At 40.6% G+C, this 144179-nt stretch overlaps 7 protein-coding genes and 1 pseudogene across 7 annotated transcripts in view; 5 read left to right on the top strand and 3 right to left on the bottom strand.

Annotated features, from left to right (window-relative positions):
- Positions 1-2040: 2040 nt before the first annotated feature.
- Positions 2041-5120, bottom strand: LOC146579440 (polymeric immunoglobulin receptor-like). Its single transcript, XM_085267955.1, has 5 exons — positions 5081-5120; positions 4621-4803; positions 3231-3551; positions 2142-2362; positions 2041-2097 (listed from the first exon to the last, which is right to left on the bottom strand). The coding sequence occupies exons 1-5, from the start codon at positions 5118-5120 to the stop codon at positions 2041-2043; spliced, it is 822 nt and encodes a 273-aa protein (XP_085124081.1).
- A 5121-nt stretch (positions 5121-10241) lies between these two features.
- LOC146579439 (tripartite motif-containing protein 16-like) lies at positions 10242-12914 on the top strand. The gene has a single exon (XM_085269220.1). The coding sequence runs from the start codon at positions 10257-10259 to the stop codon at positions 11967-11969; it is 1713 nt and encodes a 570-aa protein (XP_085125346.1). The 5' UTR covers positions 10242-10256; the 3' UTR covers positions 11970-12914.
- A 29547-nt stretch (positions 12915-42461) lies between these two features.
- Positions 42462-57842, top strand: LOC146579438 (NLR family CARD domain-containing protein 3-like). The gene is made up of 11 exons (XM_085269190.1): positions 42462-42724; positions 44295-44321; positions 44527-44646; positions 45007-45129; positions 51340-51403; positions 52058-52277; positions 52363-54157; positions 54248-54421; positions 54769-54942; positions 56128-56174; positions 56251-57842. Exons 2-11 carry the CDS (start codon positions 44314-44316, stop codon positions 56790-56792), a joined length of 3267 nt encoding a protein of 1088 aa, XP_085125316.1. The 5' UTR covers positions 42462-42724; positions 44295-44313; the 3' UTR covers positions 56793-57842.
- Positions 57843-61151: 3309 nt separating this feature from the next.
- On the bottom strand, positions 61152-66158 carry LOC146579437 (polymeric immunoglobulin receptor-like). Its single transcript, XM_085269320.1, has 5 exons — positions 66029-66158; positions 65541-65876; positions 64122-64442; positions 62047-62267; positions 61152-61343 (listed from the first exon to the last, which is right to left on the bottom strand). The coding sequence occupies exons 1-5, from the start codon at positions 66066-66068 to the stop codon at positions 61257-61259; spliced, it is 1005 nt and encodes a 334-aa protein (XP_085125446.1). The 5' UTR covers positions 66069-66158; the 3' UTR covers positions 61152-61256.
- A 4119-nt stretch (positions 66159-70277) lies between these two features.
- LOC146579436 (tripartite motif-containing protein 16-like) lies at positions 70278-72655 on the top strand (annotated as a pseudogene).
- Positions 72656-73896: 1241 nt separating this feature from the next.
- LOC146579435 (protein NLRC3-like) lies at positions 73897-91565 on the top strand. Its single transcript, XM_085269188.1, has 12 exons — positions 73897-73923; positions 74077-74169; positions 75692-75718; positions 75913-76035; positions 76391-76513; positions 81527-81590; positions 82955-83174; positions 83272-85066; positions 85326-85499; positions 86159-86332; positions 90245-90291; positions 90586-91565. The coding sequence occupies exons 3-12, from the start codon at positions 75711-75713 to the stop codon at positions 91128-91130; spliced, it is 3273 nt and encodes a 1090-aa protein (XP_085125314.1). The 5' UTR covers positions 73897-73923; positions 74077-74169; positions 75692-75710; the 3' UTR covers positions 91131-91565.
- A 9922-nt stretch (positions 91566-101487) lies between these two features.
- LOC146579434 (protein NLRC3-like) lies at positions 101488-122459 on the top strand. Its single transcript, XM_085269199.1, has 12 exons — positions 101488-101507; positions 101689-101788; positions 102699-102728; positions 102938-103027; positions 103298-103420; positions 104801-104852; positions 105296-105515; positions 105613-107407; positions 107498-107671; positions 108031-108204; positions 121172-121218; positions 121512-122459. Exons 3-12 carry the CDS (start codon positions 102721-102723, stop codon positions 122051-122053), a joined length of 3225 nt encoding a protein of 1074 aa, XP_085125325.1. The 5' UTR covers positions 101488-101507; positions 101689-101788; positions 102699-102720; the 3' UTR covers positions 122054-122459.
- Positions 122460-140747: 18288 nt separating this feature from the next.
- LOC146579433 (uncharacterized) overlaps positions 140748-144179 on the bottom strand; it is a 3578-nt gene continuing 146 nt past the window's right edge. Inside the window, exons 1-4 of the mRNA XM_085267954.1 lie at positions 143327-144179; positions 142553-142705; positions 142113-142202; positions 140748-141637 (exon numbers count right to left, since the gene is read on the bottom strand). The exon at positions 143327-144179 is cut by the window's right edge and continues 146 nt beyond it. Of these exons, the coding sequence (XP_085124080.1) occupies positions 141329-141637; positions 142113-142202; positions 142553-142705; positions 143327-144179 (1405 nt within the window). The 3' untranslated portion in view covers positions 140748-141328. The remainder of the gene's footprint in view (positions 141638-142112; positions 142203-142552; positions 142706-143326) is intronic.

Genomic DNA, 144179 nt, shown 5'->3' with positions numbered 1-144179 from the left:
GAGGAACCTATGTCAGAGTACACCAGTCTAGGCTCAGAAAAGTGGATGAACCACAAGTGAACATGGAAGAAACCGAAGAGGAAAATCAGAGTAAAACAGATTAAAATCTTTTAAAGACTTTCATCTGTACTTGGTGAGGAACACGATTTTGAAAACGAAAATGGGGAGATGGCACCAACTAACGGTGAACCACTTGGCAGTGCAGAAAATGAACCGCTCGGTACTGCAGAAAAGAGCGAGTCCTCTGATCCAATACAACCTGGAGAAAGAGATCCCATGCTCTCTCACTCAACTACAGATATAGAAAGATCAAAACTTAAAGTTGGACAAATAATTAAATACACAGACAAAGAAACAGGTCAAACATATGCTGGAAAAATAATCAGTCGAGCAGGAAAAGCCACAGGGAAAAACAGAAAGTGGTACAACGTGGAATACAGTGAGCTGGAGGAAATTGCTGCATCCATGGGTTCCATTAATGTGGAGCAAGTAAACAACCTTCAAGTGACACGGTCTGAAGATGCCAAGTCATGCACAGATAAAAACAGAGATGAAATATTAGTGGTGAAGGAAGACATCTTCTCACAAGCCAAACAAACTGAATTTGACAACTGGAAAAGAAACAATGTGTTTGAAGTGGAGAAAGATAAAGGTCAGAAATGTATATCAACAAGGTGGATATGCGCACTCAAGGAAACACCAGGGGGCATTGTTCCCAAAGCTAGACTGGTTGCAAGAGGCTCTGAAGAAATAAACACTCAAGGACTTTCCAAAGACTCACCAACATGTTCAACCGAGTCCCTGAAGATGGTCATAGCAGTAATATGTCAAAATCAATGGAAACTGAACTCTATGGACATTAAAGCAGCTTTTCTGCAAGGTAAAGATTTAACCCGAGACGTGTACATCCGACCACCTAAAGAAGCACAGAGCAAAGGAACTATATGGAAGTTGAACAAATGTGTTTATGGCCTGGCAGATGCTTCATTATTCTGGTACAACAAGGTGAAAGAAACCATGCAGAAGCTGGGGGGGGGCACAGTGTCAAAAGTTGATCCGACTGTCTTCTACTGGCTAGATGATCTCTGTAAGGTGACAGGAGTACTTGCATGTCATGTAGATGACTTTATGTGGGGTGGTTCAGACATGTTCTCCACAGTAGTCATCCCCAAACTGAAAGCTACTTTTCAAGTTGGATGAGAAGAACATAACAGCTTCAACTACATCGGGATGGAGGTTCACTCTCTTCAGAATGAAATACAACTACAACAAGATACGTACATAAAAAACCTACAGCCTATTCCTATTGATCACACGAGGGCACCACACCGGGAGGCTTCTTTAACAGATACAGAGATGGACATGTTAAAATCCAAGATTGGACAGATACTGTGGGTAGCAAGACAGAGCAGACCCGACATCATGTGTTACATTTCCATCCTGGCATCAAGCACAAAACATGCTACTATTCAGACAATGCACTACACAAACAAACTGATCAGAAAACTTAAATCGGAGGAGGTTACGCTGAGGTTTCAGTTCTTGGGTGAAAGCAAATCCCTCAAATTAGTGGTGTTTAGTGATTCCTCCATGGGAAACCTCTCAGACGGAGGACACAAGGTGGACATTTTATCATGTTGATGGGAGAAGGTTTTTGCCCATATGTGGGCAGTTGAAACGGATCAGGAGGGTGGTACGGGGTACACTAGCAGGAGAGATTTTGGCCCTTGCAGATGGGATCGACAGTGCTGTTTTTCTGGCTGCACTCTATTCTGAGCTCAGCACTGGTGGTGGTACACACAACATCTTGCCAATCTGCAATCTGTCCCACTGCGCAAGTGTCCAGTGAAGGGGGGCATGGCTACGTGCAGGTGGGAAGGGGGAGTAGAAGTTTTGGAGGGTCAGTTTTTTTTGTGTGGTTGAACGAAAGAAGGCGACCATTAAAGTTGGCGTTAACATACCAGTTGTGTGATTATTGGACTAACACTACAAGGATATTATTGAAGAAACCGTAATAACAGGTAACATCACCTCTTTTCACTACAGTTCACTGAGAAAGTCACACTGACAGCATGAATCAACAACACTCACTGAAACCTGCAACAACAGACAAGTGATGAAAACAAGTGACACAAACTCACCTCCATGTTTGTGTCATTTTCTCTGGTGTTCAGTCCAAAGTTCCTCCTTGTCTTACTAATGTAGCAGAGCATGAGGAAAACAGCCATCAGCAAAACACCATTCAAGGACGCACGCACAACCAGAAGCCAGGAGGAGTCAGGACAATGTGTAGAGACTCCTGCAGTGACACTTTCACTCTGTGTTGTTGCTGTGTGCAGTGTGGAAGCAGGTGGGTTTGAATCTGTGAACAACAAACAGAAAAAATATCAATACTAAATCAATAGCGATACAGACAAATGCAGTAAAACTAATCATATCATCATACAGGTAAATACAAACATGTATGAAGCACTAAATGCAGCATTAAGATGAAGCTTATGTGTAAGTTCAATAGGGAAGATCTGTAATCACTCAGCTGCCTGCTTTCCTGTTCTTTACATCATTATTACTTTTTCAGATAAACCACAAATTCACGTTCAGTGTCAGTCTCATCAGATCAGCTGATGGATAAGCTGATACTCTTTTACACATTAGACTGGGAAATCTCATATAAAGCATATAAAGCACACTACATCTGTTTTCACCTGCAAGAGTAGAAACACTCAGCTTTAGTGAAAGATGATGATGATGATGATGATGATGATGATGTTTTGACCTCAATTTTAGCTCCATCATCACAACTTTAAAAACATGATTCAAAGTGGAGCTCACACTTCTTAAACACACATAACCTTAGATTTCAAATAGTTAAAAAACTTTTAATAATATAAAAAATGATGTTTCGTATATGATATGTGCTCTGATTAAAAATTATTAGTGCACATTATGACTGTGAAACTTACTGTATTTAAATATCTGTATGTTTTTTAAAGCTTCATAAGAAATATGGTTTATATTTGTGAATGAACAGAGGAATAAATTTATCAGCACAACAGGAAATTAATACTCTGAGATCGGACATCCAGACTTCAACAATTTGTCCTGTATTTGATGTTAGAAAGGTATAATGATGTCTCAACCAATCAGCTGATCTCTGGCAGAGACAGCAATCTCACCTCAAAACCACCAAAAGTTAAAAGTTATTTTTACTATTTTGAAAAGAAACTTACCATCAATGACAAGAACATATTCATTCGCATATGAATCAGGAGTCAGAGGGTTTCCATAACCACAGATGTACTTTCCTGTGTCTGACTTGGACGACTGTGTGATGGTTGCATACAGTCCGTACACAGATCCTGGTCTGTATTCAATGCTGTATCTGCCACTCTCAGATTTGTTATTAGTTGTGTCAATGAGGATCTCCCCTTCATTCTTACACTCATTCTTACAAAAGAACTTCCTGTGTCCATACGTGTTGTTGGAACATACCAATGTGATCTTTTCTCCCTCAGTTTGTGTGCGATAAAAACCAACATTTTTATCCAGATCTGTGAAATAGAAGAACATTAATTAGTCTGAACTGAACCAGTTTGTGGGGGAGGTGTGATCCCTGGCTCAGCTGCAGGGGAGGAGTGGGGCAGTGAGCTCAAGGGGGCAGTGCCAAGGAGGCTGGAGGGACAGGTGGTGGTCATTTAACCATTGAGGTTTCTCCCTATATATATATTGAAGGCGGAGACCTGAGAGAGAGAGTTTGTGTGCTTATGAGTTATGTGCTGAAACGTACAGCCACGTGTGTGGCACTTCAATAAACACCCCACAAGCATACAACATACAACATACTAGTGTGTTGGGTCATTTTTTACACTGTTGTATTATGATTATATTTCATGGATCAAATGAGCACAGTTATCATTTCATAATCAATCAGAAAAATCTGAAAAACACATTCTTACCTGATCCTCTGAGAATCAAAACTTGTTGTTGCATATTTAATGAAGCCATGCAAAACGTAACATTCATACTATGAACTTAGAGGGCAGCGTTATAGTTATAGACCCTGGGAGTTCACTTGTCTTATTTTTTGAGGCATTTCTCAGGACTCACAGCTTGAAGATGAGCCTGTATATAAAAAAGGTGACTAACTTCTTTTTAGCATGATGACACTCTTGGAAGATCATCAACTTTTTAGGTCAAACATTTGTTCTGTTACTCTCCATCATAGGAATTAAATTAGTAGATTTCATCTATTTAAATCATGATGTAAACCATGATACTGATGCTCAAAATCAGTTATAGACAAAAGAAAATCTGAACAAAAGCAAGATTTTGCTTTAGACTTTGATAGTTGGAGGTGGTGTAAAACTCAGTTTTAGCAGAGCCTAAATTTGAATCAATAAATCATTGAATATTATTGTAGGCTTTACACTGAGGTGCTAAAACGTTATCTTAGTACAGTTTTCACATGCCATATAACATGGACACTTAAGTGCAATAACAGGTAAAATGTGCTTGTATTTATTGATTGAACAGGTTGATCTAAAAGTGGTCCACATTACTAAATTAGACCTGGGGGGGTCTCCACATTTTCAATTCCACCCACCTTTAGTAAAAACTCACCATTTGAAACTCTGACCTCAAAGTCAAAGTATGAATCTGGAGCAGAAGATCTTCCCAAACCACACCTGTACATTCCTGCGTCAGACTTGATCATTTGTGAGAAGCTTAAAAACACAATTCCTCTTCTTGGAGATCCATCTTTATACTTCATGCTGCATCTGCCACTCTGAGCTGTGCTTCCATCTCACATTTTTCCTTACAGAAGAACTTTGTGCTTCCAGACAAAGATAAGTTGCAGTTAAGCGTGCCATTAAATCCTTCAGCTGCAGACCAAATATTATGTTTTGCCTTGACGAGCCCAGCTGGACCTGTCAGATGAAAAATAATAATAATACATTTAAAACAAGATGGATAATCACAACATTATTTAGTGTATGTAGATAAATGTATTTCAAAAAGTGTTTTATAAAGTTGAGTATATTTTGAATTAAAGAGCAACATTAAGATCATCAGTCCTCACCTGACAAGAAGCAGAAGAAGAGAAAATGGAGGATTTTCATTCTGATGCAGAAAAGTCGTTAAACTTCAGAAGAACAGCGTCTGACTCTTCACTCTGTCAGATCATCAGAAAACTGAAGTTACTGAATGAGTTGTTTCCTTTTTATCACTTCCTTCAACTTTTTTAGATGCATCCATCACACGATGATGTAGATCAGTACTGTGAAGTTTCCCTGATGCCGTAAGTGTGAATGAAAAGAGTTTCAGACCAAATTTGACTTTGAAAACCTGACGACAGCTGGTTCAACCTCTGAGAGCAACACATGAAGCACATTGATTTTTTTCCAGGTTATAAAATGTTCCTGGCATTTTATTCTCATCTGAATATTGTGTTTGGCTTAAGGAATAAAAAGTATATATATTTATTTATTTATTTATGAATCACCATCATTTCTTGATGTTGCACTCTGAGATTATTTAACATTAAATACTCAAAATAAATCATAGAGTTGATATAAAGCTAAAATAATAATAATAATAATAATAATAATAATACATTTTATTTAAATAGCGCCTTTCAAAGCACCCAAGGACACTGTACAACAGATAAAAACTGGAAATATACACAATAATAAAAATAGAAGATAAAAGTTAAAGCATACAGAAATTTAAGGATAGGCAATTTTAAACAGATGAGTTTTGAGGGTGGACTTAAAAAGAGAGAATGAACTAATATTTCTGAGGTCCGGGGATAGGGAATTCCAAAGTCGAGGGGCAGAGCAGCTAAAAGCCCTCCCTCCCATTGTAATCAGACGAGCAGAGGGAACAGAGAGAGAAAGAGAAGATGAAGATCTGAGGCAGCGGGATGGGAGCTTCATCTGTAATAAGTCAGAGATCAAATCATCCCATGCAGAAATCTTACAAACTGAATTTATAAGCAACAACAAAAACCTCTCACCAGCTTAACAGATGGATAAAACTAGAGTCCTCACTGCAGGGCCCAGGTCTAATTCTGCCTCCGACCATTTCCTGTGTCATTTCCCCTCACCCTCTCGTCACCCTCCTGTTTCCTTTCTGTGCTATCTAAAAAGCAAAAATAAACAACATCTCAAAGCTGACTGTTTTCTTAGGAATAAAGAGGCATATTAATTAATTTATTTAGAAATCTTTTTTTTTTTTTTGCTGTCTCATTTTGACATTATTTTATATAAAATATTGAAAGTAAATGGCACAATTAGCCAAATGGCACAACATTGAAAATGGATTTAAAGACTTTCTTTGAACATGAACCCTTTTGTAATCTCTGAAGAGGAAAACACATATCCCTGTTATGTAGCAAGAACAGCAGGCTAAACAGAGATACCCTGAGATATTGTATTCCTCTTCCTGATAGACAACAGTAAACCATTTAAAATATAAAATTAAAAATATTTGATCAAATCATTTCATGCAGGAATCTTACAAATTGAAAGCAACAACAACTACAACAACCTCTCACCAGCTTAGGTAAAGGAAGAAATTACAATGAAGGTAAAAATAAATACTTCTGTTGTCTCCTTCCTGGTGGTTTGAGAGTTCTTTTGAACTTCAGTGAAATTTACCAGTTATTAAAGTAAGAACGAGTCGCTAGAACTCAGTTATGCTCACCTTCACCTTCACTGTCTGCCAGCTTCAAAGAAGCTTGCATAAAGTCTCTGTCTAAGCCATCATAGTTGGAGGAGGGAGTGGGTTTGACTCACTGTCATTAACTCACTAACTCACTGTCAGACTGAATTTACAGTGTTGTTATAGTTAACCTGGCTGAGCAGATGACCAATGTAGTGAAGGTTATAGTCCTCACTGCAGGGCCTGGGTATGAATCTACCTCAAACCATGTCCTGTGTGTCATTTCCTCTCACACTCCCCACCCTCCTGTCTACTAAACACCACAACATTACTGCCAGCTTGATTATTAAGTACCCATACAGCCAGATCCATTTATTTGTTGTGTTTATTTGTTGTGTGTTACGTTGAGCTGCAGATGATTCTGCTTGCACCATGTGACAAAACAGCCCAGTATTCAGCCTCATCTCCGTCACTGTGTCACAGTCAGAGACCAAACCAGACAAACGGACTCAATTGCAGATACAAACAGAGTCACTGGGAAACATGATAACAAGACGTTATTTACAAACACAGAATCACAGCTATGATGTGACTATGAACTGTGAACCATGATGTACGTGAGATTCTAAGAAGTAGTTTAGCAAATGTGAACTGTACAACAAACATGAAGTACTAGGAAACTATACACATATGAATTCTGTGACGTGGGGAAAAGGGAAGTCAGGCTGAGGGAACGAAACCAGGAGACTTTTGAGTCACTGTAACGAGAGGAGGTAAAGTTCAGAAGGTGTTTTTCTGCAGGTCAGGAAAGACCAAATATGGACAAGAACTGTGTTACTTATTAGGTGGAGGATCTGCATGAGAGGGGTAAGTGTTCCGAGTGAGGCGGTGATGGATACCGGTGGTGGTATACACATGTGGTATCCGGTAACTGTGGCAGGGAGGAGAAGTGAGCAGGAGCTGTGGAGGAAGAGCTGAAGAGAAAACTGGCGTCCAAATGAAGGTGAGTATTGTCAGAGTTTGAGCATCGGGATCAGGTGGATGACTACAGGCAGAGAATATCACTGTGAACAATATCACAAGAGCTGTGTCGGCCTACACTAACAGAGGTTAGTTGAAGACCTGGTGACGCTGGTCTTAAGTATTGGCAGCTTAATTGCCAACAGGTGTGGACTGCAGGCTGTAATGCAATGACTCCACCCAGAGGTGGAGCAACCGGCTCTATGGAAAAACCTGCACTCAGCCGGACCATGACACACTGATACATCCAACCACTGCAGAGTCATCATAAAACTTCTGAAGATGGCAAACTCAACATGAACAATTTATAAAAGACCCCACAAAGCTGGGTGGGACAGGCCTTGAGGACATAGGACTCATCTGGTCTGGTCCAGCAGACGTTGTAACAGTCACAATGGTGTGGTGTCTCTTTAAGACAACCCAAGTCGAGGGTTAATGTTGTCATCCATATGCGCCACTGGCTCTCTCTGTGATTGTATGGACATGTGCTTACACGCTAGTGCATGAGGATGGACAGATTTTATGTTTTACCTCTCCAGACACCTTTGTTTGCAACGTAATGGGTTGTACGAACACTATGCGCTATGTTTGTTAAGCTGCAGCCGTTCAACCGGGCTTATATGGTTGATGAAGAGAAGGTATATTAAAGAACATACTGTGGAATTCCCAATGCCAGTGCGAGTGTGTATTCTTTCGACTATCCTGCTAAGTGTTTAGCCGCCTCCTCTCAACCACTAAACACAACCGGACGTTACAACGTGCTTGATTGGAGTCTTCTCCTTTGTCTTTGAATCTGGTCACGAGTGGAAGTGAATGGTGCAGGAGAGGCGGCAATGGTGCAATGTGTCCATGCTGGGACAATGGAGCTGGTGCAGAAGGTTATGTAGTGAGTGACACACTCAGTAAGCCCACTGGTGTCCTCACCGTGAGGCTCACAGAGTGTCTCCCAGTCTGTCACCTCAAAACAACCCTGTAGTCCCACTAAAGCCTCCTCCGACCACCTACTACTATACTTCTAGTGGTCACAGCTTCCCTCTTCACAATAGGCACATAGCAGGGGGTGAAACAGGGGTTTATATAAAAGCTAAAATACTAAAGATACACCCTCTAATATAAAGCTGCTGCTGAGCAAACATGGCTTATACTCCTACTCTTTCTGCTAACTAGACATAAAAACACTTGAGGTGTTTACCACCCCGTCGTAGATCAATCACAGTGTCCTGAACTCTCATTGGTAGACGCTTGAATTGTTGTCGTGAAGTTCAGCCTGGATATCTTAAAAAGAAGGAAACTGAACTTCTTTTCAGGCACTTAGACTAACATGACCTGGACCCTTTTAGCGCCCTCTGTAGTTGAACTGTGGAAGTGAAACAGAGCCACAGCCTGCACACACACAGTTTAACACATCAGTAACTGCACAACATGCAGAGCAGGAGTGAACATGCTGCAACACTTCAAACTGATCATAACTGTGTCAATAAAACCATGAATGCTGCCAAACTGCTCAGTGTATGACTCAGACTGATAGCTGCTCCCTTCTCTCTGACACACTGTTGAGTATTTCATATATTTAACCACTTTAACAACTCTGACCTTTGACCTATTCTGGTATTAGTTACAGTTGTTATGGCGCTCCTTGGTGACCTCTGATGTTAAAAACAGTATGAGGCTGTGAGCAGGTTAAGAGGCTCATATCTGTGCTGTTTCCTTCATTGATGTAGAGGTGTGTGTGTGTGTGTGTGTGTGTGTGTGTGTGTGTGCAGCAGACAGTGAGCAAGAAGACGATGCAGAGGATGATGAAGGTAAAGAGAGCAAAGAAAATGAAGGTTACGCTGAGGGTGGTGAAGGATGAGGAGAGGACAGATTTCTTACGTTTCAATTCTTTACATTTTTTGTCCTTCGTGCTTTTGAACCATCAAACTGTAGGGCAGGAAAGCTGATTCTTTTTGTCTGTTTCTGATAATAAAACATGTTTCTGGGGACGTCGTGTTCAGCTGTCTTCATCATGCAGTATAGTAAACATGTTTCAGTGTGAATCTTACAAAGATGAGATTTTACTGTGAAGCTTTTTTATACCAGGGGAATCATAAATACTTTAGTGATGTAAATAATGCTCTCAGAAGCTGGAAACTCCAAGAAAAACTCACTGAACCATAAATAACTGTAGATTACAATATGATGAGAAATGAGGGCTGAAATGTGAGGAGGTTTCAGACGGTGCAGACTTATGGACGTATCATAGATTTATATTAAATGTGGTTTATGAAAAGTTCATTACTGCTTTGTAGATTTGCCCTCATTAACATACTGTCTGACCTGCTGACTTACACAGGTCAGCTTCACTGTTTGATTCTGATAGCTGAGCTGACACAGGCTCTGTGATCTGCTGTAAATGAAAAAGGGTTAAACACACAGTATCGCTCTCGAACAGCTGCTCTTCCTGGAATGAGACACAGCCTGATAAACAAGACAGACTCCATTCACTGCAGAAACATGTTGTTGAGATCAGATCTCAGACTAGTTTCAGTTATAAGGAAGAGAAACTCACACAGTCACTGACACTGAGAGGAGAAATGGCGCAGAAAGGAGTTCAGCTGGATCGAGAAACCTTCTCTTGTTCCATCTGTTTGGATCTACTGAAGGATCCGGTGACTATTCCCTGTGGACACAGCTACTGCAGGAACTGTATTAAAAGCTTCTGGGATGAAGAGGACAGGAAGGGAATCCACAGCTGCCCTCAGTGCAGGAAGACTTTCACACCGAGGCCTGTCCTGGAGAAAAACACCATGTTAGCAGCTTTAGTGGAGCAGCTGAAGAAGACTGGACTCCAAGCTGCTCCAGCTGATCACTGCTATGCTGGACCTGAAGATGTGGCCTGTGATGTCTGCACTGGGAGGAAGCTGAAAGCCATCAAGTCCTGTTTATCTTGTCCAGCCTCTTACTGTGAGAAACACCTCCAACCTCACTATGATGCAGCTCAATTAAAGAAACACAGGCTGGGCAATCCTAGAAGAAGATCCAAGGATCTTCCTGTGCAATTCTGCTCTCGTCATGATGAGGTGATGAAGATTTTCTGTTGTACTGATCAGCAGAGTATCTGTTATCTCTGCTTGATGGATGAACATAAAGGCCATGAAACAGTCCCAGCTGCAGCAGAAAGGACTGAGAAGCAGAAGGAGCTCGAGGTGAGACGACTAAACATCCAGCAGAGAATCCAGGAGCGAGAGAAAGATGTGAAGCTGCTTCAACAGGAGGTGGAGGCCATCAATGGCTCTGCTGATAAAGCAGTGGAGGACAGTGAGAAGATGTTCACTGAGCTGATCCGTCTCCTCCAGAAAAGAAGCTCTGATGTGAAGCAGCAGGTCAGATCCCAGCAGGAAACTGAAGTGAGTCGAGTCAAAGAGCTTCAGGAGAAGCTGGAGCAGGAGATCGCTGAGCTGAAGAGGAAAGACGGCGAGCTGGAGCAGCTCTCACACACAGAGGATCACAACCAGTTTCTACACAACTACCCCTCACTGTCAGCACTCAGTGAGTCTACACACTCATCCAGCATCAATATTCGTCCTCTGAGCTACTTTGAGGATGTGACAGCAGCTGTGTCAGAGACCAGAGATAAACTACAGGACATTCTGAGAGAGGAATGGACAAACATCTCACTGACAGTCACTGAAGAGGATGTTTTACTGTCACCAGCAGAGCCAAAGACCAGAGCTGGATTCTTAAAATATTCACATGAAATCACACTGGATCCAAACACAGCACACAGACGTCTGTTATTATCTGAGAGGAACAGAAAAGTAACATTTATGAAACAACAAAAGTCTTATTCTGATCATCCAGACAGATTCACTGTGTGGCCTCATGTCCTGAGTAGAGAGAGTCTGACTGGACGTTGTTACTGGGAGGTGGAGTGGAGAGGAGGAGCAGTTCGTGTAGCAGTCGCATACAAGAATATCAGCAGAGCAGGGACGGGCGATGAATGTGGATTTGGAAACAATAACAAATCTTGGGCATTATATTGTGACACAAACAGTTATATATTTCTTCACAACAAAGTCCAAACTGTCCTCTCAGGTCCTCGGTCCTCCAGAGTAGGAGTGTACCTGGATCACAGAGCAGGTATTCTGTCTTTCTACAGCGTCTCTGAAACCATGACTCTCCTCCACAGAGTCCAGACCACATTCACTCAGCCGCTCTATGCTGGACTTTGGCTTGGGTTGTTTAATGGAGCCACTGCAGAGTTGATTAAAGTCAAACAGAGAAGACAGGTTCATGTTGATCCCTGACCATTATATGTACTTGTGTAGTTTCTAAATGAGGCTTTACATTTTAGAAGCTGAGAAGTTCAGTGGTCCATTGATGTGTGAAAATAATATTGCACTGATTCAAACTGTACTTACATTTATATACCTTACATCAATATAAATCTGAATTTGTTCTTATGGCTGATAATCATGTGAGTTTAAATGATACTACTCTTCATATTCAGCATGTTTGAAATCTGTCATCAGTCTGGTTAGTGCTTTTATTCTGTAGTTGCTGTAGTGGGTTGTCAAATGCAACAATATATTGGAGCTGCAGTGATTCATCAGTTAGTCAATGATTAGAGAATTGATTGTTTTATCATTATTTTAGTCACATTTAAAGCTGGTTCCAGTTTCTGAAATGTGAAGATTGTTGATTTTCTTGATCATATATGACTGTAAATTTAATGTGTTTGAGGTTTGAACCCTTAAAATGTAATAAAAAATTTAATCTTTGAGGTTTTTTATATTGTTATTATTGTATCTAGAGTGATGACATTTAATGTCATTTTTCAGATACAGAGACACGTGACGAAACCAAATCACACAATAATGAAGTGAACACATTTATAGTCAGTGTTCAAGATGATGGATAGAAATGAAAATCATGGAGCATTTATGCATTTTTACGTCTGTGTCACAGAAACTGTTCAGCTATTCTCTGTTTATTAGTCTATTTATCAGGAACCTCTGTTGATTTTATATGTAAAGGATTTTTCTTCTATCACTGAACCTTTTAAGGGTTTTCTCTTAGTAGTTTTGGGGAGTTTCTAATTAGATTTACAGCTTCAGAATAACTTTGTGATGTCAGATTAGAAAGTCTGTGTCCAACCCTGGTGTTTGATCAGATGTTTGATCCCTGCAGGGTTGGATTTTTTTCTATGAATGTTGAATTTGTTGTATTTGATTTGAGTTAGATTTTTACTGATGAATGATTCATTGTATAAAGTGGGTCTACCAACAGTTTATTTCTTTGTTATTGTGATTAAAATGTCAAACAAATATATTTTCCACTTTTTGTGTGACAGAGGCAGGAATTTCTCTGTCCTGCATGTGGAGAAATCTGCTGTTAAATCAGAACATTAACAGGTTTCAGGTTGTGTTCAAACACATATTACTGTGTATCATGTGTCAGCAGGCATGTGTTAACAGGGACTATAAGACACTTTAGTGGCTTTAATGCATATTTATATGTTTAACACAGTCAGGTGCACAGGTTCTTTAGACTAAAAAGAGGGAGGAGATGTGCTTCCAAGATTTATTATCCAGACAGGGAAAGCAACTTCACATTCAACCATACAGGGAGGAGGAGTTCAGGACTGAGGCTTACCAGCAGGTGAGAATGGTCGACACAGAGGGAAGGCGGATCCATCAAATAAATAAATAAATAAGTAAAAATAGATCAACAGTAACACTGTTTCGTCTTCCGTGGACTCTGTGGACTCCGCTACTGTGTGTTTGAACTCTAAAGACATTATTCAGAGTGACACCTCGCTGTCAAGTTGAAACTGTCTTTGGCACCATTAACCTAGTTTGCCCAGTGACTGTTACTGCTCCTGAGCTCCGCTCTGCACTTCCAGTTCCTGTTCCCAGGGCAGCTCGGGCCAAGCTTCCCCTTGCACCCTTACAGTGCTAACAGAGACACTGACTCCTGCACCCGTTTCAGTTCCCTGGGTGGGAGCAGCAGAGGTCCAGCTAGCTCCTGCGCCTGCACGGGCTCCCAGGGTATAGGCAGGAACAACCCAGCTCGTCCCTGCGCCCGTATCTGTTCCTCAGGTGGGGATGGCTGGTGTTCGGCCAGACCCAGTACCCATCCCTGTTCCCCAGAGGAGAGCAGCTAAGAGTCAGTTACCTGATTAGTTGCAAGTTCAACAACCATCATCACAACCACCACTACAACTTTTGTTTCAGCCATTAGCTCATATATCAGCTCAGTTTCCTGTTTTATCACCAGCTCAGCCTCTAATTCAGTTTCTAGTTCAGTTTCTAGCTCTATTACTTGTTCAGGCTTTAGCTCTGTTTCCAGGTCCCTCTCTAGCCCAGCCCTGTTCACTTGCTGCCATCCTCTGCTGAAAGCTCTGGTGAGCCTGTTCATCCACCACCTGCTCCACCATCAGCTCCATCGCCTGCGGCTGCCACGTTGCCATCTGGTCCAGTCTCGTCGGCTGTGGTTACCACACCATCGTCTGGTTCTGCACCCACCAAGCCTCCACCAGTACGCCCGGTGCCCGAGAATCATCGCCCACTTCCAGAAAACAACATGGATGTGCAGTTTTTCACTAAAACATGTTTTTATCTCAGATGTAAATTTATCCAGTGAATCGTTAAACTGTCAAAAATGAACTTGTTTGTCTTTTGTGACATAAACACTCAGTGTTCACAACACTCATGTGTGGAAATGTGCTGATAATGTGTGTTGGGAGCAGATAACAAGTTAAGACAGCCAGCAAATGTGTGCCCTCGATAGTTGTTCTTTTAACAATGCTGGTTAATTCTGTCGTGTTCATGTTGATTCTTAGTAGCAGTGTGTGGTCAGTGTGGTTTGTGCTCGGCTGCAGGGGAGGAGTGGAGCAGTGGGTTCAGGGTGTGGTGTCAGGGGATACTGGTTGTTACACCCAGCAAGCATCATCTAAACACACCTTCCCTCCTTTAAACAGCGAAACAAATGAGATTCATGGTACGATCCAGAGGATTTCTGAAACAGGTTTCCAGCCTTACATTTCCAGTTTGAATTAACGACACATTAGTGAATGCTCTTTATCAGCTTCCAGGCTCAAGCTGAATAAAGTGCACTTTGTTCTGCGTAACGCAACTGATGATGTGGTGCACAATTCCCTGGATCACAGCAAGTCTGTTGCACAAGAGGAGAAACTGCTGATGTGGGAAGCGTAAAACAGGCACGCACTGCTGAGTGTTTTTGTGTGATGGGGATGAAATAAGATGTGTTAACACTCACAGTCTGACCACTTGTGTCTCATAGCGATCGTGGAAAACACATGACATAAATGATATCATGACCCTGCTCAGTTGGTGGGTTTGGGCAGTGTGAATAACCCTCTCAAAGCTGCAGGGGAATAAGCAGGTGTAATGTTGTCACTACTGGAGGTGAAACATTGTCATTGTTTAAAGAGGGAGGATACTTACACACTTCATAAACCAGCAAGAAGACTTTTTCCCAGAAACAGAGTTTTGATTGGTGGAATCGACAAACAGTTTGAGGCTGATTTGGCTGATATGGGTGAATATTGTGCAGATAATGATAATGTGAGACACTTACTGACATGTACAGATGGATTTTCTAAGTATGCATGCAGGTGTCTTCAAACCAAGGCAGGAACATCTGTTGCATCTGCTTTTGAGGATGAGTGAGGGACGTGTACCTGTTAAACTTCCAACAGATGAAGGCGAGGAGTTTAATAATAAACATTTGCATCAGCTGATGGTTCAGTTTAACATCACACATTTCTCTGCATAAAGCCAGATTGAACCAAGTGTTGTGGAGCATTTTAACAAAAGCTTTAAGGGCCGTATGTGAAAATACTTCACATCTGTTAACTTATGAAGACATGTAAACGTGGACCAGGACCTTGTGCTGTCAAGGCCAAGTGCTGCAGAGAGGGGGTTTGTCCAGGTGTGTGGTGGAGTGAGGAGAAGAACAACATGTCTAACCTTTCCTTTCCTTTTTCAGAGCAGAGGTGCAGACAGGAGGGCAGGCGGGTGAGTTTTCAGACTTACTCCGGGAAGCTGAGAGGAAGAGCAGCAGCAGCGAGAAGGTAAGTTTCCAGCAGGCAGTGAACAGACAAAGAGGACCAGCATCAAAATTTCCCCTCAGAGGTGAAACAAGATCATGATGAAGAAGACTTTAACACATTGTAAAGGCGGCACCACAGAAGAGGGAGACTTTAATGTGGCTGATACGCAGAGGTGGCAAAAGTACACACATGTTGTACTTAAGTAGAAGTACAGATACCTGTGTTAATTTAATTTAATTTAATTTCTATTGAGAGCTTCAGTAGATTTTCTGAATGTACAGGCTGTGATCAGCTGACCTGCTGCTCTTTGTGGATTTACACAAGTGAATTCAACCAGATGTCAGCAGATGTTTCATGAGTTGAACAGGCTGATTTCCATCCTCTACACTGACAGTAAATTGTTTATGCTGTCTTTATATTAGACACTATTCAGCTGGTATGAAGGTGGAATTCAGTGAATCTAAGCATCATGAGCTTAACTGCAAATTCATCTCTGCTACACTTGATGTAACCAAACTGAGCATGAAGCCACAGCCACTGTGCAGCAGTCACACACTGTTCTGTACTTAAATCCATCACAGTGCAGCAAACTAACCTGTTTATGCTGCAGTAACCTGCAACCTTTAAATAAACCAGTTATTCTGCCTCAGTTTGTTTAGCAGCACGTTTCAGAATATGAAAAAACATGATGTCACATGTACAGACCCAATATCTGATTTAAAAACTGAGCTTTAAATGTTACAGGTAAGCTTTACTCCCTCCCTGTGAAACACAGCAGCTGGACCTTTAGCTACAACTCACTGTGAGACAAACTGCACATGAACAGTTTGTATGTTTTTTGATGTTTGAGCTGATAGAAACGTTGCATTAGAAACAAACTCACACTTAAAGTTTGATGCTTGAAGGCTGTCTTCATCCTGCTCTCTCAGTCTTTGTGTCATCACCCAAAAGTTCAATGTTGCAGTGAAACAGAATTTACAAAGTAAAAGACAAAAACAAAAAACGACATGAACTGATCCATATCAGTTTCTAACAATATTGAACACAGGCTGCAACTGGACGCTGACAGGTAACATATTTTTCACCTGCTGTCTCCTGTATGTGGAGCAGTACTGTAATCAAACACTGAAGCCCAATTCGATCAGAGTAGGAACAGAAATGTGCTATGGGGTGCTCTTGATAACTGTTTTTGTCATGTAACTGGATTGCACTTTGTCAGGCCTCTACCCTAAGACTAGACCATCCTGGGTGTCACACCTGCAGGCTAAACTCCTGCTGGTCTAGCTCTTAGGGTCACTGAGGCACGCAACACCCCCCCCCCCCCCCCCCCCCCCCCCGGACCACATTAAGGTGGTAATCCGTCAGGGGGAAAACGGAAAAACAAAACAACAAACAATAAAATAAAATATTCCTCATCAGATCCTAAACTAAAAACACTAATTAGATGCCCTATATTAAATACATCCAAGCCCAGCAGTAATACTTCTTACTATTGCCAATATTAACTAAACTAAAAAGGGTAGGCAATGTTATTAAGAAATGCAGTTCACCAAGTCTTAAAAAAGTAAAACTCTAAAATAGAATTAAAAAATAAAATAAAAGAAAGAATAAATTAAACTATCCATCCAGATCTTTACAACCAGCAACATAAAATCCATCTTTATTGAATGGCCTAATTCTCAAATACATTTGTAAAATAAAGTAAGAATAAAATAAGATTTCTCAATATAGCCAATATTTACAAAACTAAAAAGGGTTGGCATAGTAATTAAAAACACAACAATTCACCATGTGTTTCAGGTTTTGCTTTAAGCTCATTTGTTTTGCAAGGAACTGAAGTCTGTTTGCAACTAAACAGCTCCACTCTCCTGTCTCCTCAGTCCACTCTACAACAGTCTCCTGTTTACCTTTCCAAAAAACTCTTACAGATTCATCCATATCCAACATATTTGTTATGGACTTCTCATGGACCAAGGTCACCAAATTCCTCTTTCTCTTATGTCACAAAACTAAATAATCTTTGCTAAAATTGCTAATTGCTAAAATTATACAATATCCTGCAGGTACCCGTCTCAAAGGTATGGACACCCACAGTGTGTCTCTTTCCCTCTCTCTGTCTACAAAGCACCTAAAAAAAACCTGAAACCTTTTTGTTAAATATTTGGTAGTCGAGTTGTTTATGATGTTTATTTATGTCTGGGATCATTTATAAGAACAGTCGTCTCAAAGATGTCAACATCTGAACAGGCACTCAAACCAGAAACCTGCAGATTATCAGTCTGCTGCTCTGACTTTATCTCAACAGTTAAACATAGCAGAGCAGATCTGCCACTGAACTCAAACCAAGTAAAACGAGGTTCTTTTCATTCATATTCAGGTTTCCTCAGTTTCTTACTCAGATTCACCTCTTGCTCGTTATGACTCCATCTTTTATATACAGTCTATGAAGTAGTCCTGGTGTAGCTTACCTGCTCAGAGGTGGGTTTTTTCTATACATGAAATTATGACCTGAGTAACTCTGTGTAACTAACATTTTAGTTTATTTCTGATCAGTTATGAATATTTTCATGTCATTTACAGCAACTGCTGATCAGCTTCAATCTCACAGACCGACAGCAGCAGAAAATGGAGAAAGGACCGGTTTCTGCATTTTAACCACCAGATGGTGGTATTGGATTGCATTTGTCCATGTAGTCAACAGCAGTAGATAAGAGAACTATTTTCATTAGATTGTTGTATAAACCTACACAATCTGTAATATTATGTAAATGTTTTTTATTTGTTTTGCACACAGCATCCAAAGTGTGCGAAACCTGGAGCTGCAGTTCATTCCTGTGATGCATAAATACCTGCAGCTCACTAGATCTGTGTATTTCTAAACGATTTACTGATTTATTTGATATATGACTGTTTCTTTAATGCTTCATTGTGTTTTACACAATGCTATTGAGAAAGTTACTTGTGTTGGGATGAACTGAGAAGGAGTAAAAACATTTTGACTCATGACAAACAAAGAGGAAATGTCACAAAAAAAGCTCCAAAGTCTCATGTGTAAAACATGTTCTTGTTTTTGAATCTGATATTTACAATAATTTGTGCTGGGAACATAAACTGTCTCAAAATAGTTATAATAATAATAATATAATGAGGAAAAAGAGCAATGAACTAATGATGTCACATGTACATGCTAGAATGGCTTAATGGTGATTGGGAGCTCAAAACCTTTTAGAATCGAAGGGAAAACCCAACAACGGCACCCTGGGAATTTCACCCAGACAATATTTTGTTTCAAAACATGTTAATTATCAAGAAGTAACTCAGGTACATTATACTTGAGACAGAGACGTGTTTCAGTGTAAACAATTTGCTGAGAGCCATTTAAAATACATCACATAAAAATTCAATTGCACATGTGCTGTAAATTAAGAGCTATGGCTTACTAGTGGGTGAATGGGATGCCATTTAGACAAACTGGTGAGATTGTGATTACAAATGTGCAAAATTTTATAAACCTGTTGTGAGAAATCACTTGTTTTTGTTTTTTTGTTTTTTTGGGGTTTTTTTTTTTGGGGGGGGGGGGGGGGGGGGTTCTACTAGCAGCTGTACAAAAGCACTTGAAGCTTTTGAAATGTTAGTGTAAATGTTTTAATCATAGTCTAAATTTCTCCGGAAGCTGCTGAGATTATATAAAGTCCAGCAGGTAAGCAGAGAGCAACTGTTCTTTGTGTGCTTCACACTGAAAACAAACTGTGACATGAAACAAAAATGTTTCATGTCACAGGAATACGTTGCAATATTTTTCTAAACAGAAGCAGTGTTTACAACTGCACTGGTTATTCAAGCTGCATTAATTCATAATTTAAACTCATTTCCATTGAATATCAAAATAATTTAAAACCGGACTGTTGTAATAATTTATTTTAAGGCATTTCTAGTTGTGGTGATCTTAGTTTGTATTTGATTCTGTGCTTGTTTTGGTGTTATTTCTTTTTTTTTTGTTAAGGTCTGGTGACAGATACAAATGAAAAAACTATGTTTAAAACTCTGTGCTCAAGTTCTCTGGCTCTATGTGACTTTCAACTTACAAGTATGAATTTTAACCCAATGTTACTTCCTTTCAGCTGATTGGTTGTCATGTCAATCACCAATTTAACAATCCAACAAAGAAACAGATTGTTGGGCTGTTGGAGCAGTGCTTCATTGAGATTCAGGTCCAGTAAGGGTAATACAGTTTGAAGATGGAGGATCTCTATACGAATATCCCATAAGGCTCACACAAGCTAGGTCCCTTAACTTTCGGTAGCTGGTGAAAGGATAAAGTTGTGGTATATGTGACTGCTGAGCTCTGTCATTTTTTTTTGTTTTGTTTTTTTTGCGGCAGGTCTATGTCCATAGAGCCATTGAAAAGGCTCTGGAAGTCTCTGTATAAGCACGTAAAACTGTGACACAAAAAATTCACAGAACTCGGACATGCACAAAATGTTTCACCTTCATGTGCTGTCTGATTGGATTTTTGAATTTGTGATTGACATGACATTGACCAATCAGCTGAAAAGGACAAAAAATTGTGTTAAAATTCGTACTCCTAAGTTGAAAGTCACACGCAGCCAGGGAACCTGAGGACAGAGTTTTACATGTAGTTTTTTGCTTTGTATCTGTAACCAGACCTTACCAAAAACAATTTGTAACTCGTGTAAATATTTTTTACAAACACACATATTCTCATTTATAGATGCACAAACATAAAAATGTCAGATATTTTTGTTTACACAGTTACAAAACTCAATTCATATTTGCATGCATTTGATTTACAAGTACAAAATATTTATGACCACAACTTGAGCCCATATCTGTGTTTGTCTGCATCTTCAAGGCGTGTTGAGGAGGTAATTTTGCCATTTAAATCAGCTGTGTTGGATCAAGAACACATCTAAAACCTGCAGGTCACCGGCACTCGAGGCCTGGAGTTGCCTACCCGCCAGGGTCCTCCATTCCTGCCTGCTGCACACAACAAACATGACAACTAACTAACTAACTAACTTTTGCGAGCTCTCGCAAAACTTTTAGCCGCATTCTTCGGACGCCGGCTCGAAGCCAACCGGGAGGTCGAGGCACGACGTGCCGGGAAAGCGGTGTTCCACCCAGCTGTAGTAGGTCTCGACCTAAGAATGCGGCTAAAACTTTTGAGAGATCCCGAGTTTGTTTTGCGAGATCTCGCAAAAGTCCATCTTAATTTTTTTTTTCTCCCATGTCCCCTGCGGGGCTCCGTAGAGAGGAGCTCAATGTGTGAAAAACAAACAGCATCACTGCTCGGTGAATGAAACAGTTTGCATTATCTGATCTTCCAACAGAAAAACTTGACTAAAAACACAAACATTATTTAATATTCATTTATTTTTATCCCTAATGTTTGCCTGACAGGAGCACAGCTCCAGTCCATTTACACAGATTTTTAATCTCACTGAGTTTCTCCTTGTAAAAATAACACTTTAAAGAATTTCAAATCAAATATTTTTAAATTTATAATCATACATTCATTTTAATCACAGGAAAAATAAACAACAGTAACATAGTGATAAACAGGTGATCATCCTGTAAACTCACCGTGTGCTGAGCAAACTGCAGAAAACACAATATTTAAACCGTTTGAGTCAATGTTGGATTTTATTTCCACCAAACTCTGCAGGATCTGCAGGTTTTCATGTCTCTGCATAAAGACTCATCAACATGTGACAACAAAATATACAAATCCATCATATACACAGTATATATTATACAAATACACAGTTAATAGTTCACATTAAGGTCTGTGAGGTCGACATGATTCTCATCAGTAAAGTGAACATGGAGCAAATTTCATCTTCTGACTGAAAACCGACAGATTGACAAAGTTTCCTTTTGAATGAACAGACTTCCATGAAATTCATGATTTTGTGGATCATGTCTCATTATTCTGTCCATCACGCTATTAAAGTGAACTCCAACAGTCTCGTTTACATTGTTGATCAAACTGTTTCCACTGATTGATCTGATGAAGTTTTCTGACATCTATTATTAGATGAGTAGAAATCCTGTTTTCTATTCAGACAGTAAATGGATGAAAGCAGCAGAGAAGCAGCAGAGAAGCAGCAGAGCTGCTGTCAGTCCACAGTAGAGGCCGATCCTTCCTCGTCTCTCTGTGTTTGATGTCTCAGGTTTTCTCTCAGGTTCAGGACAATCCCTTACTGCTGCAGAGACACAAACATCTGAGTCTCTCACATTTATTAAATAAATATCACTATTTGTCACGGTCTGGGGAAGTGAGGAAGGTGGACCCAAACGCACTATTGTGATAATAATAACAACAACAACGGATTGAATTTCTATAGCGCTTTTCGAGACCCTCAAAGCACTTTACAATTTCACTATTCATTCACTCTCACATTCACACATTGGTGGAGGCAGCTACAGTTGCAGCCACAGCTGCCCTGGAGCTGACTGAGACATGGCACTATATTTACAGTGGAGCAAATAAGACAGCACAATAATCGCTGTGCGCTCCCTCGACTCCTGTGTCATATCTTCACCCAAAACGCTTTGCTCTGTGCTCTCTGCTCCCGTGTCCTCACACTCCCCATGCCTGCTGTCCACCTGTGTGCCACTCTTGTCCTCTTGGAGTCGACTTCAATGATCCTCTTAAATAGCTCCCCCAACGAGCCTCATCAGTAGCAGGTGCATGGCATGGTCTTCTGGTGTGGTCAGCCTCCAAGCTGGGCACCACCCACTAGGCCTGGAGGTGCCTGTCACCCAGCCTACAGGGCACCACCACATCGGCAAACACATGCACTCACTCACACCTGCCTAAGCATACATGCGTACAAGCATACAAGCAAACACACACACGGACAGCAGCACAGTGCACACACATTTCTAAGAAATATAAAAAAGTCCATAACTGCTCAGGGACCCTTGGATGCTCAAGGCCCAGTCCCCAGTTTATCCAAAATAGGTTTCTGTACTGAACATGCCATAAAATTTTTATTAAATCAACTTACCAGTGACGTTTAGCCAAGATCTGCCAGATCTTAACCCATAAGCACTCTTCACTTTACAAACGTACAGACCCGAGTCATCAGTCCTGAGTCTGGACAGTTGAAGTCTGATTCGTCCTTCTCTGAGGGCGTCTTTGTCACTCTGGACTCGTCCTGAAAACTTTTCATCCTGAGACTCTGACACCTCAACACCTTCATGAACCTGATACAGGATTAAACGTTTAACCACAGTTATCAGTTCACAGAGGATGTTGAGAGTTTTGGTGGATCTGTCAGGTCTGGTGGTGAACGTCCACTCCAGTGTGATGTTGTGGTTCTCCTCTGCCTGATAGCAGGTCTGTGTCACATTGACTACAAATGATCCTGCTGAGGAGACAGAGAGGGAAAGAGAGGAGCAGACACACTGAGAACTGGAACAAATCTGTTGTTGAGCTTTATTTGGAGTTCATAAAGTGAAGCTGTAAACTAACCAGAGACACATGAGGTGAGGATGATGAGCAGCAGGATCCTGCAGATCATCTTCTCCCTGTGAGAGGAGACAGAGGTGAAGAGTCATCAACACATGAGGTCAAAGGTCAGTCAGTACAGCTAGAAGAAGGAAGAAGAAGGAAAATCTGACTTTATTCACTCATTTCAAGATCTGCAAACAAACACAAGGAGAAACTGCAGAAATATCAAAGCAGGCTTAAAATCATTTAGAAACAGTTTTGTAGTTACAGAGTTTGTCCACAAGGAGAAAAATTTTTTTTTTGTGTTCTTCTTATAAAAAAATTAACCTCAAACTGATGCCTCATGCAAATATAGCACAGTGTTATATAAACCTCATTACTTTTATAGGAATGATCACAATACAAAGAAACTGTTTCTCCAAGCTGACAGTAAAATATAAAGCGTAACTCATAAAATCTGCCTCTGTGAGTTCTCACATTACAGTGAAATCAGAAATGACATCATCACTTGTTCAGCTTCATGAAAATGATGATGATGATGGATGAAATAGAGAGAGAGAGAAAAGAAGGAGAACAAACTGTCTGAAAGTAAACGTTGCAAACAGTCTGTATTAGACTGTAACATCAGCTGGTAAAATAATAACATTATATCTAATGATAATGAGAGCAGAGATTTCACTTTAAACACTCTCAGAGACGTTTGACATGAAAAAACAGAGTTACAGATACAAATACATACACACTGCTGCTGTCTGCTCTTCTTTATACCCACATTCTGCACACACCAACAAACACGGACAGATTTCACTGACTGAGCTGGAAGGAGCAGAGTTACTTATATATAGCTTACCTTCATTATTTAGTGGGCGGGGTTTATGCTAGGCCCGAAGGGGCGTTGAGGCGGAGCAGAGGTTAGTAACTATAAGTAACTGTTCCTTCCAGCTCAGTCAGTGAAATCTGCACTGAAAAAAATAATCAGTGGGATAAACATAAAAAAATTATTGTAATCGGTTGCACGAAATTAAGTTATGTTTGGTTAACCTTAGTTTTTTATGTTATACCTGCACACATTTTTCTGGTAACACGAACATGACTTTTTTATGTTGTTGTTATGTTTTTCATTCCGGTCAAATATTTATAGAAACCACTTGTTTATCAGACATGAACTTTTTGTGTTAATTTTATTGGACTACTATATGTTATATTGACAAGATTATTTTATGGTAAGCTTGTTTTATTTTATAACAAATTTCTAATATATAATATATAATCTAATATATAATTGAGTGTTCAATGGCGTGGCCATTTGCGTCATTGGGGGCGTGGTCATCATGCTCTATACGAAACCCCGACCAATGATGAGGGGCAGGGAATAATCAAGCACAACCACGCCCATTGGACGAGGCGGGAGTGGTCTGTTCCCTCCAGCAGTCTGTGAAATCTTTCCGTGGGTACTGTTGTGTACAGAATTTGTGTGGAAAGAAGAACAGACAGCAGCAGTATTTGATGTGTTCGTGTCTTACAGCAGGAAGTGTTTACCTAACAACCATTTTCATATTTTCGCTTCAGCTTAGTTTTTGCTTCAAACTCGTTTCACGTATTAACATTTTTTTATTTTTCCGGACTTAAAGAAAATGTTTGATTCCAGATGAATCGACTCTCGTGTTTCCTCCTCTTTACTCGGTGTGAATCAAAGCCGTTCATGTTTTACATGAACTTGTTTTTCTTGTGTTTCTGATCAGTCTTTAATTTCTAGCCAGCAACTTCTTCCTCCTCTGAGTCTTTCTCACTGCTGCTGACAGTCACTTCGTTCTTCAGCTGATCATTAAATTATTAATGTGAACAACAGGGACAGCTCGCTGCTCGCTCTCTTTAAACTGGTGAGTAAAAACTGCGGGAGATTTGACTGTTTCTATTTTTCATGTTCAGTCCTTTAAAACGTCTTTAATGTTAAAATATAAAACTCAGCAGGATTTCATGTTAGAATTTTTTTCAACCCATCTACTTCCGCTTATCACTTTATTCCGGGTCTGGAGCCTGTCCCAGCTGTCTTTGGGCGGAAGGCAGGATACGTCCTGAGCTGGTCGGGACTTCTTAGTGATCCAGAGGAAGCCCATTAATTAAACTATTATTAAACCAGCTTTTATATTTTGACTCTGGTCCTTCGTCAGCTTTTGTTTGGATCAATCACAGCTGTGAAGTTTTGAAAATTTAAAGTGCGCATTGAGGAAACAGAAGAGCAGTTCAGTCCTTGAACCTTTCAAATAAATAAAATCTTTATTCAGAGTTTAAACTCAGTGTTGCTGCTTCCTGTGGATATTTATTTAGGTCTTAGAGGGAAATCTGTTCCAACAGTCCTGAAATGTGTTTTTATCTCAACATTTAAGCATCCTTCTTTGTTTTTGTCACGAGTTCTGATGCAGTATTGAAACACATCATGTTATACGCTCTTACTTCGTGGATGGAAAAATGTTTGTTCAGTGAATGATTCTCAGCTGATTCTGAGAAACACAAACACTACTCCCCTACAAGAAAAAAAAGAAGAAGAAACGTTTTATTAATTTAAATTTGTTTAAAAGAAGTCCGACTGATCAATAATCAATAATAATAAAACGAGTCAGCCAGGAGTGAAATGTTGGTGATAATCCCTGAAAGTGCAGCAGGTCAAAGTAAAGCTGCAGGATCGTCTGTAAACTGTGGTGATGTTTGCAAGAAACTGAAAATAAGAAGGTGTCTGTAACAGAGCAGGAAACAGTGAGCTTACAGCGCCACCATCTGGACAGACAGCCTCATTTCAGCTCAGACTGTAGCTGAGTGTTGATGTTCAAACTGCAGCATTTCTGTGAGATTCTTTGAATGTTACTTTGTACATTAGGTGAAGCTGTTGCTGCTGTGATGCTCCTCCTCTATAACACTCATAAGTCAGCATATTACTGTGATATATACACTGTTTGCACCTGTTCTATTTATTTCCTGTATTTACCTCTGAATCTGTTCACACAGATGATTCCTGTGATGAGAAGCTGTTATCAAATGATTTATATTCTCTATGAACTTTTCTGTGATAGAAAATGATTCACACTAAACTCAATAAAACACTTTGTAACTCTGTAAACACAAATGTGACTCTATTATTTCCTACAGTGTTAAAGTTGAATCAATGCAGAAAATCAGAGTTTGTCCTGACTGTTGGAGCATGGAGGGATTGTGTTTTCCAGATGTGTTCCAGATGCTGCTGTTTGGTTCATATAGTTATTTCCTTCCATGAATCCAACATGTGAATGTTTGAACGATGGAATCAGTCACTCAGTGAATGTTTTCAGTCCACTGGGACCTTGTTTGGTCTCCATGTAGAAGAGCTGAGGTTCCTGTGATGATCCTGTTCTGGAAGCAGAATAAAGTCCAGCAGGTAACCAGACAGCAGCTCATCTTTGTGTCCTTCACACTCAAAGTTCATGTCAAGTGAAAGCAAAGCATCACTTCCTGTAATTATAACTGAATGCATGTCATAGTTGTGAGACTAGTTGTTGTTTGTTGCTACAGTTAAATAGTCTAAAGTGGTTTTCTAACATTAAATCAGATGCATCACATGCTGTATTATACTGTAGTTTACTGATTCTTTGCATCAGCATTTTACTGCAATAACAATAAAACAAATCTAATCTAATCTGAACATCAGAAAAATTGCATGCACATTATACATGTTCAGTGTAATATAACGAACATCGTGCTGCTGTATTTATCAGTGACTTATCCTGACTCAGGTGTGGTGATCAGGTGCAAGCACACTCTGGGTTTGTGGCATTTTTGTTGGTATTTGTAAGATTGTATATTTATTATGTATTTTTAAGAAATAAAACAATAAACAGTCATAAGAGAGACAACAGGCTCAGAGTCCTCTTGTCTCATTGGAGAGTTCTGTGATGTCACTTCCTCTCACTCTCCAGTTTAGGTAGCAGCTAACTGCTAACAAACCTACTGATTCAGTGCTTTGACAAATTTAGATTTCATCCACTTAAGTTGAGCAGAGAGGAGCTCACTGTGTGAAAAACAAACAGCATCGCTGCTCGGTGAATGAAACTCAGTGTGGAAAACAGTTTGCATTATCTGATCTTCCCACAGCAAAACGTCACTAATACCACAAAGATTATATTATGTTCAACACGCTCAGTCATTTGTATTTTTATCCTTAATGTTTGCCAGAAAGGAGGACAGCTCCAGTCATTTTCAGGATATATTTAGGTACAAGACGACCATTACAGCAGGAAGAATACAAACAATAAACAACATAAAACAGTAATTTTCACAGTGGAAGAATCTTTTAAAAAGATGTCTCATGCTGTTTACAGTGTAAGCTTCAGTTTTCATGACCAACCAATGAAAAACAAACAAACAAACAAAGAGAGCCTTGTACAAATTTAACAAAGGTTTTTATTAAAAGAGTTCAGGACATGGCACCTGTGAGCTGTACAGGTATTTCTCTTTTTCATTGTCCCTCACTTATGGGTACAAACATGGTATAAACACACTATTTCTTAAGGCTTGTGCTGTGCAATAATGGTTTCCTGCCACATAAAGCAAAGTGTAGCATGGTGTGACATTGATAGAAATGCAGAATGACAAACTACAGCACAGGACATGCAGAGTGCAGCGATCAGCTCAGCACAAATTCTGTCTCATTTACTCAACCTGGCAGTCAGCTCAGGATGTGCTCTTCCTATGTGAAAAGGGCTTTAAGAATAAGTCTGTGACATACATGATGTATACATATATAATCACTGAAACCAGCTAACTAATACACAAACAGAGCTTCTTTTATGCCTTATTTGTAGGTGATCAGCACAGACAGGGACCTTTCCCATGTTAGGTGAATGTGCTGATCACCACACTCACAGGTCTTTTTCTAGCTCCATATTTTCATTCTTGGACTTCACTGCAGGAGCTTGAGATGAGACTTTTTAACCCCACCTGCTTTTAACCCAGGTTCTTCTGATTGGCTTTGCTTAAGAAAAAGGATTTCACAGCAGCTGGATGGACTTTTGTGCAGTCACAGCCGTGTGTTTGAGATGGCCAAGACTGAAAGTAGATTATGTTGATTATTATTATATGTTATAGGTGATACTGTGCTGCTGTTCTGTGTCCACATTTCTGTATAGGCAGGTGTAACCCAGTGTTAAAAATGGGATTAAAAGTATAAATATTCATACTCTCACAATGGGAATAAATATTGATAAAAACAAAGTTAAAATATAATAAATACTGATAAAAAGCATGTAAACATAAGTTAATTAATGTGTACATATGTATATGTAATATATAAATGGTGTGGGGGCAGGACTTAGTCTTTTAGAGTGTGTTTGTCAAATCCACTGAGCAACCAATCATTGGCCGGTCTGACCCTCCCCCAGTCTGCGCGCTGCTCAGACACCTGTGTGTGCCTTCGTGTGCCAGTGAGATACGCCAGAGACACAGACAGTGAAAGATCAGTTTACCCGTGCAGCGAAGAAGCTAGCTGGATAGTGAAAGTCCTTTTTTCGGCGAGAATAATAAGAGTGATACTGTATTCCAGAGGCCGTGAGCCAGCGTGAGCACTGTGAAGCCCCGTGTAGCATTTGTTGCTTCACATGATCAGGTTTTTTCCCTTTGCTTATTTGGATTGGATTGGTTTTGAGGACCTGAGAAGAATCGAGGATCCCGTTTCCAGTACTGGATGGCGAGCCCAGCCCAAAGAGCCGGATGAACTGGTAGATTGTAACCCGACTGGTTACAAACACACTGAGTGACTATTGAACATTGAAAGACTGAAATTGACTTTAAAAAAGACACAAAAGACAATATATCCTTGAGTCGACCATTTGTGGGGTTTATTTTATTTTGTTTTCAAGAAGCGCGCTCTACTTTTGTTAAATGTGCACAACTTGCTAAACTTTAATAATTGCTAATAAATGCGATTGTGTTTTCTACACCTACTGTGTACAAGTACTCTGTTGTCATACATCCTTGGCTCCTACGAATCTAGAACCTGTCTGATCTGGTCCATATTTCCCTTCTGTCCTCGTACTGTGGTTAAAGGTAACTATACTGCCGCAATACAGGCAAAGAAGGCAAGAAGTAGCACTAACAGGTCTTACATGCCCATTACTAGTATTGCACCACCACTAGTGGTAATTCAGGTGATAATTCATAGATTCATTACATAAGTCATCTTTTCAGGATTAATAAATGTGAAAATATATGTGTTTACATAAAGTAATTTTAAGTCACCTCTCACTTTAAGTATGCAAGTGCAATAGTAGCATGAAACCCTGTGTGAGAGGGGAGGAGCATGGACAGAGAGGTTATGAGTCTCACGGTTTTCTGACTGTGTGCACAGGTAGTTCTGGATAACTGCTATTTTCTGGAACTTTCATGCTTATTTAAGAAGGAGTTCATTGTTACATCTTCAGTTTGTAATAAATAAACAGTCTTCAAATCATAATGCAACTGGAAGCATTTCTTTTGGAAACCAGGAACACGCGTCAGCCATAGACTCCCCTTTTTGAACTTGGTTTATTGGAAATTACCCCACATTACTGTTGTTCAATCTCACTGTACAAACACAGCAGCTTCATACTTTGCAGCCAGTAACAGACGAACACTCAGTTATTTTATTTATACAGCTGCTGCCTTTGAATCCACAAAGAAAACAGATTCAAATAAAATAGAAACAAACACACTATAACATAAACACACTGATAGAGTAAAATATTATAAACACTCAAATACTTACTCCTAATGTCTCCTCGTTTCAAATGGAAGCTTTCTCTTTGCTTCAAAGACTTGATTTATCGTTGTTGTGCATGATGACTCGCTCTTCTTACTGACTGAAACAAACTCTCTGCTTTAAGGTTCACATGTTCCTGTCAGTGATCAGGTGATCAGACAAATTCCAACATCCCTGTTTGATTTTCACTTCTCCTTCAACTTACATCTGGATCAACTCAGACTAATAAAGTGTTTGTGGATCCAGAAACTGTTTAAACTGTTTAAAGAGCAGAATTGATCTTTAACTGTAAACTTAAAATCCTCAGAAATGAAACTTGAGGTGAAACTGTTTTATTTGAATCTTCATTAATCACACTCAGTGAGAACAGGAACATCATCTGGTGTCCTGATTGTTGAACTTGATCAGAGATGTTAAAGCAAACAGGTGTGAATCAGGTGTCAGGATGTCTGCAGTCTGAATCACTGTCAGTTATCTCTCACATTTCCTCGCTTTTAAATCCAGAGCCTTTCAGGCCCCCCCCCCCCCCCCCCCTTTATGGAGGTTTTTACCCTAAACCTACCAACGGGGTCATGGTGGGAGATTGTTTTTTCCTACTAATTGGGAGTCGCAAGTTTTTGATTATTTTTTGTTTTATGTTTAGTAATATTGTTTTTGTTTTTTGTTTTTTCAAATCTGAGGGGATGGTTACTGCACATTGTACAAGTCATGAGTGGTGTAGGTAAAATAAACATTATCTCAATCAATATCAACGGTCTGGGGAATTCGGTTAAAAGGAGTAGGTTGTTATCTAAATTGAAACGACACAAGGCGCAGATTATATTCATTCAAGAAACTCATATGTCAAAAGAAGAACATGAAAAATTTAAAAAGTTTGGCTATATAAATTCCTTTTACAGCTCATGTAAGAATAGCAGACGAAGAGGAGTTATAACTTTAATTTCTAATACGGTAAATTGTGAAATGTTAGAGGAAGTCTGTGACAAGGATGGTAGATATGTTGCTGTTAAAGGGAAGATTAATAATAATGTGGTATCTCTGATCACAACGCCATACACTTGACTATTCACTTATATAATCAGAATAAGAAATCATTGTGGAAATTAAATACTGGTATTCTTAACAATGAATCTGTGGTACAAGAGATTAAAAAAGAATTACAAGTCTGTATTGCTGACAACAAGGATGAACAGATGGATCCAACAATAATTTGGGATACTGTTAAATCAGTAATCCGAGGGTATCTGATATCAAGGACTACCCATTTCAAAAAAATGAAAAAGCTCACACAATTCAAATTGGAACAACAATTAAGGGATTTAGAAAAAAAACAGCACACAGAGTTGAGTGCTGACTTGGCTGAAAGCATTAAAGATGTAAGAAAACAACTAAGCGATCTGTCTATGGAGGAAATAGAAAAGAAACTGAGATTCACAAAACAAAAATTTTATGAGTCTGGTTCCAAAGCAACCAAAGTACTGGCTAAACGGTTAAAATCAATACAAATAAGTAATGCAGTTAATAAGATTAGAGATCCAAACACCAAGGAACTATTATATGAACCAATACAGATAAAAAATGCCTTTCAAAAATATTATAAAACATTGTATAATCAACCCGACCAGAAAAACAGATAAGAAATTGAAGAGTACTTGGATCAGTTAGACCTTCCTTCTATTGAGACAACTTAAAATGAATTTTTAACTAAACCAATCACTAAGGAAGAACTGGATAAGGCAATAAGGAGAATGAAATCTAATAAAAGTCCAGGGAGTGATGGGTATCCCAATGAGTGGTATAAGACTTTTAAAGAGGTTTTGGCTCCTATTTTGATAGATTCTTTTAACTGGACATTAAAACACGCTAAAACTCCACCCTCTTGGAAAGAGGCGATTATATCAGTCTTACCAAAAGAAGGTAAAAACAAGGAAAACTGTGACTCTTATCGCCCAATCTCTATCTTAAATGTGGATTATAAATTATTTACATCCATAATCACAAGACGCTTAGAGCTGTTTCTCCCAGATCTGGTGGATGAAGACCAGACAGGGTTCATTAAGGGGCGACAGACACAAGATAATATACGACGCACATTGCATATAATTAATGAAGTTAATAAAGAGAAAATCCCAACAGCCTTAGTGAGCTTAGATGCTGAAAAGGCCTTTGATAGAGTCTCTTGGATATTTCTTTTTGCTGTTTTGAAGAGAATGGGCTTTAACAGTATCTTCATCGAGTGTATACAATCCTTGTACCACAGGCCATTGGCTAGAGTTAAAATAAATGGAGACCTGAGAGACAGTTTTGAGCTCTTCAGAGGAACCAGGCAGGGTTGCTGCCTGAGTCCAGCCCTTTTTGCTCTGTATATCGAGCCTTTGGCTCAGTATATACGGCAAAGTGCAGACTTAAAAGGGGTTTTAGTTTCTAAAATTGAACAACGAATAGGTCTCTTTGCAGATGATATAATTATATACCTACAGGATCCTGACACGACCTTTCCTCAGTTGATTAAAGCATTAAAATATTTTTGCAAAAATTCAGGATATAAACTAAATATCGTAAAGACTCAAGTACTCTGTCTGAATTATTTCCCCAAAGAATCAATTCAAAACGAATATAAACTAAAATGGGACTCAAATAAGATCAAATATTTAGGTGTCTATCTAACTAGCGAAATAAGTACACTATACGAGGCAAATTATGGAAAGATTAGTAATACAATCCAAAAAGATTTGATTAAATGGGCTCCGCTTGTCATGGATCTTAGCTCAAGAATAGAGGTAATAAAAATGAATGTGCTTCCCCGACTACTGTATCTATTCACTTCATTGCCAGTCCATATACCAGATGCACAATTTGGTAGATGGGATAAATTAGTTAGTAGATTTATTTGGAAAGGGACAAAGCCAAGAATAAGATTTAAAATACTCCAATTAAGAAAAGAAAAAGGAGGACTTGCCCTCCCGAATTCCAAGGAATATTTCTATGCAGCCCAGCTGAGATATAATGTTTACTGGTGTTCACCGGATTACACCTCAAAATGGAAGCATATGGAGATAAATTATTGCTTATCATATCATCCACAAGCAAGATTGGGAGAAGAAACTATCCAGTCTACGAACACAAATCTCATTACTGAATTCACTATTAAACTCTGGTGGATTATAGTGAAGAAATATAGAATTATAGAAGACTGTAAATTGCTGATTTGGCCTGCATATTCTCGAAAATTCCAAAGTGGACAATAGGATAGTACATTTTTAAGATGGGTCAATAAGGGAATTACAGCAATGTGCACATTAATAGACGGGACAACATTCAAATCCTTCGAGAATCTACAGAGACAATTTGGACTGGATAAATCAGATTTATTTAGGTATTTTCAATTAAGACATTTTTACAATACAGTAATTTCTCCAATTAGGAAGAAGTTCTTGAGAGAAGGAAGCCATATATTAGAAATAATAACAGGTGCATATAAAAATCCTCCATCAAGAATTTTATCGAAATTATATAATGGCCTGCAAAATTTGAATAGGAATGAAACATTATATATCAAACAAAAGTGGGAATCTGAATTACATCTTGAGTTGTCAGAGGATGACTGGCGATCCGTATGTCTCACACAGCATAATTCCACCAGCTCTAGACGATGGAGAGAATATGGCTGGAAAAATGAGAGGGTTAGGGGTACTGAGAGGACAGACGCACGCTCCACTTGACTGTCGCGTCTCTCACCCTCTCTGTTTTTCACACAATGATATTATCCTATATCCTCGCATGTGATTGGCCACAATATGGAGAGATTGGAGCATAGCTGAGCCACTGTGTGAGAGCTGAGCAGTGAAAGGAAACTAAGTGAGGAGCCGGCTCTCGCTCAGTGGGAGTCGACTCTTCTGATTCACTACAAAGCGCTCTCTAAGCACGGCTCTTAGAGCTGATGCTTTTGCAGATGACACATTATCGAACGTTATGTTGTGTGTCATGGATACTGTTGACTCCAAATCTCCCGACCACTATGTCGAGCTGAGACAGCGAGACTGAGACAGCGAGACCAAGACAAGACCAAGACCACGTAAAAGTGGATTCGAGACTGTAGAGTACACCCAGCACAGACACACGCACACACAGGCAGGTATAGCCAACTTCCACGTTTATTGATATATTTGTATTTTGACAGCTGACTCAGTCGCACCGTCTGACAGCTCGAGCCCAGCTGATCTCTCTTGGCCGCTCCTCCTCGTCTCACTATAAACACAGCGGAGGAGACCATCATTAGTCCATAAACAATATCAGCTGTTCTTACCAGCCTCACGGCGCCGCCCCGTTGAGCCTTCCGCTCCACTCCTCCCCTGCAGCTGCGCCCGGGGCCACGCCTCCGCCACACACCCCCACCGCCCGTTCGAGGCCGGGGAGCCGTCCGGCCGAGCCAACTCCCCCCCCCGCGAGCGAGAGAGGAAATCGGCCACTGCCATCTGCGCCCCCGGCCTATGGATCACCTTGAACTTAAAGGGCTGCAACGCCAGATACCACCGGGTGATCCGGGCGTTGGCATCCTTCATGCGGTGGAGCCACTGCAGCGGGGCGTGGTCCGAACAGAGGGTGAATGAGCGTCCCAGGAGGTAATAGCGCAGGGAGCCGACCGCCCACCGGATGGCCAGGCACTCCTTCTCCACGGTGCTGTACCGGCGCTCGCGCTCTGCCAGCTTCCGGCTGATGTATAGGACAGGGCGGTCGGCCCCCCTTACCTGCTGGGACAAAACGGCTCCCAGCCCTCTGTCCGAGGCGTCAGTCTGCAGAACAAAAGGGAGGGAAAAGTTAGGAGTGTGAAGCAGCGGCTCCCCACAGAGAGCCTTTTTCGCCTGCACAAACGCCGCCTGGCACGGCCCCGTCCACTGGACCAGATCCGGGGCACCCTTTCGAGTGAGATCGGTCAGGGGGCTGGTTAGCTGCGCAAACCCCGGCACAAAGCGACGATAGTAACCCGCCAACCCCAAGAACCGTCTCACCTCCTTTTTCGTCCTGGGGCGCGGGCAGGATGCGATAGCCGCCGTCTTCTCCACCTGTGGACGCACCTGCCCGCCCCCCAGGTGGTACCCCAGATACTGCACCTCCCTCCGTCCAACCGCGCACTTCTTCGGATTGGCCGTGAGCCCCGCCCCCCTCAGGGACTCCAGGACCGCGGCCACCCGCAGCACATGCTCCGCCCAGGTGTCGCTGTGGATGATCACGTCATCCAGGTAGGCGGCAGCATACGCTGCGTGCGGACGCAGTACCCGGTCCATGAGACGCTGGAAAGTGGCCGGGGCCCCGAACAGGCCGAACGGAAGTGTCACGAACTGGTACAAACCGTACGGAGTGGAGAAGGCCGTTTTCTCCCTGGCCTCGGCAGACAAGGGAATCTGCCAATAGCCCTTGGTTAAGTCCAGTGTCGTGAAAAAGCGGGCCGTGCCTAACCGGTCCAGGAGCTCGTCGACCCGAGGCATGGGGTAGGCATCAAAGCGTGACACTTCGTTCACCCTGCGATAGTCGACACAGAACCGTATAGACCCATCCTTCTTCGCCACCAGAACGATGGGGCTACACCAGGCGCTGTGCGACTCTTCTATTACTCCCATCCTCAGCATTTCCGCCAATTCCCTCTGCACGATTTTTCGCTTGTGCTCCGGGAGCCTGTAGGGCCGTGAACGCACCGTCACGCCAGGCTGCGTCACGAAATGGTGCTCGATGAGGGACGTCCGGCCGGGCAGGGGGGAGAACACGTCCGCAAAACGCTGTTGCAACGCGACAACGTCCGCTCTCTGGGCCTGTGTGAGATGGTCATCACAAGGGAGGGAGGCGGGAACGATAGAATTTGGCACCTCCGGCCCCAACTCATCTCTCTCCTTCACCAAGCTCACCAGAGAAGCGGTTTCAACCTCTCGCCACAGTTTGAGGAGATTGAGGTGATAAATCTGCGTGGCTCCTCCCCTGTCCGACCGAGCGACCTCATAGTCCACGTCCCCGACTCGCCGTGTGACCACAAAGGGTCCTTGCCACTTGGCGAGCAACTTCGAGCTGGAGGTAGGGAGTAACACAAGCACTTTATCTCCCGGTGAAAATTGCCTGAGCCTAGCCCCTCTGTCATACAGGCGTTGCTGACGCTGCTGAGCCTGGAGCAAATTCTCCCGTGACAACCTCCCCAAAGTGTGGAGTTTTGCTCTCAGGTCCAACACGTACTGAATCTCATTTTTGGCGGGGCTCGGACCGTCCTCCCAGCTTTCTTTAATCAGGTCGAGCACCCCACGTGGCCTCCTGCCGAACAGCAGTTCAAAGGGAGAAAATCCCGTGGAGGCCTGGGGCACCTCCCGCACTGCGAATAACAGAGGGTCTAGCCAGTGATCCCAATTGCGTTCATCCTCGTTAATGAACTTCCGAATCATGGACTTTAAAGTCTTATTCAGCCGCTCCACCAGCCCATCAGTCTGAGGGTGGTAGACGCTGGTCCGAATAGATTTAATGCCCAGTAATTCGTACAGTTCCCGCAGTGTACGAGACATAAACGACGTGCCCTGGTCAGTCAGTATCGCTTTCAGGATTCCGACTCGGGAGATGACCTGAAACAGTGCCTGCGCCACACTCTTTGCAGAGATGGTGCGCAGCGGAACTGCTTCCGGGTACCGCGTTGCGTAATCCACCAGGACTAACACAAAGCGGTAGCCGCGTGCACTCTGGTGAAACGGCCCGATGAGGTCCATGCCGATGCGCTCAAACGGGACCTCAATGAGGGGGAGAGGGCGCAGCGGCGCCTTCGGTATGGCCGGCTGGTTAACAAGTTGGCAGTCCGGGCAGGACGCGCACCAGCGGCGCACATCCGCTCGGATGCCCGGCCAATAAAATCGGGCCGTTATTCGCTCCAGAGTTTTCTCATAGCCCATATGCCCTGCCATGGGGTTATAGTGGGCCGCCTGGAAAAGCGTTTCCCGGCGGCCCTGCGGCACCAACAACTGGGTGTGTGTTTCCTCTGTCTGAGTGTCACGACTCACTCGATATAATCGGTCGTTTAATACGACGAAACGCGGGTAGGTCTGCGCGGCCTCAGGGCGCACCACGTGACCATCAATAGCCATCACTTGGTCAAAGGCTGAGCGTAGGGTGCCGTCACGAGACTGCTCCAGTGGGAAATCGCCCATGGGGGACACTTCCGGGGCCGGCGGGACGTCCCGTGAGGGACCCGCCAGCTCCTCCCCCCCGGAGTCGGTGTCGGACGACCCCGCGTCACCGCTGAATGCCGCGCACACGCTACACCCCGCTTCCGGTCGTGATCGCACCCCCGCGTACTGCCCCAGTAGCTGATGAAACCCCGGCCAATTGGTACCCAGAATCAGGGGGTGCGACAGGCGCGGGCTAACCGCCGCCGTTACTCTATGCGTTTTGCCCTTATACTTTAATAACAGCGGCACAACGGGATACCTGTGAACGTCACCATGCACACACCTCACCTCCACCCATTCTGCCTCCAGCAATGCCCCGGGGCGAACCAAGCTTTGGTGTACGAGGGTCTGCGTGCAGCCCGTGTCCACCAACGCCTGGCGTATACCCCCTCGAGTCCTTACCGGAATACTGTATGTCCCTCCTGGACCGGGGGAGGGTGCTGGGGCGCCAGCAACACGAAACACCTGCCCCACTTCCATAAGCGGACAATCCCTCCTCAGGTGCCCCGGCTGCCCGCACTTCCAGCACTCCGGCCCCGGCGTCTGTGCTGCTCTCCGTGGCTCGGGGGCGGCTCCACTTGGCTCGGCTGCCCTGGACGGCACCAACGCCGCGAAAGGGTTAGTGGGGCTCAGCGCCGGCAGCCGCTCTGCCTGCCCTGGTGCCGGCACACGGCGTCTCGGGGCCGGCACTGGGGCCTGTTTGTTCGGCCTCCGTCCGGCGTCCCCGGGTTCCCCTGCTCCAGCGGCAAGGTGGTCTTCCGCTAGCGTCACCGCTACCTCCAGGCTTGCGGGCCGGTGGCACCGGACCCATCTCGCCGTCTCCGCTGGCAATCCCTCCGTGAACTGTTCCAGCACCACCTTGTCCACCAGCTTCGTCTCGCCCTCCGATGTTCCCGGTTGCAGCCAGCGAACCGCCGCGTCGCGCAGCTGCCGGGCCCAGGCGAATGGTCGGTCTGTTGGGGCCAGCCGACAGGCCCGGAACCGCCGGCGATGGTCTTCGGCGGTGAGCCCCAGCCTGTCCACCACCGCCCGGCTCACGTCCGGGAAGCTGCTCCTCGACGCCGGAGGCAGACTCAGGGCCGCTGTTTGTGCCTCCCCAGACAGCAGGGGGAGCAGCCGCGGAGCCCACTCCTCCCGCGGCCATTGGCAAGCCTCCGCCGTGGCCCGGAAGGTCTCCAAAAAAACTTGTGGGTCGTCCCCGTCCCCCATCCGGGGCACCGACACCGACAGCGGCAAGGGCTTCGGCGTGGCAGCGGCCCCGACCAGCCGTTCCAGAACTTGCGTCTGTCGGTCCGTCAGCTCCCGCAGCGCGGCCAGGTGGGCACGCTGGTCGGCCGCCTGATCCCGGCTCATCGTCGCCATCTCCGCCAGCATCTGCGCCAAGAATTGCAGAGGCTGGGCGGGTGGCGTGGCCTGTGGGTCGGACATTTCCACCGGCACTCTTCCTGGGTTTCGGCACCACTTGTAGAGTACACCCAGCACAGACACACGCACACACAGGCAGGTATAGCCAACTTCCACGTTTATTGATATATTTGTATTTTGACAGCTGACTCAGTCGCACCGTCTGACAGCTCGAGCCCAGCTGATCTCTCTTGGCCGCTCCTCCTCGTCTCACTATAAACACAGCGGAGGAGACCATCATTAGTCCATAAACAATATCAGCTGTTCTTACCAGCCTCACGGCGCCGCCCCGTTGAGCCTTCCGCTCCACTCCTCCCCTGCAGCTGCGCCCGGGGCCACGCCTCCGCCACAGAGACCAAGACCTGTCTAAAAATATCCAGCTCTCGTAAATATATGTATTTCATAAGGTGTTTTATAAAGTTGAGTATGTTTTTAGTTAAAATTAAAGTTAAAGAGCAACATTAAGATCATCAGTCCTCACCTGACAAGAAGCAGAAGAAGAGAAAATAGAGGATTTTCATTCTGACTTTAATCCTGATGCAGAAAAGTTGTTAAACTTCAGTTGTCGGACCATGACACACTGATACATCCAACCACTGCAGAGTCTCATAAAACTTCTGAAGATGGCAAACTCAACATGAACAATTTATAAAAGACTCCACAAAGCTGGGTGGGACAGGCCTTGAGGACACAGCACTCATCTGGTCTGGTCCAGCAGACGTGCTTGACTGGAGTCTTCTCCTTTGTCTTTGAATCTGGTCACGAGTGGAAGTGAATGATGGAGGAGAGGCAGCAATGGTGCAATGTGGAGAGGGAGGGAGAGAGAGTGGCATGGTTGTGGATTGCAGGCTGGCTACAGGTTAGTCAGCAGGGGGGTGAGCATTCACTGCAGTGTCGAATCTGTTGAAAACATATTCAAGTATCTGGCTCTGTCCTCACTGCCTCCAGCTCCTCTGTGTTTGGATGGCTTGAATCCAGTGGTTGTCTTCATGCCACAACTGTCTCATGCTGATCTTGGCCTTCAGTAACACCTGAACCGTTGTAGCCTCCTCTCTATCGCCCGCTCTGAACGCCCTCTTCTTGTTATTGAGGAGAGCTTTGATGTCCTTAGTCACCCACGGCTTGTTATTTGGGTAACAAATAATGTCCGTGCTGGGACAATGGAGCTGGTGCAGAAGGTTATGTAGTGAGTGACACACTCAGTAAGCCCACTGGTGTCCTCACCGTGAGGCCCACAGAGTGTCTCCCAGTCTGTCACCTCAAAACAACCCTGTAGTCCCACTAAAGCCTCCTCCGACCACCTACTACTATACTTCTAGTGGTCACAGCTTCCCTCTTCACAATAGGCACATAGCAGGGGGTGAAACAGGTGTTTATATGAAAGCTAAAATACTAAAGCTACAACCTTTAATATAAAGCTGCTGCTGAGCAAACATGGCTTATACTCCTACTCTTTCTGTTAACTAGACATAAAAACACTTGAGGTCACCCTCTGATGTATTTACCACCCCGTCGTAGATCAATCACAGTATCCTGAACTCTCATTGGTAGACGCTTGAATTGTTGTCGTGAAGTTCAGCCTGGATATCTTAAAAAGAAGGAAACTGAACTTCTTTTCAGGCACTTAGACTAACATGACCTGGACCCTTTTAGCGCCCTCTGTAGTTGAACTGTGGAAGTGAAACAGAGCCACAGCCTGCACACAAACAGTTTAACTGTGGATTACAATATGATGAGAAATGAGGGCTGAAATGTGTGAGCAGGTTAAGAGGCTCATATCTGTGCAGTTTCCTTCATTGATGTAGAGGTGTGTGTGTGTGTGTGTGTGTGTGTGTGTGTGTGTGTGTGTGTGTGTGTGTGTGTGTGTGTGTGTGCAGACAGTGAGCAAGAAGACGATGAAGAGGATGATGAAGGTAAAGAGAGCAAAGAAAATGAAGGTCACCCTGAGGGTGGTGAAGGATGAGGAGAGGACAGTTTTCTTACATTTTTTGTCCTTCGTGCTTTTGAACCATCAAACTGTAGGTCAGGAAAGCTGATTCTTTTTGTCTGTTTCTGATAATAAAACATGTTTCTGGGGACGTCGTGTTCAGCTGTCTTTATCATGCAGTATAGTAAACATGTTTCAGTGTGAATGTTACAAAGATGAGATTTTACTGTGAAGCTTTTTTATACCAGGGGAATCATAAATACTTCAGTGATGTAAATAATGCTCTCAGAAGCTGGAAACTCCAAGCAAAACTCACTGAACCATAAATAACTGTAGATCACAATATGATGAGAAATGAGGGCTGAAATGTTGTCTGGCAGGCAGAGCGTCTCCACAAATCTGAAGCTTCTGATTTGGAGAAAATGACCTGAGGGAGACACCTGGTGGACAAACACAGACATGACAGGAAGAAAGACTAAAGTGCAGAGTGGAGACAAACAGCTGGAAATACTTGTTGGAAAGGATTGTCATGCTTCAGAAAAACACACAGCACACACTCTAACAGTCCTTTATTTGCACTGAAGGAGACACGTGAAGAAACCAAATCACACAATAATGAAGTGAACACATTTATAGTCAGTGTTCAAGATGATGGATAGAAATGAAAATCATGGAGCATTTATGCATTTTTACATCTGTGTCACAGAAACTGTTCAGCTATTCTCTGTTTATTAGTCTATTTATCAGGAACCTCTGTTGATTTTATATGTAAAGGATTTTCCTTCTATCACTGAACCTTTTAAGGGTTTTCTCTTAGTAGTTTTGGGGAGTTTTTAATTAGATTTACAGCTTCAGAATAACTTTGTGATGTCAGATTAGAAAGTCTGTGTCCAACCCTGGTGTTTGATCAGATGTTTGATCCCTGCAGGGTTGGAATTTTTTCTATGCATGTTGAATTTGTTGTATTTGATTTGAGTTAGATTTTTACTGATGAATGATTCGTTGCAAAGTGGATCTACCAACAGTTTATTTCTTTGAACAAAGGTTCTTGTACGAGAATGTGAGTGCCTGGGTGTGTGCGTACCTGTGTGTGCACGTGAGTAAGTGTGTGTGTGTGTCGTAACAGTTAAAGCACTGGGTGTGTGTCTCTGTATATGTGACTTCCTGCCGGTCATAAAAGTCCATCTCCTCTCCAGACCATAATTAGACCATGTGACACTTATGAGCTTTTATTACATTCGGGGACAACAAGGGTAACAGACTTCTCCTCTCTTTCCTATCTGTTCCATACAGTCCCAGCATCCCCCAACTGTAGCTTCCTGTCTCCTTTTATGACAGGCAGACCCCCAGTGTCAATAAATTCCTCTCCCTCTACACAATTACACACACTCTCAGGCCTATAGCTAAACCAAACTAAAACACACACACATTCACAAATCCTTCCCTATTCCTCTGATCTACAGCTCGACCCTCTCATCTAAGCAAATTTAAGCTCATTATATTCTAATAACTGTTTTCTTGTACTCACAAATGGAGTTGAAGTTTGTTTGGGATCTGAATTGCTCTGTAGTTTATATCACAGGAGCACATCTCAGATTTGTTTTAATGTCATCAGGAGGCTGGCTTAATCTTCCCAGCAGAAAGGGTAAATTTGTGTGTTACAAGAACAACACACAAATAGATTACACACATTTTTTTCCTCCTGTACATCATTCCTGTTTTACTGTTGTCTTCAAACATTACTCATGAAACCACCCCAAAATAACAACAGCGCCTTTCTTGGAAGTTACTGAAAACTGAACTGAAGCTGCAGTGAACACAAACAGAGGAACAAACTGGCTGATGTAACCTGACCTCAGGCAGCCGGGCGTGACGGCTGTGTTTGCATATGGAAATATACTTGGTTCAGTGTCCTGTAAGGACTGATGAAACAGGTACAGAGTGAAAGAAGGACACACAGCAAACGTCTGTATTTTACATTTTATTTATTTTCTGTCCTGTTACTAATGAATTATTAGCCAGCCAGCTTTCTTGTGAACGATGTTAAATATTTCTGTTAGTACACATCATCATGTGAAGCTGAGGTTGATTATATGGGATAATGTTGTCCTCTGAAAGAGACTCGTGACCACAAAACGTTTGAGAACCTCTTTTCTGGACCGAGGAGACTGAAGGTTTCCCACTGCAGGCAGAACAGACTCTGTTGGAAGGACTAAAGGTGAGACATGAACCATGAATTTGTTTTGTTTTTTGTTCTGTTTTGTTTTCAGACATTTGTTATTTAAGCTCATCATGGCTGACATGACTGTTAATGCCTCTGGATGATGAGCTCTCTGTGTAGTTTGTCATATTTGATTCGGGTTGGTTGGGTCATTTCTGGTAGCAGGGCTCTAGACTGCAACCAATTGGGTTGCAAATGCAACTAAATTTTTCAATGGTGCCACAAAAAAAAAATCCTATGTCGCAGGTCTCCACAACTCTGAAAGCCTCCGTGTGATCAACAACAAACACACATTATGCCCATATTGTCGTCTAAACCAATCTGAGATTGTCAGGAGCAGGACCTCTCTGATTGGCCGTGGTCCAGATATTCCTGTAGTCCTTCACGTGTACGTTTGAAAGTGCAGGTGGATAGAGGGAGGTGAGTAGCCTGAATAAAGCGATAGCAGGTGAGAGCAGGTAAACGGATTCCACACAAAGACGTAAACACAGAGCGCGGACCCGACGCATCAGAATCAGCTTTCTCTTTCTCGGCTTTCTCACTCGACGACCGTAAGTGGACACGCCGTCAGGGCTGAAAGCAACAGCTCACTGGTTCTGATGCATCACTGATTCTGGGTAGTGAAATGTGTTATTCAAAACTTTATCGGGACGCAGAGTCCTACAGTTCTTAAGAAAATTAATATTCAATTAAAATGTTAAACACTCTTCAGTAAGTGGATAATTTATGTTTTGCTGTTTAAAACTTTCACTTGATAGATGAAATTCAGTAGCCAGGGGCAGGAAATTTAGCCAAACATCAGAACAAAGCAGTGACATTATAAACTTGTTTTACTAGTTGGACAGTGTGGGCGTGTCATCCGGGTACAGTGAGCAGCTGTATTCAAATCATTAACATCTAAGAAATAAACAAGGAAGTGAGCTGCAGAATAAAACACACTGCTGGTGGACACTTAGTGAGCTTTGAATTATTTTCATTTTGTTTCTTTTCTTTGTTTCTTTCATTTTTTGTTGTTTATAAAATTATTTTTAATATATTATTTTAAGATGTGTCTTTAAATCCTTCAGTGGTTACACACAGTCTGGAGGGGAAGTAAGTGAAAAATAGCTGAAGTAGAGGATGCTTTCTAGAATGTGTGTTATGTGCCAGGAAAATACCTTTACATAAATATTGACTCAAACTCCTGAAGCATAAAGTGATGAAGGGAAGTAAGACAAGATCTTAATAGAAAAAGAACAGAATCAAAACTTATCCCAGTGCAGACAGACGGTGTTCAGGAAGATGATGAATAAATTAATCTTTGATCTGATTTATATTATATGTTTTTTTGTATTTTTGTTCTATTTAATCTTCTGTTTGAAAAGTGTGATCATCACAATGATTGTTTGTTGACTCTTTGATGGTCAGATTGATCTTTTTGACAAACAATGAAAACTTAGTTATAAAGTAATATAATATAAAAGTATAATTATGATTAAACAAACCTTGTAGCTATCAAATATCTCAATAAACAGAAATAAAGCCAAATTATAATCTGTGTTTTATTCTCACTTTTCTCTTCCATCAGGTGACTGCAGGTTACAAACATGGAAAGGTATCACACTCTAAACCTTGTATTATCTTCACTGCTAAATGAACAAATACAGAAATGTTCTCAAACTACATGCAGTAACTTCATCATCTGCTTTCTCTCTGTTAATTAATTTTAACCCTGAAAAGTTTTTCTAATATATCTTTCACCTGGAGAGTAAAAAATGGTACATATATAACTTTTCCTGATTCCTTTCCTCACTCCTCAGACCAGACTCTCCTGAACATGAACCTGAGCCGAGTCTCAGCTCTGTAACAATGAGGAAGAGAAGCACTCAACAGGAAGACCGTCCTGACTTTAAAAGCAGGAAATTGTCTCCTGATGCAAAGTAAGAGTTAACTGAATGGATCCAGGAGTAATCAGTGAGAAGTTTTAGTTTGCCACATGTGTAATCATTTATTATTATTATTATTATTATTATTATTATTATTATTATTATTATTATTAATGATGTTGTTGTTGTTGTTGTTTTATTGCTGTGTTCATAAAAAGAAGAAAACACAGCAACAAATAGACTAAAAAGAACAGAAGTCATTTGTTGTGAAGTGCATCAAACTTTTTAGCCTTATTTTTTAGTCTTACTGTAATATTATTACTGTGACTAGCTCCAAGTTTATTCAGTACTTTTCGTGTCAGAAGGCTAAAAATGTAATTTCTCTGCCTGATGGTCTTTTTCTCTGTTCACCAGGATCACTGAGACACCAGATGCCCCTGAACCTGAACCTGGACCCAGCTGTGTGTCTTTAAAGAGCGATCGGTCAATGGATTTCCCCATCCACTTTAAAGGACCAAAACCGGCTGCTGCTGAGGAGTAAGAAAGTTCACACCTACCTTAAAGCTATGTAGTGCATCTGGCCTCAGTCCTGAAATTTAGGTCCTCCATGAGTAAGACTGACTTTTTTTTTTTTTATCTATCATGACAGCCCTGCATTCCCTGCACTGGCCATCATGCTGATTATAATTTATGTGGTAATCAGCAGGAATGTGTCAGCAGTTAGTCAGTTTGACTCTGATACTGTGGGTGCTCGTTTTGCTTAGGAAGGTGAAATGATCTACAGCTGTCTGTGTGGTGCTGGAAGCCACGATACAAGCTGCTGGAATTCTTTAAATATTAAATAAAAGTGCTTCAATGCTTCCTTTATATTCCAGCTTAAGCATGGACCACCCTTGATCCATGTTATCATAATCTCATAATTCATAGTGACCATCCCAGCATTCATGAAAATCATTAACAAAACTGGTTGTTACAGCCCAGTCTAGGGGTACCGAAACAAAACATAAAGGTTAGGAAAGATGTGACCCCGCCCTGGTCCCCAAAACCATACCCAGAAGCCAAATCTTTGAAGTGAACGGTGGTTTATTTGTGGCTACACTGAAAACTTAACTCTGGGGTGAACAAAGGCCAAAATAACAAACAGAACAAGCTAAGTCGGGAAAGGAGGTGCTATCTAAAACCCTAGATGAATCAAAAACCAAACAAAGGACAAGTGCTACAAACGAAAACTAAGCCATCACTTTCTGGATTATACTGAGACAAAGACACTGGCACCACTACGGGCAGGGACGACGGCACAGCAGGGGATGAAGAGGAGTTTACACCGACATTGTAAACAAAATAAGGCTTCATCAGGTTGACGTGACACAAACAACGTTTTCTCCTATGGTCAGGGGTACCTATAACATAATCTCTGTCACTCAGTTTCTCTTGGACAGTGTAGGGCCCACAGAACTTTGCAAGGAGAGAAGATCCAGGACTGGGTAGGAGAGTCAACACTTGGTCACCTACTTCAAAACTTCTCTGAACGGATCTCTTATCAAATTTTCTTTTCATTTTTTATTTTTTATTTTCTTCTGAGATACGGAAAGAGAACACGTGGAATTTTGTTTGCTTTATTCCCTTTAAAGCCGGTCGGGCTCTGTTTTGCGTAACTATTTTAAAATCCCGGTAGAACTTCAACCACGTAAGCTAGCGCAATAATTTTTTTTGCTTATGAAATAAGAGAAGTTATACTTACATCTTATGCCATCAGCTTGTCCGAAGTCACAGTTTCCTTCCACATATAGCTTTGCAAAAATTGCATAAAAGCCACTTGCAGCAACAAAAACATAAACATGCTTTGCCAAGCTGTTCGTTACACTTCCTACGTTGGAATAGACGTCAGCGCGAACTATCGCATGTCCACCATTACCTGCCCAAAACCGGAAGTGACGTAATTTTCGCAGAAATGTGGTTTTTTACCTTCAAGGCCTATACTGGTGTTTTTAAAAGTTATGTTTGACTTTATGACTTTCTGTGTCGTTTCTGGGATGCTTAGGACTCATATTGCACTGCTGGAAATAGTTTATTTTGATGCATATGCTGCTTTTTTGCAAATTTGCATTATAATAGTGCTGAGCAGGATCAATGTCCACAAGGCTGCAGGCCCTGATGGCATCCCCGGGCGTGTTCTGGGGAGCTTGCAGGAGTGCTCACAGACATATTCAATCTGTCCTTGGCCCACGCTGTGGTACCGGCCTGCTTCAAATCCACCTCCATCGTCCCGATACCCAAAAACTCCAACCCATCTTGCCTCAATGATTACCGCCCAGTAGCACTCACCCCCATCATCACTAAGTGCTTAGAGCAGCTGGTCCTAGCACACTTCAAATCCTGTCTCCCCCCCACCCTGGACCCCCACCAATTCGCATACCACCAGAACAGGAGCACAGAGGATGCAGTCTCCATCGCAATGCACTCTGTCCTCTCACACCTGGACAACAACAACACCTACACCAGAATGCTGTTTATAGACTTCAGTTCAGCATTCAATACAATCCACCCCTCACAACTCATCAGGAAACTGACAGACCTGGGCATCAGTTCCCTCATCTGCAAATGGTTACTGGACTTCCTGACCAACCGCCCCCAACATGTCCGGCTGGATAACCACTGCTCATCTACCATCACAATGAACACCGGTGTACCACAAGGCTGTGTGATGAGCCCTTTCCTCTACTCCCTCTTCACCCACGACTGCAGACCTGCTGATGGTTCCAACGCCATCATTAAGTTTGCAGATGACACCACGGTGATTGGCCTCATCAGTGACAACGATGAGGCCGCCTACAGGGAGGAGGTGGATCGTCTGGCTGAGTGGTGCGACAGAAACAACCTGCTGCTTAACACCGAGAAGACCAAGGAGCTCATCGTGGACTACAGGAGGAATGCTGACCCACATCCACCCATCCACATTAACCCTTTAAGACCTACCATAGAACCAAGTCCGCCAGAGCTTATATTATATTTTTACATGCTGTGGAGCCATTTTTGGGAGCATTTCAAGTTGCTATACATCAATACAACCATTATAGCCCAGATTTTAATAATATGTATGCATTAAGTGCATAGTAATTACATAAATTGCATATGCATCAAAATAAACTATTTCCAGCAGTGCAATATGAGTCCTAATCATCCCAGAAACGACACAGAAAGTCATAAAGTCAAAGATAACTTTTAAAAAGACCAGTATATGCACTGAGGCCCTGATCATAAAAAAGACTACATTTCCGCGAAAATGACGTCACTTCCGGTTTCGGGCAGGTAATGGCGGAAATGCAAAAGTTCGCGCTGACGTCTATTCCAACATAGGAAGTGTTATGAACAGCTGATTGGATCGGCACAGCGTGTTTCTGGAATATTATGTTTTTGTTCCTGCAAGCGCTTTTTATGCAGTTTTTGCAAAGCTTTATGTGGAAGGAAACCGTGACCGAGGACAAGCTGATGGCATCAGATGTAAGTACAACTCCTCCGGTTTCATATGCAAAAAAAAATATTGCGCTAGCTTACGTGGTTGCAGAGCTACCGGGATTTAAAAATAGTTACGCAAAACAGAGCGTGCCCGCTCCGACCGGCTGTAAAGGGTTAAGGGGACGGCTGTGGAGCGTGTGAGCAGCTTCCAGTTCCTGGGAGTCCACATCTCCGAGGATCTCACCTGGACGACCAACTGCTCCAAGCTGGTCAAGAAGGCTCACCAGCGCCTCTTCTTCTTGAGGACTCTGAGGAAGAACCACCTGTCCTCAGACATCCTGGTGAACTTCTATCGCTGCACCATCGAGAGCATCCTGACCAACTGTATAACAGTCTGGTACGGGAACTGCTCTGCCTCGGACCGGAAGGCGTTGCAGAGGGTCGTGAAAACTGCCCAGCGCATCGCCGGAGCACCACTTCCTGCCATAAAAGACATCTACAGGAAGCGGTGTCTGAAAAGGGCTGGGAAAATCATCAAAGACCCCAGTCACCCATCGCATGGACTCGTCACCCTCCTGCCCTCTGGGAGGCGCTACAGGAGCCTCCGGACTAAGACCACCAGGTACCGGAACAGCTTCTTCCCCACAGCTGTCAGACTCCTGAACTCTGCCTCCTGACATCTGACCCACGTTAAACTCATGGACTGAACATACACACACCCACAATGGACAACTGTACCCTCAAACACACAATAATAACATGGACTGAACCACCACTCACAACCACTAGCACTTTATATAGCCTCTGTAGAAACTATCTACACCCTCACTTATCTTAACTGCACTACTGTATAGCTCTGTGTAAATAATCATTCTGTACATTCGATAATCTTTAATCCTACAACTGTTTACAACTTGCATAGTTCCCATTTCTGTATAACTGTATATCTCAGATTCTGTAAAGTTATTTATTTCATATTCTGTATAGTTTTTCATATTTATATCCTGTTCATAGCCTGTACATAGCTTGTACTCACTACAGCCTGTACATACTTATAGTTATAGAATATTCACAACATACTTCATACCGTGTACATTATAACATACCATAATAGACCCATTTCTGTAATATACTCACATATCTATATTATTGCTAATATATATTGTAATATATCTATATCACTAAAGCACTTCTGGATGGATGCAAACTGCATTTCGTTGCCCTGTACCTGTGCATTCTAATATTTATTTTTGTTTTTCCTGCAATATATAAAAATTGGTGTATTTCAAAAATAAAACTATGAAGACACTTAAAATAAATTTCCTGTGGTGGGAAACTATTTTGTGCAACTTTTTTGCATTTACAGTTTTGAGGGATAAGCCTCTTAAATTTCTCTAACTAGAAATAAATGTTAAAAAAACAAAAACGATTTTCAATTTTTTGTATGTAATTACTATGCACTTAATGCATACATATTATTAAAAATTCTATAATGGTATGGTTGCACTGATGTATAGCAACTTGAAATGCTCCCAAAAATGGCACTGTAGCATGTAAAAATATAATATAAGCTCTGGCGGACTTGGTTCTATGGTAGGTCTTAAAGGGTTAAAGAACATATGTAATCTAACACGTTTTGATTTGGGATAACTGTCTGAGGGATATCTCTTTGAGCAGTCACAAATGACCATGCACTGTGTCCAAACACCAGCTCTGCGGGACTGAAAATCGTCGACCCCTGCACACTCTCTGTCACTGCTAGAAGGAGAAGTGGCAGACCCTCATCCCACTCTCTTCTTGACTTGAGGAAGAACTTCCCCATCATGGCTTTTAATGTTTGGTGGAAACCCTCAAGCGCACCCTGTGATTTGGGATGATACACACTGAATTTTTGATGCATTACGCCAAGAAATTTCAAGACCTGAGCAAATATTTTAGACATAAAATTTGACCCTTGGTCCGTTTGAACAGATTTTGGAAAACCGAAAGTGGAGAAGCTAGCACTCTCACAACAGCTTTGACTTTGAGAGTGCGTAACAGAATAGCCTTGGGGAAGCGTGTGGTGGTGCACATCAAAGTCAAAACATACTGATGTCCTGACTTTGTTTTGGGAAGTGGACCTACACAATCAAAGAGTAATGAAGCAGGTGGAATAACTTGGTTTGGTTTACCACTAACCTGACAAATGTGGCAGGAGTGGCAGTAAGTTTTTCTAATTCCTAAATGTCCGGAGAAACTGTCATGTGCAAGACTGAGTACCTGGGGTTGGAACTTTTGCGATACAACTATCTGTTGAAAAACATTCCAGTCAAGATCATTAAATGAGGGAGGGTGCCATTTACGCATTAACATGTCATTTTCAATGCTGTAAACTCAGGGATTTTGATCGCTGGAATTCGCAGCAAGTAGACATTTGGCCAGAGTTGGATAATTTTGTCTCAGGATCATCTTCACAGCATAGAAAAGAGTCAGACAAGTCAACATCACCGTATTTGCGCTTATGCGCACGTGTGACAACACAGGCAAGCAAGACCTGAATGGCAGCAGGAGTGGTGATGAGCAATCAGCCACCGTTAGCTCTCCAATCAGGAAGGACCTGTAGATTCTTAAAGACATAGCACAGAAGAAAACTCTAGCCGGCCAGGGCTGTAACACTGATAAAGGACCTACACCTTAACATTTTTAACCTTAACATTGACATTTTTCTGCATGAAATAACACTGCAAAGTGCATTGGGATGTAATAAGATGATACTATTAATAATAATAATAATAATAATAATAATAATAATAATAATAATAATAATCATAGATCACATTTATATAGCGCTTTTCGAGACCCTCAAAGCTCTTGATCTTTTTGTAGTTCACCGTCTGGACACTGAACACCACAGATGTAGATGTATTGTAGGCAGATTCAAGGTGTCATCGTGTGTTTTTTTTGTTTTTTTGTAGGTGTATTCTTAGATTTTTCCTCCTTCTCCTTAAATAAAACTCTTCAACATAAAAATATGAATCTGCCTTTTTTCTTCTTTTTGCAATGTACAGAGCATATCTATAATATGGTCAGTACAAGAACACACTTTAGTACAGAACCATCACTGACCTGTTAGTTAGACTAGTGGAGTCCAATAAATGAATAAACAAATAAGTGTATAAACTGACACAATAGATTTGTTACAGCACAGTTGTGCTTGTTTTAATCAGGATGATCATCAAACAGCAGAAGAAGAAATCTTTGGCTTGTATTTATGTGCAAAATGGTTCTAATTTCTTCATGATGTCTCCACAGAGCTGATCAGGAGAGTCTTCATCATGCCCAGCAGCATCAAACCAATCTGGACTCGGTGTTTAAGGTTTGTACATGTACACCTACCTCTTTTTTTTAAATTGTTTTCATGTTTCTCAGTCCAATATTCATCATAACTTAATGGCAAAATAACAAACATACTCCAACAGTGAATTAGTTTCACTTTATTATTACTTATAAAGCACTTTTCAAAACAAAGTTTTGGGAACATAACATGATCTGCAAATAAGGTGCAAGTACACTGCACAGCCACGTGATTATCAGCGGTTACCATGCCTACCTAGCTGCATCAGAGCTGCTTTCCGTCAACAACCTCCATTTTAGACCCACCTACAGACACGTGACTGACGGGACGTCACATGCAGTAAATTTGGGTAAACGTGGGTTTTGGCATTGCAACGTCTGATTGGTTGAAGTGACGTGAACATGGCATCGTTGCTGTGATCCTATTGGCTCAAACGATTAAAAAGAGGTGTAAATCATGCAAATTGACCAAAACAGACCAAAGTTACAGCCCCATTTTGGAATTATATTTTTTTTCTCTGACAGAAGTTTTAATTTAATTAGTTACCTGCATATCGTTTAACACTGTAACTCTGTTAAATTGAAAACACACAAAAAACAAATCTGTAAAAAAGTATTTTTTACTATGAAGATCTGATTTTTTTTATGAATTAAGATTGTGTCATTTATTTTCCAGATACTGGAGGGAAACATTATCACTTTTGTGAAGAACGAACTAAAGAAGATGCAGAATGATTTGAATCCAGATTATTCAGAGTGTCAGAGGGATGAAGAGGAGGTGTTGGACAGTGAGGAAGAGAAGCAGAGAAGGAGCAGCAGAGAGGCATTTCTGAAACTTGCAGTTAACTTCCTGAGAATAATGAAACAGGAGGAGCTGGCTGACTGTCTGCAGAGCAGTGAGAGGATTTCTCTTCTTTACAGCAATGAAATTGTCACATTTTCTATAATCATAACACTCATGTTTCTGTTGCTTTCTTGTAGGAAATCCTGATCCACGTTGTGAGAATACATTTAAATGTAACCTGAAGAAGAAGTTCCAGTGTGTCTTTGAGGGGATTGCTAAACCAGGAAACCAAACCACTCTAAATGAGATCTACACAGAGCTCTGCATCACAGAGGGAGGGACCGGAGAGGTCAACACTGAACATGAGGTCAGACAGATTGAAATGTTTTCCTGGAAACCAAACAGACCAGAAACAACAATCAGGTGTGAAGAAATCTTTAAAGTCTCAACTGGAAGAGATAAACCAATCAGAACAGTTCTGACCAAAGGAGTGGCTGGCATCGGGAAAACATTCCTGACACAAAAGTTCACTTTGGACTGGACTGAAGACAAGACCAACCAGGACATCCAGTTCATGTTTCCATTCCCATTCAGAGAGCTGAATTTACTGAGGGATAAAAAGTTCAGCTTAGTGGGACTTATTCATCACTTCTTTACTGAAATCAAAGAAGCAGGAATCTGTAACTTTAAAAAGTTCAAAGTTGTGTTCATCTTTGATGGTCTGGATGAGTGTCGACTTCCTCTGAACTTCCACATCACTGAGATCCTCACTGATGTTACAGAGTCCACATCAGTGGATGTGCTGCTGACAAACCTCATCAGGGGAAAGTTGCTTCCTTCTGCTCACATCTGGATAACCACACGACCTGCAGCAGCCAATCAGATCCCTGCTGAATATATAGACATGGTTACAGAGGTCAGAGGGTTCACTGACCCACAGAAGAAAGAGTACTTCAGGAAGAGACTCAGAGACAAGGAAGAGGCCAACACCATAATCTCTCACATCAAGACATCACGAAGCCTCCACATCATGTGTCACATCCCAATCTTCTGCTGGATCACTGCTACAGTTCTAGAGAGCGTGTTAAAAACCAAACAGGATGGAGGAAAGCTGCCCAAGACACTGACTGAGATGTACATGCACTTCCTGGTGGTTCAGACCAAACTGAAGAACATCAAGTATGATGGAGGAGCTGAGACAGATCCTCCCTGGAGTCCAGAGTGCAGGAAGATGATTGAAGCACTGGGGAAACTGGCGTTTCAGGAGCTGCAGAAAGGAAACCTGATCTTCTATGAATCAGACCTGACAGAGTGTGACATTAATGTCAGAGAAGCCTCAGTGTACTCAGGAGTGTTCACACAGATCTTTAAAGAGGAGAGAGGGCTGTACCGTGAGAAGGTTTACTGTTTTGTCCATCTGAGTGTTCAGGAGTTTTTAGCTGCTCTTCATATCAATCTGACATTCACCAACTCTGGTATCAACCTGCTGAAAGAAGAAGAAACAGCCTCAGTGCAGACTGGAGAATCTTCAGTAAGACATTTCTACCAGAGTGCTGTGGACAAGGCCTTAAAAAGTCCAGATGGACATCTGGACATGTTTCTTCGCTTCCTCCTTGGTCTTTCCATACCATCCAATCAGGATCTCCTACAAGGCCTGCTCACACAAACAGGAATCAGCTCACAGATAAATCAGGAAGCAGTCAAGTACATTAAAGAAAGGATGAACGGCGCTCTCTCTCCTGATAAAAGCATGAATCTACTCCACTGTCTGAATGAATTGAATGATGACTCTATAGTGAAGGAGGTCCAGCATCAACTGAGTTCAGGACACCTGTCCAAAGTTAATCTCTCTCCTGCTCAGTGGTCAGCTCTGGTCTTCATCTTACTGTCATCAGAAGCAGGTGTGGATGAGTTTGACTTGAGGAAATATTCAGCTTCTGAAGAGGCTCTTCTGCAGCTGCTGCCAGTGGTCAAAGCCTGCAACAAAGCCCTGTAAGTATCCATTTTAATCCTGGCAAGACATTGCTTTAAAGTATTTATTTCAAAAGTTTGGAAAGTTCACTGCTATTCATGTCTTTCCAGGTTGGGTGTCTGTAACCTCACAGAGAGAAGCTGTGAAGCTCTTTCCTCAATTCTAAGTTCTCAGTCCTCCAGACTGAGAGAGCTGGACATGAGTAACAACAACCTACAGTATTCAGGAGTGAAGCTGCTTTGTGTTGGACTTGGGAGTCCACAGTGTGTGCTGGAAACTCTCAGGTTAGCTGATTCTTTGTTTCAGGAGATTTGGGTATTTCACAACTGTCATTATTTTATAGATTTAATTTATGTTGTGGTGTAAGTTCTGAGAGAGAACAATAGAGTAGACTTGAAACACACACTTCTTAAATCAGAAAAATATGACTTTATCTATGATTGTCCATCATAGCAAAAAAGACAGAAAGTCAATGTGTTTTGTTCTTTTTTAAAACTGAGTGAAGAAAAGCCAGTTTGTTTGTTTTTTAACTACTTTAACTGAAATCAGAATCTGTTAATTTGACTACATGTACATCATCAAATTCAGAGCAGTTCATTACAATGATGTGACATGTTGTATGTGTTTGAAGGCTGTCAGGCTGTCAGATCACAGGAACAGGCTTCACCTCTCTGGCCACAGCTGTGCGCTCCAATCCCTCCTATTTGAAAGAGCTGGACTTGAGCTATAATCATCCAGGAAACTCAGGAATGAAGCTTTTGTCTGCTCTAAAGGAGGATCCACATGTGAAACTGGTCATACTCCGGTAGGAAAAGAGGAAATAAAGCTAAAATATATTTTTTTCTCCAGCATATTGTAAGGTAACCACTGATCTGATTGCCAGTAATACAGTCTGTATGTCCAGTTAAGTGGGCAGCTGTGTGGGTGAATGACTCAATGACCAATCACAGTTAAAACACGAGGAAGGATACACAGCTTGAAGGAGAATGTAACAAATACATAAGGATTGGACCCTCGATACTGACGTTTCAAGACTGTGTCAATCAAAACACCAACATCACATGACCATGGCTAAGTGAGGTTTTGATGTGTTTAACCCCAGATCTGACAGGTGCCTTTGTGATGGTTCTGGGTCTGTGATCCAGTTTATAGTTTCATTTTGCTGCTTCCTGCTGCGTTCCCTATGTCCTCACTTCATGCTCCACACAGTCACAGCCTTACCTCCCTGTTTTTAGTCAGCTGAGGCACCAGGATTCCTATTTTCATGAACAAGTCATCTGTGCAGGAACACGTTATTTTTAATTGTGATTGGGAAGAATTATATATGCTCTCAGTTCAATTAAGTACTCAGATTCAAAGTGTAATTAAATAAATATTGACTTAATCTGAATGTTTGCTGTCATAGCCTCCTGAGAATCGAGAAAAAAATCATCTTCTCATTGAACTTTTTATTGTTTTCTGCATGCAGGACTCAGTAGGTCTATTGAGGCTGGAAATAACCGAAGCTACAAAACAAAAACAATAACAGGAACAACTTGACTTGAAAAACGGATTCAGACTCAAAAAGTCTAAAGCCTTTGTCATTATCAGAATGAACACAGCAGTCTTTTCTCAAAATATTTTGTTCTATATATTTATTTGTTTTGTTTTGCACTGAATAACTAAGCAACGGAAACATCCTCACACGTGTTAACAGAAAGAGAAAATAGTATTTGAAGCACAGTGTTCATTGTAGTGACAGAAACACAGGGAGGCAGAAAATAAAGCAGACTGAAGGTTGTATTTAGGTATTTAGATAATTTAAGAACCTGGTACAGACCCGATGATTTATTTTTTTAATTGTGCTTTGATACATAAAACCTTAGAACTGTATTATCTGTTTGACTTTATTAAGAGATAAAATAAAACACAAGGTTATTTCTCTAGAAAAGATGAATCAGAGAATATAAAGGCCACGTCTGCATACTAAAAGATAATGTGCTCATTTCAGTGTGGAGCCTCAAGGAGTCCAGTGGATGAGACCAGGTCTAAGGAAATGTAAGTATTTTTGATTTATGAGCTGCATTCAACAATCTTGTACTGTTCTACTTTTTTTGTCACGGTTCCCTTTTAGATTTCTGTGATCTGACGCTGGATCCAAACACAGCACACAGAAACCTCAAACTGTCTGATGACAACAAGGAGGTGACACATGTGGAAGAAGACCAGCTGTATCCTGATCATGATCATAGGTTTGATCACTGGCCTCAGCTGCTGTGTACCAACAGTCTGACTGGTCGCTGTTACTGGGAGGTCGAGTGGAGAGGAGAGGTTCATGTTGCTGTAGTTTATGGAGGAATCAGACGGAAAGGAGAAGAGGATGAATGCAGGTTTGGAAGGACTCATCAGTCCTGGAGTCTCAACTGCAGTGATGATAAGGGTTACTATGCAAGTCACAAATTTGATTTAAGAGCCATCCCTCTTCTCCCCTCACCTCTCTCTCACAAAGTAGCAGTGTATGTGGACTGTTCTGCAGGAACTGTGTCCTTTTACAGTGTCTCCTCTGATAAACTGATCCACCTGCACACCTTCAACACCACCTTCACTGAACCTGTATATGCTGGGTTTAGAGTGAAGCCTGACTCTAGTATCCACCTCTGTGCTGACTCAGAATAATGAACTTACTGTGCAGAGAAATATTCTCACATTGGTGTTTCATACTTTTTCTTACTTAGTATATCAGGTAACTGTCTCGTACATATATTAGTTTGTTTTTCAGTCCAGAGATGTTGGATAAGACTGATTCTCCTGAAAAATTTTTTTATCATCTTTGGTGCCTTTTTTTAAAGAGCAGATATCAGTTGTTACTTATATACTACAGTGTAAATACCCACAGGACTTTTAGTGCTGAGGAAAGAGGAACTGTATTTTTAAATCTGTTGCATTACTATCATCTATTACTAAATTTGTTGCATTATACACATTTTAATCATGCTTAGACTGATGGATGAAATCTTTGGAACATATAATTTAGACATTTTAGACGTTGTTGGTTAGACTTTGTGATGATGAGCGCTGCAGGCTCTAAATATTTTTTGTTTAGGCGTCTTTAATTTTTTACATTGCATAACTATACGTTTGTGTCTCTCTCTTATTATGCAAATTAAGTAACATTACAGTACAATTAGTTCATGGAGAAAAGCAATATCACCACTATGTGACCAGTTTTCACAACAACTGATCTGGATGGTTCTGGATCCATTTATTAGTCTGTGTTGATCCAAATGTAGCTTCTAGTACTGCTGATACAAGAAGAGCAGCTTATGGCTAACTGGACGCTGTGGAGACGTCTCTCTTCAGTTCATAATCAATAAAAACAGTCTGACCTCCAGTCTGTGTTTCTTGACTGAACAGAAACAGTTTTACAATCTGAGATCTGGTTTTTATTCCGCGTTAAAACAGACTCATGAAATGTAACAGAAACGGAAAAGTGAAGACAAAAGAATCAAGATGAAAACAGTTGGATTTTTTCTTCTTGACTTCTTGCAGATTCTGTCAGTGTGTGTTTACTTCTCCCGTGTATATATGTGTGTAGTATACACACCAAGTGTTATTAAAGTTAGGTTAATTAACAAACTTGATTTGTTTAATTTACAAACTTGTATAGAGTAAGTTGCAATTCTGTTAAAGTGATTTAATCCTATAGTTTCAGTAGAGCTTGTTTTGGTTGAGTAGATTTATCAGATGTACTTAAAATTTCTTGTTCAAGTTAAATGTATCATACATTTTATATTTCACTAACCCAGTTGTGTGGAACCAGTTGACATAACTGGGTGGAGTAAATACAACATTTTATTTCTTAGAGTGTATTTAAAAGTGACTGTTTGGATTCATTTAACCAAAATAATTAAAATCTGTAAATAAATGAAAAAATGCATCTTTGAAAATGAGAGTAGGATAAAAAAAATAATCTGAAAAGGTGAGGATTGAAGAAAGAGAAAAGTACACAGGAGTATTTTAATCTGTTTGATTGGGTCCAGTGAGCTCACAGCGCCTCCAGCAGGTGGATTCCAGTACTGTTTGTTTTTTAAGCTGTAAACAGTTTCCTTCTCTGCTGTCAGTGTCTGTTTGGAGCCGAGTTACTAAAGAGGTCTTTTATTTGAGCCAGTTTAAATGGTTTAAATTTGAAATATCTGTTTGTCTCCTCCAGCAATTTCCTAATGTTGTAAACCTGCTCAACATTTGGCAATAAAACCCTTCTGATTCTGACTAACGGGACCTAAAACACAACTCAGCTGAAAAGAAAACACAAAAGAGCACCACCTGGTGGCCAGAGGTGGAAACACAAATGAAAGCAAAACACACACACAGCTCCTTCAAGTTTGGTGAAGTGTGCAGCTCTCTGAACACATGAGGCAGAGTTCATGTCAATGCCACTGCTGCAGCAGCAACAAAGTGAGCCACAAAAGAGAAGAGCTGTTTCTCAACATCAAATACTCCAAGTTTGTTCTTCCTTAGTTGCTAATTCAAACTTGGCAAATTAACTTAAGCGCCCAGACTTCTGAGCATGGGAGGACACAGACACACACACATTTCGACTGTGATTAATATATAAAACGGAAATTATTAGAGGCCACATAAATAAAAATATATATTACTGATTTATTTTATTATTTTTTTGAAGTGGAAATGTGGAGTTAACAGTTGTTTGTAGACAAAACTCTTATGGCTTATATACAGTCTACTAAATGACTTGTGTAGATGAGTTAGCGAAATTCTACTTCAGAATTGGTATTTATTAACTTTATTTCTCTTTTAGCACATAAACAGTGGTGAGAGTTATAAGGCCATGTGGTGGTGCAGAAAGCTGCATCTGGTCAGAAGGGAACAAACACACAAACTTGTTGGCTGGATTTGTATAAAATGAAATGTCTGGCAATGGACAGAAGCAAGGATATCGATGTTTACACCCTTGTGCAATGAAGAGGATGCATGTTGTATCACAAGACATGATAAGACAGCTGATTGTTTTGTTTCACTGAGGCATTTTGTGAGGGTATAGCTGCTGTGGCATTTGTCTGGCTTGAAACAACAGCTGTAATCTCCACATTTCGACTTTTCTCAAAACACTATTTTGAGGTAAAACTCCTTCCTTTCATTAATGTGACCTTAGTACTCTACTGTACCACTAATTACCCAAATTGTTTTGAAGGATTTCTCCAAAACATGTAGTGATCGAAGATATTGATAGTCTGATATAATAAGTGGTTTTGTTTGAAGTTATGCAGAACTTGTCTGTGTCACCATTTCACAGAATATGATCAGGACGTGACAATAGCCAAATTGTCCAGCAGGGGCCACTGTGGAGATGGTTTCAGATTGTTTGGAATCATCAATACAAGCACAAAGACTTCAAATGTTTCACGAAGTCTCGCTTTGCTCATCACTAGTGACAACTTCACAGGAGGTCCGTATCTCAGCACTGTCATAGTTAAAGGTGACCTTCATAAACCGAGAAACTGACATTCATGTTTGCCACAGGAAATCCACATTTACTCCTAACTAAGGGTTTAAATGCACAAAGGGCAAAAATAAGACAAAAATAAGATACGAAACAGACACTGAGGCAGAGACTAAGATGCATAAACTTGACAGGGACAAAAGGAAAACAAACATGAAAATGAAACTGACTAAACATTTGAGACACAGGGTTCATAAGAACAACAGGCACATTTTTACTCAAAGTCCCCAGATACATTCATTAGACACTATTATTTCTAACATTTTGTCAGATTGAAGAAACCTTGTTGTATTTTCCATCAATTTCAGTGCAAAGTGTTTCACATGTAAAACCCAACATGGGAAATAGACTATGTGCACGTTAGCATATGCTACTTCCGGTGTGGAAACTCCTGTGGGGAGCTTTGTTTCCGGTGTCCTATTCGCACCTTGTTTATGGCCCAAATCAAGTTAAGCAAATGAATGAATCAAGTGGCGATTTACATTTCTATAGATGTCTTGGGCATTTACCCAATATGTCTGTAAATGATGTTCATCGACTTGTCGATATTTTTTCCCCCGCGCCTCAGAGCAAAAGAGAAAATGGATTCAAATGTTATATTTCTCAGCTGTCCCTCGTTTATCGCGGGTGTTATGTTCTAAAAATAACCAGCGATAGGTGAAATCAAGTAGCCAATTTTAATTTTTGACGGTGCGAAACGTTTCGTCGACATACAATACTGCACCTCAGAGTCACACTGCTAGTGATCGATGCAGCGATTCTGTACTGTACAGGAGAGACGTCACGGAGGAGATCGTCTGCAGCGATCAGGATGCAGGAAACAATGTGATTTTAAAAAAAAGAAATTTTTGTGTGGCTTTTTTTCACGGTTTGTTAACATGCTGTGTAGGTGTGTACTTGACTAGCTGATATCAACAAAACAGGGGAAACATCTGGTTTGACTATTCTTCACCTGTAGTTTGAATGCTGAATATTTGCCTGTTTAAATCATAATAATTGTCACTATACAGAGATGTGCTTCTGAATGTGGACGATGTGTCTTCTGCTGCAGTGATGCAGTTCTGCTTGTGTTGAGTGATGTAAACAACTGATCGATCTAAACTCTTTTTAAACGTCAAAGTTGATCTTTAGATTTTTTATGACACAACAGTGGCGAGTGTTCCCACCTTCTGCTCTTTGTAACTTAACGCGATCTTTCCGTTTTTGAGTTTTGGACATGATTTTGGAGTATATCTACACAGTAGCGATTGACCGCAAAGTAAAGCTACCGGAAATGTACAACCCCACATCCGGTCTCAAACCAGGAAGTTAGCATTTTCTCGTGTACAGGGTCTATTCTGCAATTCTCCAGTTGAGGTGCTTGATCAGATTACTGGAATGCAAAACAAACAGCAAACAACACAAACAAACAACAAATCTCCAGAAGCAAAGTTAGATAATTATCTGCTATCAGATATTTATCATAAGTAAGCGCATAGATGTATAAATCATACAGTAGACAACAATGAATGAAATAAAACCAAATGTTTACAACATTTTTCAGTTACAGTTGGGAAATAGCAATCGATTTGTGAAATCACAAATCTCAAAATTCATTTTTACTTTTTAGATTTTGGTCTTTAATAATGAAGAGTGGGTTTTGTCCTGTTGCTTTTGGACTCTTTGTGTTTGATGGTTGGATCCCAGTTCTCATGTGTTACAGATAACTGAAAAAAAAAAAGACAATAACCTCATGCAGCATCACAGTTTAATGCAAATTGAACTTTAAAAAAACAGAAGCACAAAGTTTATTCAAGAGAAACAAACAAACCCAAAAAAATGTAACATTATAAATATCATAGGAAGTTAAACAGGTTTGCTTCAGAGCAGCATACATGTACTACAGTGTCTGGAAACAGAACTAAAGGGGCTTTCACACTTTTAGATATGACATCCTGAAATTATGATGCTGTGGAATAACCTCAAAGGACCAAAAAATATGTTGTATGCTGTTATATCTACATAATTATAAAAATATTTCTGTCTGGTATTAAAATTGTTCACTTTGTCTTCACCTCCCACTGCTGGTAAAGACTACTGTTAAGATGTATCTGTCCCACTGCGCAAGTGTCCAGTGAAGGGGGGCATGGCTACGTGCAGGTGGGAAGGGGGAGTAGAAGTTTTGGAGGGTCAGGGTTTTTTGTGTGGTTGAATGAAAGAAGGCGACCATTAAAGTTGGAGTTAACATACCAGTTGTGTGATTATTGGACTAACACTACAAGGATATTATTGAAGAAACCGTAATAACAGGTAACATCACCTCTTTTCACTACATTTCACTGAGAAAGTCACACTGACAGCATGAATCAACAACACTCACTGAAACCTGCAACAACAGACAAGTGATGAAAACAAGTGACACAAACTCACCTCTATGTTTGTGTCATTTTCTCTGGTGTTCAGTCCAAAGTTCCTCCTTGTCTTACTAATGTAGCAGAGCATGAGGAAAACAGCCATCAGCAAAACACCATCCACGGACGCACGCACAACCAGAAGCCAGGAGCAGTCAGGACAATGTGTAGAGACTCCTGCAGTGACACTTTCACTCTGTGTTGTTGCTGTCTGCAGTGTGGAAGCAGGTGGGTTTGAATCTGTGAACAACAAACAGAAAAAATATCAATACTAAATCAATAGCGATACAGACAAATGCAGTAAAACGAATCATATTATCATACAGGTAAATACAAACGTGTGAAGCACTAAATGCAGCATTAACATGAAGCTTATGTGTAAGTTCAATAGGGAAGATCTGTAATCACTCAGCTGCCTGCTTTCCTGTTCTTTACATCATTATTACTTTTTCAGATAAACCACAAAGTCACGTTCAGTGTCAGTGTCATCAGATCAGCTGATGGATAAGCTGATACTCTTTTACACATTAGACTGGGAAATCTCATATAAAGCATATAAAGCACACTACATCTGTTTTCACCTGCAAGAGTAGAAACACTCAGCTTTAGTGAAAGATGATGATGATGATGATGTTTTGCCCTCAATTTTAGCTCCACCATCACAACTTTAAAAAAATGATTCAAAGTGGAGCTCACACTTCTTAAACACACATAACCTTAGATTTCAAATAGTTAAAAAACTTTTAGTAATACAAAAAATGATGTTTTGTATATGATATGTGCTCTGATTAAAAATTATTAGTGCACATTATGATTGTGAAACTTACTATATTTAAATATCTGTATGTTTTTTTAAAGCTTCATAAGAAATATGGTTTATATTTGTGAATGAACAGAGGAATAAATTTATCAGCACAACAAGAAATTAATACTCTGAGATCGGACATCCAGACTTCAACAATTTGTCCTTTATTTGATGTTAGAAAATGTTGATCGTAGAAAAAAACTGAAGTTATGGTGTTCGACAGCCATATTCCTCGAGACCAGCTTGTTGCCCTGCTGAGGCCCCTAGCTAACTCTCTCTCTGATTCTATGCGTAACCTGGGTGTCTATTTGGATAGCTCCTTTAAGCTCGATAAGCAAGTATCATCTGTAGTTAGATTTCTAAAGCTAAGCATTATATACCACACAGGGACCTGTAAAAGCTTATCCATGCTTTTGTGACCTCCAGGTTAAATTATTGTAATTCTCTCTACTGTGGTCTCCAAGCCTTCTCTCTTCGAAGGCGGCAACTCGTTCAGAATGCTGCGGCTCGCCTTCTTACTGGCATTAGAAAATTTGACCCTATTACTCCGGCTCTTGTTGATCTACACTGGTTACCAATCAAATATCGCATTGAGTTTAAAATCTTGCTACTCACTTTTAAAATCCTGAATAACATTGCGCCCAGCTACCTCACTGACCTCCTTAATTTGTACACTCCTTGTCGTGCATTAAGATCATCAGGTCAATTACTCCTGGCCCAACCTAAGTTTAGACTGAAGACCAGAGGCGATCGTGCCTTTGCTTCAGCTGCACCCAACCTTTGGAATAGCCTCCCTGCTTCTATTCGAGCCTTGGACTCTATCCAGTCCTTTAAATCAAGATTAAAAGCATATCTATTTGACTTGGCTTTCCCGACCAGTTAATACCCTTTTAAATCTTTTAATTATTAAACTTTTAAATCTTTTATTAGATTTTATTAAATGTATTATTTTTATTAATTTCACTGCTGTTTTTGTCTTCGTAGCATATTTTGTATTTATCTAACTCTCCTGGTCTGTTAGTGCCTCTATCCTATCTGTGCTTGTGCCTGATTTGTACCCTGTTTTTGACTTATGTTGACTCTCCATATTACTGTGAAACACTTTGGTGTGCCTTCAGGTCTTTAAATGTGCTATATAAATAAAATTGTATTGTATTGTATTGTATTGTATTGTTAGAAAGGTATAATGATGTCTCAACCAATCAGCTGATCTCTGGCAGTAACAACAATCTCACCTCAAAGTCACCAAAAGTTAAAAGTTATTTTTACTGTTTTGAAAAGAAACTTACCATCAATGACAAGAACATATTCATTCACACATGAATCTGGAGACAGAGGGTTCCCATAACCACAGATGTACTTTCCTGTGTCTGACTTGGACGACTGTGTGATGGTTGCATACAGTCCGTACACAGATCCTGGTCTGTATTCAATGCTGTATCTGCCACTCTCAGATTTGTTATTAGTTGTGTCAATGAGGATCTCCCCTTCATTCTTACACTCATTCTTACAAAAGAACTTCCTGTGTCCATATGTGTTGTTGGAACATACCAATGTGATCTTTTCTCCCTCAGTTTGTGTGCGATAAAAACCAACGTTTTTATCCAGATCTGTGGAATAGAAGAACATTAATTAGTCTGAACTGAACCAGTTTGTGGGGGAGGTGTGGTCCCTGGCTCAGCTGCAGGGGAGGAGTGGGGCAGTGAGCTCAAGGGGGCAGTGCCAAGGAGGCTGGAGGGACAGGTGGTGGTCATTTAACCATTGAGGTTTCTCCCTATATATATAGTGAAGGCGGAGACCTGAGAGAGAGAGTTTGTGTGCTTATGACTTATGTGCCGAAACGTACAGCTACGTGTGTGGCACTTCAATAAACACCCCACAAGCATAAAACATACAACATACTAGTGTGTTGGGTCATTTTTTACACTGTTGTATTATGATTATATTTCATGGATCAAATGAGCACAGTTATCATTTCATAATCAATCAGAAAAATCTGAAAAACACATTCTTACCTGATCCTCTGAGAATCAAAACTTGTTGTTGCATATTTAATGAACCCATGCAAAACGTAACATTCATACTATGAACTTAAAGGGCAGCGTTATAGACCCTTGAAGTTCACCGGTGTGAGTGCAAATGTTTTAGTTTTTTTTTTCAATTGTCTTATTTTTTGAGGCATTTCTCAGGACTCACAGCTAGAAGATGAGCCTGTATATAAAAAAGGTGACTAACTTCTTTTTAGCATGATGACACTCTTGGAAGATCATCAACTTTTTAGGTCAAACAATTCTTCTGTTACTCTCCATCATAGGAATTAAATTAGTAGATTTTATGTATTTAAATCATGATGTAAACCATGATACTGATGATCAAAATCAGTTATAGAGAAAAGAAAATCTGAACAAAAGCAAGATTTTGCTTTAGACTTTGATAGTTGGAGGTGGTGTAAAACTCAGTTTTAGCAGAGCCTGAATTTGAATCAATAAATCATTGAATATTATTGTAGGCTTTACACTGAGGTGCTAAAACGTTATCTTAGTACAGTTGTCACATGCCATATAACATGGACACTTAAGTGCAATAACAGGTAAAATGTGCTTGTATTTATTGATTGAACAGGTTGATCTAAAAGTGATCCACATTACTAAATTAGACCTGGGGGGTCTCCACATTTTCAATTTCACTCACCTTTAGTAAAAACTCACCATTTGAAACTCTGACCTCAAAGTCAAAGTATGAATCTGGAGCAGAAGATCTTCCCAAACCACACCTGTACATTCCTGTGTCAGACTTGATCATTTGTGAGAAGCTTAAAAACACAATTCCTCTTCTTGGAGATCCATCTTTATACTTCATGCTGTATCTGCCACTCTGAGCTGTGCTTCCATCTGTTTTAATGAGGATATCTTCTGCTCGCTCACATTTTTCCTTACAGAAGAACTTTGTGCTTCCAGACAAAGATAAGTTGCAGTTAAGCGTGCCATTAAATCCTTCAGCTGCAGACCAAATATTATGTTTTGCCTTGACGAGCCCAGCTGGACCTGTCAGATGAAAAATAATAATAATACATCTAAAACAAGATGGATAATCACAACATTATTTAGTGTATGTAGATACATGTATTTCATAAAGTGTTTTATAAAGTTGAGTATATTTTGAATTAAAGAGCAACATTAAGATCATCAGTCCTCACCTGACAAGAAGCAGAAGAAGAGAAAATGGAGGATTTTCATTCTGATGCAGAAAAGTCGTTAAATTTCAGAAGAACAGCGTCTGACTCTTCACTCTGTCAGATCATCAGAAAACTGAAGTTACTGAATGAGTTGTTTCCTTTTTATCACTTCCTTTAACTTTTTTTAGATCCATCCATCACACGATGATGTAGATCAGTACTGTGAAGTTTCCCTGATGCCGTAAGTGTGAATGAAAAGAGTTTCAGACCAAATTTGACTTTGAAAACCTGACGACAGCTGGTTCAACCTCTGAGAGCAACACATGAAGCACATTGATTTTTTTTCTCCAGGTTATAAAATGTTCCTGGCATTTTATTCTCATCTGAATATTGTGTTTGGCTTAAGGAATAAAAAGTATATATATTTATTTATTTATTTATGAATCACCATCATTTCTTGATGTTGCACTCTGAGATTATTTAACATTAAATACTCAAAATAAATCATAGAGTTGATATAAAGCTAAAAATATCTGATCAAATCATCCCATGCAGAAATCTTACAAACTGAATTTATAAGCAACAACAAAAACCTCTCACCAGCTTAACAGATGGATAAAACTAGAGTCCTCACTGCAGGGCCCGGGTCTAATTCTGCCTCCGACCATTTCCTGTGTCATTTCCCCTCACACTCTCATCACCCTCCTGTTTCCTTTCTGTGCTATTTAAAAAACAAAAATAAACAACATCTCAAAGCTGACTGTTTTCTTAGGAATAAAGAGGCATATTAATTAATTTGTTTAGAAATCAATTTTTTTTTTTTTTTGCTGTCTCATTTTGACATTATTTTATATAAAATATTGAAAGTAAATGGCACAATTAGCCAAATGGCACAAAATTGAAAATGGATTTAAAGTCTTTCTTTGAACATGAACCCTTTTGTAATCTCTGAAGAGGAAAACACATATCCCTGTTATGTAGCAAGAACAGCAGGCTAAACAGAGATACCCTGAGATATTGTATTCCTCTTCCTGATAGACAACAGTAAACCATTTAAAATATAAAATTAAAAATATTCGATCAAATCATTTCATGCAGGAATCTTACAAACTGAAAGCAACAACAACAACAACAACCTCTCACCAGCTTAGGTAAAGGAAGAAATTACAATGAAGGTAAAAATAAATACTTCTGTTGTCTCCTTCCTGGTGGTTTGAGAGTTCTTTTGGACTTCAATGAAATTTGCCAGTTATTAAAGTAAGAACGAGTCATTAGAACTCAGTTATGCTCACCTTCACCTTCACTGTCTGCCAGCTTCAAAGAAGCTTGCATAAAGTCTCTGTCTAAGCCGTCATAGTTGGAGGAGGGAGTGGGTTTGACTCACTGTCATTAACTCACTAACTCACTGTCAGACTGAATTGACAGTGTTGTTATAGTTAACCTGGCTGAGCAGATGACCAATGTAGTGAAGGTTATAGTCCTCACTGCAGGGCCTGGGTATGAATCTACCTCAAACCATGTCCTGTGTGTCATTTCCTCTCACACTCCCCACCCTCCTGTCTACTAAACACCACAACATTACTGCCAGCTTGATCATTAAGTACCCATACAGCCAGATCCATTTATTTGTTGTGTTTATTTGTTACGTTGAGCTGCAGATGATTCTGCTTGCACCATGTGACAAAACAGCCCAGTATTCAGCCTCATCTCTGTCACTGTGTCACAGTCAGAGACCAAACCAGACAAACGGACTCAATTGCAGATACAAACAGAGTCACTGGGAAACATGATAACAAGACGTTATTTACAAACACAGAATCACAGCTATGATGTGACTATGAACTGTGAACCATGATGTACGTGAGATTCTAAGAAGTAGTTTAGCAAACGTGAACTGTACAACAAACATGAAGTACTAGGAAACTATACACATATGAATTCTGTGACGTGGGGAAAAGGGAAGTCAGGCTGAGGGAACGAAACCAGGAGACTTTTGAGTCACTGTAACGAGAGGAGGTAAAGTTCAGAAGGTGTTTTTCTGCAGGTCAGGAAAGACCAAATATGGACAAGAACTGTGTTACTTATTGTAGGTGGAGGACTGGCATGAGAGGGGTAAGTTGTCCGAGTGAGGCGGTGATGGTTCCAGCCGGTGATGATCTGCAGATCATCACCGGCTGGATACCATGGTATACCACCGGTATGTGTACCACCGGTTGTATACACATGTGTATACACATGTGGTATACCCATGTGGTATACCACATGTGTATACACATGTGGTATACACATGTGGTATACCACATGTGTATTTTAGCGCCCTCTGTAGTTGAACTGTGGAAGTGAAACTACAGAGGAGTGAAATGAAACAGAGCCACAGCCTGCACACACACAGTTTAACACATCAGTAACTGCACAACATGCAGAGCAGGAGTGAACATGCTGCAACACTTCAAACTGATCATAACTGTGTCAATAAAACCATGAATGCTGCCAAACTGCTCAGTGTATGACTCAGACTGATAGCTGCTCCCTTCTCTCTGACACACTGTTGAGTATTTCATATATTTAACCACTTTAACAACGCTGACCTTTGACCTATTCTGGTATTAGTTACAGTTGTTATGGCGATCCTTGCTGACCTCTGATGTTAAAAACAGTATGAGGCTGTGAGCAGGTTAAGAGGCTCATATCTGTGCAGTTTCCTTCATTGATGTAGAGGTGTGTGTGTGTGTGTGTGTGTGTGTGTGTGTGTGTGTGTGTGTGTGTGTGTGTGTGTGTGTGTGTGCAGACAGTGAGCAAGAAGACGATGCAGAGGATGATGAAGGTGAAGACAGCAAAGAAAATGAAGGTCACCCTGAGGGTGGTGAAGGATGAGGAGAGGACAGATTTCTTACATTTCAATTCTTTAGCTTTTTTATACCAGGGGAATCATAAATACTTCAGTGATGTAAATAATGCTCTCAGAAGCTGGAAACTCCAAGCAAAACTCACTGAACCATAAATAACTGTAGATTACAATATGATGAGAAATGAGGGCTGAAATGTGAGGAGGTTTCAGACGGTGCAGACTTATGGACGTATCATAGATTTGTATTAAATGTGGTTTATGAAAAGTTCATTACTGCTTTGTAGATTTGCCCTCATTAACATACTGTCTGACCTGCTGACTTACACAGGTCAGCTTCACTGTTTGATTCTGATAGCTGAGCTGACACAGGCTCTGTGATCTGCTGTAGTTTGTTAGAAATACTTTGACTCACAGAAAAAGCTGCTCAGCTCTTGTTCTGGACACATTTGGGAGAGAACCTGCCTCTGTGTGTAACAGCGCCCCCTGCTGCTCTTGATGATAAATGTGCAGATGCTGATTCTTGCTGTGACTGTTGATCCAACTGGAAGTTCTGTGGTTACAGGTCCAGCTTCCTCCTGTGAAACCTGTACTGGTGAGCTGCTCTTACAGACCACCAAGTTCTAATATCCAGTATCTCCAGGTCACATGTACAAAGCTCCAGTCAGTCACTGGAGACCTTAATATTGACTGGTTCTCACATACCTGTATTTAGCCATGTCCCTGCTCAAGATGATTTTGTGTGATCAACTCGACCATAATAACAGAAAAATACTTTTAAAGAAGGATCAGAGTTTCTTTTTATTCCTGTCAAACATTTATCACATTTTTGTGGAGATGAATGTGTTTGAAAAATCTTTAATTTATTTACTGCCTCATATACCAACTACTACACCTGCTGCACCCTCTCACCTCTGATGGTGTTTGAGGGAGAGAAACAACTGAAATGAACATAAACTTAAATGCAACATAAGCATCATGTCAGTGGCTGCCTTATCTGTATGTTTAGGATCATTATCCTCCTGCATTGACTGAAACTGAAGGACTGTTTGTTAACTTCAGTGAGAACTCGGACATTTCTAAACTGAAGTTTATTTATATAGAAGAAAGTGTTAACAAGCTTAAAAGTTGATGTGAGCAGTAAATAAAAGGGTTAAACACACAGTTTCACTCTCTAACTGCTCCTCTTCCTGGGGTGAAGCACAGCCTGATAACCCTCCCTCTTCTTCCTGCTCTTAAACACAGCACCTCCTCTCTGTCCACGTGTTTCCTCGTTCCCTCCCCTTCAGATCTGCACTTTGAAGATGGGTGTAACCAACATGTGGTGACGTGTAAGAGCTGACAGGTTCCATTCACTGCAGAAACATGTTGTTGAGATCAGAGCTCAGACTAGTTTCAGTTATAAGGAAGAGAAACTCACACAGTCACTGACACTGAGAGGAGAAATGGCACAGAAAGGAGTTCAGCTGGACCGAGAAACCTTCTCTTGTTCCATCTGTTTGGATCTACTGAAGGATCCGGTGACTACAACCTGTGGACACAGCTACTGCATGAACTGTATTAAAAGTTTCTGGGATGAAGAGGACAGGAAGGGAATCCACAGCTGCCCTCAGTGCAGGAAGACTTTCATACCGAGGCCTGTCCTGGAGAAAAACGTCATGTTTGCAGCTTTAGTGGAGCAGCTGAAGAAGACCGGACTCCAAGCTGCTCCAGCTGATCACTGCTATGCTGGACCTGAAGATGTGGCCTGTGATGTCTGCACTGGGAGGAAACTGAAAGCCATCAAATCATGTTTATCTTGTCCAGCCTCTTACTGTGAGAAACACCTCCAACCTCACTATGATGCAGCTCCATTAAAGAAACATAAGCTGGTGGCCCCCTCCAAGAAGCTCCAGGAGAACATCTGCTCTCGTCATGATGAGGTGATGAAGATTTTCTGTCGTACTGATCAGCAGAGTATCTGTTATCTCTGCACAGTGGATGAACATAAAGGCCATGAAACAGTCCCAGCTGCAGCAGAAAGGACTGAGAAGCAGAAGGAGCTCGAGGTGAGACGACTAAACATCCAGCAGAGAATCCAGGAGCGAGAGAAAGATGTGAAGCTGCTTCAACAGGAGGTGGAGGCCATCAATGGCTCTGCTGATAAAGCAGTGGAGGACAGTGAGAAGATGTTCACTGAGCTGATCCGTCTCATCCAGAAAAGAAGCTCTGATGTGAAGCAGCAGGTCAGATCCCAGCAGGAAACTGAAGTGAGTCGAGTCAAAGAGCTTCAGGAGAAGCTGGAGCAGGAGATCGCTGAGCTGAAGAGGAAAGACGGCGAGCTGGAGCAGCTCTCACACACAGAGGATCACAACCAGTTTCTACACAACTACCCCTCACTGTCAGCACTCAGTGAGTCTACACACTCATCCAGCATCAATATTCGTCCTCTGAGCTACTTTGAGGATGTGACAGCAGCTGTGTCAGAGACCAGAGATAAACTACAGGACATTCTGAGAAAGGAATGGACAAACATCTCACTGACAGTCACTGAAGAGGATGTTTTACTGTCACCAGCAGAGCCAAAGACCAGAGCTGGATTCTTAAAATACTCACATGAAATCACACTGGATCCAAACACAGCACACAGATGTCTGTTATTATCTGAGGGGAACAGAAAAGTAACATTTATGTACCAACAACAGTCTTATTCTGATCATCCAGACAGATTCACTGGATGTTTACAGGTCCTGAGTAGAGAGAGTCTGACTGGACGTTGTTACTGGGAGTTGGAGTGGAGAGGGGGATGAGTTGGTGTAGCAGTCGCATACAAGAATATCAGCAGAGCAGGGACGGGCTGTGAATGTGTATTTGGAAACAATAACAAATCTTGGGCATTATATTGGTACTCAGGAAGTTTTAAATTTTGGCACAACAATGTCCGAACTGTCCTCTCAGGTCCTCGGTCCTCCAGAGTAGGAGTGTACCTGGATCACAGAGCAGGTATTCTGTCTTTCTACAGCGTCTCTGAAACCATGACTCTCCTCCACAGAGTCCAGACTACATTCACTCAGCCGCTCTATGCTGGACTTTATCTTGGACTTGAAGCCACTGCAGAGTTGATTAAAGTCAAACAGAGAAGACAGGTTCATGTTGATCCCTGACCATTATATGTACTTGTGTAGTTTCTAAATGAGGCTTTACATTTTAGAAGCTGAGAAGTTCAGTGGTCCATTGATGTGTGAAAATAATATTGCACTGATTCAAACTGTACTTACATTTATATACCTTACATCAATATAAATCTGAATGTGTTCTTATGGCTGATAATCATGTGAGTTTAAATGATACTACTCTTCATATTCAGCATGTTTGAAATCTGTCATCAGTCTGGTTAGTGCTTTTATTCTGTAGTTGCTGTAGTGGGTTGTCAAATGCAACAATATATTGGAGCTGCAGTGATTCATCAGTTAGTCAATGATTAGAGAATTGATTGTTTTATCATTATTTTAGTCACATTTAAAGCTGGTTCCAGTTTCTGAAATGTGAAGATTGTTGATTTTCTTGATCATATATGACTGTAAATTTAATGTGTTTGAGGTTTGAACCCTTAAAATGTAATAAAAAATTTAATCTTTGAGGTTTTTTATATTGTTATTATTGTATCTAGAGTGATGACATTTAATGTCATTTTTCAGATACAGAGACACGTGAAGAAACCAAATCACACAATAATGAAGTGAACACATTTATAGTCAGTGTTCAAGATGATGGATAGAAATGAAAATCATGGAGCATTTATGCATTTTTACGTCTGTGTCACAGAAACTGTTCAGCTATTCTTTGTTTATTAGTCTGTTTATCAGGAACTTCTGTTGATTTTATATGTAAAGGATTTTTCTTCTATCACTGAACCTTTTAAGGGTTTTCTCTTAGTAGTTTTGGGGAGTTTTTAATTAGATTTACAGCTTCAGAATAACTTTGTGATGTCAGATTAGAAAGTCTGTGTCCAACCCTGGTGTTTGATCAGATGTTTGATCCCTGCAGGGTTGGATTTTTTTCTATGAATGTTGAATTTGTTGTATTTGATTTGAGTTGGATTTTTACTGATGGATGATTCGTTGTAAAAAGTGGATCTACCAACAGTTTATTTTTTTGAACAAAGGTTCTTCTACGAGAATGTGAGTGTGTGCGTACCTGTGTGTGCATGTGAGTAAGTGTGTGTGTGTGTCGTAACAGTTAAAGCACTGGGTGTGTGTCTCTGTATATGTGACTTCCTGCCGGTCATAAAAGTCCATCTCCTCTCCAGACCATAATTAGACCATGTGACACTTATGAGCTTTTATTACATTCGGGGACAACAAGGGTAACAGACTTCTCCTCTCTTTCCTATCTGTTCCATACAGTCCCAGCATCCCCCAACTGTAGCTTCCTGTCTCCTTTTATGACAGGCAGACCCCCAGTGTCAATAAATTCCTCTCCCTCTACACAATTACACACACTCTCAGGCCTATAGCTAAACCAAACTAAAACACACACACATTCACAAACCCTTCCCTATTCCTCTGATCTACAGCTCGACCATCTCATCTAAGCAAATTTAAGCTCATTATATTCTAATAATTGTTTTCTTGTACTCACAAATGGAGTTTAAGTTTGTTTGGGATCTGAATTGCTCTGTAGTTTATATCACAGGAGCACATCTCAGATTTGTTTTAATGTCATCAGGAGGCTGGCTTTATCTTCCCAGCAGCCTCTTGTACACAGAAAGGGTAAATTTGTGTGTTACAAGAACAACACACAAATAGATTACACACATTTTTTTCCTCCTGTACATCTTTCCTGTTTTACTGTTCTCTTCAAACATTACTCATGAAACCACCCCAAAATAACAACAGCGCCTTTCTTGGACGTTACTGAAAACTGAACTGAAGCTGCAGTGAACACAAACAGAGGAACAAACTGGCTGATGTAACCTGACCCCAGGCAGCCGGGCGTGACGGCTGTGTTTGCATATGAAACTACACTTGGTTCCGTGTCCTGTAAGGACTGATGAAACAGGTACAGAGTGAAAGAAGGACACACAGCAAACGTATGTATTTTACCTTTTATTCATTTTCTGTCCTGCTACTAATGAATTATTAGCCAGACAGCTTTCTTGTGAACGATGTTAAATATTTCTGTTAGTACACATCATCATGTGAAGCTAAGGTTGATTATATGGGATAATGTTGTCCTCTGAAAGGGACCACAAAACATTTGAGAACCTCTTTTCTGGACCGAGGAGACTGAAGGTTTCCCACTGCAGGCAGAACAGACTCTGTCAGAAGGACTAAAGGTGAGACATGAACCATTAATTTGTTTTGTTTTTTGTTCTGTTTTGTTTTCAGACATTTGTTATTTAAGCTCATCATGGCTGACATGATTGTTAATGCCTCTGGTTGATGAGCTCTCTGTGTAGTTTATCATATTTGATTCGGGTTGGTTGGTTGGTTTTTCAATGGTGCCACAAAAAAAAATCCTATGTCGCAGGTCTCCACAACTCTGAAAGTCTCCGTGTGATCAACACCAAATACATATTGTGGTCTAAACCAATCTGAGATAGTCAGGAGCAGGACCTCTCTGATTGGCCGTGGTCAAAAATTCCTGTAGTCCTTCACGTGTACGTTTGAAAGTGCAGGTGGATAGAGAGAGGTGAGTAGCTTGAATAAAGTGATAGCAGGTGAGAGCAGGTAAACGGATTCCACACAAAGACGTAAACACAGAGCGCGGACCCGACGCATCAGAATCAGCTTTCTCTTTCTCGGCTTTCTCACTCGACGGCCTGTAAACGGACACGCCGTCAGGGCTGGAAGCTGACAGCTCACTGATTCTGATCCGTCCCTGATTCTGGGTAGTGAAATGTGTAATTCAAAACTTTGTCAGGACACAGAGTCCTACAGTTCTTACGAAAATTATTATTCAATTAAAATGTTAAACACTCTTCAGTAAGTGGATAATTTATGTTTTGCTGTTTAAAACTTTCACTTGATAGATGAAATTCAGTAGCCAGGGGCAGGAAATTTAGCCAAACATCAGAACAAAGCAGTGACATTATAAACTTGTTTTACTAGTCGGACAGTGTGGGCGTGTCATCCGGTTACAGTGAGCAGCTGTATTCAAATCATTAACATCTAAGAAATAAACAAGGAAGTGAGCTCCAGAATAAAACACACTGATGGTGGACACTTGGTGAGCTTTGAATTATTTTTATTTTGTTTATTTTCTTTGTTTCTTTCATTTTTTGTTGTTTATAAAATTATTTTTAATGTATCATTTTAAGATGTGTCTTTAAATCCTGCAGTGGTTACACACAGTCTGGAGGGAGGGGAAAATAGCTGAAGTAGAGGATGCTTTCTAGAATGTGTGTTATGTACCAGGAAAATACTTTTACTTAAATACAGACTCAAACTCCTGAAGCATAAAGTGATGAAGGGAAGTAAGACAAGACCTTAATAGAGAAAGAACAGAATCAAAACTTATCCCAGTGCAGACAGCAAAGAGCTGCAGACAGACGGTGTTCAGGAACATGATGAATAAATTAATCTTTGATCTGATTTATATTATATGTTTGTTTGTATTTTTGTTCCATTTAATCTTTTGTTTGAAAAGTGTGATCATCACAATGATTGTTTTTTGACTCTTTGATGGTCAGATTGATTTTTTTGACAAACAATGAAACCTTAATTATAAAGTAATATAATATAAAAGTATAATTATGATGAAACAGGTCACCACCTTGTAGCTATCAAATATCTCAATAAACAGAAATAAAGCCAAGTTATAATCTGTGTTTTATTCTCACTTTTCTCTTCCATCAGGTGACTGCAGGTTACAAACATGGAAAGGTATCACACTCTAAACCTTGCATTATCTTCACTGCTAAATACGAAAATGATTTCAAACTACATGCAGTAACTTCATCATCTGCTCTCTCTTTTGCTAATTCATTTTAACCCTGAAAGGTTTTTCCAATATATGTTTCACCTGGAGAGTAAAAAATGGTAGATATATAACCTTTCCTGATTCCTTTCCTCACCAGAGGACCAGACTCTCCTGAACATGAACCTGAGCCGAGTCTCAGCTCTGTAACAAAGAGGAAGAGAAACACTCAACAGGAAGACCGTCCTGACTTTAAAAGCAGGAAATTGTCTCCTGATGCAAAGTAAGAGTTAACTGAATGGATCCAGGAGTAATCAGTGAGAAGCTTTAGTTTGCCACATGTGTATCGTTTATTATTATTATTATTATTATTATTATTATTATTATTATTATTATTATTATTATTATTATTATTGTTGTTGTTGTTGTTGTTTTATTGATGTGTTCGTAAAAAGAAGAAAACACAGCAACAAACAGACTAAAAAGAACAGAAGTCATTTGTTGTGAAGAGCATCAAACTTTTTAGCTTTATTGTAATATTATTACTGTGGCTAGATCCAAGTTTATTCAGTACTTTTTGTGTCAGAAGGCTAAACATGTAATTTCTCTGCCTGATGGTCTTTTTCTCCGTTCACCAGGATCACTGAGACACCAGATGCCCTTGAACCTGAACCTGGACCCAGCTGTGTGTCTTTGAAGAGTGATCAGTCAAAGGGTTTCATCTTCCACTTTAAAGGAACAAAACCGGCTGCTGCTGAGGAGTAAGAAAGTTCACACCTACCTTAAAGCTATGTAGTGCATCTAGCCTCAGTCCTGAAATTTAGGACCTCTATGAGTAAGACTGAAAGACTGCTTTTTTTTTTAATCTATCATAACAGCCCTGCATTCCCTGCATTGGCCATCACGCTGATTATAATTTATGTGGTAATCAGCAGAAATGGGTCAGCAATTAGTCAGTTTGACTCTGATACTGTGGGTGCTCGTTTTGCTTAGGAAGGTGAAATGATCTACAGCTGTCTGTGTGGTGCTGGAAGCCACGATACAAGCTGCTGGAAATCTTTAAAATATGTATAAAAGTGCTTCAATGCTTCCTTTATATTCCAGCTTAAGCATGGACCACCCTTGATCCATGTTATCATAATCTCATAATTCATAGTGACCATCCCAGCATTCATAAAAATCATTAACAAAACTGGTTGTTACAGCCCAGTCTAGGGGTACCGAAACAAAACATAAAGGTTAGGAAAGATGTGACCCCGCCCTGGTCCCCCAAACCATACCCAGAAGCCAAATCTTTGAAGTTAACGGTGGTTTATTTGTGGCTAAACTGAAAACTTAACTCCGGGGTGAACAAAGGCCAAAATAACAAGCTAAGTCAGGAAAGGAGGTGCTATCTAAAATCCTAGATGAATCAAAAACCAAACAAAAGACAAGTGCTACGCCTACCTCCCTAACTGAAATAAACAGGAGATAATAATACAAGAAAAAATAAGGCAGCTCACCCCTTCTGTTTCAGTGCCTTTACAAGTGAAAACTAATTTACACACTATATACAAACTCTGTGAATCTCAGGACTAACACACAAATCACAGGGTTTGGAAGCCAGGTTCAGGTCTGCCACATGATGAGGGAACTCCAACTCTATCAAGACAATCTTCCATTCCAGGAAGAGGAGAAGAGTCAGGTAGTCAAATATAACTTTTAAAAACACCAGCATAAGCTCATGAGGCCTTGATGGTAAAAAAACAAAAAAACAAAACTACATTTCTGCAAAAATGACATCACTTCCGGTTTCGGGCAGGTCATGGCGGGCATGTGATAGTTCGTGCTGATGGACGTAGGAAGTGTTACAAACAGCTGATCGGATTGGCATAGCGTGTTTCTGGAATATTATGTTTTTGTTGCTACAAGTGCTTTTTATGCAGTTTTTGCAAAGCTATATGTAGAAGGAAACTTTGACCGAGGACAAGCTGATGGCACAAGATGTAAGTACAACTCTTCGGTTTCATATGCAAAAAATAATATTGTGCTAGCTCACGTGGTTGCAGTGCTACCGGGATTTAAAAATAGTTACGCAAAACGGAGCGTGCACGCTCTGACTGGCTTTAAAGGGTTAAGGACCGTAGAGCGAGACAAAGTGTCTGCAACAGGAACGGATGGTCTTTTATAAGACAGCACATATCGTTCTGGGCAGCGTCATCTAAATGTTTTTGGTGGGATTTTAAATTGTCTAATATTTCAGAGTTTCTGAGTCGGGAGCAACTCTCAGCACAAACGAAAACTAAGCCATCACTTTTTGGATTATACTGAGACAAAGACACTGGTACCAATACGGGCAGGGATGACGGCACAGCATGGGATGAAGAGGAGTTTACACCGACACTGTAAACAAAATAAGACTTCATCAGGTTGACGTGACACAAACGTTTTCTCCTATGGTCTGGGGTACCTATAACATAATCTCTGTCACTATGTCTGTGAAGGTTCTCAGTCTTCCAGGTCATCGTAGTCAAAGGAGCTTGCAAAGAAAAGCGTCTGGACTTCTTTAAGTTACTTGAAGACGTTTTACCTCTCATCCGAGAAGCTTCCTCAGTTCTAAGGTCAAATGGTGGAGAGTCCCAGATATAAACCTAGTGGGAGTAACCCCCCACAGAGGGACAAAAGGACCCCCTGATGATCCTCTAATCGCCTGAGCCAAGGTGTGAAACTGGGTGTGGGTCCCAATCAGCCAGAGTTTTGGGTGAGTTCATTGTGAAACCTGGCCCCACCTTATCATGCGAATTCCTGAGATCAGATGGCCCAGGATGTGAGTGGGCGTTAAGGCGTCTGGCCTCTTCCTTTGAAAGAGCCAAACAGGAAGAGTACCCAGCAGCTGTGGCTACACTGTAGCTTGCTATCACCAGTGTGAATGGGTGGATGATTGTGTATAGTGTAAAGCGCTTTGGGGTACTTAGGACCAAGTAAAGCGCTATACAAATACAGACCATTTAAAGGGTTAAAGAACATATGTAATCTAACACGTTTTGATTTGGGATAACTGTCTGAGGGATATCTCTTTGAGCAGTCACAAATGACCACGCACTGTGTCCAAACACCAGCTCTGCGGGACTGAAAATCGTCGACCCCTGCACACTCTCTGTCACTGCTAGAAGGAGAAGTGGCAGACCCTCATCCCACTCTCTTCTTGACTTGAGGCAGAACCTCCCCATCATGGCTTTTAATGTTTGGTGGAAACCCTCAAGCGCACCCTGTGATTTGGGATGATACGCACTGGATTTTTGATGCGTTACGCCAAGAAATTTCAAGACCTGAGCAAATATCTTGGACATAAAATTTGATCCTTGGTCCGTTTGAACAGATTTTGGCAACCCGAAAGTGGAGAAAACGTTTACTAGCGCTCTGACAACAGCTTTGACTTTGAGAGTGCGTAACAGAATAGCCTCTAATTCCTAAATGTCCGGAGAAACTGTCATGTGCAAGACTGAGTACCTGGGGTCAGAACTTTTGCGATACAGCTATCTGTTGAAAAACATTCCAGTCAAGATCATTAAATGAGGGAGGGTGCCATTTACGCATTAACATGTCATTTTCAATGCTGTAAACTCAGGGATTTTGATCGCTGGAATTTGCAGCAAGTAGACATTTGGCCAGAGTTGGATCATTTTGTTCCGCAAGGACAAAATCTGCTTTGTTTACCTCAAAAGTCAGGTCTGGTGTAGCAGGTAGCAGGCTATCAGACACACATTTTTCTGTTTTTTCCACTGATGGTTCAACTTTCTCAGGATCATCTTCACAGCATAGAAAAGAGTCAGACAAATCAACGTCACCGTATTTGCGCTTGTGCGCACGTGTGACAACACAGGCAAGCAAGACCTGAATAGCAGCAGGAGTGGTGATGAGCAATCAGCCACCGTTAGCTCTCCAATCAGGAAGGACCTGTAGATTCTTAAAGACATAGCACAGAAGAAAACTCTAGCCGGCCAGGGCCGTAACATTGATAAAGGACCACATTAGGGCTGGGTATCGTCACTGATTTCTAGAATCGATTCAATTCCGATTCACAAGGTCCCGAATCGATTCGATTTAATTCGATTTAATTCGATTTAATTCGATTTAATTCGATTCGATTTAAATCTGGGAAATTTTGACAGTCAGAAATATTATAATTCAGAGCAGTACATTTACATATTTTTGTATCAATAAAAAGGAAGCTGACACACGCAAGACTTTATCACAGGTGTAAGCGTCACAGCAGATGCCTTTGTGTCAAAGCAGCTGAAGATAAAACACAGAAAAACATGAAGGTGATTTTCCTGGCCTGGGATTTTATAAAAATATTCTGCAGTACATCAAAAACGAAAGAAAACCATTAATCAACATATGAACATTACCTCTGACGTTACAGCGGTTTTATTACAGACACGGTTAAGCGTTTTGCATTTTGAATAATTTTAAAAAGTTTAAATTTGTTCAGTATTGAACAGCAGAAATTAGGTTTTCTTTTCGGAAGAATGTAAAACGGAAAAAAACAGCGGCCGACAGCGCTGTAAACAACAGTAGACTTGTGCGTAACAAGCAAGCGAATAATGAAGAAAGGGAAACTGTTCGAGAGAGAGAGAGAAAGCTGTGCATCGTGGTGGAAGCAAAACAGTAAAAGTCAGAGTGAATTCATGACGATGTTTATGTGAAGCGTTTGGATCTTTTGCTGCTGGTTCAGTCAATATTGTTTGGAGAGACATCAAACTAACAGCTTTAGAATCGGCTCATAAAGGGCGTGAACACAAAGCGCGGACCCGCCGACAGATCAGAATCAGCGAGCTGTCGGCTTTCAGCCCCGACCGTGAGAAAGGCGACATCTAACTGATTCTGATCCGCGGGTCACGCTGTGTGTTTAAGTCTATGTGCAGAATCCCTGTACCTGCTCTCATTTACTGTCTTAACTGTTTGGTGGTTCTTGAAATTTTGTGAGATGTCACCAGAGATTCTGGCATTTCGGGCAAAATAAATTTATATTAAAAAAATCAATTCAGGATTTTAATGAATCGATTTTACGTTATCCAAGCCAGAATCGATTTTAATCGATGAATCGATTATAAAAACCCACCCCTAGACCACAGCAAATCTTTTTTTTTTTTTTTTAACCTTAACATTGATATTTTTCTGCATGAAATAACACTGCAAAGTGCATTGGGATGTAATAAGACGATAATATTAATACTATTAATAATAATAATAATGATAATAGATTGCATTTATATAGCGCTTTTCGAGACCCTCAAAGCTCTTGATCATTTTGTACTTCACCGTCTGGACACTGAACACCACAGATGTAGATGTATTGTAGGCAGATTCAAGGTGTCATCATGTGCTTTTTTATTTTTTTAGGTGTATTCTTAGTTTTCTCCTCAGAAAATATTCAGCTGTTCCTCGAAGATGCTCTTTCTTGCTACTGGTATTGTAAACACACAAAGGCCATTTTTTAATAAAACTCTTCAACATAAAAATATGAATCTGACTTTTTTTCTTTTTGCAATGTACAGAGCATATCTATAATGGTCAGTACAAGAACACACTTTGGTGTCACTGACCTGTTAGTTGGACTAGTGGAGTCCAATAAATGAATAAATAAATAAGTGTGTAAACTGACACAATAGATTTGTTACAGCACAGTTGTGCTTGTTTTAATCAGGATGATCATCAAACAGCAGAAGAAGAAATCATTGGCTTGTATTTATGTGCAAAATGGTTCTAATTTCTTCATGATGTCTCCACAGAGCTGATCAGGAGAGTCTTCATCATGCCCAGCAGCATCAAACCAATCTGGACTCGGTGTTTAAGGTTTGTACATGTACACCTACCTGTTTTTTTAAATTGTTTTCATGTTGCTCAGTCCAATATTCATCATAACTTAATGGCAAAATAACAAACATACTCCAACAGTGAATCACTTTATTAATACTTATAAAGCACTTTTCAAAACAAAGTTTTGGGAACATAACATGATCCGCAAATAAGGTGCAAGTACACTGCACAGCCACGTGATTAACAGTAGTTACCACGCCTAGCTAGCTGCATCTTTCTGTCAACAACCTCCATTTTAGACCCACCTACAGACACGTTACTGGACAGACGTCACATGCAGTAAATTTGGGCCAATGTGGGTTTTGGCCTTGCAACGTCTGATTGGTTGAAGTGATGTGAACGTGGCATCATTGCTATTGGCTCAAATGATTAAAAAGAGGTGTCAATCATGCAAATTGACCAAAAGAGACCAAATTCACAGCCCCTCAGAGTTTAAAGGACCTGTTAATAAAATTAATTCATTTCTGCTCTTAAATACCTAAAAAATTCAACTGGCATGGTGTCCAATTGTGTGCCAAAATTAGACATTTTTGTACAACGTCTGGATATTCATGTATTGACTAGGCTGTAATTTTTCACTGTTTCACTTTACAAACATAAATCTTTGCACAGATGATGTTTATATGTTGGTTACTGAATTTATGTAATGAAATGTGAACTGAGGCATATTTTTTAAAGGGTTATATGCAATTACTATTATTTTTTTAAATTAGGCGAGGATAAAATCTACTTGCTTTTTCTGTGTTCCAGTCTCAGTAACTTTGACACAGTAATATCTGCTTCGATATATACACCTCTGATGAAATTTCACAAGTGTTAGCTTTATTTTGATACCAAGATTCTAAGGACAGAGTTTGTAATTGCAGAGAAATAATTATTTAAATTTGGGCATTGCATTTTCAACCAGGAATCTCAGAAACCCCTTTGGGGTTTAAGAGGTTAAAAAAATCAGTACTAATGATTACTTAATTTAATTTATGTTATTATTTTATTATTTTCTATCACCTAAGTCACTCTATAACACTACCGGCGCGCCAGAAAGTACTTACGGTGTACTTATTTATCACATTTCTGTCAGAAATGTAAATTTCTGAAAATGTCGTTACATCAATAAGAACCAAAATGACACACTTATTATCCTTATCTTATAACAATGACATTTTGGAATTATATATTTTTTCTCTGACAGAAGTTTTAATTTAATTAGTTAACTGCATATCTTTTAATGCTGTATTTCTGTTAAATTGAAAACACACAAAAAAACAAATCTGTAAAAAAGTATTTTTTACTATGAAGATCTGATTTTTTTATGAATTCAGATTGTGTCATTTATTTTCCAGATGCTGGAAGAAAACATTATCACTTTTGTGAAGAATGAACTAAAGAAGATGCAGAATGATCTGAATCCAGATTATTCAGAGTGTCAGAGAGATGAAGAGGAGGTGTTGGGCAGTGAGGAAGAGAAGCAGAGAAGGAGCAGCAGAGAGGCATTTCTGAAACTTGCAGTTAACTTCCTGAGAATAATGAAACAGGAGGAGCTGGCTGACTGTCTGCAGAGCAGTGAGAGGATTTCTCTTCATAAATTCAGTCTTTACAGGAATGAAATTGTCACATTTTCTATAATCATCACACTCGTGTTTCTGGTGCTTTCCTGTAGAAAATCCTGATCCACTTTGTGAGAATATATTTAAATGTAACCTGAAGAAGAAGTTCCAGTGTCTCTCTGAGGGGATTGCTAAACCAGGAACCCAAACCACTCTAAATGAGATCTACACAGAGCTCTGCATCACAGAGGGAGGGACCGGAGAGGTCAACACTGAACATGAGGTCAGACAGATTGAAATGTTTTCCTGGAAACCAAACAGACCAGAAACAACAATCAGGTGTGAAGACATCTTTAAAGCTTTGACTGAAAGAGACAAACCAATCAGAACAGTTCTGACCAAAGGAGTGGCTGGCATCGGGAAAACATTCCTGACACAAAAGTTCACTTTGGACTGGACTGAAGACAAGACCAACCAGGACATCCAGTTCATTTTTCCATTCCCATTAAGAGAGCTGAATTTACTGAGGGATAAAAAGTTCAATTTAGTGGGACTTATTCATCACTTCTTCACTGAAATCAAAGAAGCAGGAATCTATAACTTTAAAAAGTTCAAAGTTGTGTTCATCTTTGATGGTCTGGATGAGTGTCGACTTCCTCTGAACTTCCACATCACTGAGATCCTCACTGATGTTACAGAGTCCACATCAGTGGATGTGCTGCTGACAAACCTCATCAGGGGAAAGTTGCTTCCTTCTGCTCACATCTGGATAACCACACGACCTGCAGCAGCCAATCAGATCCCTGCTGAGTATATAGACATGGTTACAGAGGTCAGAGGGTTCACTGACCCACAGAAGGAAGAGTACTTCAGGAAGAGACTCAGAGACAAGGAAGAGGCCAACACCATAATCTCTCACATCAAGAAGTCACGAAGCCTCCACATCATGTGTCACATCCCAATCTTCTGCTTGATAACTGCTACAGTTCTAGAGAGTTTGTTAAAAACCAAACAGGCTGGAGGAAAGCTGCCCAAGACACTGACTGAGATGTACATTCACTTCCTGGTGGTTCAGACCAAAGTGAAGAACATCAAGTATGATGGAGGAGCTGAGACAGATCCTCTCTGGAGTCCAGAGAACAGGAAGATGATTGAAGCACTGGGGAAACTGGCGTTTCAGGAGCTGCAGAAAGGAACCCTGATCTTCTATGAATCAGACCTGACAGAGTGTGGCATTAATGTCAGAGAAGCCTCAGTGTACTCAGGAGTGTTCACACAGATCTTTAAAGAAGAGAGAGGACTGTACCAAGAGAAGGTTTACTGTTTTGTCCATCTGAGCATTCAGGAGTTTTTAGCTGCTCTTCATGTCCATCTGACATTCACCAACTCTGGTATCAACCTGCTGGAAGAAGAAGAAACAGCCTCAGTGCAGACTGACAAATCTTCAGAAAGATATTTCTACCAGAGTGCTGTGGACAAGGCCTTACGAAGTCCAAATGGACATCTGGACTTGTTTCTCCGGTTCCTCCTTGGTCTTTCACTGCAGACCAATCAGAATCTCTTACAAGGCCTGCTCAAACAAATAGGAAACAGCTCACAGATAAATCAGGAAACAGTTCAGTATGTTAAAAAAACGATGAACGGCGCTCTCTCTCCAGAGAAAAGCATCAATCTTTTCCACTGTCTGAATGAATTGAATGATGACTCCATAGTGAAGGAGGTCCAGCATCAACTGAGTTTAGGACAACTGTCTAAAGTTGATCTCTCTCCTGCTCAGTGGTCAGCTCTGGTCTTCATCCTACTGTCATCAGAAGCAGATCTGGATGGGTTTGACTTGAGGAAATATTCAGCTTCAGAAGAGGCTCTTCTGCAGCTGCTGCCAGTGGTCAAAGCCTGTAAGAAAGTCCAGTAAGTATCCAGTTTAATCCTGGCAAGATATTGCTTTAACCCTCTCAAGGCAGGCGTTGCAGATTTGCAACACTTAAAAGCTAACAACCTGATTACCCCACATACATATTTTATATGTATAAATTTTTTTTTTACTCAGAAGTACCACTGCAGGTATTCTTTTGTGTTTTAGCAACAGAAACTTAATTTGAGCCTGAGAGAGTTAAAGTGTTTATTTGAAATGGTTGCAAAGTTCACTGATATACTGATATGTTTCTAGGTTGAGCGGCTGTAACCTCACAGAGAGAAGCTGTGAAGCTCTTTCCTCAATTTTAAGTTCTCAGTCCTCCAGACTGAGAGAGCTGGACATGAGTAACAACAACCTCCAGGACTCAGGAGTGAAGCCTCTTTGTGTTGGACTTGGGAGTCCACACTGTGTGCTGGAAACTCTCAGGTTAGCTGACTTTTTGTTTCAGAAGATTTGGATATTTCACAACAACTGTCATTATTTTATATATTTAAGACATAGGTGTCAAACTCTGGCCCGCGGGCCAAATTTGGCCCGCAGCCTACTTACATTTGGCCCGCGAAGCCATACCAAATTACTATCAGAGCTGGCCTACTGGTATTATACAGCTAATATATATATTGTTTAGTATTAAGCTTTGCTTGTTCCATATTCAGTTTTTCAGCAAAACGTGTTTGAGTCCAAAAGAAAAGATTCATTCTTATATCTGGAGGAATATATATATTTCAATACATATTAACGTTATCCCGCGACTTTGTTCCAGTTTTGAATTTTGGCCCACTGTGTATTTGAGTTTGACACCCCTGATTTAAGATGTTGTTTCTCTTCTGGTGTAAGCTCTGAAAGAGCACAGTAGAAGAAAAAGACACACACACACACACACACACACACACAAACATAACTTTATTTATGTCTGTCCATCATAGTATAAAATAAAATGTAATAATATTTTTTCCATGTTTTTAAACAGAGTCCTTAAAAGCCTTTTTCAAAACTACTTTAACTGAAATCAGAATCTGTTCATATGACTGCATGTGCATCATCAAATGCAGAGCAGTTCCTTACATTGTTGTATGTGTTTTAAGGTTGTCAGGCTGTCAGATCACAGGAACAGGCTTCACCTCTCTGGCCACAGCTCTGCGCTCCAATCCCTCCTTTTTGAAAGAGCTGGACTTGAGCTATAATCATCCAGGAGACTCAGGAATGAAGCTTTTGTCTGCTCAACAGCAGGATCCACATGTGAAACTGGACATACTCTGGTAGGAAAACAGGAAATAAAGCTGAAAATATATTTTTTTCTCCAACATTTTGTAAGGAAGAGCAGATATTTACTTGAATTCATTTAAGGGTTTATTGTAACCACTGACCTGATGGCCCGTAATATAGTCTGTATGTCCAGTCAAATGGGCAACTGTGTGGCTGAATGACTCAGAACCAATCACAGTAAAGCTCACCTGTGAGTCAAAATCACAAAATCAATCATCTCTAACATTTTCTTGTCTTGCTGGTCAAAGGTGGTGCTCAAACATAACCCAGCTGTCACAGTCTTTGCCAAGCAGTTGCATACTGTGATATCATTCACAATAAGTGGTAATCTTGTTGATCTGCTTTAGCTCAGTGGGTGAACAGGCGACCATATGCCGTATGGCCGGAGAGCAGTAGGCCTGGGTTCAAGCAGCCTTTTGCTGCTTGAATCCTCTTCCTCTCACCACTTTCCTGTCTATCTACAATATATCTATCCAATTATGGACAAAAAAGTAAAGTAAGTGATAACCTTAACTCTAAGTTTACCTTAACCTTTAATTCAAGAGAGAGGCAAAACTGACTTTTTTCAAATTAGTTTTTGCTCTGTATCAGATCGATTATTTTCTTTGTTTCCAGACTGCCAAGTTTTGAGAAAATAATTGACTAAAAACAAATAAGGCTGGGATCATGATGAGTTAGGCCTCAAACAGTGTTTAAAATCAAATGAAATAGGCACCCACAACCTTATGACTGCATGACCTTGCAACCTCATTAAGGTTGACAATTGAGATTGTGCATTTCAATAAAAGATTGAGGTATTTACCCCAATCACATCCCATCAGGTTTCATCATCATTGCCCACGAGCGTTGCTCTCTCTCATTGTGTGTAAAGGTCGGCTGTGTGGCAAGATTAGTTAGACCCAAAATGCAGGACATGAGAAACAAGGTGATTAAAAGGAAGCTTTATTGCTGAGCTTAACAAAATACAAATTAAAGTTGCTCAGGAAATGCAGAAATACACAAGGAGGAATACACAGCTTGAGGGAGAATGTAACAAATAGCTTGGGATGGGACCCTTGATACTGATGTTTGAAACTGTGTCGATCTTATGAAGTTCAGTTGTTTTACTACACTGCTTTAAAGTGTTGCTCACAACACCAACATCACATAACCATCGTGTTATAGGCCTTCTATGGGGTCTATTTTATACAGAAAAGTAGAGACTGGAGACATAAGTTGTGGAGGCTCTTCCTTGTCTTTCTATTACACAGAATTTTATACCATTGTTTTCTGTTCATTTATACACACGTTCCTCTTTCCTTCAGTCATTCCTCTTGTGACAAAAAACATCATATTCAATCAGGTTCACATGTTAAACCCACTTGGTCGCATTGTTTTTTTCACAAGTATAGATCTACAAAATAATGATCTTATATCAGTCTCCTTATTTACAATAAATCTGTAACTAAATCCTGCTTCTGTCCAGCTTCAACAATATCTCTGTGCAGTAATATTAGCACTGCGAATAACCTGCTTATTATAACTGTTACAAACTCTTTATACCTTAAAAGATTAAACACTATATTTGCAAACAATAAACAAACATATTCTATAGTTGTCCAAAAGTAAATATAAACCAGTCTATTTACATTTAGCAATATAATGAGTAAGAATGAGGTTATGTTGAAATCATCAACTGTAAAACTTCTACTAACATCAGGTTAAAATGATGTCTCAGAGCTACATGTGCTACGAAATAAAACAGATGTAGTAAGACCCACCACGTCTTTACACTACAAGTGGAATTGTGGCTCCCATTACAACTGGCGGGAAAGTTTGCTTTCTCTTGATCTATGAAAACACACGTTCTTACAACAGTTGTGGCCTTTAAATCAAGACAGAAAAGGGTTTCTTGCTCTTATATGTGCATCACAGTTAGTTAACTCAAACTACTAACCAGTTTTCATACAGAAAAGTAGAGACAGGAGACAAGAGTTGTGTTCAGTCTGCAGGCTCTTCGTCAACTGAGGTAAGAGCGTTGCAATGGCCTGTCGCACTTACAGCTACTCGCCTTTTGTGGCGATGCCACGCAATCTTCATAACCTCAACTGAAAAGTGCAATACCGCAATGAACCAAAGGCTTTTACATCAGTAAATGTTTCCAGCAGATTACAACTGTGACCATACACTTGTAGGTGTCACAATAGCCAAGTGAGGTTTTGATGTGTTTAACCCTGACAAGTTCTGACAAGTGTCTTTGTCATAGTTCTTGGTCTGCGATGGGGGGTTTGAGTTTATTTTGGGATTGTTGACACTTTACTTTATTAACCTCTTAAGCCCCTTAAGCCTAACTGATCTCCTGCCTTTTGCCCCCGTATCAAGGGGCGTTGGGGTTTAAGAGGTTAAGATGATTTAGGTTTGGGTTTTAGTTTTCCTAATGTCTTTAAGTTTATTCATGTGTCCCCCAGTCATGTCTTTGTGTTTCATCTCGCCTTTCTGTTCCCGTTTTCCCCTCCATGTGTTTCTTTCCATGTCTCCTCTGTCTGTCATGTCCATCCATGTCTCTTTTCCTCAGCCATTATGTCTCTTTGCCTGCTCTGTGTCCCTCCCTCTCCCCCTCTCTGTCTCTCGCTCACTCCCTCTCCCTCCAGGCCTCGTCTCCCTTAGTTGTTCCCATGTTTCTCTCCTTGTGTTCAATCCTTTCTACCTAATCTGTCATGTCCATCCCTGTCTGTTTTCTCCCCCGGCCCCTTTGTCAAGCCTTTGTCTCTTGGTCTGTGTCTCAGTGTGTTTCCTGTTTTATTTTGACAATCTCAAGTTCTGTGTTCAGTGTGTGCAGTTCTGCTTCCTCCTGTCAGATGACACCTAATTCGTTCCTGCTGTGTTCACCATGTTTTTCCACTAGAACAAGTGGGCTGTTTTCCGTTATTTTGCAAATGTACTGTTTATAAGGTTGGTGAAACCTGCAGTCAGCTGAGACTGAAGAAGTCACATGGATGGGTGACAAAACGTTTCTCCCACTGAAAACGCAAAGTCCAGATAAACAGAATTGATTTTTTGATATTATGTAACCCTTTTGTTTCATTTCCCTTTATTACCAGATGTATTGCCATACATGCCAATGTTTTGGGTCAGATTGTTTTCTCAGACTTAGTCTCAGTCTGGAGCCCCAAAAGGTTGATTCTGTTCACCTGGATGTAATGTTTTCAGTGGGACAAACGTTTTGTCACTCATCCAAGTGACTTCTTTAATCTGAGCTGACTGCAGGTTTCCCCAACCTTATATACAGTTCAATGCATAATGACTGAAACTAGCACATCTGAACAATAGGCTGTGAGGAGTTTCCCACTGAAAACGTTACATCCAGATGAACAGAATCAACCTTTTGGGATTTACTTACCTGGATGATTGAGCATGCATCAAGACATCTCAGTCTGGAGCTTACGTGTACCGTTACACCAATAAATGCAGAACCACCGTAATCTTTGGAACAGGATTTTGACTTTCCTACTGTAAAGAAAAAAAAGTGAAGCAAGTAGTTGTTATTTATGCAGAGCAGATATAGTCATGTGAGAAAATTAAGAATTCTTCTTCAAAGTTCCTCTTAAGTTATTCGATTCCTACTCATGGCTAGTGTGAATTGTTTTGCACCGTGTCATTTATACAGGATTTTGGCTTTTTATTTACACGTCTAATTGTTTTTCAATTTGCTCAGGTTGTATTTAGGTAATTTAAGAACCTTGTACAGACCAGTTGGTTTCTTTTTTAAAAAATTTACTTTGATATATAAATCCATAGAACTGAAAGTGCATTGTCGTTTTCATTTTATTATGGGATAAAAGGAAACAAGATTATTTCTCTAGAAAAGATTACTCAGACAATATAAAGGCATGTTTTCACACTAAAAGATAAAGTTCTCATTTCAGTGTGGAGCCTCAAGGAGTCCAGTGGATGAGACCAGGTCTAAGGAAATGTGAGTATTTTTGATGTATCAGTTCTATTTACACCATGTTGTACTGTGTTCACATTTCTTACACTTTAGTTGTACCTCTGCCAAATATATGTAATCATGAATTTTACAAAAAAGTTACATATCTTCTTACTTACTCACTAAGTAGAAACCAATTTCTGATGGTAACACACTCTTAAAAAAATCAAAAACTTTTGCATACCGGATCTTCTTCATACATTAACATGAAAACCATGCAAATAAAATTAAAAGTGTTTATTACAGACCATTTGCACTGTGTCTCACTGTCCCCTTTAGATTTCTGTGACCTGACGCTGGATTTAAACACAGCACACAGGAACCTCAAACTGTCTGACAACAACAAGAAGGTCACACAGGTAAAAGAAGACCAGCTGTATCCTGATCATGATCATAGGTTTCATCACTGGCCTCAGCTGCTCTGTACCAACAGTCTGACTGGTCGCTGTTACTGGGAGGTCGAGTGGAGTGGAGAAGTTCAAATCGGTGTCGCTTGTGTAGGAATTGGACGGAAAGGAGACGGCGATGACAGCAGGTTTGGAAGGACTGATCAGTCCTGGAGTTTCTACTGCAGTGATGATGATGGTTACTTTGGAAATTACAATTACGCATCAATAGTGATCGCTGTCCCCTCCTCGATTGTCTCTCACAAATTAGCAGTGTATGTGGACTACCCTGCAGGCACTGTGTCCTTTTACAGTGTCCTCCCTGACAGACTGATCCACCTGCACACTTTCAACACCAAATTCACTGAAGCACTATATGCTGGGTTTCAGCTAAAGTCACCTGGTTCCACTGTCTCTCTCTGTGACGGCTCAGAGTGAACTTACTGCGACAAGACACATTCTCACATTAGTGTGGAGCACCCAAAATTTAGTAATACATGTACAATGACAATAAAGAGCTATTCTACTCTATTGAGCTTCATTTGTTTACCAAAAATGCTTCTAGATAAATTATGACTTTGTACTTTGTTTAGTTTTTTTAAACTTTCATCTACTGAAACTACTTGACCTGTTAAAGGTTAAGTTTATCTTTGGGATGATGAGCGAAATGCATCTCTGGATCCTCCAGTATGGTGATGCTAGAGCAACCAGGTGTTTTTTGTTTTGTTTTTTTAATAATAGGCAGTGAAATCTCAGAGCATTCTCATTCCCAACACACAACATACCGATGATTTGTCACATAGCATTGATATGTTACGTGTTGTATAAATGCACACTTCATGTGTCAATTTGTATTTTATTCATACATTTGTTATCACAAGAATAAAATCTGTAACAGAGTTTCTATTTGTGTGTTTTATCTGTGAACATGCATGCAAACTGATATTTAAAAAAAGAAATGAAAAAAATCAAACTATTCCTTATTTAATTTTTTACAGATGCTTGTTATTATACTTAAAACATTTAGAGTACATTTTCTAACCTTTAACCAAAAAGTAAAATTATGGAGGACATTTTCACATGATGGCCTTGATTTACCAACAATAAACTTTTAATTTATCTAAATAAAGCAAACCCTCACATATTCATGGAAATGAAAAACTAGAAAACAGCTGTCAGTTTAGAAAAAAAGAGAGAAGCTACTCGTTCCTCTGTTGCCAGAAGAGGTCACTACAGTGGGTGGTTCAACATGTTTGACTTTGCTGAGTTTTACACATGATGCCCTCCCGGACCTAAAATCAAAAACAGTTTCGCACTAATGGTAAATGGACTGATTGTTACACAGCACTTTGCTACGACCCCAAAGCACTTTAAACAACATGTCCCATTCAACCAAACACTTTCTTCTATGCTTTTATCTAATCCCTAACACGGAAGCATTGGAGAGCAACTTGGGGTTAGTATCTTGCACAAGGATATTTGGCATGCAGACTCGTGTAATCAGGGATCAAACCACCAACCTTTCAGTCAGTAGACTGGCTCTACCTCCTGAGTTACAGCCACCACTGAAGCCTAATAACCTGTTTTAGAAGAAGCTGGTCAGGATAGTATGGATTTGTTGGCATCTTCACTTAAAAAAAGGCTGGTTTTATAAATGTAAATGTAGAGGAGTGGAGGCTGATGTAAAAGTACACTGTGATACAGCTCTGAGGTATTTTAAAAGCAACTTATGTATAACAGTAGCAGCAATCTGCAATGTGCACCTACTTTCTATATGTACATAACTGGCCTATTATTTACCAAACAGATTGAGTGAAAGTGCTATAAACAAACCCAAAGGAGCTAGTATTGTTATCTTATCTGTAACTTTGAGGTCACGTGATTTGACCTATGACCTATTTTTTCTCTTAAGGATAGCGATGCAGTGATATGTGCCTGTGTCGTTGAGTCTCAGATGACTTAAGAAGACACTCAAGCCATCCGTTCCAGGTGAACTGAATGATACTGTCATCCTCTGTAGTGCTCATCTGGATACGCCTCAGTGTTAGTCTCACTGTTATAGAATAAACATGTGTTTTCCTTTTCATATTCATTAGGTCTTTTTGCAGGAAGTCAGGAGGCCTGTTAGTGTTGACATTTTGAGCCATGTTATTGTGATGTTGCTCTTTTGCTCAGCTTTGTAGACCTATTCTGCACTCAGTGAAATTAGCCTGATCTGCAGAGGTTAAACGGAAATATATAAACAGAATAAAATGGTAATTATGATAAAAGGCAGACAGAACTTATAAATAAATGAGAAATAATGAACAGGTGAAGCCTTTAAAGAGAGCATTTAAACTCAGTATGCATAATGTGATTTGTAAGTAGACTCAGAACTGAAGAAGCTTCTCAGATGAGAGGTGAGACGTCTTCAAGAAACTTAAAGAAGTCCAGACGCTTCTCTTTCCAAGCTCCTTAGAGTAGACTCATTATGCGTTTCCTTATTTCCTGTCATGTAGAGCTATACTGTTTCAGCAATGGATGAGATGCATTAGATATGACCATGATATTTAACAATGTTAAATAAAAAGGTGATTATGTATAGAAGTAATACCAGTGAGCCGGAGCCTCGGGCTTCTTTTCTACTCATACTCTCTATGATATCATAAAGACAGGATATCCTTAGTAAAGGTACCTAAAGCACACATGCACTGGATTTGAGCCACACACACATGCTGTTTAAACCTTCTATTAAATGGGCCAGCCAACCAAAGAAAGTTAGCTTAGATGCAGAGGAGGAAAAACACAATACAAAATTATAAAGACACAAAGAATTCAAAGTGCTGGGTCGAGTGACCCAGGATCCTGACTCTGTTGGTAAATGGAGATGTGTTTGTTTAGTAATGACAGAGTGAGAAGTGATTTTTAATATGTTTGATTGAAATATCTTCTGAAATGAACTCTTTACCAGAAACTTGTAAGATAATTGAAGCCACTGAACAGGCTTTGTTGTGTTGAATGTCTGAGTGAACTGTCAAATATGTCTTGATGCATTCTCAATCATCTCAATCAAGTCTATATCATAATGTCTTCAGTTTTTGTGTTTGTTGTATGACTGTCAACGTTAACGCTGTCATCACGGTTAACGTGATTACAATTTTTAACGCAATCAACCCCTCTGGAGCGCAAAATGGACAAACTACCCGAAATGCGTTGACAGAGACTTTACAGGGATTTTGAGTCATTCTACGCTCCAGATTGATTAATTGCGTTAAAAATTTTAATTGCATTAATCGTGATAACAGCGTTAATGTTGACCGCCCTAGTTTCTTGCTTTCTTTTTATTATGTTTTATTTGGCGGTTTTTATATATAGTATATAATATAATATATTTGAGCTGGTTATTAGATGCTGCTCCAGCCACTCAGAGAATCCGCCGCAGGCCTGCCCCTCTCCTCCCCATGTGGCAAGCAGCAGGCGCACCTCGCAAGTGGAGGGCGCCTTTACACCCCACAAATGGGTGATAGAAAACCGGTCGGTGCCAATGTAATCTCCAAAATGCGGAGGCATGATGTCGGGGCAGTATGGGTGCAAGCAAGCAACTTTTCTATAATTTGGTTTGATTTTCTGACATACTGTATGAAGTGCCATATATGACAACAAAGTTAATTACATCATTAGTTAGGACCACTAGGTTCTGGAGTCAGTTCTGCAAAAAGAAAAAAGTATGTATTTAATGAGTTTTACAGAAGCTGCTGCTCAGCTTGAACCTCAAAGACCAACCTTAAGTTTAAAAGCAGAGAACTGGGGATGACCCGCTTTATGCATTGTACTGAGTCTGGTACCAACATCAGTCACAGCTCTGCTTGTCTGTTCTCATTTGTTTTATTTTAAGGGAAAGAGAAAAAGAAAAACAAGAGAAAAAAAAAACCTCCAGAAAAACCTTTGGCTTTTGGATGAGACAACATCAGACTGTAAGACTCTCTTCCTGTAACATCTGTTTTATTGCCTTAAAATAAATTGTTAAATAAAGTGTGGAACTGTCCAGCTTTAAATTATTTTGATATTCACTGAAAATTACTTTAAATTGTAAATGCAAAGCTGTAATGCCACTTTAATAATCAGTGCAGTTGTAAACATGGCTTCCGTTTTGGAAACAAAACAAACAACAATCTTTTAAAATCCCTTTCGATTTTTTGCAAAAACAGACAGTCTCCATTAAAAACTTCAGCTTCTTCTCATACAATCACCCTATTTTTTCATTTTTTAATTAACTATGATTATGAGGAAATTTTTTCTGACTTCCTGTCTTTATATTTGTCAGAGAGCCAGAAATGTTGAAGAGTTTAGCAACAAATTAAACAGCCATCACTGAGAGCACAATTCTAAAGAATAAACAACGACAGAAAAATATTTCAGTGTATTCCTTGTGACCTGTGTTGGTCGAGTTACTTCTCCCCAAAAGTAAGGTGAAGAGTCATCAACACATAAGGTCAAAGGTCAGGCAGTACAGCTAGAAGAAGGAAAATCTACAATCTGACTTCATTCACTCATTACAACATCTGATCCTGTTCATGATCCTGATTATTACACTGACTGACCAAAACTACAGGAACTACAACCACTGCAATGGAAGCAACCAGAAGAAAAACCTGCACTGTGATTTACTCTGATCACTGTGTACAGATCACAAGCAGTACACCACTAAGAGACAGTTACAAAATCTTTTAGAGAACAAAATAGAGAGTGAAATAAAGCTTTTTAATGACTTTCTTTCTAAGGTTGTAGCTCATGGACATCCTTTTTAAGTATAAATATAAAGAATCTAATCGTTCATATTTGAGCGGGATATGCCTGGGCTCTGACAGGGAATTGTTTTTTGACCTTTAACTTTAGTATTCTCCCTCTCTCCCGTCCACCTTTCATTTAACAGTCTGTTACATCCTGTGAGGCTGTGGGTGGGGTGTTTGCCCGCTCTCCCCGCCTCCTCCTCTCTTGCCACTCCTACCACCTCTGTCTCTCCCACTCTCCTCTCTCCCCAGGACACAGCTGCTTTTGATTAGCCTTGTTTGCCACCTGACTCCAGTCAGCAATCACCTCTGAGGCTATTTAAACTAGGGATGAGCTGTGAGGTTCTTCTTCTTCTCCTCTGTGGTGCTGCACGGTTTTTGTGCTAGGTTTTGGACAGTCAGCCTCCTTCGGACTAGTGAGTAGATGGGCTTGTGGGCCCTGAGAGTTACTTAAAGTTACCGCATTACTTAAAGTCTCTAGTGACATTATGATGTCAGCTGACTCTGGAGCATCCTCAGTCATGGTTTTGTTGGACTTGACATCTGCCTTTGACACCATTGACTAGTGATGGCCAAATGAAGCTTTCCGAAGCACTGAAGCTTGTATTGAAAAATGGTTCATTACTCGAAGCTTTTCAACACAGTCCTCTCCGGTGACATCTGGTGGCGAATATTTTGAAGAGCAGCTTGAATCTGCAAAATAAAACGGACTGCTCAATTATCACTGCTCACTCAAGAGTGGAGTTCTCTCTGATATTGGGCCACCGTTCCGTTGCTTTGAACATGTAATTGGTTTTGTTTTCTCGATTGGGGGGGCTGAAAAAAATGTAATGCGTATTTGCGTAATACATTTTGATCAATAAACTTTCCCTATTTAAACATGCACTATGGTGTGGCCTTTCTTTGCTCATAACTCCTTGATGTTGGTAAATACAATAAGTGAGCAATATATACATTATACATATGATAACGCACAGCACATTATGGAGTATGCCCCTGCTGTGAAGTCCTGCCTCCATCTACTTGTCATTTAATCACTGGACAGCTGGACAGGTTCATACAAAATATTAGATGAGGCCAATTGTCCTATACATATTTTTGACCTAGGGGTGGGATTGATTGTGAACTGGAAAGGGAAAATGCTTAGGGGGCTGAGTACGGCTGCATCGTTACTGATTTGTAGAATCATTTTGATTCGATACAGGATCCGATTCAATTTGATTGGAACCTGGAAAGTTTTGCCTCAGTCAGAAATACAATTCTGGTCATGTATCAATATATATCCATAATTTCGTATCAATTAAAAGAAAGCTGACACATGTGAGACTTAATCAGAGATGTAAACAGAGAGTTATGAAACCTGCAGCTGCAGAAGCCAGCGAAAAAAAAAGAGGCAAACACAGCGCGGACCCGACGACACACCAAAATCTGATTCTGACGCGTCGGGTCCGCGCTCTGTGTTCACGTTTGTATGCAGAATCCGTAAACCTGCTCCCAGTTACTGTTTTAGCTGTATGGTGTTTGACGACATGTTGTGAGGTTTAACCTGAGATGCTGGCGTTTCAGGCATAATAACGTTAATTTACAAATCGACACAGGATTGTAATGAATCAATATCACTTTATTCAATTTAGCATGGATTGTAATCAGAAAGGCGATAATCAAAACCCACCCCTAATCAAGAACTTGCAAAGTAAAAACATGATCTATGTCAGGTAGCCCTTTTGTTATTTACATTTAAAAAGAGGATTAGTGTTACTGTGCGCTGGCTGAGTCTGTTTCTTTTCTTAGAAATAGTTTCTCCTTCCCTGGAGAAAATCCACTTGCATGGAACAGAAGAGGCTGTGGAGTGCAGGAACCACACTGCAAGCTGGTAGATATGCAGGTATTCCTGGGTCCTGCAGACTATCACCTAAAAACAATAAACAAAATGATTTTCTAAACTGTGTAGCAATGTAATGTACGTATAGTGTCAAATACATTTTTGTAGTCTTCATCAGCTTTAATTCACATGGAAGTGTTCCTAAAGTCATATGCTGTAATGGCATTTCCATTATGAAAACATAATTTTGGACATTTCAGGTTTTTCACTTCGGCAGATAAAATGAATTGAGCAAAATCAACTCAAAATATTTCCACATGCCAGGACATCCTCTCTTCCTTGCTGGCTCCATATCTGTCAGTGGAATGATCACCTCTTCGCTATCTGTCACCATCAACACACTCCACGAATCCCGTGGATGATTCACTTCCTTATATCCGTTTGAATCATGTACCGAAGCAGTTACGTGCGTAATGAAGCTTTGGACGTCACTGGTCACGTGACTTTTGCCAAACGAAGCAAGCCTCGACACAGTGCTTCTGAACCAGTGTGTTGTTTTTTTCGACACACGCTCCGGAGCGCCAGTTTCAAGCGGGCCATCACTACCATTGACCATACCATCCTGATTAACAGGCTCTGGGACGTAGTTGGTGTATCCTGTCTGGCTTTGAAGTGGTTTCAGTCATACCTCTCCAACAGGTCTTTTAGTATTTTTGCGAATCGGTTTATGTCACATTCTAAAGATCTGACATGTGGGGTACCGCAGGGTTCAGTTCTGGGTCCTATTCTTTTTCTTTTGTACATGTTACCTCTAGGACTTATAATTAGGCAGTTCCCTGAGGTGTCTTATCACTTTTATGCTGATGATATTCAGCTCTTTTAAGCTGATGGAAGTCCATAAACTGTCCTCTTTAATTAAATCTTTAGCTTCCATTGAACAGTGGCTTGGTGACAACTACTTACAGTTGAACTCTGAGAAGTCAGAAACATTAATTATTGCCCCCGACAATCAGATATCTCTAATCAAACAGCATCTTGGTTCTCTTGGCTCATCTGTTCACCTGAGCCTCAGGTACCTCGGTGTGATGTTTGATTCTGCCATGTCCCTCGAACAACACTCTTGCCAGTTAATTAGGAACTGCCTTTTTCATCTAAGAAATGTCTCCAAACTGCGAAATTTGCTGTCTAAGTCTGAGTTAGAAATGGTTATTCATGCTTTTATTTTATCTCGCTTAGATTATTGTAACAGCCTTTTTCTTTGTTTGAGCAAAAGGAATCTTGACCGTCTCCAGTTAGTTCAGAATGCTGCTGCAAGGCTTTTAACTAAGACACCAAAAAGAGAGCACGTTACACCAGTGTTACGTTCATTACACTGGCTTCCAGTACATTTCAGAATTCACTTTAAAATCTTGGTAATGACTTTTAAAGCTTTGAATTGTGATGCTCCTGCCTACATTTCTGATCTTTTAGAACCCCACACTCCCTCTCGCAGCCTGAGATCTTCTAATCAAAAGCTGTTGGTAGTCCCTCGAACATATTTTAAAACCAGAGGTGATAGATCTTTTAGAGCGGTGGCCCCCAGGTTGTGGAATGCTCTCCCTCCATCATTACATTGCCTTGATTGTATTTATTCTTTTAAAAAGCAGCTTAAGACTCATTTATTTAGATTGGCTTTTAATTAGATTTCTGCTGTGTGTTTTATTATTAATGTATTTTATGTATCTGTTTTATATTACTGTGAAGCACTTTGTGGTTTTTATCCTGTGTAAAGTGCTATAAAAATAAATTGATTTGAATTGATCTGAGTGTCTCCCTTTGGTGAGGAGTAGGGTAGGAAGTGTGGGAAGTGCCTCCCTGTTTTGTTTAGTAGTATTCTTGTCTTTTGTTGCTGCGAGTGTTTCCTTTGTTTCTTTGGCATTATTAGTAAAACGGCGTTGCCGGCTCTTTGAGTTAGTGTTGTTTGTAATAACCTATATCATTTGTAATAAAACTATATTAATACATAACTCTGTTTTCCTTTTCATTCTGATTCTGGACTAATTTGTTACTGTTCCCCTCACTCATATGCCTAGACCCCTTCGGGGGGGGGGGGAACGTAACACAGTCCATTACTCTTGTCCAAAATCTAGAAAATAATTAAGCTGTTCTCTCAGTCCCGGTTACAGCAATGACTTGTTACAAGGAAGAAAGCAAAAAAAATGTTGGTTGTACTTGAATGCATTTACCACCTGTATGGTACATGTCCAGGGATTTCAAAGTATCCCAATGCAAAACAGTTAAATAAATGTGTATGAATGTGTTAACAAGGCTTCCTGTAAGAAAGTGCTTGGAGTGCTTGAATTAAATAGAAGAGTGTTATATTTGTACCAGCCCATATTAATAAAGAATTGTCTTTTCCCAAAACACAATCCATGTCAGTCTTTACAGTCTAATTCCTCGGTAGCAAAAATAATCCAAAGTTACCAAATGTTTATCATGAACGTACTCCTGTCTGCCGCTCAATTTCTTCTTTGTGTATCTGTGTTTTGGGATTATGTGCTGTACCTTCACATACCTTCTTTAGAGATGAGCGATTTAAGAGAAAAATCAGTTCCTTCTTTTGTACTCAGAGCCACCAATCTGACTGATTCTGCTTTCTTGACCTCTAAAGAACCGAAGAACAAAATAAAAAGACATTCAGGAGTCTTGAATCTCCCCAACAGATCAAAAGCAGTTATTGTTTCACCTGTTTCTGCCCAGCGGAAACTTTAAGTGTCTAAAGAGGTGATGTTGGATTAGACAGAGTGAGAGACGAGCAAAAAAACGACTTTAATTCTAGAAAATAATTTATTTACAGAAGAATTAATGAAGACTTCATAACAAAGCTGAAGGCCTTTGGTGTCTGATCATCCACAGAGTGTTGGAGTTAATGTTGTTTCAGAGGAGAGTTTTATGTTGTGTTTGTTGTTTCCCAATAAGATTATTTTTTGATCTGCACTAAAACACACAACTTCTGCCATCTTCTGTTTAAAAAAACATCCTTGTAATGTGAGTGTTTGTGTTAGCCAGCTGTCAGGGTGCTGATGGCCAGACAAAAGGTTTTAATTGTTTTAAGTTTAACCAGAAAAAAATATGGAGCTAAATTTAATATTTACCCAAGGTGACAAATCGTCAACGTGTTACGCTTCCGGGCACCCAACATGTTTCTAAATGACAAGATCGGAAAAATAAGGAAACATGAGGACCATTTAGAATCAATCCACACATGTTCCTTCATTCTCCTCAAATCGATTCGCGACGGCAGCACCGTCATTCTACTCTATTTCACCCATGTTGTTGAAAACTCAAAACAGATTTTGGCACAAAATGGAGAATCCACTGTGTGATCATGTAGTTCAGAGTTCAGGCTGGAACTGAAACAACAAAAGTGAAGCATCAGGAACAAACATGAGATTCCACCAATCGTCTGAACAGAGAAACAAACTGCAGAATTTGTTTTGCAGGACTTCTCTCTGAGGAGTTTTAGGTTCCTCCTGAGTGCTGTGACCATCTAGTGGCATCTTTGAATATTGCACTGGTGTAAGGAGTGCAGTGAAACCAGCACTCAATCAGTTTTTAACAAAAAATGGAAACATAAAACATCTACACCATCATAACATCTAATCTATTTGCATCAAATCACAGGATAATTATTTGTCTGGTTTTATATTTAGAGTTCATAATGAAATATTTGCCTTTGTATTGGGATTTTTTTTATTAATCATAAATGACTATGACACAGCTGATCTAAGTGTGGCAAAGAGACACATAAACATGAGCTCATATTAGTTCCTATTACAGAGGATCATATTTTTTTGTTTCAAGGTCAACACAGACACATAATTATTGTTATTTTTTACTCCTGTTTTACTGATGTCTTCAAACTTTACTCATAAAACCAAACCCAATAATATCTGTGTGTTTCTTCGAAGCTGCTGAAAACTGAACAGAAGCTGTAGTGAACACAAACAGAGGAACAAACTCGCTGATGTACCCTGACCTCAGGCAGCAAGGCGTGACAGCTGTGTTTGCATATGAAAGTACACTTGGTTCAGTGTCCTCTAAGGACTGATGAAACAGGTACAGAGTGAAAGAAGGACACACAGCAAACGTATGTATTTTACATTTTATTTATTTTCTGTCCTGCTACTAATGAATTATTGTCACTATTATTATGAAAAAAGTACAGAAGGACACACGGCAGATGTACGTATTTTATCTTTCATTTATTTTTACTGTAATTCTGTGTCTTCTGTCTTGCTACCTTTGAATTATTAGCCAGTCAGCTATCTGGTGAACGTGGTTAAATATTTCAGTCAGTGCACATCATCATGTGAAGCTAAGACCAAATCAGCTGATTATATGGGATAATGTTGTCCTCTGAAAGGGGCTCGTGACCACAAAACCTTTGAGAACCTTTTTACTGGACTGAGGAGGCTGAAGGTTTCCCACTGCAGGCAGAACAGACTCTGTTGGAAGGACTAAAGGTGAGACATGAACCATGAATTTGGTGTTTTGTGTTTTCAGACAATCAGATGATGGTTTTATGTGCTTTGACAAAACCATTAATCCTCTGGGTGATGAGCTCTGTGTAGTTTATCATGTGTCTGATTTAGGTGGCTGGATCATTTCTGACTTTGTCAGGACGCAGAGCCCTACAGTTCTTAAGATAATTATTATTCGATTAAAATGTTTTACGCCATTTAGTAACTGCATAATTTATGTTTAGTTGTTCAAACCCTTTACTTGATGGATGAAATTCAGTAGCCAGGGGCAGGAAATTCAGCAAAACGTCAGAACAAGGCAGTGTTTAACCAGTTTAACCAGTTTAACCAGTCTAACAGTGTAGGCGTGTCATCAGTACAGTGAGCACCTGTATTCAAAACAATAACAGATAAGAGAAAAACAAGGAAGTGAGCTAAAGAATAGTTTACTTAAGTACAGACTCAAACTCCTGAAGCATAAAGTGGTGAAAGTAAGACAAGACCTTAATAGAGAAAGAACAGAATCAGATCTTCTCCCGGTGCAGACAGCAAACAGCTGCAGACAGACAGTGTTCAGGAAGATGATAAAAAAGTGAATCTTTGATCTGATTTATATCATGTAAGTTTTTTATTTTTTTTTATTATTTGTTTTCTATTTAATCTCCTCTTTAAAAAGTTTAATCATCACAATGATTGTTTGTTGACTCTTTCAGATTTTTGTTGACAAACAATGAAACCTTAATTATAATATAATATAATATAATATAATATAATATAATATAATATAATATAATATAAAACTATTATTATAATTAAACAGGTATTTGATAGCGATACCTTATTGCTATCAAATATCTCAATAAACAGAAAAAAATAAAATCTGTGTTTTATTCTCACTTTTCTCTCCCATCAGGTGACTGCAGGTTTTTACCAACATGGAAAGGTATCACACTCAAAACCTCACATTATCGTCACTGCTAAAAGAACAAATACAGAAATCATTTCATACATGCAGTAACTCTCTACAACAAACCTGCTCTCTGTTTTGTTCATTCAATTTAACCCTGCAAGGTTTTTCCAGCGTATGTTCCACCTGGAGATTAAAAAAGTGTATATATATAACCCTGCCTTATTCTTTTCCTCACTCCTCAGACCAGACTCTCCTGAGCCTGAGATCAGACCCAGATCTCCACAGGAAGATCGCCCTGACTTTAAAAGAAGGGAACTGACTCCTGATGAGAGGTAAGACTTGACAAAATGTTAAACGTATCTTAACTCCATGAGTAAACAGTGAGAAGGTTTGGTTTAGTCATTTATTGATTTATTGATTTATTTTTAACTTTGTTCACAAAAAGAAGAAAAGACAGTTGGATAAACAAACAGACTAAAGAGAACATTGTGAAGAGCATCAAACTTTTTAGCCTTACTGTAATATTATCACTGTGACTAGCACCAAGTTTATCCTACTTTTTTGTGTCAGAAGGCTAAAAATTTAATTTCTCTGTTCACCAGGATCACTGAGACACCAGATGCACTTGAACCTGAACCTGGACCCAGCTGTGTGTCTTTGAAGAGTGATCGGTCAAGATATTTCATCACCAACTTTAAAGGAAGAAAGTCTGCTGCTGCTGAGGAGTAAGACATTCACATTTACCTTACAGCTCTGTGGTACACCTGGCCTCAGTCCTGAGATTGAAGAGCTCCATAAGTGAGGCTGCTTCTTTAAAAGAAAAATAAATCTATTTTAACAGCCCTGCATTCCCTGCACTGGGCATCACACTGATTATAATTTATGTGGTAATCAGCAGGAATGTGTCAGCAGTTAGTTTGACTCTTTTGACTCTGATGCAGTTGCCAGTTTTGCGTAGGAAGGTGAAATGATCTGCAGCTGTATGTGTGGTGCTGGATGCCACCATATGAGCTGCTGGATTTCTCTAACTATTAAATGATTCTCATAATTCATAGTGACACACCATCACCATGACAATCGTCAACAAAACTAATAAGGACAACAGCAAATCTTTTTTTTTAAACTTGATATTTACATTACATTCGATTGGGGTGGCTGCAGCTCAGGTAGCAGAGCAGGGCAGCCACTAATCAGAAGGCCGGTGGTTTGATCCCAGGCTGCCTCCTGGCTGCATGCCAAATATCCTTGGGCAAGATACTAACCCCGTGTTTGCCTACTGGTGGTGGTCAGAGGGCCCTGTGGTGCCTGTGTCCGGCAGCCTCGCTTCTGTCAGTGCGCCCCAGGGCAGCTGTGGCTACAATGTAGCTTGCTATTGCCAGTGTGTGAATGACTGAATGTAGTGTGAAGCGCTTTGGGGTCCTTAGGGACTGAGCGCCATACAAATGCAGGCCATTTACCTTTTACATTACATTTTTCACCAGTGGTTCCTTTTTATATGACCTCCATGAAATAACATGACAAAATGGGTCATGTAGTAAGATTTTGTTGTTCAGCATCTGGACACTGAACACCACAGATGTAGCTGATTCAAAGTGTCATCTTACGATTTTTTAATTTGTGCATTTTAAGTTTTTTTACTCAGAAAAAAGCTTCAGCTGCTGTAAGATGCTCTTCCCTGGTGTTTGTATTTTTAAAAACGGTCAAATTTAAAATGAAACACTTCAACACATCAACACGAATCTGACTTTTTTAATGTGATGATGCAATGTGCAGGAAATATCCATAATATGGTCATTACAAGAACACTGGTACAGAACCATCACTGACCTGTTAGTTTTGGACTAGTGGAGTCTAATAAATAAGTCTATAAATTAACATAATAGGTTTGTTATAGCACAGTTGTGCTTGTTTTAATCAGGATGATCATCTAACAGTAGAAGAAGAAATCGTTGGCTTGTATTTATGTGGTAAATGGTTCTAATTTCTTCATGCAGATGAAAATTAGCCCAAGGCTATAATCTGGCATATTTAAATTTGTTAAAATGTTCATTAATATGTATTGCCTCTTTCTAAAAAAAATAAAATAAATAATGATGTCTCCACAGAGCTGATCAGGAGAGTCTGCAGCATCAATCTGATCTGGACTCAATATTTAAGGTTTGTACATGTACACCAACCTCTGTTTGTAATTGTTTTCATGTTGCACAGTACAATATTCGTCATAAAATTATGGCAAAATTCCAGAAATAATTCAACAGGGAATTAATTTTTTACTTTATTTTTATTTATGAAACACTTTTCAAAGCAAAGCTTCAGCATAACTTTATAACACGACCTAAAAATAAGGCGCAAGTACCCTTTACTTATGTGGAATTTGCAGGAAACTACAGGGAACATAAGATGTAAGATGGGGAAATAACCGAGTACTTAGAATTATTTAATTTAATTTATGTTATTATTTTATTGTTTCCTGTAAAATGAACATAAGTACAGGGTATTTTTGTTAAATTGAAAACACACACAAAACAAATCTGTGAAAAATTATTTTTACTATGAAGATCTGATTTTTGTGAATTCAGATTGTGTTGCTTATTTTCCAGATACTGGAGGGAAACATTATCATGTTTGTGAAGGACGAGCTAAAGAAGATGCAGAATGATCTGAATCCAGATTATTCAGAGTGTCAGAGGGATGAAGAGGAGGTGTTGGACAGTGAGGAAGAGAAGCAGAGAAGGAGCAGCAGAGAGGCATTTCTGAAACTTGCAGTTAACTTCCTGAGAATAATGAAACAGGAGGAGCTGGCTGACTGTCTGCAGAGCAGTGAGAGGATTTCTCTTCATAAATTCAGTCTTTACAGGAATGAAATTGTCACATTTTCTATAATCATAACACTCATGTTTCTGGTGCTTTCCTGTAGAAAATCCTGATCCACTTTGTGAGAATACTTGTAAATGTAACCTAAAGAAGAAGTTCCAGTGTGTCTCTGAGGGGATTGCTAAACCAGGAAACCAAACCACTCTAAATGAGATCTACACAGAGCTCTGCATCACAGAGGGAGGGACCGGAGTGGTCAACACTGAACATGAGGTCAGACAGATTGAAATGTTCTCCTGGAAACCAAACAGACCAGAAACAACAATCAGGTGTGAAGACATCTTTAAAGCTTTGACTGGAAGAGACAAACCAATCAGAACAGTTCTGACCAAAGGAGTGGCTGGCATCGGGAAAACATTCCTGACACAAAAGTTCACTTTGGACTGGACTGAAGACAAGACCAACCAGGACATCCAGTTCATGTTTCCATTCCCATTCAGAGAGCTGAATTCACTGAAGGATAAAAAGTTCAGCTTAGTGGGACTTATTCATCACTTCTTCACTGAAATCAAAGAAGCAGGAATCTGTAACTTTAAAAAGTTCAAAGTTCTCTTCATCTTTGATGGTCTGGATGAGTGTCGACTTCCTCTGAACTTCCACATCACTGAGATCCTCACTGATGTTACAGAGTCCACATCAGTGGATGTGCTGCTGACAAACCTCATCAGGGGACAGTTGCTTCCTTCTGCTCACATCTGGATAACCACACGACCTGCAGCAGCCAATCAGATTCCTGCTGAGTATATAGACATGGTTACAGAGATCAGAGGGTTCACTGACCCAAAGAAGGAAGAGTACTTCAGGAAGAGACTTGGAGACAAGGAAGAGGCCAACACCATAATCTCTCACATCAAGACATCACGAAGCCTCCACATCATGTGTCACATCCCAATCTTCTGCTTGATCACTGCTACAGTTCTAGAAAGTTTGTTAAAAACCAAACAGGCTGGAGGAAAGCTGCCCAAGACACTGACTGAGATGTACATTCACTTCCTGGTGGTTCAGACCAAACTGAAGAACATCAAGTATGATGGAGGAGCTGAGACAGATCCTCTCTGGAGTCCAGAGAGCAGGAAGATGATTGAAGCACTGGGGAAACTGGCGTTTCAGGAGCTGCAGAAAGGAAACCTGATCTTCTATGAATCAGACCTGACAGAGTGTGGCATTAATGTCAGAGAAGCCTCAGTGTACTCAGGAGTGTTCACACAGATCTTTAAAGAAGAGAGAGGGCTGTACCAAGAGAAAGTTTACTGTTTTGTCCATCTGAGCATTCAGGAGTTTTTAGCTGCTCTTCATGTGCATCTGACATTCACCAACTCTGGTATCAACCTGCTGGAGGAAGAAGAAACAGCCTCAGTGCAGACTGATGAGTCTTCAGTAAGACAGTTCTACCAGAGTGCCGTGGACAAGGCCTTACGAAGTCCAAATGGACATCTGGACATGTTTCTCCGGTTCCTCCTTGGTCTTTCACTGCAGACCAATCAGAATCTCTTACAAGGCCTGCTCACACAAACAGGAAACAGCTCACAGATAAATCAGGAAACAGCTCAGTATGTTAAAAAAAAGACGAATGGCGCTCTCTCTCCTGAGAAAAGCATCAATCTGTTCCACTGTCTGAATGAATTGAATGATGACTCTGTAGTGAAGGAGGTCCAGCATCAACTGAGTTTAGGACAACTGTCTAAAGTTGATCTCTCTCCTGCTCAGTGGTCAGCTCTGGTCTTCATCTTACTGTCATCAGAAACAGGTGTGGATGAGTTTGACTTGAGGAAATATTCAGCTTCAGAAGCGGCTCTTCTGCAGCTGCTGCCAGTGGTCAAAGCCTGTAAGAAAGCCCAGTAAGTATCCAGTTTAATCCTGGCAAGAGATTGCTTTAAAGTATTTATTTCAAAAGTTTGGAAAGTTCACTGCTATTCATGTCTGTCTAGGTTAAGCGGCTGTAACCTCACAGAGAGAAGCTGTCAAACTCTTTCCTCAATTCTAAGTTCTCAGTCCTCCAGCCTGAGAGAGCTGGACATGAGTAACAACAACCTCCAGGACTCAGGAGTGAAGCTGCTTTGTGTTGGACTTGGGAGTCCACACTGTGTGCTGGAAACTCTCAGGTTAGCTGACTCTTTGTTTCAGGAGATTTGGATATTTCACAACAACTGTCATTATTTTATAGATTTAAGATGTTGTTTCTGTTCTGGTGTAAGCTCTGAAAGAGAACAGTAGAAGAGAAAGACACACACACACACACACACACACACACACACACACACACACACACAAACATAACTTTATTTATGTCTGTCCATCATAGTATAAAATAAAATGTAATAATATTTTTTCCATGTTTTTAAACAGAGTCCTTAAAAGCCTTTTTCAAAACTACTTTAACTGAAATCAGAATCTGTTCATATGACTGCATGTGCATCATCAAATGCAGAGCAGTTCCTTACATTGTTGTATGTGTTTTAAGGTTGTCAGGCTGTCAGATCACAGGAACAGGCTTCACCTCTCTGGCCACAGCTGTGCGCTCCAATCCCTCCTTTTTGAAAGAGCTGGACTTGAGCTATAATCATCCAGGAGACTCAGGAATGAAGCTTTTGTCTGCTCAACAGCAGGATCCACATGTGAAACTGGACATACTCTGGTAGGAAAACAGGAAATAAAGCTGAAAATATATTTTTTCTCCAACATTTTGTAAGGAAGAGCAGATATTTACTTGAATTCATTTAAGGGTTTATTGTAACCACTGACCTGATGGCCCGTAATATAGTCTGTATGTCCAGTCAAGTGGGCAACTGTGTGGCTGAATGACTCAGAACCAATCACAGTTAAAAGCTCACCTGTGAGTCAAAATCACAAAATCAATCATCTCTAACATTTTCTTGTCTTGCTGGTCAAAGGTGGTGCTCAAACATATCCCAGCTGTCACAGTCTTTGCCAAGCAGTTGCATACTGTGATATCATTCACAATAAGTGGTCATCTTGTTGATCTACTTGAGCTCAGTGGGTGAACAGGCGACCATATGCCGTATGGCCGGAGAGCAGTAGGCCTGGGTTCAAGCAGCCTTTTGCTGCGTGTCTTTTCATCTTCCTCTCACCACTTTCCTGCCTATCTACAATATATCTATCCAATTATGGACAAAAAAGTAAAGTAAGTGATAACCTTAACTCTAAGTTTACCTTAACCTTTAATTCAAGAGAGAGGCAAAACTGACTTTTTTCAAATTAGTTTTTGCTCTGTATCAGATCGATTATTTTCTTTGTTTCCAGACTGCCAAGTTTTGAGAAAATAATTGACTAAAAACAAATAAACAAGGCTGGGATCATGATGAGTTAGGCCTCAAACAGTGTTTAAAATCAAATGAAATAGGCACCCACAACCTTATGACTGCATGACCTTGCAACCTCATTAAGGTTGACAATTGAGATTGTGCATTTCAATAAAAGATTGAGGTATTTACCCCAATCACATCCCATCAGGATTCATCATCATTGCCCACGAGCGTTGCCTCTCTCGTTGTGTGTAAAGCTTGGCTGTGTGGCAAGATTAGTTAGACCCAAAATGCAGGACATGAGAAACAAGGTGATTAAAAGGAAGCTTTATTGCTGAGCTTAACAAAATACAAATTAAAGTTGCTCAGGAAATGCAGAAATACACAAGGAGGAATACACAGCTTGAGGGAGAATGTAACAAATAGCTTGGGATGGGACCCTTGATACTGATGTTTGAAACTGTGTCGATCTTATGAAGTTCAGTTTTTTACTACACTGCTTTAAAGTGTTGCTCACAACACCAACATCACATGACCATCGTGTTATAGGCCTTCTATAGGGTCTATTTTATACAGAAAAGTAGAGACTGGAGACATAAGTTGTGGAGGCTCTTCCTTGTCTTTCTATTACACAGAATTTTATACCATTGTTTTCTGTTCATTTATACACACGTTCCTCTTTCCTTCAGTCATTCCTCTTGTGACAAAAAACATCATATTCAATCAGGTTCACATGTTAAACCCACTTGGTCGCATTGTTTTTTTCACAAGCATAGATCTACAAAATAATGATCTTATATCAGTCTCCTTATTTACAATAAATCTGTAACTAAATCCTGCTTCTGTCCAGCTTCAACAATATCTCTGTGCAGTAATATTAGCACTGCGAAAAACCTGCTTATTATAACTGTTACAAACTCTTTATACCTTAAAAGATTAAACACTATATTTGCAAACAATAAACAAACATATTCTATCCAAAAGTAAATATAAACCAGTCTATTTACATTTAGCAATATAATGAGTAAGAATGAGGTTATGTTGAAATCATCAACTGTAAAACTTCTACTAACATCAGGTTAAAATGATGTCTCAGAGCTACATGTGCTACGAAATAAAACAGATGTAGTAAGACCCACCACGTCTTTACACTACAAGTGGAATTGTGGCGATGCCACGCAATTTTCATAACCTTAACTGAAAAGTGCAATACAGCAGTGAACCAAAGGCTTTTACATCAGTAAATGTTTCCAGCAGATTACAACTGTGACCATACACTTGTAGGTGTCACAATAGCTAAGTGTGGTTTTGATGTGTTTAACCCTGACAAGTTCTGACAAGTGTCTTTTGTCATAGTTCTTGGTCTGCGATGGGGGGTTTGAGTTTATTTTGGGATTGTTGACACTTTACTTTATTAACCTCTTAAGCCCCTTAAGCCTAACTGATCTCCTGCCTTTTGCCCCCGTATCAAGGGGCGTTGGGGTTTAAGAGGTTAAGATGATTTAGGTTTGGGTTTTAGTTTTCCTAATGTCTTTAAGTTTATTCATGTGTCCCCCAGTCATGTCTTTGTGTTTCATCTTGCTTTTCTGTTCCCGTTTTCCCCTCCATGTGTTTCTTTCCATGTCTCCTCTGTCTGTCATGTCCATCCATGTCTCTTTTCCTCAGCCATTATGTCTCTTTGCCTGCTCTGTGTCCCTCCCTCTCCCCCTCTCTGTCTCTCGCTCACTCCCTCTCCCTCCAGGCCTCGTCTCCCTTAGTTGTTCCCATGTTTCTCTCCTTGTGTACAATCCTTTCTACCTAATCTGTCATGTCCATCCCTGTCTGTTTTCTCCCCCGGCCCCTTTGTCAAGCCTTTGTCTCTTGGTCTGTGTCTCAGTGTGTTTCCTGTTTTATTTTGACAATCTCAAGTTCTGTGTTCAGTGTGTGCAGTCCTGCTTCCTCCTGTCAGATGACACCTAATTCGTTCCTGCTGTGTTCCCCATGTTTTTCCACTAGAACAAGTGGGCTTTTTTCCGTTATTTTGCAAATGTACACAGCAAATCCAGCATGTCCAAATTAACACTGTCGGATTTGATTTCAACACTATTACAGTTTTTTCTGAATGCTTAAACCCTAACTGTGATTCCTGTAGCACAATCTTTAAAACTATTCAGACTTATAGCAAAACCACTCACTGAGTTTGCAAAACTAAAAGCACAAAAACTGCTTTGCACTCAGTTTGCAATTTTGTAACACACACTTTGCAAAACTGTAGGCACAATTCACTGCACAACACTCAATTACCAAATTTCCAACACACTCCTAGCAAAAGTATACACATGTATGGCTATCATTAACACTAATTTGCCAACTGTCTGGCACACTTTCACATGTGAAAACTTTTTTAGATAATTAGTTCACTTTGCAATCAGCCTAAGCACTATAATACAGGTAAGCTGTGTGTGCGGAGTACAATGGAGGGAGCAGAAAGAGTGAGAAGTAGAGGAGGCCGAGGAAGAGGACGTGGAGGTGAAGAAGTAGGACGAAGAGGACGACAAGGACAAGGAGGAGCAAGAGGAAGACGAGGAGGGGGGAGAGGAAGATGAGGAGGGGGGAGAGGAAGGGTAGGAAGAGTAAGAAATAGAATTGCTGATGACATCAGAGCTACAATAGTGGACCATGTAATCAACCGTGGAATGACCCTGAGGGTAGCTGGCCAACGGGTCCAGCCTAACTCGAGCCACTACACTGTAGCAAGTACCATAAGGACATCTTGAAATGAGAATCGGTTAGTACAGTCACTTCGCACAAAGATTTGTAGCACTGCCATATGCCAATGAGAAACACACCAATACCATTGATGTAAAAATACTGAAATTGTTACTTTACAGAATTGCTAGATGACCAGATGCTGGGGGCAGAGGAAGCATGTTCACTGCAGACCAAGTAACCCATATAGTCATTATGGCGATTGCAAATAATCCTATACTTGGAAATAAACACTTGTGTTTCTTTTGATGTGTTTGAATAAACACCAGTACTTGAAGTTTGGATCCCTCTATGCTTATGGATCTATGACAGAAGTATGAGCTCAAACTGACATAGCCTACCTTGTGCACAGAGAAAGCAAAAGCCAGATGTGTTTTGCATTCATACCATCAGTGTGCAGTTGGCGCATTGTGTGCTTAGTAGATGATGGCTTGTGTGTACTGTTTGATATGGAAACACCATTTTTACGAAGGTGTGAAGAGTTAATCTAGCTGTGTTTGCTTTTGCAAGAGAACTACTGTCATGGTCCTGGGCCATGTGGGCCCAGTATTCTTAGTTCCTTGTATTTTTGTATTTCGTTCCTTATTTAGGCCATGTTTTCTGAGTTGCCCTGTTGTGTTGTTCCCTAAGTGTTTTCCCTTCATGGCTTTTACCCCCTGTGTGCCCTCTATGTATTTATGAGCCCTCATCTCCCTTTGTGGTTGTTTCATGTTTCCCCAGCCCGTTATGTCTGTGTTTTCCCCGTGCTCTCTCTCCTCCTGTCTGAACCTCTGTGCCTGTACATGTCATGTTCAGTTCACCCCGCCCTGTCTCGTTATGATTATCAGTGTCACCTGTGTTCCCCGTGTGTGCCCACTTTCCTCGTTTACCCTCTGTGTATTTCTGTCTGAGTCTCCCTCTGTTCGGCGTCGCGTTCTCCCTCATGCCGTGTGTGGTTCTCCCCGTGTCTTCCGGTATATGTTACTTTAGCTTTTCCCAGTTTAGTGTAGTTTTGCATTGCTTTTGTATCATCGTTATTGTTTATCACCAGTCAGCAATAAAGCTGCATTTTGAGTTTATCCCCCGTGTCTGTGAGTTTGCAATTTGGGTCCTCATCCTGCCTGCCACACGGCCGAATCATGACAGAAGAACGCGACCACGATATGGACCCAGCAGTTCACAACCCCTCCGCGGACCTCCAGTACGACCTGACCATGTCGGACCCAGCGACTCCTGGCAGAGACGTAATCCAAGCGGTGGAGTCGTTATGCTACCAGTGGAGCCGAAGCTCTAGTGAGGAGGAGAGGGAGGAGTTACTTTACTCGTTGGGGACAAGCGTCACGGTTTTTCCCTGGTTATGGGAGGCGCTACCCCCTCTGATCTCGGACTTCCTCCGCACCATCCTCCCAGCCTGCCCTCGGCAGCATCAGCGGTCCGGTGTGCGGACTGCGTCACCACAGCCCCGTGGCCGCGCAGCCTCCCCTCCGCCTGCTGTAAGCATACAAGTCGGCACGCTGAAGTTCGCCACGGCACCACACTCCTCTACGCTGGCGCCGTCCCTCTACTCGCCGGTTTCCACTTCGCTGTCGCAGCTCAGTCGTTCACCCTCACCGCCTCGACCGACCTACCCGTCTTCCGCTTCCTATCTGGCACGGATGTGGTCAGAAGACGAGGAGCCGGTCGCCACAGAAATCAAAGTTTCATCCACGACCACCTCAAAGAGGAAGCGGCGTTCGCGTCGCCGTCGCCCAGCGCTACGGCATGTTTCGCCCTCCAACGAGCCACACGAGGATGCGGGGGAGGTCATGGATTTCGACCTGGAGGAGCGGCAGCGTGCAGCATGCGATCAACTGGATGAAGAGCTCCGGTGGAAGCCGTGGCTAGCTCCTGACTATGAGGAGATCTTCCGGGGAACCCGCCTGGCTCTCGGGGGTCCCCTGAGCTTCCAGGAACTCTCATCTACCGCTCCATCAGCACCCAGTTCACCAGCCTCTGCGACGCCGCCCGGCGCGCATGAAGCGCCGTTGTCTGGTTCATCGGGAGCTGCAGTCAAGCAGAAACGGCGTTTGCGTCCCCGTCGCGCTGCGCGACAACCGGAGGTGAGTGAACGCACTCTCCCATCACCAGCCTCCGTTGAAGCCGTAGAAGAGGAACTAGATTCAAGTTTACAGATTCAAGGGTCACCATTAAAGGAGACTGATGTGGTCAGTTCGTCTGGCTTCCATGAACAGGGAGTAAGACCCACACAGACTGTAAATCCCAGCACTGGAGAACCTCAGCCTGTGTTCTCGTCACCGCCACCGGAACAGGAGTTTGACGGTCCAGCCTCTGAGCCGACCGGGGAATCCCCTGTTCCGTGTTTTTCTTGCAGCGAAAACAATGACACTATTTCAGAGACAGCCAGTGCTAACTGTAAGCTGAGTAATACAGTGCTAACCGGGCCGCCGCCCAGAGATTTTGCCCCGAAGACACCCGTAGACAGACCTAGTGATTTGGCAGGGACCTCTGGTGTAATACTTAGAGGGAGGGAGACCTCCACAGACCTAAAAGCTAATTGTGTGACAAGAGGGGGGGAGGAATTTCCTCCGTTGTCCGTTGCTTCGCCTGGGGTTCCATCTAAAGCTGAGTTGCCTGTGGCTAACGCCTCCCTTCCTGAGTCTGCTCTGCTCACCTACGAGGTGCTTAAAGTAGACACTTGTGCTTTCACAGCGAGTGAGGACTTTTTAGAGGAGGGTCATGTCGCAGAGCATATAAGAACGGAGGGTGAGACGAGGTGTGATCATGTTTTGCCTGCTGCTCCTGTGTCCAATGAACTTAAAAATAAGAATGCTGGTCATGACCTCATGTTGGGACTTAAAGGTGACAACAGGGATTCTAATCAGGGTAACACGAACTGTGAAATGTCCCCACCTAAATTCTGTTTTCCCCACAGTCGTGAGCAGGGTGTTTTTGGACTGTTTACCTCCATCCCTGCCGCCTCTACTCAGAGGATTGAGTCTGAGACCAGGGGATACAATTCCACTATTAATGACCATGTAGCGTCCCCTCACGGAGTTACTTTGACACAGTTCTCCGAGGTTTCTGTGAGCACATTATCGGACAGGGTTTTGAGTCCCAAGGTTAATGTTAACACCAGCACACAGCCGGAAATGTCACCCGTCTCGGCTATGGTTGCTAGCACTGCATTATCCGTACCCATTTCACCATACACTCTACATAACACCCTTGAGTTACAGTCCACCTCTAGCGTGGTCCCAAGTCAATGTACCACTTACCGCTATCAGACTGGTCAATTCTCATCACCCAGATCCATATCTGAATATCTCATGTTCACCCAGGGACTTCCCCCTGGAGGTTTAAGTCATGTTTTTGTGGGTAATATAGTAATCCTTGTTTTCCCTGTGGCTGACCCTGCTTACCTGTGCCATAACGTTATGTCATTGATTGAGTCTGAAGGGCGGAATGTAGACACAGGGCTTTCTGTTTCTGAACCTATTACATCAACTAACATGAGTCTTGCAGTGACTGGGCTGGTCTCTGCCTCAAGACATCTCACACCTGTTTGTTTCTGGACTGATACCTATAAGATGTCATGTGAACGCAGCCGGCCTATTGCCACGTCAGCTGGAGGGCCCCAGGAGCCCGTCCGGCCTGTTGCCACGTCAGCTGGAGGGTCCGAGGGGCCCGTTCAGCCGCCCGTCTCCGCTGGAGGGTCCGAGGGGCCCGTTCAGCCTCCTGTCTCCGCTGGAGGGTCCGAGGGGCCCGTTCAGCCTCCTGTCTCCGCTGGAGGGCCCGAGGAGCCCGTTCAGCCTCATGCCTCGTCAGCTGGAGGGTCCGAGGGGCCCGTTCAGCCTCCTGTCTCCGCTGGAGGGTCCGAGGAGCCTGTCCAGCCGCCACCTGCGGCCACCTCTGCCTCGCCTGGTCCAGCTTTGGCTTCTGCTCCTCCCGGTCCAGCTCCAGCCTGTTTTTCGTCTGCTGCAGCTCCGGCCTGTGCTTCGTCTGCTGCAGCTCCGGCCTGTGCTTCGTCTGCTGCAGCTCCGGCCTGTGCCTCGTCTGCTGCAGCTCCGGCCTGTGCCTCGTCTGCTGCAGCTCCGGCCTGTGCTTCGTCTGCTGCAGCTCCGGCCTGTGCTTCGTCTGCTGCAGCTCCGGCCTGTGCTTCGTCTGCTGCAGCCTCAGAGCCTTCATCCTCTGCAGCCTCAGCCTCAGAGTCTTCGTCCTCGTCTGGCCCAGCCTCAGAGTCTTCGTCCTCGTCTGGCCCAGCCTCAGAGTCTTCGTCCTCGTCTGGCCCAGCCTCAGAGTCTTCGTCCTCGTCTGGCCCAGCCTCAGAGTCTTCGTCCTGTGCTTCGTCTGGCCCAGCCTCAGAGTCTTCGTCCTGTGCTTCGTCTGGCCCAGCCTCTGAGTCTTCGTCCTGTGCTTCGTCTGGCCCAGCCTCTGAGTCTTCGTCCTGTGCTTCGTCTGGCCCAGCCTCTGAGTCTTCAGCCTGTGCTTCGTCTGGCCCAGCCTCTGAGTCTTCAGCCTGTGCTTCGTCTGGTCCAGCCTCAGCCTGTGCTTCGTCTGGTCCTGTGCCCACCGGGCCATGGCCAGCACGCCTGACACTGGAGAGCCGCCGCTGCCTTCCGCGCGGCCGGCCTCCTGAACTGCTCCGTCGTCTCCCTCGCCGCCGCCGCTGCCTTCCGCGCGGCCGTCCTCCTGAACTGCTCCGTCGTCTCCCTCGCCGCCGCCGCTGCCTTCCGCGCGGCCGGCCTCCTGAACTGCTCCGTCGTCTCCCTCGCCGCCGCTGCCTTCCGCGCGGCCGGCCTCCTGAACTGCTCCGTCGTCTCCTTCGCCGCCGCCGCTGCCTTCCGCGCGGCCGGCCTCCGGACCAGCTCTGTCACCTGTGCCACCCGCCTGGTCGGCCCCCCGACCGTGTGACCCGTGAACTCTTGTGCCTGTGGGCTCTGGGTCGGCCCCCTGAACTTTATTTGGACTATGGTCATGTGCTCCTGTGTTTTCTGTTGTTTGTTTTGTTTCCCGTTCTGGTCCCTCCGTCCTGGTCCCCCGCCTCCCGCCCTGGGTGGGTTGTTTTCCGTTTTTGTTTTGTTTTTCGGGTTTGGGCTGTCGGGAGCCAGCCCTTTAGGGGGGGGTGATGTCATGGTCCTGGGCCATGTGGGCCCAGTATTCTTAGTTCCTTGTATTTTTGTATTTCGTTCCTTATTTAGGCCATGTTTTCTGAGTTGCCCTGTTGTGTTGTTCCCTAAGTGTTTTCCCTTCATGGCTTTTACCCCCTGTGTGCCCTCTATGTATTTATGAGCCCTCGTCTCCCTTTGTGGTTGTTTCATGTTTCCCCAGCCCGTTATGTCTGTGTTTTCCCCGTGCTCTCTCTCCTCCTGTCTGAACCTCTGTGCCTGTACATGTCATGTTCAGTTCACCCCGCCCTGTCTCGTTATGATTATCAGTGTCACCTGTGTTCCCCGTGTGTGCCCACTTTCCTCGTTTACCCTCTGTGTATTTCTGTCTGAGTCTCCCTCTGTTCGGCGTCGCGTTCTCCCTCATGTCGTGTGTGGTTCTCCCCGTGTCTTCCGGTATATGTTACTTTAGCTTTTCCCAGTTTAGTGTAGTTTTGCATTGCTTTTGTATCATCGTTATTGTTTATCACCTGTCAGCAATAAAGCTGCATTTTGAGTTTATCCCCCGTGTCTGTGAGTTTGCAATTTGGGTCCTCATCCTGCCTGCCACACGGCCGAATCATGACAACTACAATGTTTTGATGATTGGGTGACAGGTTTTCTTATTTGTGTGAAGAGTTTTGCAAAATTAGCCAATAGTTACAAAAAATGTGCTTAAGCAATCAGAAAAAACTGTAAAGTGTCTATGGGTCCACACCAGAGAGTGTTAATTTAACTCTTTTTGGAGAGTTGGTACGTTAACTCTGATTTAGTGTTAAACACCAAATCTGTCTGGAGTTGATAATTTAACACTTGGTGTTAAGAGTTTATATATTAACTCTCAAAGAGTATTTTAGTTTAACTACGTAAGAGTTATCTTCTAATTCATTCTAAAAAGTGGGAATTTTACTGTTCTGAACTTCTAGAAATTTCTTTTGGAAATAAACATTTACTAAAAAGACGCAATGGTTTTTGAAAAACATTTATTCTGAACTGTGCACCACAATTTCAAAACATTTTCTGAAAGATGCAACAGTGTACATGTTCTCACTTTCATTAGAATTGTGTTTATCAAAAGGTCTGACATGGCAAATGCAAATAACAGCATTCTCATCACTTATTTCTTCAATACAACATGCATGTCCTTCATTCATCACTTTGTGGAACTTCAACGCACTTCTACTCTCCCCCATATTCCATCTTCACAAGCATATCCTGTGCGGAGATTGAAGAAAAATTTGTTCACACTAATTAATGGCACAAAAAGTCCAGTAAACAATTGCAGCACAGTAAAAAAAAAAAAAAGGAATCCTCTTTGAGCCATTACTTGTGTAAAGTATTTTCCCGAAAGACAAGGACACAGGCAACAGGTAATACTGAACTAAATGTAAAACCTCAACCTTTTTCATTTTTACCTAAACCGTGTGCACAAAACTCTGGAGGGATCTAAATGCTAACGTAGAATCCAGTCAGGACGCCTGCTACTGCTGTTTGCTCGTTTTTTTTTTTTTATGGGCGATCGTTTTCAGGCTTCAAGTAGCACCATTATACCAACATTTCACATTCTACACATTGTTTTAGGTGTATTTGACCAAAAGTTTGACTGAAAATTCACATGCAAGCTTTTTTTCAAGGCTGTGGTATTTGCCCGCAAACAATACCTTTCAGCTAGCTAAAACAGAATATTATGCTATCACTGAGCAACATGGCTAATGCCTTTCACACAGCTTTGTCTCAACTCCAAAGAGCCACAGAAGTAAAAGCTAATAGAAATAATTGAAACAATCTTTGAAAAGATGACTTACCAAGCATGGCAAACAACTCAAATATGTAGATCAAAATGTTCTGAAACGGCTTCACTTCAGCTTCGATTGGAGCCGTGCTGGGGGCGGAGTCTGTGAATTTACTCTGTTGGTGTCGTAGCCCCTCTAGGAGTTCAGAGTTAAGAGGTCAAGAGTTAATGTTTCCATTGTAACACCTCCAGATTTGACATAGAAAAACTCATTTTTAACACTCGATTTTAACTACTATCATTTTACTCCTCAGAGTTACATTAAAAGAATCAAGTCAAAGTCAAAGTCAACTTTATTTGTCAATTCTACCACATGTACAGGACATACAGAGAATAGAAATTTCATTACTCTCAAACCCTATGAAATAGCAAAAGAACATTTAAATATAAGAGAGTGATTATGAAATGCAAGTAAAATAATTAAAAAGTAAAAATTTAAATAAATACAATACAATTATACAAAGAAAGCTATACAATATACGATATACAATATTCAAGTAAGGGTAAATGACATTGAGTGTAAACCAGGCAGAGTAGTGCAAATAGGCAAATAGTGCAAATGGAGATTTAGTAATGTACGGTAAGAGATAACAACAAAGTCTTATGAGGTAATGGCAGTCCAATGCTCCACAAGGTGACTGGTAACTGGTGCAGGCCAGTGAGTGAGTCAGAGTGTGTGTGTGTGTGTGTGTGTGTGTGTGTGTGACAGAGTTCAGTAGGACCGTGGAGGAGAGAGGGGAGAGGGGAGAGGGGGCAGAATCGGGAGGGAGTTAAGCTTCCTGACAGCCTGATGGATGAAGCTGTCCTTCAGCCTGCTGGTCCTGGTCCTGGCCTGGAGACTCCGCAGTCTCCTCCCTGACGGCAGCAGCTTGAAGAAGCTTTGCATTGGGTGCGTGGGATCAGCCGCTATGCAAAGGGCTTTTTTAGTGAGACGGGTGCTGTAAATGTCCTGGAGGGAGGGGAGAGAGACACCAATGATCCTCTCTGCAGCTCTCACTATGCATTGGAGGGTTCTATGACAGGACGCATTGCAGGTTCCAAACCACACAGTGATGCAGCTCGACAGGATGCTCTCGATGGTGCCTCTGTAGAAAGTGTGCATGATGGGGGCTGGTGCTCCTGCTCTTCTTAGTTTGCGGAGAAAGAAGAGACGCTGCTGTGATTTCTTGGCCAGTGCTGTGGTGTTGTACGTCCAGGAGAGATCCTCTGTGATGTGCACACCCAAGAACTTGGTGCTGCTCACTCTCTCCACAGACGCTCCGTCAATGGTCAGAGGAGCATGTTGGGTGTGCATTCTCCTGAAGTCCACAACAATCTCCTTCGTCTTCTCCACATTCAGAGAGAGATTGTTGTCAACACACCACGTGGCCAGGCGTCTCACCTCACTTCTGTAGTCGGTCTCATCCCTGTTGCTAATGAGACCCACCACCGTTGTGTCGTCAGCAAACTTGATGAAGAGGTTGGAGCTGTATGATGGAGTGCAGTCATGGGTCAGCAGAGTGAAGAGGAGGGGGCTCAGCACGCATCCCTGCGGGGCCCCCGTGTTTAAAATGATGGTGCTGGATGTATTACTGCCGACCCGTACGTAGAATGTGACTCTACTTAGAGTAAAATTAACTCTACTTTTGCAAGAAGACTATTAACACCAAAACATTTAACACTTTTGAATTTGCTGTGTACCATTTATAAGGTTGGTGAAACCTGCAGTCAGCTGAGCCTGAAGAAGTCATGGATGGGTGACAAAACATTTCTCCCACTGAAAATGCAAAGTCCAGATAAACAGAATTGATTTTTTGATATTATGTAACCCTTTTGTTTCATTTCCCTTTATTACCAGATGTATTGCCATACATGCCAATGTTTTGGGTCAGATTGTTTTCTCAGACTTAGTCTCAGTCTGGAGCCCCAAAAGGTTGATTCTGTTCACCTGGATGTAATGTTTTCAGTGGGACAAACGTTTTGTCACTCATCCAAGTGACTTCTTTAATCTGAGCTGACTGCAGGTTTCCCCAACCTTATATACAGTTCAATGCGTAATGACTGAAACTAGCACATCTGAACAATAGGCTGTGAGGAGTTTCCCACTGAAAACGTTACATCCAGATGAACAGAATCAACCTTTTGGGATTTACTTACCTGGATGATTGAGCATGCATCAAGACATCTCAGTCTGGAGCTTACGTGTACCGTTACACCAATAAATGTAGAACCACCCTAATCTTTGGAACAGGATTTTGACTTTCCTATTGTAAAGAAAAAAAAAGTGAAGCAAGTAGTTGTTATTTATGCAGAGCAGATATAGTCATGTGAGAAAATTAAGAATTCTTCTTCAAAGTTCCTCTTAAGTTATTCGATTCCTACTCATGGCTAAGCGGATGCTACAAGTGTGAACTGTTTTGCACCGTGTCATTTATACAGGATTTTGGCTTTTTATTTACATGTCTAATTCTTTTCAATTTTCTCAGGTTGTATTTAGGTAATTTAAGAACCTTGTACAGACCAGTTGGTTTCTTTTTTAAAAAATTTACTTTGATATATAAATCCATAGAACTGGAAGTGCATTATCGTTTTCATTTTATTATGGAATAAAAGGAAACAAGATTATTTCTCTAGAAAAGATTACTCAGACAATATAAAGGCATGTTTTCACACTAAAAGATAAAATTCTCATTTCAGTGTGGAGCCTCAAGGAGTCCAGTGGATGAGACCAGGTCTAAGGAAATGTGAGTATTTTTGATGTATCAGTTCTATTTACACCATGTTGTACTGTGTTCACATTTTTTACACTTTAGTTGTACCTCTGTCAAATATATGTAATCATGAATTTTACAAAAAAGTTACATATCTTCTTACTTACTTACTAAGTAGAAACCAATTTCTGATGGTAACACACTCTTAAAAAATCAAAAACTTTTGCATACCGGATCTTCTTCATACATTAACATGAAAACCATGCAAATAAAATTAAAAGTGTTTATTACAGACCATTTGCACTGTGTCTCACTGTCCCCTTTAGATTTCTGTGACCTGACGCTGGATCTAAACACAGCACACAGGAACCTCAAACTGTCTGACAACAACAAGAAGGTGACACACGTGAAAGAAGACCAGCTGTATCCTGATCATGATCATAGGTTTGATCACTGGCCTCAGCTGCTCTGTACCAACAGTCTGACTGGTCGCTGTTACTGGGAGGTCGAGTGGAGTGGAGAGGTTCGTATCAGTGTAGCTTGTGTAGGAATTGGACGGAAAGGAGACGGCGATGACAGCAGGTTTGGAAGGACTGATCAGTCCTGGAGTCTCTACTGCAGTAATGATGATGGTTACTTTGGAAATTACAATTACGCATCAATAGTGATCGCTGTCCCCTCCTCGATTGTCTCTCACAAATTAGCAGTGTATGTGGACTACCCTGCAGGCACTGTGTCCTTTTGTGTCCTCCCTGACAGACTGATCCACCTGCACACTTTCAACACCAAATTCACTGAAGCACTATATGCTGGGTTTCATTTAAGGTCACCTGGCTCCACTGTCTCTCTCTGTGACGGCTCAGAGTGAACTTACTGCGACAAGACACATTCTCACATTAGTGTGGAGCACCCAAATTTAGTAATACATGTACAATGACAATAAAGAGCTATTCTACTCTATTGAGCTTCATTTGTTTACCAAAAATGCTTCTAGATAAATTATGACTTTGTACTTTGTTTAGTTTTTTTAAACTTTCATCTACTGAAACCACTTGACCTGTTAAAGGTTAAGTTTATCTTTGGGATGGCGAGCGAAATGCATCTCTGGATCCTCCAGTATGGTGATGCTAGAGCAACCAGGTGTTTTTTGTTTTGTTTTGTTTTTTTAATAATAGGCAGTGAAATCTCAGAGCATTCTCATTCCCAACACACAACATACCGATGATTTGTCACATAGCATTGATATGTTACGTGTTGTATAAATGCACACTTCATGTCTCAATTTGTATTTTATACTATTTTTTATCACAAGAATAAAATCTGTGACAGAGTTTCTATTCGTGTGTTTTATCTGTGAACATGCATGCAAACTGATATTTAAAAAAAGAAATGAAAAAAATCAAACTATTCCTTATTTATTTATTTTTTTACAGATGCTTGTTATTATACTTAAAACCTTTAGAGTACATTTTCTAACCTTTAACCAAAAAGTAAAATTATGGAGGACATTTTCACATGATGGCCTTGATTTACCAGCAAAAATATACTTTTAATTTATCTAAATAAAGCAAACCCTCACATATTCATGGAAATGAAAAACTAGAAAACAGCTGTCAGTTTAGAAAAAAGAGAGAAGCTACTTGTTCCTCTGTTGCCAGAAGAGTAATGATAAATGGACTGATTGTTACACAGCACTTTGCTACGACCCCAAAGCGCTTTAAACAACATGTCCCATTCAACCAAACACTTTCTTCTATGCTTTTATCTAACCCCTAACATGGAAGCATTGGAGAGCAACTTGGGGTTAGTATCTTGCACAAGGATATTTGGCATGCAGACTCGTGTAATCAGGGATCAAACCACCAACCTTTCAGTCAGTAGACTGGCTCTACCTCCTGAGTTACAGCCACCACTGAAGCCTAATAACCTGTTTTAGAAGAAGCTGGTCAGGATAGTATGGATTTGTTGGCATCGTCACTTGAAAAAAGGTTGGTTTTATGAATGTAAATGTAGAGGAGTGGAGACTGATGTAAAAGTACACTGTGATACAGCTCTGAGGTATTTTAAAAGCAACTTATGTATAACAGTAGCAGCACCTACTTTCTATATGTACATAACTGGCCCATTATTTACCAAACAGATTGAGTGAAAGTGTTATAAACAAACTCAAAGGAGCTAGTATTGTTATCTTATCTGTAACTTTGAGGTCACGTGATTTGACCTATGACCTATTTTTTCTCTTAAGGATAGCGATGCAGTGATATGTGCCTGTGTCGTTGAGTCTCAGATGACTTAAGAAGACACTCAAGCCATCCGTTCCAGGTGAACTGAATGATACTGTCATCCTCTGTAGTGCTCATCTGGATACGCCTCAGTGTTAGTCTCACTGTTATAGAATAAACATGTGTTTTCCTTTTCACATTCATTAGGTCTTTTTGCAGGAAGTCAGGAGGCTTGTTAGTGTTGAAATTTTGAGCCATGTTATTGTGATGTTGCTCTTTTGCTCAGCTTTGTAGACCTATTCTGCACTCAGTGAAATTAGCCTGATCTGCAGAGGTTAAACGGAAATATATAAACAGAATAAAATGGTAATTATGATAAAAGGCAGACAGAACTTATAAATAAATGAGAAATAATGAACAGGTGAAGCCTTTAAAGAGAGCATTTAAACTCAGTATGCATAATGTGATTTGTAAGTAGACTCTCAGAACTGAAGAAGCTTCTCAGGTGAGAGGTGAGACATCTTCAAGAAACTTAAAGAAGTCCAGACGCTTCTCTTTCCAAGCTCCTTAGAGTAGACTCATTATGCGTTTCCTTATTTCCTGTCATATAGAGCTATACTGTTTCAGCAATGGATGAGTGCATTAGATATGACCATGATATTTAACAATGTTAAATAAAAAGGTCATTATGTATAGAAGTAATACCAGTGAGCCGGAGCCTCAGGCTTCTTTTCTACTCATACTCTCTATGATATCATAAAGACAGGATATCCTTAGTAAAGGTACCTAAAGCACACATGCACTGGATTTGAGCCACACACACATGCTGTTTAAATCTTCTATTAAATGGGCCAGCCAACCAAGGAAAGTTAGCTTAGATGCAGAGGAGGAAAAACTTTTTGTCTCAGGCAAAAGAGAAACTGACGCCAGTGCTCTAGTTTTTAGTTTCCATGTCCACAACCCTCATGGTTGTGTGCATTTCCTTGTGTTTTCCCTGTGTCTCCCTGTGCCTTAGTTTTAGGTCATTCCAGTATAGTTTTGGATCACTACTTGCTTTTCTGTTAATGAAGTTGAGTCTTTGAGTTTAACCTTGTGTTGAGAGTCCTGTGTTTGGGTCCACTCCTGCCTACACACAGACGTTCCCTGACAGATCGATGCAACACAGAACAGAGGAAAACTCAGACATAAATACCCAAAAGGTAATAAGGGAAGCGGAAGCACACAGGGAACACAGCTGAGGATAATTACACGTGGCAGGATGGGGAGGACATGAAAACTGAAAACACTCACACCAGACACGGACTTTCAATGCAACACAGGAAGTACACAGAGATAGCCTGGAGGGAAAGAGAGAACAAGGAGGAGCACATGACGGGATGATGAAAACACAGAACACAAGGCACCAGAACAAACATCACAATATAAACAGTTACACAGAGGTAGACAAAGAGGGCAACCTATTAAATACACAGGGAACTAAAATGGGAATACAGGAAACCCGAACTAGAACACTAGACACTATGGGATAAACTAAGATTAACAAAGAGAACCTTAAACATGATTCACAATACAAAATTATAAAGACACAAAGAATTCAAAGTGCTGGGTCGAGTGACCCAGGATCCTGACACTGTTGGTAAATGGAGACGTGTTTGTTTAGTAATGACAGAGTGAGAAGTGATTTTTCATATGTTTGATTAAAAAATCTTCTGAAATGAACTCTTTACCAGAAACTTGTAAGATAATTGAAGCCACTGAACAGGCTTTGTTGTGTTGAATGTCTGAGTGAACTGTGAAATATGTCTTGATGCATTCTCAATCATCCAGGAAAGTAAATCTCCAAAAGTTGATTCTGTTCATCTGGACGTAGCGTTTTGTGGGAGAAACCAAGTGACTTCCTCAGTCTCAGCTGACTGCAGGTTTCCCCAAATCTTATAAATATACATTTGCATAATGACTGAAACCAGCCCACTGAAGGAGCAATGGGCTGGGAGGTCAGTTCCTTCATCATAATTATGCAAATTCTCATGACCATTGATCAACAACCACTGACCAAAACCCACTGATCAAAGACCATGAGTACCATTCACAGAGAGTTGGGGAATGGCTGCAATCACAGCATTGTAAGATGGCGAAAGATGTACCCTTAGGCCCCCTCCTCGATTCAGAGATGGTCTTTCCCTTTTCACGTAAATGGCCTCCTTGACTCCACGCTCAAACCAGCGTTCCTCCCTGTCCAAGATGAGGATGTACACATCTTGGACAGGGCGGGCGCACCGAGGGCCCTCGCGCTAGCTTTGTGTATATGTGTAGGGATGGGTATTGATAAGATTTTCACGATTCCAATTCCATTTTCGATTCTGTTTAACGATTCGATTCTTTATCGATTCTCTTATCGATTCTTTTTAAAAAAGGAGAACAGAACACTAAGGTCGATTAGCTTAGAACTTTGTTTTATATCTTCTCTTTGAACAAGATAGAAATTTAGGAGTAACATGGCCTTACAAACCCAGCAGTGAAATCTTAAGAGATCCACAGCCTACGGCTCTTCAATGGGGTGTCACAGGGTCCCTCTTCTCACCTTTGTCCTGATGTATGAAATTACAGGTGTGTCAAAGCCCCGAGCAGATCATGTCATTTTATGGGTGCAGGTTTTCTTTGCCCTGTAAGAAGTCAGCTGGTTCATGCTAATTGTAGCTTTAAGAGCACATTTGACTGTGAGATTGTGAATCTGCTGCAGCACTCGCCAAACTGACTCTTGTGAGCATGGTAGCTGCTTTGTGTGATTCACTTCTGGGTTCTGTGAGCATGGGTTGTTCAACTTATGCCTGAGGAACTGAATTTCATGAGTGGGCATTGAACACCTTCACCCATAAAAGTACAGTACATCGTTTCATCGTTATGATTTTAAGTTGCAGGGGAATGTTGACATAAATATAATTTCATGTTAGTCCCTCCTACAAAAGAGCCCAGCTCCTGCAGCCTCCTCTCTTCTCCGTGTGAGCTCCTGGTGCATGTTAGGGAAGGAGTAATCATTCACTATTTGTTTAATTATCAACTGAGATTAATTTCTGGCACAAAGGCAGGAAGATGGAGGACAGTGGACACTTCAGGTCCAAAAACCTTACACAATGGCAGCATGAAGCTAAAACTGAGGATTCAAAAACTACTGTGTGACATCATGTTGGCTACAGTCATCTTTTACATAGATGCTAGTCTTGCCTCGTGGCAAGAAGGTTTTGGATTTAAACCCAAACAAAGACGCCATCAACATAAAATAGATGCTAAATAGACGATCTTAGCATGCAGCCTTCTCAAGAGTTTGACTTGCTGGTTAAATAAAGATTAAAACACAGCTCTAAACTATGAGTGCTTCCTCCATGTGGACAGAGGAAGCACACAATAAGAAGAACTACCAGCCTGAGATACAACATCAAGGCCCAGAAGAAGATAAATAAAGATCATTTCTAAGAGTGAATCATGAAAAACTACTCTAGTCCAATAATAGTCAAAGGGAGCTGGAAATGAGCCGAATATGTGCACATGAACCAATCAGCGACTCTTATTCAGAAACACTACACAGAAACTTACTGTGCAACACTGAACAAGGAATAATTCTCTGTTCATGAATAAATCATTGTATCAAGTATTAGTTGACCAGAAATGTAATTTCAATCCAGATATTTATTTAATATCTCATATAACATGTCAAATGAATTAAAATATTTTTAATTATTGAATGTTTCAGTTATTCCAATATTTTCTGTTTATGTTTCTGTGCTTTCTGAATGAGAGCTTCAATCATGGGGAACTCTTCATATCACACAAACTTGGTGGTAAAGTGGTAAAACGTTGTAGAACAGGCTTATTAAGTTTTATTAATTAATGCAATACTTTGTTTTGATATTAAAACACGAGAATGATTCTGAGCTTAATAAAGCAGCTGCTCACCCAGTGCAGGACAGAAGAGAGGCGCACTGAATATTGAAATAAAGAGAGCTGTGCAGCCGACATTCTTCATGAGACTTAAAGTGTGAAACCTCAGAACAACAACCTTTAACTACAGTATTATTTAAATAATTCTGTTCAGAGGAATGGTGGAGAGATGGTGAGTCAGACAAAACCACACAGAGAATATCAACTCAAACTCGGCTTTTATTACTTAAAAAGGCAAAATGTGGTTTGTGTCATTAAGGAGTTCGTTTTATAATGATGGTAAAACTGAATAAAGACAAATAAATGACATTAGTACAAATAAAATAGCAATTCAGCGATATGACTTCCCACTGGGCAGATTGGCTACCGAGGGAAAGAAGGTCAAAGAGAATGAACTCACACTTGGATGTGACCGTCTCACACACACATACGGCTACTTTGTGCCCTCAACTTCACAACGAAAAGAGAGAGAGAAAATATGGTTTAGATCACAAACACATAAGAAAAACAAACCTTTACTGCAGTTAATCTGAACACTGAGACACGCTGATGACGCTGTAATAAGAGCCTCCTGCCAGCGATGTAACAAAAAGAAAATGACCAACACCAAAAACAGGTCATCACAAACACAACATATGCATAACATAAGTGCGTTTCAATAGAAAAAACAAAACACAACTACTGGTAGAAGTGGTTTACACATTTTACCGTAAAGAAACACAAACACACCACTATTTGGAATACCACAGCACACAAGTGCTATCCTTTGTAACAGGATAGAAACAATTCAGTGTAAAAGGAAGAACAAAAATAAAACAACAAGCCTATCAGGCAAAGCTTATGAGCAAAAAAGTCCAACATTCTTGAGGCAAATTTACTAACCTGCTGCGCAAAGCGGGCAAACACAGAGTTTTTATCCTTTGAAATTAGGAAGGAGAAAATGGAGACGTCTGTTAAAAAATCCTCTCTAACTTTCGGTTTCATTCTGGGGCTTCAAGACTTATTTTTTCACTCAAAAAACCTCTCGATAGGTCCGGTTTAACTTTAAGTTTAGTAATCTGAGCTCTGATATGAATCACATGACCTCATGAATGTTTTAAGTTTGTGCTTTTTATGCAGCTCCGCGTGCAAATGACGCTTTCTGCCCAAACAATTTATTTCTGATCTGAAGAGCAGATGTAGAATCATATTTCGATTCTATTTTCTAGATGATGTAATGATGACACTTTCAAACACACAGTCACAGACGGTGTGTGCAGGCAGGCGTGTCTGCAAGTTGGAAAAAGAACAAACAGCAAAGTCAGCAAAACACAGACAAACTGTGAATCTGCTTTGTGATTTTCTCCTCTTCACTCCAACAACAAGTCCAACTTCTTGCACATTCACAACTTTCAAAGTCGCAGCAAGTCCAAAGTCACAAAAACAAATGGCGAGTACAGCCTGCTGAAGCCTTCACGTCACGTGCCAATTACGTCACCACAGACAGACGTACATGACTCTCTCAAACAGCCGATGAACTTAATCCAACAAGGTTCATCTCAACGATTGCTTTTTGGAAGTCGAATTTCCCAGAGGAACCCACCCGAGGGATTAATAAAGTTCTATCTTATCTTATCTTATCTTATCTTATCTCTTATTAATATTTTTCACTTTTTTATTTCAAAATTACAAAAAAAAAAAGAATTTCACCGTTATTACAGTGAGTGGACACACTGAGCTTTTGTAAATATTTGTAACAAAATAATTAATAATTCAGGAATGATTCATTAATGCACAACCTAATTACAAGAATCTAGAGTATAACTGTGGCACTCTGTCTGTTTGTAGATGATGTAATGAGTGAATGAAGGCAGACTTTCTCTCTTTCCCTCTCTGTCTCCTCAACAGGATCATTTGTAGTCAATGTGACACAGACCTGCTATCAGGCAGAGGAGAACCACAACATCACACTGGAGTGGACGTTCACCACCAAACGTGACACATTTATCCTCCTGAGAAGCAGCATTTATGTCCTCTGTAATGGACATTCGTTTTAAGTCTTTAACTTTTGACTTATTTTAGCTGTCCTCATGTACTAAATAGAGGACGTCCTGGGATTTCCATTAATATCTTGTGTGTTTAGGCCTCTTTTAGATTCAAACAGAAAGGAAATAATAAAAAAAAGTTCATTTTTTCTCAGACTCAGTTTGACAAAAAGGCTGAAGCCATAATCAGTGTTCATCTGACACAGGTCCAGTCCTGAGTCTGAACAGCTGAAGTCTGATTCGTCAGAGAGTGATATTATACCCCTTTCGTCAAACTGACAGGTCATTAATTATTCATGAGCTCCGGAAGTAGGAAGTAATTAAGTAATAAAAATATGATATTCATAAAAATATGATATTCATAAAAATATGATATTCATAAAAATATAATTGATTATTTCGAAAGTTTCTTATATATCAAAATAGCATTCTTTTATTTCTTTAAGCAATTAAAAATTATTTTTATTTTTTTATGCTCAAAAAACGCCATCTGGTGGCGGGTCAGTGTGTGTGTGTGTGCGCGCCCGCGCGCGCCCGAGGCTGTGTGTCTGGGCGCGCGGGGGCGCGCCCGTGTCTCCGGACCGTGCTCTCTCGGGCTCCGTGCTCATGTGTTTAAAAATGTATTAAACCATATTAAAATTGTTTAGTTAAACTTGTGCTTTTGTAACGTTCAGTATGGCCACAAACACATGCTGCATGCCTTGGGGGAAAACTTTATTTCGATTTATATGCATTTGTAGATTTAGAATAAAACTCATACTCAGAAAAAACTCGCGATCCCCTAACCCTAACCCTCCTTAGAAACATAAGCAGGGAAAACTCCTTAAAAAACCCTCCGCGTTTTCTCCAAAACCCTACAATAACTTGTTAGGGTGCCCCCTCTATTCCCAAAACCTTATATTCGATAACAGGGGAAATCCTGAAAAAATCCTTAGTCTTTTTTCTCAAATTCAGCGCCCCGCGGCTCCCTTCATGCTCAGCCAAACAAAGCCAAAACTCCTTTAAAAAAAAATTTCTCCGCGATTTCTCCAAAACCCTAGAATAACTTGTTAGCTACCCCTCTATTCCCAAAACCTTATATTCGATAACAGGGAAAATCCTTATTCTTTTTTCTTCAAAAACTTCCCTCTTACTAGCAAGCTCTAAAATTCAACCCACACTCTAAGTTCTACCTCGCTCTTAATCTCCGATCCACAACTTCTTGCAGAGCACAATTTTTTCCTGCTTGTTCGCTCCCTGCTCTGCTCCCGAATGCGCTGCTTACCTCGTTTGAAAATTCCCCCCTTAGACCAACTCCGCCTCACTGCGCCCCCGCTGCCAATCACATAACTATTGCACCGCTCCCTTCGCACCCCGGTTAGCCAATCCGCTCCAGGCTCGATTTACCTTCTCAGCCATAGGTTAATTCACTTACTGGCATTCAGGATAAATAATCTAACATTTCAGCTTAAATTTAACTGTTTTTTTCTCTCTCAGAAAAAACAAGCAAGTTTTCTCTTTTTTCACAAAGAAGCATGGCCGTGAGACCTACCAACCTAACGGTGCTTTCTCAAACTCCTGTAAACTGCTACAGAGCTTCTGCCACGGCGTCTGAACTAATAAAACAAATAATAATAATAAAACAAAACCAGAGAAAGCACAGATGAAACGCACTGCAAAACATTTTGTTTAACTTTAGGAATGGAGCCATATCAACAACTGGAACCGCTCAGACTGCTTGCGAGTTCGCATAGGGAGCGGCCGATTTCAACAGCAACTTGCGTCTCTTTCCTTATCCGCATATCATTCGGTAAGTGTTAATCTTCCTCTCTAACTACATTTTTGCATTTTCCTTTTTACCATTCTGTCAATCCTTTCATTTAAAAAAATAAATAAATATCACAATGGTTTGTAACAGGTACAATACACCATCCATCCATCCATTCGCCTCCACTTATCCTTTTCTCAGGCTCGCGCGGTGCGCTGGAGCCTATCCCACGTACAATACACTTTAAAATATATATAAGCTCCACTTTTAACTCCCGTAAAAGTTTATACATTACATGTCTACATCACCTATCATGGCCTCATCGGGTATCTCATATCATCTTGTTATTGTTATGTTATGCTCCTTTGATATTTTGCTAGTTTGCGTGTTTTAAAACTCTTTTTGTTTTTCTTTATATTTTTAGACCCAGATGTGTTAACCTGATCCCTGCGAAACACCAGCTCTGCGTGGATTTTGACCGCGAGTGACCGGATGTTGTTTCCGGCCTGAGGTTGCCTGAAATGCCGTGAGGCTCGTTTGAAAGATTGCGCCCGAGACCAACTCCGCCTCCAAGGCATGCCTACCTTTAGCTGCCACCAGTGAGATATCAGAGCCGGGCTCCACATATCCAATCAGGAGCACGAGCAAGACAGCTTTTGCAGACTCTCCAGAAATATACAAGTCCTTACCAACTGCTCTGCAACCCAGTGTTTCTGGTCCCCTCACTAACATCACTTTTTGAGATATTTTTTATGAACCACCAAAAAAGCTATTTTACCCCACAGTACAGAAGACTGGGTCTGAGGGCAGCAGCGGGGACAAATGATTGTAATGAAGCGACGGACATTTCATGGCTGGTCTTGCATAATCGTGAGTTATTATGTCATATGGTGATAAGTACATAGTTTTGCAAGAGGCATACAAGCACTGTGGAAAAAGTAATCATAAAACTGTTTTTGTGAACACCCTACGTTATGCTTTAAAAAATGTGATACATGTAATGTGATCATCAAAGAACATGATTTAAAAAAAAAAAAACTTTTATTCTTATGCTTTTAAAGTATGTCAGATTATCTTAAAACACTTATTTGTATGTTATAATGTTTTTCTTACACCATGTGTAATTTTTATAGACACCTTATTCATTGTATCAATGTGTAATTATGTATCTTTGATAAATAAATAAAATATTTAATCTTGTATTTGTGTACTTTCTGGTGATTCAATAAAAAATTAGTCACATATCGCTCTGATAAACACAGATGGCTGAAAGAAATGTTTGATGGAACAAAGGAAACAAGTGTCTTGCTGCTAAACTTTTAAGTCACCATGGTTTAAATGAGAAAGTCTGTATGTAAAACATGAAAAACTCCATATCAGTGATATCTACAAAGGTGTACTCATTTCTTTGTAATGGTACTTTACTGTTCCAATGAAACAAAAAGAAAATCTCATTTTTAAAGTACATTTTTCGGCCATCCTGACCTATTTTCAGGGGCAAGAATGTTGATGTTAGACTGTGTTTTAAATCAGGTTGTGATCTTAAACTAACTATCACAGCACTGATTTCAGTTGTAATCTCAATTAGAATCCCAATTTGGCTTTTCTCCAGTCAGTGTTATGGTGAAATTTAACTTGTTCTTTGGTGTAATTGCACATGGCCCAGCAAAGGACCCCTTAGTAAACTGTACAGCATAAGTTTTCAATTCACTTTTGTCAGAAAACTTCACAGTATGAGAAGTTACAGCACAGTTTCTCCAAACGTGTGGTTCTTTTTCAGCCAGCGTGCTTTTAGAGCATCTACATTAGCTCATGTAGTAAAAGTACAATCAGTAAGTGTACTTTAACATTTGAGATTCCGAGTCACTCTTGCTTAGATCATGTGAACTATATCATGAACCTTTTTTTGTATAATGCATCAAACCTGTTCAAATCAGTTTATTTTCAATTTATTTTAACTAATCTAGAGACAAGCAACTCCTTTTTAGCTTCTGTTATGTATTTACCTCTCACACCTTAATCTAGATGTTAGTGTTCTCAGAGTTAACATGTCTCATGTTGCCATGTTGTATTTCTAATACCCAGCCTCAGTGTTCGCCCTGTTGACCCTCAAATCCAAACACCAATGATCTAGATATTCACAAAATTCATAAGGAGATTCTTAAGGTCTTAAGTTTTGTTGTTTTTATGTTTTACAAAAAAAAAACTTCACATTTTTTATATTTTTAAACGAAAGTGACATGCAAGGATATTTTTCTTTAGTGATGTTGCTTCAGCAATCTCAAATACTAATTATTCTGGGAATTTTTATGGTCAAACTATGTGATTTTCCAAATGTGTGTGTGTGGAGTAAAATGACCTTGTTCTTATGATGTTGTCACCGTGAATCATTTAGGATTAACAACACAAATTGTATCGATAGCAGAAACAGTCTTATAACTTATAATTCTCACACGTTACCGCTAGTTTTACAAACGCAGTCTTCTTCAGCTCTGTTTATGTAGCTTTTATGAAACTGATTTTCCATAGTACAAGTAGAATTTAATTTTTCTTTGCTCTCCAGTATAAATGCAATAATTTGCAGGCTTTTTACTGAAACTCTCACAATGCAACACTCAATGCTCAGAGCTTCATATATCAACAGCTCTGAAAATATCTTCTTTTTTAAAGTAATGTAGGACAGGATCTCTCACTCTCTGTGTCTCAAAAAAACCCAACTAAACTGGCAATCACCACTAAACAAATGAAAGTAGTTTATGGCTTTTTTATCAGCTGCATTTCTTTCATTTATGTATTGATCCCATTGTTTATTGGTAATGCTTTTAGGTCACTGTTTTAGCATGTCTGCCTCACACTCCATTTAAACAGTTTAACAGATAGTGGGGTCTGGTAAGGAAGTTGGGGGGAAGCAGACAACTCCACAGGAAGAGTCTTTTTGTCTTTTCTCCACTGTAAAAGATAGCAAGGCAGTGTGAAACTTTCTTTGCGGGAAAGACAAAACTGAGAGCCATGCTAGGCTCAGTGAGAGACTCTGCTCACCCTCTGCCCCAGCGATGGCAGTCCCTCACCAAGCTTGATTTCTGTTCTTTGTCTTGATTAAAGAATGTTAGCTACCGCTCATCGCTTGTCTGCAGGCTTTATTAAATGGAAAACTTCCACAACAACCTCTAAACAGTGGTTTATGGCTTTTTGTCACCTGCAACACCATGTAACACTTGGATGTTAGATTCTTTTACCAGTCAGTGTTGTTAGCCCCAACCCCCAGGCTCCAGGTGTCTGAGCTCTAACCCTGGCTGCCAAATGTCCCCCTGAGGCCTTTGTGCCTTTTAGCACCAGACTAAGTTTGTAGTCCTATCTACTAATATTATTTTATTTTTTTATTATAGCACAAGGTTCAGTTAGGTTACTACTTTGACTTCCTCAAGTCCATCCTCACCTCCTCCATCACCGTGTGGTACGCTGGAGCCACTATCAGGGACAAACAGAGACTGCAGCGTGTTGTGCGCTCTGCTGAGAAGGTGATTGGCTGCAGACTCCCATCTCTGCAGGACCTGTACACCTCCAGGACACTGCGGCGTGCAGCCCGGATCTCAGCTGACCCTTCTCACCCTGGATACAGTCTGTTTGACCTGCTCCCCTCAGGCAGGAGGCTCCGGTCCATTCGCACCAGAACCTCTCGCCACAAGAACAGTTTCTTCCCCTCTGCTGTTGGACACATGAACAATAACCACATGACTGTCCCCGCCACTAACACATGACCCTACGCTGTGTCACTGCATCATTTCATGTTTGGCACTGATCACCACCTGCACTCATGTATATATCTTTCTACGTAGCACTCATAATTCTTATTCTCATGTATATATCTCATGTATATCTCATGCACATATCTTTCTTTCTACATAGCACTTTAATTCTTATTGTCTGCACTGAAGCACCGCAGCAATTTCCTAATGTTGTAAACCTCAACATCTGGCAATAAACCCATTCTGATTCTGATTCTGATTCTGATTCAATTTGAGCACATTTCTGACCCGATACTTTATCAAGCTTTTACTCGAGTGTTTTTGACACTAGCAGCTGTACTTCTACTTAAGTGAAAATTGCCTGCAATTTTGCCACCTCAGTTGCCACTTTTCTGGAGTTTGTACACTTTTTATATTGAAACGTTCAACGTTTTACGTGTTATCCTTGATCACAGTTCTAAACAAGTTAACTTTTTTCACTTCAAAGTAACCCAAAAAAAGAAACTATATGTCCAGTTCTTTTTTACTACAAACCTACTGATCGGAAAACATTATGTGATGCTGGAAGTTTTCATCCTATCCATCTGCAAAACAAGTTTACCTGTAAGCCAACACATTAGACGTAAGCAAATTTGTGAAATTCCTGAACAATGTGCTTTGTGGAGTAGCAGTAGTACTAGAACTAGTACTAGTAGTCCTAGTATTCTGCAGCAACCAGGCTTCAAGAGTGATCACTCTTCTGGCTTTCAAATGGTGAAAACATGTCACAGTCTTAACCGCAAATCAGAAATGTTGGTAAATTTAAAAAGGAATTTAAACGTCAGCTTTGACATAGACACAGACTTTATTAATGCCACACTCAGGAAATTCACATGTTACACATGATTTAGCTCACCTGCTAAATCCCCAGAGCAATAACCACATCAGCATCATTAGCCTGAGTGTTGATCCTCCAGGTGAGTGAGTGGAGTTGAGTGTGTGTGTGTGTATGTGTGTGTGTGTGTGTGTGTGTGATCAGAGGTGAAGCTGCTTTCTGCAAAGTCTCATCAACAACCAGGAAGAGTCTAAAAGCACTAAATATGAAACAGACCATTTACCATACCCAACACTGAGCTCCTGCACAGTCAGATGGAGTGAAACATAATGTCCCAGTGGTGTTCTGTTGGATTTAGCAGGTGAGCGTTGTTGCCAGTCAAAACCTTTTTGGAAACTCTTTACAAGAATCAATGTAATTATTTGTTTTACTTGAATCAAATGTATTGGTTTATATACCTGAAATAAAACTTTTTTTTGGAAACCCGTTACATCAAATAAAACTTTCTTGGAAAAGCATTGCAAGAATCAATCGAGTTATTTGTTTTACCCCATTCAAATCTATTGGTTTCATTACATCAAATTAAATAATTTTGGAAACCCCGTTACATCAAATAAAACTTTCTTGGAAAAACTTTACAAGAATCAATGTAATTATTTGTTTTACTTGAATCAAATGTAATGGTTTATATACCTGAAATAAAACTTTTTTGGAAACCCTGTACATGAAGTAAAAGGTTTTTGATCTTGTAAGTTCTGGCTTTAATATTTTCAGCTGATAAAGTGAACTTCATACAAACTCTGTGTTAGAAAAATCAAACTGTGTCTCGTGCGGGTGTATTGTGACTGCTCCATGACAATGTATAATTTGACTTGTGAGGTACACACAACAAGGCCAACAAGAAAAAGTGAATTAGAGATTCATTACAAAATACAAAAAATAAAAATAAATAGTGCACAAATTTAAAACAAGCAAAACACCTATGCAAGAGTAACTACTAATGATTTACAAATACTTGTCATATACAACCAATACACTCAGAGAATTTTACCATATCAGTATAAAGCTCTCTGTAATTCCTGGACAGTTCGTGAAATAATTTAAAATTAAATCTGCACTTCAGTTAACTATTCTTTTTTACCAACAGGTTTATGTCTTAGATCTACGGATACAGCTAAAACACTCTGCTTGTATAATGCTGTATTCTCTCCCAGCTTATCCTTTTCTCACAACAGGGTGATTCCCAAAGTACGAGTCAATAAAACAATCACTCTAAAAACCAGAACAGAAAGATAAAGTTGCAAAATAAAAGATTAAGGATTGTGTTTTTATAGCATGTAGTAAACGATCCCCTTTTTCTAACACAGAGTTTGTATGAAGTTCACTTTATCAGCTGAAAATATTAAAGCCAGAACTTACAAGATCAAAAACCTTTTACTTCATGTACAGGGTTTCCAAAAAAGTTTTATTTCAGGTATATAAACCATTACATTTGATTCAAGTAAAACAAATAATTACATTGATTCTTGTAAAGTTTTTCCAAGAAAGTTTTATTTGATGTAACGGGGTTTCCAATATCATTTAATTTGATGTAATGAAACCAATAGATTTGAATGGGGTAAAACAAATAACTCGATTGATTCTTGCAATGCTTTTCCAAGAAAGTTTTATTTGATGTAACGGGTTTCCAAAAAAAAGTTTTATTTCAGGTATATAAACCAATACATTTGATTCAAGTAAAACAAATAATTACATTGATTCTTGTAAAGAGTTTCTAAAAAGGTTTTGACTGGCAACAACGCTCACCTGCTAAATCCAACAGAACACCACTGGGACATTATGTTTCACTCCATCTGACTGTGCAGGAGCTCAGTGTTGGGTATGGTAAATGGTCTGTTTCATATTTAGTGCTTTTAGACTCTTCCTGGTTGTTGATGAGACTTTGCAGAAAGCAGCTTCACCTCTGATCACACACACACACACACACACACATACACACACACACACTCAACTCCACTCACTCACCTGGAGGATCAACACTCAGGCTAATGATGCTGATGTGGTTATTGCTCTGGGGATTTAGCAGGTGAGCTAAATCATGTGTAACATGTGAATTTCCTGAGTGTGGCATTAATAAAGTCTGTGTCTATGTCAAAGCTGACGTTTAAATTCCTTTTTAAATTTACCAACATTTCTGATTTGCGGTTAAGACTGTGACATGTTTTCACCATTTGAAAGCCAGAAGAGTGATCACTCTTGAAGCCTGGTTGCTGCAGAATACTAGGACTACTAGTACTAGTTCTAGTACTACTGCTACTCCACAAAGCACATTGTTCAGGAATTTCACAAATTTGCTTACGTCTAATGTGTTGGCTTACAGGTAAACTTGTTTTGCAGATGGATAGGATGAAAACTTCCAGCATCACATAATGTTTTCCGATCAGTAGGTTTGTAGTAAAAAAGAACTGGACATATAGTTTCTTTTTTTGGGTTACTTTGAAGTGAAGAAAGTTAACTTGTTTAGAACTGTGATCAAGGATAACACGTAAAACGTTGAACGTTTCAATATAAAAAGTGTACAAACTCCAGAAAAGTGGCAACTGAGGTGGCAAAATTGCAGGCAATTTTCACTTAAGTAGAAGTACAGCTGCTAGTGTCAAAAACACTCGAGTAAAAGCTTGATAAAGTATCGGGTCAGAAATGTGCTCAAATTGAATCAGAATCAGAATCAGAAGTGCTATGTAGAAAGAAAGATATGTGCATGAGATATACATGAGATATATACATGAGAATAAGAATTATGAGTGCTACGTAGAAAGATATATACATGAGTGCAGGTGGTGATCAGTGCCAAACATGAAATGATGCAGTGACACAGCGTAGGGTCATGTGTTAGTGGCGGGGACAGTCATGTGGTTATTGTTCATGTGTCCAACAGCAGAGGGGAAGAAACTGTTCTTGTGGCGAGAGGTTCTGGTGCGAATGGACCGGAGCCTCCTGCCTGAGGGGAGCAGGTCAAACAGACTGTATCCAGGGTGAGAAGGGTCAGCTGAGATCCGGGCTGCACGCCGCAGTGTCCTGGAGGTGTACAGGTCCTGCAGAGATGGGAGTCTGCAGCCAATCACCTTCTCAGCAGAGCGCACAACACGCTGCAGTCTCTGTTTGTCCCTGATAGTGGCTCCAGCGTACCACACGGTGATGGAGGAGGTGAGGATGGACTTGAGGAAGTCAAAGTAGTAACCTAACTGAACCTTGTGCTATAATAAAAAAATAAAATAATATTAGTAGATAGGACTACAAACTTAGTCTGGTGCTAAAAGGCACAAAGGCCTCAGGGGGACATTTGGCAGCCAGGGTTAGAGCTCAGACACCTGGAGCCTGGGGGTTGGGGCTAACAACACTGACTGGTAAAAGAATCTAACATCCAAGTGTTACATGGTGTTGCAGGTGACAAAAAGCCATAAACCACTGTTTAGAGGTTGTTGTGGAAGTTTTCCATTTAATAAAGCCTGCAGACAAGCGATGAGCGGTAGCTAACATTCTTTAATCAAGACAAAGAACAGAAATCAAGCTTGGTGAGGGACTGCCATCGCTGGGGCAGAGGGTGAGCAGAGTCTCTCACTGAGCCTAGCATGGCTCTCAGTTTTGTCTTTCCCGCAAAGAAAGTTTCACACTGCCTTGCTATCTTTTACAGTGGAGAAAAGACAAAAAGACTCTTCCTGTGGAGTTGTCTGCTTCCCCCCAACTTCCTTACCAGACCCCACTATCTGTTAAACTGTTTAAATGGAGTGTGAGGCAGACATGCTAAAACAGTGACCTAAAAGCATTACCAATAAACAATGGGATCAATACATAAATGAAAGAAATGCAGCTGATAAAAAAGCCATAAACTACTTTCATTTGTTTAGTGGTGATTGCCAGTTTAGTTGGGTTTTTTTGAGACACAGAGAGTGAGAGATCCTGTCCTACATTACTTTAAAAAAGAAGATATTTTCAGAGCTGTTGATATATGAAGCTCTGAGCATTGAGTGTTGCATTGTGAGAGTTTCAGTAAAAAGCCTGCAAATTATTGCATTTATACTGGAGAGCAAAGAAAAATTAAATTCTACTTGTACTATGGAAAATCAGTTTCATAAAAGCTACATAAACAGAGCTGAAGAAGACTGCGTTTGTAAAACTAGCGGTAACGTGTGAGAATTATAAGTTATAAGACTGTTTCTGCTATCGATACAATTTGTGTTGTTAATCCTAAATGATTCACGGTGACAACATCATAAGAACAAGGTCATTTTACTCCACACACACACATTTGGAAAATCACATAGTTTGACCATAAAAATTCCCAGAATAATTAGTATTTGAGATTGCTGAAGCAACATCACTAAAGAAAAATATCCTTGCATGTCACTTTCGTTTAAAAATATAAAAAATGTGAAGTTTTTTTTTTGTAAAACATAAAAACAACAAAACTTAAGACCTTAAGAATCTCCTTATGAATGTTGTGAATATCTAGATCATTGGTGCACTGAAAAAAATATGTTGTTGGATTTATTTAATTCAATGGTGGACATTTGTTGCACACAGATGCTTTGCTTTGGCAGCAAATGAAAAAATTGTGTTAAATTAACACAAGTTATTCACTTTCAATAAACCTATAAATTTTGTGTTGATAAAATGTGACTGAGACATGTTCTGTTGAAGTAATTTGAAGTCTTGGAATATTTTATTCTTTCATAATTTTCTCACTTTAATCCAACACTATTGAGTAACTTTTACCCAACACTAATTGGTCACTTAAATACTACACGTTATCTTCGTTTAACAATGTGTTATTATATTCTAGTATCAAGTACACATTTTTTAATGTAAGCTTTATAACATATCGCACTGTTCTCTTTCAAGATGGTAACCTGAGTGGGGAGAAAAAATAAATAAACTAAAAGGTCTAATATCTATGCCATGATTGACTTGACAAAACACAGAAAAACACAGGTTACCTTTTTGAAAGAGAACAGTAATACAAAAAATTCTGCTTAAGGTTTTAAGATTAAATAAACAATTACAATTGTAAATAATTTAACATAATGTTAGTTACCATTAACTCTAAAATTACTGGATTGGGAAACACCTACCTATTAACCTTATCATTAACATTATGCATTTTGCCCTAATTACTAAAAAAAGAAAAAAATACCACTTGCAAGTCAAAACCTTTATTAAAGAGCCACAGAAATAACAGTGATAGAGTGACTTAAAAAAAATTAACAAATACAAAAGAAGTTTCAAAAATTCCAGCAATGATCATACTGAAACATCTTGGTTTAAAACATAAAACCATCAAAGCAATCTTACACCAACTAAATTAAACCTAAAATGCTGTTTCACATAGCCATGATGGGACTATTTGGGGTGAACAATCCTACATTTCTTCACTTTTAAAAACAAATAAACCAAAATCTAAAAATGCTGCCAATTAGAAAACTTGAACAGAGAGCAAAAAGGAAACAACAAAACCAAGCCAGGCCCCATCTATATGGCATTTACAAAGTACACAATAGTGAACACTGATTTGTCGTTGATATCGAACCTCCAAAATGCAGGAGAACAAGTGAGAGAGCAAACCACCTCACATGCCGAGCAACAGTGAACTTTCTTTACATGAGCAGTTTTGTCTTTAAATTTTGGGCTTTTCTTGAGAGCAGAGTTGCATCCAATTCCATTACCACCTTCTGAATGACCTCAAAGGTGTAGCGGAGCTGTGATGGGTAACTCATGTTCAACGAGTAAAACAGTCCAAAAAGCATGGCAACTGCAAGGGCCACACTATCCAAATCCTGAAGAACCACCACACCCTCGATGATGATGCCAACATCAGGACAGTCATTGCCTGGCGTATCTCTGGAGACATAAATGCCCACCGTTGTTTTCTCTATAGCAGTCAGTGCAGTGGCCTCGGTCATGTCCTGGTTAAAGATAAAACATTTCTTTAAGATTCCTTTTTTAGACAAATCCTCTTTTTTACATTCAGTGCCCTGTCATGCTGCCATTCATGATCTGTTTCTAAACGAAAAAAACAACAACAACAAATAGAACACACACACACAAAGTTTTTTTTGTTTTTTTTTTATTTCAAATGAAGGGCATTCAAGGTCTACATTAGTCTTTTGTTAGAAAGTCATTGGCCCACCAGCAAGCCAGGCTATGTCACTCAGAAGAATTTAGATTTTCTTTCAGCCTCACAGTTGGGCAATTTTTTTTCCAAACAAAAGCGATGTAGCGAACAAGTTTAACCTTTTGTTTTAATCTCAGTGTTAGAATCTCTTTGCCATATTATTAAAGAGGACTACTAGGCCTGCCTAGTCCAAGGAGAATTAAATGGCTATCTGAATACATTTTGAAAAACGTTGCAAAGCCACAATCTACTCATAAAACACTCACCATGTACTCCTGCACCAAGATGTCAGGATTTTCATTCAGATAGAAGCACAGTCCTTTGATGAGGGACTCCCTTCGAGCATCAATGTCATCCTTAAGAATTATAACAAAGAAAAAAAATAGATAAATTTTCAGTAGCATAGAAGAAAGTGATCAAAGACAGTGTTTTTGAACCAGTCATCAACATGCAACACCAGCAAAACAATTTTCAAAAGTTTGACATGATTTTTAGGGAGTGGACTAAATAGTTTCCAGATCATATAAAAAAGATCAATTTTTCACAGTGGGACACTAAATGCATGACGAAAATGATAGGGTCCTTTCAGTAGAATTGGTACTCACAAGTAAAAGTTGAGCTTTGCAAAGGATGCAACGTATAAATCTTTTACTGACCTAATGCAATGCATATACACTTTGTAGTTAAATAATTTAAAAGTTCTTACTGTCATCATGGCAGTTACATCCTTTATCTTCCTGCCCTGCTCCCCTGATCGCGTTGCAAACACTTTCAGGAGACTTTCGGAGAGATAGTCAAGCTGCGACAGAAACCTTGACTGTAAAGTCATGGTTGTGATGCGTTTGAACTCTGCGTTTATCTGAAACAACATGAAATTATTTTCAAATAATGGCTGGTATAGAGCATAGTTCTTCATCTGGACTCTGCTATGCAATATATGGACACACATCCTAATAAAGTCAAGCACTCCCATATGAAAAAGAAATAGAAAAAACTTATTAAAGACTTGCATCAGATTTGGCTTGCTTGATATAGTAAATCACATAAGACTTATATGATTTACTCATGAAAGTGGCCACTTTCATATATTATTTTAGTAAGTATCCAAAAGTTTCATTTATATAATTTTTCAAGGGATCTTATATCTGTTTTCTCTCATGTATGCTTTTCATACAAGTTTCACAAAAGACAGATACAAACTTTAGAATATTTATATATATCTTTTCCATATGGACTACCTTTACACATTAACACATCTATGACACAACTAGTTAATCCTCTTGAGGCAGGCGTTGCCGATTTGCAACAGTTAAAAACTAACAACCTGATTACCCCACATACATATTTTATGAGGTTTTTTTTTTACTCAGAAGTACCACTGCGGGACTTGGTTGTGCATTAGCAACAAAAACTTAATTTGAGCCTGAGAGGGTTAATGCATTTTTTTTTTTTGCTGTCCTCTTTTCCGTACTTAAATTACCTCTGCTGGGAAGAAAAGAGCCGGCCATCTCTCTTGTACATTTCTGATCATGGGAGCATCAAAAATGACTTCTTGTCTTCTCAATGCATATGTTCTGTTCATTTTATCCATGACTGTCTCTCTGTTGTTGCGCCTCTTCACATCGGAAAGGAGTTCAACCCTCATCTTCTCAAGGGACTGTTCACTTTCTCCAAGTGGAAAAGAGGGGCAGTAATCCACTTCACCCCTCTTTGGTCGCTTAACGGCAGAAGCAGGGGAACATTTCTCAGCTGGCTTATTTTTCAAAGAATTCACACATACTTCAGGACATCCTATTTTGCGGAGATGTGTGCGGTAGTTTGATAACTTGTATTTGAGGCTCAACTTCCATCCCGCATAGCCACTGTGTGAGCCTTTTTCTTTTAAACATGGATGCTTCAGGATGAGTGCCTCTGCAACTTGGTCAAACTTACTGTCTGTGAGGTAGACTGTGTGCTTGACTACCTCCTGGATTAAACCCTCCAAAATGTCGGACTTCAGCTTTGGATCAGGGATCAGCAGCATCCCATTTTCTTTGAAAGCTACATGGGCCTGCGCAAGCTTAATTTCAGCATCATATGTGAAATTGGGAATGCAGAACAAATCTGGCCACGAAGACCGTGATGATGTAGACTCTGGAGATGAAAGAGTCACGGTGCTGTCACCAGAAGTAGATGTGTCATCAAGAGCACTGGTTGATGGAAAAGAAAATGTGTCTTCACCTTGGTCTTGAGGTTGGAAGGATGTGTATACAATTTTGATTGTCGCTTTGTCTTGGATTTCTTCCATTGAAGTTAAGTTCACAAACTCGTTGCCAAAAAGTGTGTCCATGAAC

This window comes from Mchenga conophoros, linkage group LG3 (genome assembly GCF_057382185.1).
Source record: "Mchenga conophoros isolate Kocher_MC1m ecotype Shallow Benthic linkage group LG3, M_conophoros_male_GT1.1, whole genome shotgun sequence".
Lineage (NCBI taxonomy): Eukaryota > Metazoa > Chordata > Actinopteri > Cichliformes > Cichlidae > Mchenga > Mchenga conophoros.
This window is presented reverse-complemented; position numbering and strand designations above follow the sequence as displayed.

Bases quoted from the DNA above. Each gene is read 5' to 3' on its own strand.
- LOC146579440 (XM_085267955.1), bottom strand. From the start codon at position 5,120: ATGAAAATCCTCCATTTTCTCTTCTTCTGCTTCTTGTCAG. The intron at 4,804-5,080 runs GTGAGGACTGAT...GAAAAATGTGAG, and splicing joins CTTCTTCTGCTTCTTGTCAG to ATGGAAGCACAGCTCAGAGT. The intron at 2,363-3,230 runs GTAAGTTTCTTT...TGTTGTTCACAG, and splicing joins ATATGTTCTTGTCATTGATG to ATTCAAACCCACCTGCTTCC.
- LOC146579438 (XM_085269190.1), top strand. The intron at 52,278-52,362 runs GTGAGAGGATTT...GCTTTCTTGTAG, and splicing joins GGCTGACTGTCTGCAGAGCA to GAAATCCTGATCCACGTTGT. The intron at 54,158-54,247 runs GTAAGTATCCAT...ATGTCTTTCCAG, and splicing joins AAAGCCTGCAACAAAGCCCT to GTTGGGTGTCTGTAACCTCA.
- LOC146579437 (XM_085269320.1), bottom strand. From the start codon at position 66,068: ATGAAAATCCTCCATTTTCTCTTCTTCTGCTTCTTGTCAG. The intron at 65,877-66,028 runs GTGAGGACTGAT...TTCATCTGACAG, and splicing joins CTTCTTCTGCTTCTTGTCAG to GTCCAGCTGGGCTCGTCAAG. The intron at 61,344-62,046 runs GTGAGTTTGTGT...TTTTTTTTTCAG, and splicing joins AAAATGACACAAACATAGAG to TTATCTGTAACACATGAGAA.
- LOC146579435 (XM_085269188.1), top strand. The intron at 85,067-85,325 runs GTAAGTATCCAG...ATATGTTTCTAG, and splicing joins AAAGCCTGTAAGAAAGTCCA to GTTGAGCGGCTGTAACCTCA. The intron at 85,500-86,158 runs GTTAGCTGACTT...ATGTGTTTTAAG, and splicing joins TGTGTGCTGGAAACTCTCAG to GTTGTCAGGCTGTCAGATCA.
- LOC146579439 (XM_085269220.1), top strand. From the start codon at position 10,257: ATGGCGCAGAAAGGAGTTCAGCTGGATCGAGAAACCTTCTCTTGTTCC.
- LOC146579434 (XM_085269199.1), top strand. The intron at 103,028-103,297 runs GTAAGACTTGAC...TCTGTTCACCAG, and splicing joins GAACTGACTCCTGATGAGAG to GATCACTGAGACACCAGATG. The intron at 107,408-107,497 runs GTAAGTATCCAG...ATGTCTGTCTAG, and splicing joins AAAGCCTGTAAGAAAGCCCA to GTTAAGCGGCTGTAACCTCA.